At 53.8% G+C, this 121896-nt stretch overlaps 6 protein-coding genes and 1 long non-coding RNA gene across 18 annotated transcripts in view; 4 read left to right on the top strand and 3 right to left on the bottom strand.

The window, feature by feature from the left end:
- The first annotated feature begins 13914 nt into the window (after window positions 1-13914).
- Window positions 13915-47924, top strand: NOS3 (nitric oxide synthase 3). 3 transcript variants are annotated; one of them, XM_083466646.1, is made up of 27 exons: window positions 13915-14136; window positions 14799-15001; window positions 16911-17025; window positions 18088-18233; window positions 22481-22643; window positions 22989-23080; window positions 23239-23380; window positions 24761-24900; window positions 25130-25304; window positions 27396-27497; window positions 28270-28464; window positions 29530-29603; window positions 30454-30598; window positions 31509-31613; window positions 32923-32990; window positions 37183-37299; window positions 38487-38661; window positions 40151-40277; window positions 41335-41413; window positions 41614-41798; window positions 42808-42977; window positions 43913-44123; window positions 44331-44418; window positions 45532-45653; window positions 45740-45888; window positions 46860-47054; window positions 47312-47924. In XM_083466646.1, exons 1-27 carry the CDS (start codon window positions 14059-14061, stop codon window positions 47444-47446), a joined length of 3696 nt encoding a protein of 1231 aa, XP_083322772.1. In that variant the 5' UTR covers window positions 13915-14058; the 3' UTR covers window positions 47447-47924. The 3 variants fall into 3 exon arrangements, with proteins under 3 accessions (XP_083322772.1, XP_083322773.1, XP_083322774.1); XM_083466647.1 differs by lacking the exon at window positions 13915-14136 and adding an exon at window positions 14301-14330; XM_083466648.1 differs by lacking the exons at window positions 13915-14136; window positions 16911-17025 and having other exon boundaries at window positions 14899-15001.
- Window positions 47925-48264: 340 nt separating this feature from the next.
- On the bottom strand, window positions 48265-61580 carry ATG9B (autophagy related 9B). Of its 5 annotated transcripts, XM_083466818.1 has the most exons (16): window positions 61512-61522; window positions 61368-61415; window positions 58174-58325; window positions 58031-58074; window positions 57660-57724; window positions 56885-57058; window positions 56038-56179; window positions 54244-54992; window positions 53336-53489; window positions 52504-52683; window positions 51270-51518; window positions 50963-51174; window positions 50407-50521; window positions 50111-50165; window positions 49408-49570; window positions 48265-48677 (listed from the first exon to the last, which is right to left on the bottom strand). In XM_083466818.1, the coding sequence occupies exons 3-15, from the start codon at window positions 58289-58291 to the stop codon at window positions 49449-49451; spliced, it is 2379 nt and encodes a 792-aa protein (XP_083322944.1). In that variant the 5' UTR covers window positions 58292-58325; window positions 61368-61415; window positions 61512-61522; the 3' UTR covers window positions 48265-48677; window positions 49408-49448. The 5 variants fall into 5 exon arrangements, with proteins under 5 accessions (XP_083322944.1, XP_083322945.1, XP_083322943.1 ...); XM_083466819.1 differs by having other exon boundaries at window positions 50111-50174; window positions 50419-50521; window positions 61368-61580; XM_083466817.1 differs by having other exon boundaries at window positions 61368-61519.
- Window positions 61581-61626: 46 nt separating this feature from the next.
- ABCB8 (ATP binding cassette subfamily B member 8) lies at window positions 61627-72665 on the top strand. The gene is made up of 16 exons (XM_083466875.1): window positions 61627-61855; window positions 62901-63207; window positions 63867-64016; window positions 64915-65009; window positions 65178-65283; window positions 65459-65620; window positions 66124-66209; window positions 66491-66588; window positions 66944-67049; window positions 67164-67197; window positions 67421-67557; window positions 68274-68368; window positions 68968-69101; window positions 70358-70505; window positions 71446-71696; window positions 72325-72665. The coding sequence occupies exons 1-16, from the start codon at window positions 61731-61733 to the stop codon at window positions 72403-72405; spliced, it is 2115 nt and encodes a 704-aa protein (XP_083323001.1). The 5' UTR covers window positions 61627-61730; the 3' UTR covers window positions 72406-72665.
- Window positions 72666-76171: 3506 nt separating this feature from the next.
- LOC310689242 (uncharacterized protein) lies at window positions 76172-99877 on the top strand. 6 transcript variants are annotated; one of them, XM_083466661.1, is made up of 11 exons: window positions 76187-76284; window positions 78185-78287; window positions 82840-82980; window positions 88337-88522; window positions 90497-90645; window positions 91779-91899; window positions 92587-92703; window positions 95267-95365; window positions 96331-96763; window positions 97055-97917; window positions 98400-99877. In XM_083466661.1, exons 1-11 carry the CDS (start codon window positions 76258-76260, stop codon window positions 99602-99604), a joined length of 3444 nt encoding a protein of 1147 aa, XP_083322787.1. In that variant the 5' UTR covers window positions 76187-76257; the 3' UTR covers window positions 99605-99877. The 6 variants fall into 6 exon arrangements, with proteins under 6 accessions (XP_083322789.1, XP_083322787.1, XP_083322791.1 ...); XM_083466665.1 differs by having other exon boundaries at window positions 76236-76284; window positions 82840-82994; XM_083466662.1 differs by lacking the exon at window positions 76187-76284 and adding an exon at window positions 76810-77224.
- Window positions 99878-103424: 3547 nt separating this feature from the next.
- MRPS12 (mitochondrial ribosomal protein S12) lies at window positions 103425-105202 on the bottom strand. Its single transcript, XM_083467309.1, has 2 exons — window positions 104869-105202; window positions 103425-104147 (listed from the first exon to the last, which is right to left on the bottom strand). The coding sequence occupies exons 1-2, from the start codon at window positions 104915-104917 to the stop codon at window positions 103747-103749; spliced, it is 450 nt and encodes a 149-aa protein (XP_083323435.1). The 5' UTR covers window positions 104918-105202; the 3' UTR covers window positions 103425-103746.
- A 6201-nt stretch (window positions 105203-111403) lies between these two features.
- LOC310689513 (lysozyme C, milk isozyme-like) lies at window positions 111404-117342 on the bottom strand. Its single transcript, XM_083467308.1, has 4 exons — window positions 117144-117342; window positions 116662-116823; window positions 113031-113109; window positions 111404-111743 (listed from the first exon to the last, which is right to left on the bottom strand). Exons 1-4 carry the CDS (start codon window positions 117286-117288, stop codon window positions 111677-111679), a joined length of 453 nt encoding a protein of 150 aa, XP_083323434.1. The 5' UTR covers window positions 117289-117342; the 3' UTR covers window positions 111404-111676.
- A 3415-nt stretch (window positions 117343-120757) lies between these two features.
- The window catches only part of LOC310689555, a 1627-nt gene continuing 488 nt past the window's right edge, over window positions 120758-121896 (top strand). The window contains exon 1 of the long non-coding RNA XR_014517485.1: window positions 120758-121352. This is a non-coding gene — a long non-coding RNA (uncharacterized lncRNA). The remainder of the gene's footprint in view (window positions 121353-121896) is intronic.

The raw sequence follows: 121896 nt of genomic DNA, 5'->3' as shown, positions 1-121896 counted from the left end.
TGAACTTCTCTTCTCTCTTCCCAACTGCTTTGGCTGTTCTCAAAGTCATAGTCTTGGCCGAGGGAGCCAGCATACAGCTTCCGGGTCATGTGGCCAGCAGGACTCAGCTGCTTCTGGCGAACCAGAGCAGCGCACGGAAACGCTGTTTACCTTCCCGCCAGAGCGGTACCTATTGATCTACTTGCACTTTGACGTGCTTTCGAACTGCTAGGTTGGCAGGAGCAGGGACTGAGCAACAGGAGCTCACCCCATTGCGGGGATTTGAACAGCCGACCTTCTGATCGGCAAGCCCTAGGCTCTGTGGTTTAACCCACAGCGCCACCTGTGTCCCTTAGTAGCACCTTAGAGAGGACCTAAGTTTGTTCTGGGTATAAGCTTTTGTGTGCTTGCACACTTCTTCAGATAAAAGCTTATACCCAGAGCAAACCTAGTTGGTCTCTAAGGTGCTACTGGACAATTTTTTAATTTATTTTGACTGCGTCAGACCAACGCGGCTACCTACCTGAATCTGGGCAATTGATCGTTGGGCTGGGCTGGGCTAGACTGAGCTGGGTCCATGAACTGAGGATGAGCAGGAGCCCTGGGCTCCCTGGAGGCCTGGCTGCCCCCCCCCTGCCTCCTGAGCCCCTCTGTCTGGGAAAGGGCAGGTGATGGGCTTCTCGAAGGCAGGCAGTTGCTAAGGGAAAGCTTTGTCTGTGCCTGCTCTGCAGCTCCCAGGAGACCTGGCTGTGTGTTGGCAGCAGCAGCAGCAGCAGCTGGGAGAGCAGGGCAGGTGCCCGTCACAGGAGAGCCCGCTGGCACCTGCCCTCTTGCACCATCTGGCTGGCATCCGCCTGTGTCCGGAGACAAGGGGGGAGGGCGGCGTCTGGTGGGGTGGAAAAAGGGGAAGCTGAGAAGAGCCTGCCGGATCTGGTCAAAGGGGCCCGTCTGGGGAAGGAGGCGGGGGACTCTCCTTCCTTAGAGGTTTCCCAGCAGAGGTTGGGTGGGCACCTGTCTTGGATGCTTCAGTGGAGGTTCCTGCACTGCAGGGGGTTGGACTAGATGACCCTTGGGGTCCCTTCCTGGACCTGAGTGCGAAATCCCTCTCCCCTCCTGTATCTTCCAGCAACCAGCATGCAGAAGCACTGCTGCCTGACTGAGGAGGCAGAGTACAACCATCCTGGCGAGTGGCCCCCCAAACCCTCTCCTCCTCCTCCTCCAAGTTCTTTTCTAATTTGGCAAAGGCAGTGGCAGCTGCCAAGCGGAAGAGAGGCAACTGGGGCATCCGACTGCAGCGCCGGCTCCGCTGGGAGCTCTGCTCTCTGATGGCTGGCAGCCGCCTTCTTCTTCTTTGGCCATCATTCGTAGCCGAGTAAGATTGTCTTCCATGAACATGGTTTTAACAGGGGGTCCGTAAGCGACAGTGGAGGCCAGTTATGGATCCACACGTCCTTCCACAGTGGGGACATTGGTTTCCAGGCAGGAGTTGATTCTAGTGAGGGTTTGCCAAACGTGCCTTCCTCTTAGCACGTTTCTCCCTTTCGTCTTGAGTTTGAGCATCTTCAAAACCCAAGACACCTTTGGTAAAGGCTGTTAATAATAATATTTATTTGTTTATTTGTTTGTTTATTTATACATACATACATACATACATACATACATACATACATACCCCGCCCTTCTGGCTGGGCTTCTCCAGCCACTCTGGGCGGCTTCCAACAAAATATTAAAATACAGTAATCCATCAAACATTAAAAGCTTCCCTAAACAGGGCTGCCTTCAGATGTCTTCTAAAAGTCTGGTAGTTGTTGTTCTCTTTGACATCTCCACTTGGAGCGCTCGCAGGCCAGTGTTTCCCAGTTGTTGGTGTTTATACTACATTTATCTTACGGCTGGCAGCCAAACAGGCACTGTCTTGTACTGCACGGGTTAGACTATGGGTAGATCTACACACAGGGGGAGAAACGCTATAAATAAGTCAGAAATTAAATCATTATAACAACAACAACAAATGCAATGGAAGATCACAGAGAATTTTTATTTTACTCTCTGGCACCACCTGGTGTTGCATATTTATAATATATTCCAAAGAGTGTTTCCTTACTAATGCAGTCCTAAGTGATCCTTCCAACCCTACAATTCCATGATCCTACAGGGCCTCTCCTCTGAGAAGTCTCTCTCAGGTGAGGCAGGTCTGCTGCCAGAAGCAATAGCCGCACACCTTTGGGCAAGAATTTAACAGTAAGCATCCTTACACACCTGTGCTATTGGACCCTTTGTATTGTGCAATTAATGGGGTTGACCCAAGACATTTTAGCACCTGCGAAGAAAGGGTGAGTGAAGATCTACACCAGGAAGAAGGGGGAATAAAGATCAACATCAGGTTCTGCTGCCCCCAGGGATGCTGCCGCCTGAGCCAGTCGCCTCCCCTCGCCTCAGGGCTGGGCTGGCCATGGCATTCTGGATGGTTTCAATACCGTTTGCAGCTGCAAAGGTTTTGGGGCAAACGGACTGCTTCGCTTCCAGTCAGTGTATGTCCTGCAACGTCCGATCAACATCCGGCAGCTTTTCATACCACAAATGCTCTGGGTGGTTTTGTTTTTTTCCTCCCACTAAGAATCATAGAATTGAGGGGTTGGAAGGGGACCCCAAGAGTCATCCAGCCCACCCCCTGCACCTTTGGTTGTGCTGCAGCACAAAAATGCCCTAAAGAGGGCAAGAATGGAGTGGTCCTGGGGAAGCATAACAGGACAACCAAGAAAGCTGCGTGGAGCGTGGCCTGTCCATTACAAATCTACCCTGATGCACTGCTATGGTGCCAACTGGGCCTTTTGGGTGGTGGCTCCTCTGCTTCCCTGGCATATTAGGCAGGTGCCGCCTCTGTTGCTTTTCTGGTGTCTGTGGGAGACCCCTCCCCTCTCCTTCAACAAGCCTTTTAAGCGAAGGACATTCCCAGTCTGCAGTTGTTTCTACGGTGTTTTGATTGCTTGGCACTTGCTATTTGGTCTCCTTTGGGAAGAAGGACAGGATATAAATTGAACAAAGACACAAATCCATGACATGTTGCAGAATGCGCTTGCAAACACACAAACGAAAACACCCAGCCTGGAGCAAAGCTGCGCAGGAAAAGCTTCCATGGTGTGGAAGAGTCTTGCCTGGTGCAATGTGAAGAGATCTCGCATGATGCAACCCCAGCCTCCGAGCGATGTGAGGGTCCAGGAGTCGCAGGGTCTGTGTTCCCTTTGGGGACAATGAGGCACAGAGGGGTCTTTATGATATACGGTTCTTTCACTCATATATGCAACCTTGTGTCTAGATGGAGGGAGTCCTGCTCCCCCCATTGGGCAGCCTCTGGTTCCAAGAGATCCTAAACACCGGGACACTTTTTCCTGTTTGCTGACCTCATTGCCTCCTGCAATTCTGCCCCTCCCTCCTGAAACTCTGGCCTTTCGCCTCTGCCATCTCTCAGGTCCAGAGGGGATCTCCCCATTTCTCTGTTAATGGCCTCCTTTATGAGTTAAGGACTGGCCACCATTGACCTTTCTTCATCCAATGACCCCCGTCTGGCTTGCTCTTCCCAGCTGGCATGGCTCCTTAGCCTCAGCTAAATCCAGGGGTTTCCTGTTTGGCAGGGTTTTGCCAAACCTCTATTAATTTTGCTCTTTTACAAATTCCAGGCTTTACGGCTGACTTGCGCCCTCAGACTCCAGCCCCCAAACTTATACCAATATTAACAGGGCTCAGCTGCCACACTCCTTGGCAGCAGTTTCACAGACAGATGGAATGTGTGAAAGTGGCATGACTTTTGTAGAGCTATACTGACATTTTTAAGTGTGCCTTCCTTTTTCCTTCTTTTCGGCTCATTTCCTATGTTTGTATTCCTTCTGTGAAGCATGAGAGACGCTAGTCTTTCATATCATTTAAATCTACTGTCCATCAAAATGTGATTCACCATTTCTCCACTGTTGCGTTTTATTGCTTTCTAAACTAAAATGTATAAAGAGTATTAAAAAACAACAACCCACCCATCCTGGAAGGCCCCCAGTTCGCTACTGCCCCCCCCAATTCCCCCTGCTTCCTTCTTTCCCGGCACTTCTCCTGCGGGACTCCAGGTGGCGCCTGTGGCCTTGGGAGCCTCATCCCGTCAAGCCCCAGTCCTGCTTCCCTCAGTGGGGCAGGCGGTGCACCTCCTCCAGATTGTGCTCTGGGGCTCCTTGAAAACCACTCTGAAACACAAAACTGCAGAGTTGGAAGGGACCGCCAAGGCTCATCTAGTCTAACCCCCGGGCGCACGGGAATCAGAGCTAATATTGGCCCCCTGCCTTTTGCAGAGAGAGAGAGTTTCCCTCAAGAAAACCTTGGCCTTTCCTCGCAAGCCCCTTCCTCTCTCCTCCACATGGCCCCATCTCAGCTTTCAGAAACCAGCGTTCTCTTGCTCTTATTGTCCATGCATGACCCTTTCACCATTACACCTGTTACTTTGCTCCAGAGGAATCACAGGGACAGCGTGGCTTAGTGGTTAGAGCATCGGACCAAGACCTGGGGACCAGGGTTCAAATCCTCTCCCAGCCACGAAGGCCCCTTTGGGCCAACCACTCCGCCTAGCCTTCCTTGCAGGGCTGTTGTGGAGAACAACCCCCCCCCCGATTCCAGACATCCTGCCTCTGCTGCACCCCTGCCTCGCCCAGAGGTCCTTGTCCTTTTGTGTTCAGCTGGGGGGGGCAGGCAGGGCGTTCCCCCCGGCAGGGTGTCCCGGATGTTTCTTGGCAAAGCTGATTCATTTCCCAGAAGCCGCGAGGATCCCTCCTCCCGCGGTGGGCAGGGCAGGAGGCGAAGGGCTGGCACCACCTCTCCCACCACCTCATCCATCCACTGCCACTGGCGCCCCCTCCATCCCTGGACACCGTCCCGCCGTGAGGGGGGAACTCCCTGCCACTGGAGGCAGTCAGGGCCAGCAACCTGGGTGGCTTTGAAAGAGGACTGGGCAAATTCAGGAGGGGGCTCTGGGGGGCTCCTCGCCGGGATGGCTGTGCCCTTCCTTCCTCGCAGCTGAAGGCAGCCATGCTGCTCAATATCAGTTGCTGCAAACCCCAGCAGGGGAGGGGGCTCTCCGGCCTGGACCCCCCTCCCTGGCTTCTGTGAGAACAGGCTGCAGGCTACATCCGCCACGGACCTGATCCTCCAAGGAATCAGCAAGCTGGGTGGCCAGAACTCTCTCCTCCACAGAAAAGTGACAGTTCCCTTGCCCACACTTGGGGGTGGGAGAAGGTAAAGGCCTTGGGTCTGGCTAAGGAGGAGTCCAGAAGCCCCAACCGCAAGCCCCTCTTGGGAAGGGGGCTCCCAGGCCCGCTGTGAGAAAGCCTCCTAACTGTGTATGCCACAACAGCAGCAAGAATTCTCATTGCAAAGTATTGGAAGACACAAGATCTACCCTCTCTGGAAGAATGGCAGATGAAGGTGATGGACTATATGGAACTGGCGGAAATGACTGGCAGAATCCGAGACCAGGGAGAAGAGTCAGTGGAAGAAGATTGGAAGAAATTTAAAGACTATTTACAGAAATATTTCAAAATTAAGGAATGTTAGTATGATGTTAGAATGAAATTAAGTGGTTCTAGCAGCAATGTCATAAAGGTGTATGAAAAAATGGCCGGTTAATAGGTGAGAATCTAAAGCTATAAAATATTAAGTTAAAGGACTAAGACAAAAACAAAGAGGGAAAGGAACTGCTGAATTAACCAATTGAACTGGAATACAAAAAAGGGAGGTGAGAGGAGGTCAGGGAAGCAAGGAAATGAAATGTAAGATACGGAAGGATTAATCTGTTTTTAAGTGTTTTTTCTAACTTTTTTTTCTATATTTTGTATTTTGTATTTTTTCCCTTTTCTTTTTTTCCTATATTTTCCCTTGTCTCTTTTATTTTTAACTTTGTAATTTTTTGTTTCTGAAATTTTAATAAATATCATTCAAAAAAAGAAAGAAAGCCCCCTAACTGGCCACCAGCATCACGACCCCCGGTGGATCCTGACCCCCGACTGGATGAAAGGCCGTGGAGGCTGCAGAGGAGGTCCAGCCACTGCGATGGCACAGAGGCGGAAGGTCAGGCTGCGGCCGGGGGAGGTGGTCATCAGAGAGATTTATTTTTGCAAGTATTCATAGCGCACGTTTTCCATCCCAGTGGGATCCTCGCAATCAGAATATCAAATGCTGGAAACAATGGGACAGTTTAAAATCAAACAGCCCCACCAGCAGTAATAAGAATCAAAGGAAACAGGAGTCAGGCCCCAAAGCCAGAAGTGTTGGGAACAGCTGAGAGTGTCAGAAGCGTCGCAGGTCTCCTTTGTCATTATGACAATTATATTCCACCTTTTTCTCCAAGGATCTCAAGGCGGCAGACGCAGTTCTCCTCCTCCCCGTTTCATCCTCACAGCAACCCTGTGAGGCAGGATAGGCTGAGAGGCAGAGACTGGCCCAAAGTCACCCCGTGAGCCTGCATGGCCATGTGGAGATTCGAACCCTGGTCTCCCAGGTCTGGTCCAGCCCTCTAACCGCTGCACCACACTGCCTCTCCTTGGCCTCTGCCCTTCCAGCATGGAGAGCTCTGCTACCCAGGGGCCACTGAGGACAAGGCTCTGCTCCACACCGTCCAAGTCACAGAGTAATAGATCTGCCGAGTTGGAGAGGGCACTCAAGAGCCATCTAGTCCACCCCCTGCAAGACAGGAATCTCCGCTCAAGCATCCCTGACAGAGGGCCATCCAAACTCTGCTTAAAAACCTCCGCAAGCTCCCAAAGGAGACTGTTCTCCTCTCAAGCAGCTCTGACTGTCAGAAAGTTCTTCCTGATGTTGAGTCACAATCTCCTTTCTTGTCACTTGAACCAAGAATTTGAGTCCTCCTGCCCTCCAGAGCAGAAGAAAAGAGCCTTGCTCCATCTCCCATGGGGCAGCCCTTGAGGAGCTCCTCGGGGAGTTGGGATTCCTGCATTGCATGGCATTGGACTAGATGACCCTGAGGGCGACCTTCCCATTCTACAATTCTACGATTTTATGAGGGTCTTCTTCGAGGGGGGGGGCTTGTTTATAAAGCTGTTGTACTACCAACCTTACTATATGCTTGTGAAACACGGACCACTTACAAACGCCATCTCAAATTCCTCGAAAGATTCCATCAACGGTGTCTCTGACAAAATTTACACATGCACTTGGGAAGAGAGGCAAACTAGTGCCAGCGTACTGGAGGAAGCAAAGATCACCAGTGTTGAAGCTATGGCTCTTCAACATCAACTTTCTTGGACTGGTCATGTTGTGCGGATGCCGGATGATCGTCTTCCAAAGCAACTACTCTATTCCGAACTTAAAAATGGAAAGCATGAGGAGATTTCACCCCTGAGGAGTCTGCTGATTCTCCAGAGAGAAGGAGGCGTGTTCTGCTCTCTACTTATTCTGCTCCAGCACCAAGTCAGTCAGTCAGTCAGTGTCAGAGAGAGAGAGAGAGAGACTGAGTGTTAGAGATCGTGTGTAGAGATAAGGTTGCTGCTAAGAGCAGCTGCAGACACTCAGTGCAGTTCAGCATTTATTTATGCTTAGACCTATTAAGCTCTGTATATAGTTGTTATGTATTATAGTTGTAGATAGAATAAAGAAGTAGAATAAAGAAGTTATTCTACAGAGCTGCTCTCCGAGTTGTTTATATGCTCTGCTAGACTCTGCTGTGCGACGACTGTCTTCTTGTGGGAGTGAATCCGGTGCTCACAACTCTAAGCTGTGAGTCCACAGCACTTTGACCTGTTCCTGTGCAGAAGGTGGTCTCTGGAAGTGCTACCCAGCTCGCCTAGCCCAGTCGGGGCTGAAGTGGATGAGTCCTGTTGGTGGCACTGGCTCAAGCGCGATGCTGACAAAGCATAATGCTTGTGGTCAACAAAAGAGATTTAAAGACTGTCTCAAGGCAAATCTTTTAAAAATGTAGTATAAACACCAGCAATTGGGAAACACTGGCCTGTGAGCGCTCCAGCTGGAGAACAGCCTTTGCCAAAGGTGTCGTGGGCTTTGAAGACACTCGAACTCAGGATGCAAGGGAGAAATGTGCCAAGAGGAAGGCACACTTGGAAAACCCTCACTGTGATCAACTCCCACCCTGAAACCAATGTCCCCACTGTGGAAGGATGTGTGGATCCAGAATTGGCCTCCACAATTGGACTCACTGTTCAAACCCTGTTCATGGAAGACCATCTTCCTCACTCAAGGGATTGCCAGAGAAGAGATCTCCAGACCTACCATTCCCCTTGAGTCACCAGACCTCCCTTTAAAAACAGGCGAGGCCGCCACTTTCTGAGGGAGTCCATTCTAGTGTCAAGCTTGCAAGGGAAGGGAGAGGGTGAGATCCTGCCTGGCCCAAGGCAGCTTGTGGGCTGAGCAGGGACTTGAAATGGTGGCTCCACAATTGCTCCACAAGGAGAGTGTTGGGTTCCCTTCAAAGGAGATGCAAGCAGGAGGGCCAGCTGACCAGAAAAGGTGGCCCGGCCTGCTCTTGTGCCTTTAAAAGCAGCTTGCCTTGCAGAGGGGAAGGACTCCTGTTTCCACAGCAAGCTGAAAAGCTGGCAACTCTGCGTGAGCAGCAGGCCAGCGGTGGCTTCTTCCAGAGCCCTGTCTTTTCCAGAAACTAATTGGTTGCCTTTTTGCAGCTAATGAGGCAGGAAAAGCCATTTTAAAACCCTTTTTTCTTTTGGCAACAGAACATCAAACCTCCTTGTCTTCCTGGCTCCAGGGCCTGTTTCAGCCCATTAGCCCAGGTGAAGCAGGCGCCAGGAGGAGGCAGGCCAGGCCCACACAGCCTGCCCTTCCGCTCAGGTAGGAAGGCAGCTTCTGTCACCGTGAGCAGCTGGAGAAGTGGGGTGGGGAGTCCCAGGATTGCTGGTAACTCAAGGGGAATGGTAAGTCTGGAGAAGTTTCTGCCTTGCAGAGGGTTAGACTGGATGACCCCTAGGGGTCCCTCCCAAGCTAGAGTTCTATGATGCTATAACTCTGAGGCAAGCCCCCTGATCTCTAGGAGGGAAGGGCATTGCAAACTGAAGGGGAGGCAAGAGAGGAAAGGTGGGGAAGAGGAGGAGGAGGAGGACAAGAGCAGCACAGATTTGAACTGTGGAACTCCCTCCCACAGGAGGCAGGAATGGCCGCCACCGTGGATGGCTTCAAAAGAGGATTGGACAAATCCATAGAGGAGGAGAGGGCGCTTGATTGCTCCTAGCCAGGATGGCTCTGCTCTGCTTGCTGTGGCAGTGAGTTCCACGGATTAACAATGTGCTGTGTGAAGAAGGACATGTCCTTTTCTGTGTCCTGAGTCTCTCAACATTCAGCATCCCTGGAAGGCCAGGAGTTTCACTGCTCTGGGGGAAGGAGAAAAACTTGACCCATTTTCTCCCTCCAGACGGACGCCATAGCCAAGGGCCCCCAAAGCCCCTGAAAGGTCAAGGAGAAGAGCAAGGTTGCCATTCCCCCCCCCCTCTCTCTCCTGGCCAATGTCATCGGCCAGGGCAGTTTCCGTGCCACGACTGGGCCTGAAGCCAGACTGAAAAGGATCCAGCAGTTCAGTCTCCTCCAAGCATTAATTCGTAAGCAGGAATATGGTTTGTTAGGCAGACAAACCATCATTACCTATTAATTTCCTTGCTTTAGCCTACTTTGATGGGATGCAAGAGAAATGACTCGTCTTCGTATCCAGAAACATTATTTAAGATTTATTAATTGGCATGCCCGCGTTTGGAGTGGCTCTTCTCCATGCCCCTTCGGCGGGTGATGGTCACTCAGAGCATCTCGGGGCAACAGCTAAACCGTGCAACAGCGGAACATTACTGGGCCGTGAATTAAACTGCATCTGAGATTGCTGGCCTCAATTTTAGCAATGATCCAACTTTCACATGATTCAAAGAAAAGATCCTGTATTTCAATATATAACATGGCTGCTAAAGCCGGTGTCCTCGTTGAATGACTTCTCCTTGTTTTAGGAACCTGTCCTTTAAGTCAGTCGGTCTCAAGTGTTGTTGTGGGTCCTGCCCCATATGCTTAGCCAAGCTTCATGTTGGGGGGTGGGGCAGAACCTCAGTTAAGTATTTATTGATTTACTTGATAGCCCCCCCCCCGGCTACGCCCATGTCCTGCCCCTTGGTTCCCTAATCCCAGGGCCCCCTTCTCTACCTCATAAAAAGCATTATTCAGAACAGCCGTTTGCATGACCCATTAAGGAAGTTAATAACGCAATAAAATTCAAAGCACCAAAAATTAATTGCACATTTATTCAAAATCTAACTGAAACCTTCCGGCAACTCTCAACTTACTCTGGGGTTATGTTCAAGGGATGGTGCATAAAGCCAAACTTGTGAAGTCGAAACACATTGGGTTCAGTAGTGGATGGGATTGCCAAAGCCTTCCCCCCCCCCCCCCGACGCCTGACCCCCTTTTAACGTTTTGAGTATTATTTCTATTAGCCAAGCATGTAAAGCTGAATGCACATGAGTTAAATGTGTGCCGGTTGCGAGTTACCCGTATTTAATTAATTCAACTAAATGGATGAACTGAGGGACAGCTCGGCTGTTGGAGCACGAGACTCTTAATCTCAGGACGGTGGGTTTGAGCCCCACATGGAGCCAAAGATGCCTGCATCGCAGGGGGTTGGACTAGATGACCCTTGCTGCCTCTTCCAACTCTACAGTTCTCCGATTCTGTGAATTTGATCCAGGGCGTCTGGTGCTCACCTACCCCTCCAGTGCCCCCTGCTTGGCTCTTAGGGCTCACCCAGACGCTGCTTGCCCCTCTGAGGCACCACCAGTAGATGGTTCCCCAGGCTGGATGGCTGGGAGGTCACCTGCTCTGGTTGGGGTTACGCTTCCCCTGAAGGAGCAGGTGCACAGCTTGGGGATCCTCCTGGATCCTTTGCTGTCGCTCGAGGCTCAGGTGGCCTCAGTGGCCCAGAGTGCCTGCCATCAGCTTCGGCTGGTGGCCCAGCTGTGCCCCTATCTGGACAGGGAGAGCCTAACTACTGCTGTCTATGCTCTGGTAACCTCAAGGTTAGATTACTGCAATGCGTTCTACGTAGGGCTGCCTCTGAAGACTGTTCGGAAACTTCAGCTGGTGCAGAATTCAGCGGCCAGGTTGCTCAGCGGAGCAAGATGGTCTGAGCATATTGCACCAATCCTGGTCCGACTGCACTGGCTGCCAATTAACTTCCAGGCCCAGTTCAAAGCTCTGGTTTTGACCTATAAAGCCTTTAATGGCTCAGGACCTCAAGGACCTCCTTTCGCCAGATGAACTGTCCTGGACCCCGAGATCATTCTCTGAGGCCCTCCTTCGGGTGCCTGGACTGCAAGAGGCCTGGACAAGAAGGGGCCTTTTCTGCGGTGGCTCCCTCTTTTGTGGGACGCTCTCCCCAGGGAGGCTCACCGGGCCAGTGTTCAAAACTCCTGCTGTTCTAGGTGCATTTACCACAGGGAATTCCATTAGCACCAGCCGTTTCTGAGCTCTGGGTGCAAATACTGCGCCTAAGATTTCAGAGCAAAACTGCAAAGTGGAAGGAAAGGGGGACCTTTTTCTGCCTCCTCACTTCCAGCCACACTCTGAAGACTGGAGAAGAGACCCTCTGAAGAATATTAGAGGGGTGGGCAGGGGAAGGACATAAGATTTTAGTTGCAGTTCATTCATTTTCAGCTTTGTAGTCTTGTTATAAAAAAGGCAGGCCTAAACATTCTGCTGCTGTTCCAGTAACCTCAGTCTAAGGTGCCATTTAGCTCATAGCTTTCCCCTCTCAGTTTCTTTTCTTTTCTTTTCTTTTCTTTTCTTTTCTTTTCTTTTCTTTTCTTTTCTCTTCTCTTCTCTTCTCTTCTCTTCTCTTCTCTTCTCTTTCTTTTTTCTTTTCTTTTCTTTTTTTCTTTTTTTTTTTCTTTTCTTTTCTTTTTTCTTTTCTTTTCTTTTTTCTTTTCTTTTCCTCAGTTTCTCAGTTTCTCACACTGCTCCTGGCTCCTTCCCTATATGTCCTTAGGCACCAGGCAGAAACATTCCTCTTCTCCCAGGCCTTTGGCTAATTGTACAATCTACAACCTTTAAATATTAAAAACATGATAAAGCATCAAACATTAAATGCCTCCTGATACAGGGCTGCTTTCAGATGTCTTCTAAAAGTCAGATAGTTCTTTATTTCCTTGACATCTAATGGGAGGGCGTTCCACAGGGCGGGCGCCACCACTGAGAAGGCCCTCTGCCTGGTTTTTGTTTGGTAAAATGTTATCTTTTTGTTGTTGTTGTTTTGTTTTTTTGTAAACCACCCCGTGATCCACGGATGAAGGGCAGTATGGAAATTTAATAAGTAAATAAATATCTAAAATAAATTGGGGACTCCAGTTGGCGTGAAGCTGGTTTGAGAAGCAATGTGCTAGCAGGGCTATTTTGAAAGGTGTGGCTTTGGATTCAGTCCAGTGGAGACGGACCAGAAACCCGCCTTGGAAGCCCAGCAAGGGGCCTGGGAGGGGCCTTCCTCTCTGCGCCTTATCTGGGTGCGCTCTGGGACCAGCGCCAGTCCAAAGATCTGCCTCCATAGGCCTGCAGGGTCATTCGATTTGCATCGGGCTGCGTGCCAGGCGTGTCGTCAGTCCTTGGTCTCCTTCTGAGGCCCCATCCCTTCGCGAAATAGCAACTGACCGCCCTTTCGGAATTGTAGAAATAATGAAGAGACGCAGGCAAAAATGGCTGCATGCAATTCACTGAATCCCACTTCATAATAATTTAAAAATCGGGTCCCACCTCTGTACCAGTGTCTAGATATTGCAAGTCTTCTGTCTGGTCCAAGGCAGGCTCCGGCTGGTGCTCTAGGGAGCCTCCAGGGGGAGGGGACCCCTAAGCCCAGATTTCTTGGGGGGGGGGGGAGGAGGGCAAAGCAACCAGAAAGTGGGTGTTCTATCTGCCAAGCGGGCTGAGTTGACTTGCATCATTGGCACAAATCCAGCCCCTTGCCAGCCGCAGTCGGTAGGCTCAACAGGAAAACAGGCCCTGCTTCACTGAGGGGGGGTGAGGAATCTCCAGGCAGGTGGTCCATCAGCCTGGATCTGGGGGGGGGGGTTGGGATGTGGGGACTCTCGTAACTGGAGAGAGACTAGGCTGCCCAGGGGCAGTGCCAGGGGAGGGGATATGATGGCACTCCCTTGGCACTTCCAAGCAGCTCTGCCTTCCTCATCCAGTAGGCTCCCCCCCCCCAATTTCAGTGCCTGGGGGGTTCCCCTCCCTCCTTCCTTCCCTGCGTGTTGCCTCCAGCGCTCCATATGTGGTTCCTCCCAAGACTGAGGAAGGAAATGGAAGCAGAAAGCAAAGGTGTGGCTTCCTGTCTCCAACACTCTGGGAGAACAACAGGCGGCTTGATGTGGCCAGGCCAAGGGCAGTGGGGCTGGGGAGGGGGCTTCCAAGATGCAGACACGCCCCCCCCCCGTATCCTGCAAGCCCCACGCTCTGGCCCCGAGCTCTGATGGTTGCTTGAGGCAAACACCATCTCTCCCTTGGGCTTTTTTGGATCCGAGAACAGTGGAGTTGGAAGGAACCAAGCGGTCATCTGGCCCAAGCCCTGCAATGAAGGGATTGCAGCTGGAGAAAATGAAGCGAGTTGTCCAGGGGGGCATGATGGATGGGCAAATAATCATGCCTGGCACAGAGAAAGTGGGCAAGGAGAAGTTTTTTCTCCCCGTCTCCTGATGGCAGAGCTTGTGAACTTGCCATGAAGCTGAAGGTCAGGTGACTCAGGACAGACAAAAGCCCATACAGTAGTTGGAACTGTGGAACTCCCTCCCGCAGGAAGCAGGGGCGGCTCTCTTCCTGGAAGCCCCCTCCCTTCTCAGAGGTGCTGGTCCAGGAATTGGGGGCTGACTCAGAGGCCCCCGGCTGCAGGATGTGCCCTCCCAGCCCTTGCATCACCACAGTCTTCATCTTGATCATTCAGTATTCCCTCTCGCTGAACCTTTTCAGTAAAAATGCAGAGGAAAGTGATGGTGGGGAGGCTGCCCTGGAGGGAAGTGGAGTGAGGCCCAGGACTTGCAGGGGCTGGACTGGATGGCCCTTGGGGTCCCTTCCAACCCGACCATCCTACGGTTCCTCCTTCTTGAGGTCCAGAGGCCTCCCCTGGGCAAGGTCAGTGCATGGACAGAGGCTGCCTGGCGCCCCCTGGATGCTTCTCTGGGCTTCAGGAGGAGGCATGCCAGGATGGGGCTCAGATTTCCCACGAAAGGCAGGGCCCCTCTTCAGGGCCCAGGGGTTCCCTTTGCAGGTCACAACCTGCCTTTACTCGTGAACGGCCCTGGGAGCTGTGTTCAGATCAGAGAGTTGTAGGTAACCCAGAGGTCATCTAGCCCAACCCCATAGCCCCTCTTCAGGACAGCCCTACCACAAAGCAGTCACGTTTGGGGGTGAAATCCAGAAGAGGCCTTTGACCTCCCGTCTTCATCTGCATTTTTACCAAAAATTGCACCTCCAGAATCCCTGACAGGTGGCCATTCTGAGCTCCAGTTTGGGGTGGGGGGGGGGCTGAGAGGGTGAGACCCCCTTTGCTCCCCTTCCCCAGTCTGCCACCTGTTTTCTTCTCTCTCCCTCCAACTGGCCTCGCAGCTTGGCATCCTGGCTATTTGGGGAGCGGGGGTGCTAAATGTGTGTCATTCTCTCCCCACTTTTGGAGGGAGCTCGGCCCCACAGCCAACACCCCAAGGCCCCCCCTTGTCCCGGCTTCATCCGTCTGGGCGGATGGGGAAGGCAAGGCCATAATCCCACTCCCCCCCCCCCGCTGTTCCCTTTCTCAGCAGGCAGGAAGAAAAGGGAGTTCCTGGCACCAGCGACACGTTGCTCCAGAGAGAGCCACTCTCTGCCAGGACTTGGTGCGCAGTGCCATGGGGAACCTGCCGGGGGCCCTTTCCCCCTCCCAGACCCACTTCTGGAGTCTCGACCTCTGCTCCAGGCACCGGGCGTCCGTCGCGGAAGAAAGCGTCCCCACCAAGAAGTGCAGGTGACAGCAGAAGGGGCCTCAGCCGAGAGCCCAGAGGGCTGGGGGGGGGGACTTTGGGAGCCACGTTTGCGGGTGGGAGAGGAGAGGACCTGCAGGGAGTCCAGAAGGACTGTTGGGGGTTGAGGAAGTTGGGGACATCCAGCCTGGACAGGAGAAGGTGGGTGGGTGATTGCAGAGCTGTGTTGAAATATCTGGAGACCAAGCCTTGCAAGGAACGGTTGCGGGAGTTGGGTTTGTTTAGCCGGCAGAAGAGAAGATTGAGGGATGACCTAGAATCATAGGCTCATCAGGGGGCTGAGTTGGAAGGGACCCTGAGAGTCATCTCACCCAACCCCCTGAGATGCAGGAATCTCAGCCAAAGCCATCAATATCCAGAGCTGTTGGACAGCGGAACAGACTCCCTCCGAAGGTGGTGGCCTCTCCTTCCTGGGAGGTTTTTAAGCAGAGCTTGGCTGGCCATCCGTCAGGGATGATTGACTTGAGATGCCTGCATTGCAGGGGGCTGGACTGGATGACCCCTGGGGTCCCTTCTCTGATTCTATGAACCTCTGCTTAAAAGCCCCACCACCTTCTTGCTGTCAGAATGCTCTTCCTGATGTTGAGTGGGAATCTCTTTGCTTGTGACTTGGAGCCCTGGGTTTGGGTCCTTCTCTCCAGAAGAGCAAGCTCGCTCCCTCTTCCAGGTCAAGGCCCTTGAGATATTTGAAGACGGCTCTCGTATCTCCTCTCGGTCTTCAGATATGTGAAGGGCTCTCATGCAGAAGGTGCAGCAAGCTTTCTTTCTCCTGCTCCAGAAGAGAGGAGCCGAACGGATGGATTGAAGCAGCAAGGACGGAAAATCTGAGTCCACGTTTGTGTTGCCGGACAATTAGGAAGGGTTTTCTGAGGGTTTGGGTTGTCTGACAGTGACATGGACTCCCTTGAATGGTGGTTGGCTCTTCCTCACTGGAGGCTTTTAAAGAGAGGTTGGCTGGCCATCGACCGGCCTGGGATTCTTTCGCTGGGAATCCTGCGTTGCAGGGGGCTGGGTCCCCTTCCAAACACACAATTCCACCATTCTGTGGACTTTGCTGGGGTCAAGCCAGATGGGATCCCTTGGAGGAAGAGGAGGTGTCCTCAGTTCCTCTGCTGGCATCGGAAGGACTCTCTAGGTGGGCTTTCCTTCCATGCCAGGGGTTCCCAGGGTTGCCTCCTGGCCCTCTGCAGCTTGGCTTCATCACTTGTTCAACTCTGAGACCAGTAGTCTTGGAAGGGACCCCAAGGGTCATCCAGTCTGCCCCTCCTGCAATGCCAAAATTGCAGCTGGGGAATCCCTGGCAGGTGCCCCCCCAGCCTCTGCTTAAAACCTTCCCCCGGTCCCAGATCCCCCTTTTTTTAAGCACTCTGGCCTTCTCTTTGGGCCTCCCTTTGGATCTGCTCTTCCAGAGAGGACTTGTCCCATCCAATCCTCACCCCGGCCTTGTGGGAATCGGTTGGGCCAAGCGACAGACCCAGAGACCCCGTCCCGTTTTCTGCATGGCAGGCGCTGAGCTGCTCTGGGGGGCACAAGGTTTTCCTCTGGAGGGGGCCTGGCCTCGGTGTCCTTTGTGATCCCCCCTCCTTTCCCTGCCATTGCTCTGGGCCCCCAAGTCAACCATTCTCCCCACCCCCAGATCGGACTGCCTTGCCTTCCCCTGTCCCAGCATTGGGGTCCCTCCCTGACTCTCCCTTTTTTCTGGGGACCTGGGTTTGGGGGCATCATCTCAGGGTTGGCTTGCAGATTGGCGGGGGGGGGGTCATGTCTTCCCCTGCTTTTGAGGTTGACCTGCCTGGAATGCTTTACTTGGGGTTCCCTCCTTGCAGGGGGTTGGGCTAGATGACTCCTGGGGGTCCCTCCCAGCTCTTCAGTTCTGTGATTCTCTGGTTCCAGCTGCCCAGTTGTCCACCCAGCTGAGCGCCCCGCCGAACCCCCCAAGTACACCCGGCTGAAGAACTGGCAGACGGGCTCCATCCTGTATGACACTCTCAATGCCCAGACCTTGCAGGTGAGGCCTCTGAGGTGGGGGGGGGGCTCCCCTCCCTTGGGTATCTCAGTCAGCCAGCCAGAAGGCTGCTTGGCCAGCTGATGCTGCTCACCTCTCTGCCCCTGGGGCAAATCCCCCCCCCCAGCCAGAATCCCGAGGAAGTGAGTCAGCGCCGTTGTCACCTTCTGTGTAGGAGGAAACCGATCAGGCCTCCTCAGCCACAGTGGGTGATGCAGTCTGTCCAGGCCGGATCAGCTGCCCCCCAGGATCCTGCCCCTTCACCTTGCCTTGTGGATGGGCCAGCCCTGCCTAAGAGCAGAAGGAGAGCCTGCCGGATCAGGCCCAAGGGAGCCCCTCTAGCCCAGCTTCCCTTTCACACAGGTGAACCAGATGCCCCCATGCGGGATCCCAGCCCCAGAGCCACTCTCTCCCCTCTGGGGTGCAGGAGCATGTCCGCCTCCGGCAGAGCCCACCCCTGGGGGCTCCTTGCCATTGGTAGCCCCCCCCCCATCCATGCATTTCTCTGATCCTCTTTTAAAGTTGGCGGCCATCCTGCCCCCTGGGGAAGTGAGTTCCATAGTTGAACTTGGCGCTGCCTAAAGAAGGACTTTCTTGGGTCTGTCCTGAACGTTCCCGCCCTGGGCTTCCTTGCATGTCCACAGGTTCCAGTCTTCTGAGAGAGGAGGAAAGCTCTTTTCATCCCACCTTCTCTATGCCAGGCATAATTTTACAAACTTCTTCCTAGGGGAATCACTCCACCCCCCTGACCATCTGGGCTGCTTTCCCCCCACATTGTTTCCAACTCTTCCGTGTCCTTTTGGCACAGAAGGTGACCAGATGTTCTGGAGCTCCCAGGCCCCATATAATCCCAGACCAACTGGGCTGATGAAAGCCCCCCCCCCCATTTGGGGCTCCAGGGGTTCCCCTGCCTGGCTCCAGGGGCCAACCAGTCCTGTGTCAGCGGGGGGGGGGGGGAGAAGCTGGCCAGGAGATGGATGTTGCGGCTGGGAAGGGGAGCCTCCTGGTGGGGCTGGGGAGTGAAGAGCCTTTGCCGCTGCAGCCCCTTCCCCTCTTTCTCTGCAGAATGTGCCGTGCAATGAGAGGCGCTGCCTGGGCTCCGTCATGTTCCCCAAGCAGATGTGTGCTGCTTCGGAGGGCCCCCGCCCCACGGAAGAGCTCCTGCCCCTGGCGCGGGACTTCATTAACCTCTACTACCACTCCATGAAACGGTGAGTCTCTGGGAGCCTTGCTCAGCCCCATCTCTGGCGGGTGGGGGCGGTGGGTGCCATGGCGAAGCTGCACCCAGACCAGGCTCTTGAGGCTCCCTTCAGTCGATGTGGGGCCTGGCCCACATCCTAGCCTCCTCCTGGGGGGCTCCTGCCTCCCCCAAGCCACCTTGCCTAGAATGGCAATCTGCTGGTCACTTACAGAACCCAGACATTCTTCTCCAAGCCTGGCATTTCTGTGTTCTGTTCTCCCTTTTCCTACTTCGGAGCTGACTTGGGGTGAGTTTTGTACGTTCCTGTGAAATACAATTGCAGCATTGCCTGGTTAGGAGCTTGCAGGGTGCGGCTAAGGCTTTTCGGGACTCGTGCCCCATTAGTTAGCAGCTTCCTGTTTTTTCAGCCACAAAGGAGATTTGTTTTTTTAGCTAGTAGATTCCTGTTTGCAGCTTTCATTGCTTCCCGTTTAGCATGGTAAAAGGGGCAGAAGTTGCAAGGTGGAAGCTTTTAACGAACATTGCCGGGGATTTTTGCTGAACAGGACTTAGTTCTGCATGTAGGAGGGTCTTGGCCGTCGGCAGGGTGCCGCTGGATTATATCAAGTGCAATATGGCATTGTGGTTGTGATTCCACTTACAGCCAATTGTGGGGAAGAGTCGTAAACAAAATCTGCCCTATTTCCCTTATGGGGTATCCAAGAGCCCATATAGAGGCCTTACATAGGTTCCCTATTGGTAGGAGAGAATAACAGAGGCCAAGCAGAGAATATTGAGAAGCAAAGCAGCTCGTAAGCCTGATCTTTATTGATCTGTTGCAACAGGGTGCTCCCCTCACCTGCAGGAAAGGAGGAGGAACACAGAACTCAGGTGTGCCTGCCCTTATATAGACATTTTAAATTGCCCAGCCTGGAGCTCAAGACCACCCCCCACAAACATCATACCTACATCACAGAAAAGGTGGTCTACAACAGAAATCTGAGTGACTTGTTTATATCGCCTGACAGATGAACTGTTTAATGGTCACTTGATTGGATTGCCTGCTTACTTGATTGGATACCCTGGGGAGCCTGGCCAGTCTCTTGTAATGAGAAATACTTAGTAGTGATCAATACTTATTTCTTGAGCCAGGTCACAGGCTCACCCTATTCAGGCACAGACTTACCCTTAAGACAGAATTTGTGAAGGGAAAGACAATGGGGAGGCTTTTCCATTTTCCTTTGACCTTGCAGAGAAAACATTTGCTCAGTTTGGGACAGTTTGGGAATCAAAATGGTTCCAAGTCAGTCTTCCTGTGCTGATCTATGTACACGTTTGGCTGGTAGACTTAGGAACATTTAGCATATATCTAAGAGCTCAAAATTCCTATCACAGAAGCAATCTAAGGGACGTGATGTGGGAGCAGCCCAGATTCCCTTGCAGAGTCCACTCCTGATGATGCCCCCCCCCAGCCATAAGCCTCCTCTGCCAGGTGGTTCAACCCCCCCCCCCAGCTCTCACGAAGGCTGATCTGTGGGAACACGGAGTTCCCCAATGCCTGCGCCCCACACTCTTCCCCTCCCACCTGCTTCTAAATGTCACAGTCTAGTCAGAGATTTCCACCCGTCCAAAGATAACAACTGTGCATGATGGCTTATCTATGACGAAAGAGGTGTGAGTCAATAGTCCCTGAGCCTGGGCGAAGTGCTGCGTCCCAAGGTTGGCACCCCTTGGATTTCTTAGGGGGGGGGAATCCCTGCAGCTCCTTGCTCACCAGTTGGAATGTGCAGAAGGCAGGGCTCTCTTGCCATCTCCTAAGAAGGCTTCCTCCCCCCAGCAGCTTTCCTCCCCTTACTCCTGAGTAGCCCCCTTTGTGACGCAGGGAGACAAGCCTGGGAGGGGGCGGGGGCACCCCTTCTGGGCCCCAGGGAGCTGCTCTTTGCCTTCACTCCTTTGTTCTCTGCAGGACTCCTGACTTGGGTGGATGTTATCTGAGGGCTTTTCCTCTCTGAGCTGTTTCTTCCTGTCCCCCCCAGAAGCCTCTGATGTCAGGAGCAGACTTTTCTCTAGCCTGATGCCCCCCCCTTTGCAAAAACATTCAGATGACTCCTAAAACCTTTATCTTGCCTGCAGAGTGGAAAGCTGCGCGCTTGTCTTTTGCAGCAGAGCAAACCCTGTTCCCATTTGTCTGGCAGCAGAATCTGTCCCACCCCCACCCCGCTTTGACCTTGTCCGCCTGGTTCGGCTGCTTGGGAATTTCCACCCTCAAAAAGAAACCCAGCTTTTGGAGGATGGAAGAAAATGAGCGTCAGGAGAGCCCGGTGCCTAATGGGGGGGGGCACCCAGATTGTGCTTCAACTGGTTCCTAGCCAGATGCGCCCCCCCCCGCGAGGTCAAGAGCGCTGATCCTGGAGGCCATAAATAGCCCCCCCCGGGAGGGGAGGGGCCGTGATGGCTCTGCCCTGCCTCTGGGCTCAGAGACAGGGATGCTTCTGGGTACCAGCGGCTGGAAAGTGCAGGAGGGGAAGAATCCTGGCTGCGAGCTTCCTGGGTGGCCTCTATGCAAGGAGGATGCTGGACTAGGTGGGCTCTGTTAAGGGGAAATGGAACTCAGGGTTCCCCAAGGGTTCCCCAACTTTGCCTGGTCCTGCGGGTTCAAATCGGTCCGGTCCAAGCAAGAGACGCCCGCCAAGTTAGCAAAGCCAAACAGCAGCAATTTAGCCTGATTGTGGCAACGAGGTTCCACCTCCCAAGCAGGCAAAGAAGAAGAACCCAAAACAAAAGCTTACATCCACTTTCAAAAGTTTCCAGAGTTTCCCATCATACATGTCACGAAGCATCGTAGAAATGTCAGAGGAGGAGGTTTGGGGACAGGCAGAAACCTGTGTCCCAGCCATGTCCCCTGTCCCTCAAGGCAGCGATTATAACTCTGTCTTTCACCTTCCAGAGAAAGTGTTTCCGTTCCCTTTGCTCTCTGGATTCAGTTGCCCCATCTATTCCTGCTGCCCCTGGTGAGGTCCCTGCGTGTAGAGTGAGGGGGCTATTGCCCAGTCTGCTAGTCAGGAGGGGGTCCCGAGGACGGGCTCTTCTTCCCCAGGTCTTCTTCCCTGTGCAATCTCTTAATCGCCTTTGGAACCAAAGAAAGCCATTTGTTGGGCTATTTTGGTGAATTTCTGTTTCTCAGGTAATGGGGTTTACTTGCCTTATTCTGGTAAGATGGCTGTAGGCATTAGTTCCTGGGGGGTTGAATGGGTGGAGTGTGTGTGTGTGTGTGTGTGTGTGTGCGCGCGCGCGCACCCACACCCACACTTTGTTTCAAGTCTCTGTAATGCTTCTGATGTGCTGGTTGGGGACGCCCCCTGTAAGAGGCCCCCTTTGGCCTGATCCAGGATGTTCTCGGGATGTTTTCAGGCTCTAGCAGCATGGCAGAGCCCCTGCCCTGCGTGCAGAAGGACCCGGGTTCAACTCCTGCTGGCAGAGTCTCCAGGCAGGGCTGAGGGAGACTCCTTGCTTGAAACCCAGGAGAGAGCCATTCTGCCACCCCCTCCGTCATTTGGGTGGCCCTTTTCTGAACCTTTTCCAACTCTCCAATAACCTTTTTGAGATGAGGTGACCAGAACCAGACCCAGGGCTCCAGGTGCGGAGGCACCACAGATTGATTGATTGATTGATTGATTTACTTATTGGTGCATTGATGGCCTTGGCCTGATGCAGGGAGTTCCAAAGGGTATGGGTGACGCTCCACTAGAAGATGGTCCCCCGTCCTGCCACTCACCCCCTGGCCCAGGGCGGGACCCGGGGGGCTCTAGAAAGGGCTCCGTTTTGTTTTGTTTTTGTTTCGTTGTTTAAAGGGCTGTCATTTTAAACTGTGATATTAATGCTGTGATTTATGTGGAAATTGTTTTCCATTTGGTTGTGTATTTTTTTGATGTGGTTTATTTGTTGTTTATGACTTGTGTAATTATGTAAATCTTGTCATGTTGTAGGCCGCCCTGAGCATTGTTTTAACTGTGGAAAGGTGGCACACAAATAAAAAAGGATGAACAATTGTGTTCTTACAGATGCGGAATGGGCATCCCAAGCTGCTGGTGGTGGTGCCAGTTCTGCCCCTTGAAGTGGTGGGGGGTGCATGTGGGGCAGGATGATCTCGGTTCTCGCCTGAGTTGGGGGGCCGTGGGAAGAGCGGGCTGTGGGGCAGGTGGGGAGGCAGAAGGAGCCCCTGGAGCTGCCCTGCCTGCTGCCCCACCTGAGCCCCTCCCCCACACCATTTCTCCGCAGCTCCGAGTCCCAGGCCCACCTGCAGCGCCTCCAGGAGGTGGAGCAGCAGATTGCGGAGACAGGGACCTACCAGCTGCTGCAGGCAGAGCTGATCTTTGGGGCCAAGCACGCCTGGCGCAACGCCTCCCGCTGCCTGGGCCGGATCCAGTGGAACAAGCTGCAGGTGCCTCCGGGGGGGGGCAGCGGAAGCAGCAGGGAGCCCTGAGCTAGGCTGGCCCTTCCCGGGGGCGGAGGGGGGGGCTTCTCTTGCATAGCCTTCACCCTTCTGCCCCCCAGCCCTGGTCATTTTGGGTGCTTGGGGAGTCAGGTCCCATCAGCATCTTCTGTGCTCCTTTCCGGGATCCAGATGTGCTGCTCTCTCGGCCCCATGCAGATGTTTGGGCCTTTGGTATCTTGGCAGGAGGAGGCAAGATTGTGACCCTTGCCCGCCCCCCCCCAGCAGCTGGCCTTTGCTGCCCATCCTCCTGGCACCTGACCCTTTGACCTTCCTTGTTCTCTTCCCCTCCAGGTGTTCGATGCCCGAGATTGTGCCAGCGCCCAGGAGATGTTCACCTCCCTCTGCACCCACATCAACTATGCCACCAACCGCGGAAACCTCCGGTGAGGGACCCCTTTGGCTTCCCTCCACGCTGCCCGGTGCCCAGGGGACTCAGCCTTTGCTGGGAGGGGCTGCTGCCATTTCCCCTCCCTGGCAGGTGGTGGTGGCGGCACGGCTGATGCTGCCAGTTTGAGCTGAGTGCTCTGCTTTTCTCCCGCAGCTCAGCCATCACCATCTTCCCAAACCGGATAGCCGGCCGGGGCGACTTCCGCGTCTGGAACCAGCAGCTGATCCGCTATGCAGGCTACGCGCAGCCGGATGGCACCATCCTGGGAGACCCGGCCAACGTGGATTTCACGGAGGTGAGAAGTGGCCCTGGCGTCTCCTCTTCCACCCCAACCAGGACCATTCATGGCTCCTACCATTTGAGCCTCCATTCACAATAGTCATCTGTTTGTTTTGTAATAATATATATTGCCTGATCCAGAGGCTGCAGCGCGATTGCTGAGGGGAGCGAGGCCTCGGTGCCACATCGCCCCTTTGCCGCTCAGAGATCTGTGCCAGTTGCCCCTTTGCAGGCTGAGTCCAAGGCATTGCTAAAGCATCTATCTTTCCAAACTCTGTCGCGACACATTCGTGCCTTGGCTGCAGTGTGTAGCTGTGCTGCGCAATATGTGTCCTCTTATAGGGGTTAGTTTAACCTCAGGTTTGCTAGTAAAACTGAATTACTGTCGCGAAATGATGCATGTCTCAAAAGTGCTTCACCAACGTGAAAAGTTTGGAAAGCTCTGATCTAGAGCCTGTAGCAACTTGGAACCAGTTTACCTGTGAGATGCCTGACCCTGTAGGTGCCACTTGATTGGCAAAACTGCCACTGTGACCTGTTCCGCAGTTGTAGGAACTCAGTATTTTATTGTGGCAGCAGCTGCACTTTGGAACTCCCTGCCTCTTGATACCAAGCAGACGCCTTCCCAGTACGCTTTTTGCACCTGCCAAAAACATTTTTGTTTTGACAAGTCTGTGTAATGGTGCAGCAATAAAATCGCTAGCACATCTGCAAAGCTAATCCGGGTCCGGTCTGGTTTCAACTTGCATGGGGGACCACATGCTGAGATGCCTGCCTTGCAGGGGGTGGAGCTAGATAGCCCTCAGGGTCCCTTCCAGCTTCATGATTATGTCATTTAGAAAATTGATGTGGATTTTAATCTGCCTTGTGCGTTTTCTTTTAACTTTTTGATTGCCTTAAATGATCATTGCTGATTTTTCTTAGTGACAATTTTAATGTTTTATCTTTTTTGCAAATTGCTTTGAGGTTTTCTCTTTACAATCTTTACAATCAAGCAGTGCATAAATTTTATGCAATAAAGCAACAGAATTGTTAAAGTATGTTGCCCAACCGCCTGTCTGCACCTCTCCAAAAGCCCATCTGCCCTTCCCTCTGACTCTGAGTGGCTGCTGGATATGGGGAGCAGCCCCCCAAGGAGGCTCTGTGACCCCCAACCTTCAGGAAAAGCAAAAGGGGGTCCTGGAGGTGCCTCCCCCTCCTGCTTCTCCAGCTGCCCTGTGTTTGCTGCGGCCCATTGCGGACCCAGCCACACAAAAGCCTTGCTTGGCTTTGCTTCAGCAGTGGCCGAAGGCTGCCCCTCTCCCTGGGATTCCCTGCCCCCCATGGACGGCTCTCTCTGTCGGCTTCCAGGTGGGCTCAGGGGGTCTCTTGCCTACCAGTCTCTCCCCCCCCCCAGGTCTGCGTTCAGTATGGCTGGCGGCCCCCCGGGGGGCGTTTTGACATCCTCCCCCTGCTGCTTCAGGCGCCCGATGAGGACCCCGAAATCTTTCCCCTGCCAGGGGAGCTGGTCCTGGAGGTCCCCATCTGCCACCCCACGTGAGTGCCAGGAAAGGGGGTGGCACTGGGTGTGGGGAGGGGGGACGTGGGGACGTGGGGGGGGAGTGATGGCAGCACTCTTGCCGATTGCAACGGTCGTCCCCAAAGGCTGCCAAGGACTTTCATGGAATCATGTAGAGTTGGGGAAAAACCCCAGGGGTCATCTAGTCCAACCCCGGCAAGGCAGGAATCGCAGCTCCCCCTTCTGACACCTGCCTTCCTCTCCCAGGCTCAAGTGGTTCAAGGATCTGGGCCTCCGCTGGTACGCCCTCCCTGCGGTGGCCAACATGCTCCTGGAGATTGGGGGCCTGGAGTTCCCGGCGGCCCCCTTCAGCGGCTGGTATGTCGGCTGTGAGATCGGCATGAGGAACTTCTGTGACTCCCAGCGCTACAACCTCCTGCAGGTAGGGGTCGTCTGGGGGGAGCCCCCCCTCCCGCTCTGGCCCCCTTCCTCCCTTCTGCTCCCCCGGCCATGACTGATACAGAACAGAGGAAGAGTCAACTGGCCCATCTGTTCCCCCCCCCCATTTTTTTTATTGATTTTCAAATTTATAAACAAACATAAATCCTAACTATAATTATTCCACTATTATTAACATTGTTAGGTGACTTCCTCAAGTCCCCTTGGCTGAGTTTCAATGTAACAGTTTTCCAAAACTAATTTCTCATAAAATTTACTTAGTCAATTAACATCTTTCTTTCTCACCATATTAACTTTAAAAGTATTATTCTATAAAATCACATATTTAAATCCTAAGCCAATCTGGTATTTGCAAGTATTTCTATTTAAGTTATCTTAACATATTTAGCTAAATAGTCTTTGAATTTCATCCATTCCTCCTGGTACTCCTCCTCCTTCTGGTCATGGACTCTTCCGGTCAGGTCGGCCAGCTCCCAAAAGTCCATCATCATCATCTTCATCATTCTCCACTCTTGGCACTTCTTGTGCTTTCCAATTTTTGGCTAACAAAATCCTAGCACCAGCTGTGGCATACAAAAACAATCTAATGTCTTTCTTGGGCAATTCCAAACCTATTATTCCAACAAGAAAGGCCTATGGATTCTTAATAAATGTATATTTCAACATTTTTTCCAATTCATTATAAATCTTCTCCCAGAAGTCTTTCACCTTGGGGCATGTCCACCACATATGATAAAAGGTACCTTCTTTTTCTTTACATTTCCAACATAAATTATCACTATTGTGATAAATCTTTGCTAATTTTACAGGAGTTAAGTACCATCTATACATCATTTTCATAATATTTTCCTTTAACACCGTACATCTGGCCCAGCATGCTGTTCTCACAGGGGCCAAATACCCATAGGAACCTAGGAATCTTGATAAAAAGGTAAAGGGACCCCTGGCCATTAGGTCCAGTCGTGACCGACTCTGGGGTTGCAGCGCTCATCTCGCTTTATTGGCCGAGGGAGCCAGCATACAGCTTCCGGGTCATGTGGCCAGCAGGACTAAGCCGCTTCTGGCGAACCAGAGCAGTGCATGGAAACACCGTTTACCTTCCCACTGGAGTGGTACCTATTTATCTACTTGCATTTGACGTGCTTTCGAACTGCTAGGTTGGCAGGAGCAGGGACCAAACAACAGGAGCTCACCCCGTTGTGGGGATTCGAACCGCTGACCTTCTGATTGGCGAGTCCTAGGCTCTGTGGTTTAACCCTAGGAATCTAGATAGACTGCCCCTGGTGCTGGAGGTTTCACTCATAGCAAGAGACCTGACTGGAGCAGGCCAATGGCTCATCTGGTGCAGCAAGTAGCCAACCTGATGCCTCAGCGGGAAACGCGCAGGCTGGATCCGAGCCCAATTCTCCTCCCCGGCAGTTCCAGAGGCATTGCTGTCTCCGAATGTGGAGGGCAGGGCAGGGCCCCCATTGCCAGCAGCCCCTGGTATTGGAGCAGGCTGGTAGGTCTTATTAGGCAGGTGAGGGAATATGCTGACTGTATTTTATCCCTCTGGAGTCCCGCAGGTGTGGGCTGAGACAAGGAGACAATGTGGCTGCAAAGACAGAGCTTTTGGAGACTCTCCCAGGAGAGAAAGGCCTCTCAGCAGAGTGTAAATCTTAAGCACAGGAAATAAGCGTTAGGCTGATCTCCCCCTTTAGTTTTCCCGTTTATCAAAGAAACAGGCTCCAGACTGAGAAATAAGTTTAAAACATATAGTTTAATCCAGCATTTGTGCGGCAACAGCAGTAAAAAGTAATGCAGGTAAAATACTTGACTTTGCAGCAAAAAGAAAGCGAGTAGAAGAGGAACTACTTCTTCCCTCCCAGGAGAGGAGGGGAAGTGACATCACACAGAGCCTTCTCTACCAATTACGTTTCTATGGTCTGAGCCAGCCTATCAGCAACTCAGCTCTATGGTCTTAACCCCTTCAGCTGCTAACTAGGAAGAATGTGCCTTGTGAGGTTGGATGGTGCGTCTTCCACGCAGGCGGCGTAAAGGTCCTGCCCCCCCCAACTGAAATGTGTCTTTGCAGGAGGTGGCTGAGCAGATGGGGCTGGACACCCAGACGACCTCCTCCCTCTGGAAGGACAGGGCGGCCGTGGAGATGAATGTGGCCATTTTGCACAGTTTCCAGGTGATGGATTTGGGGGGAGACAAGGGAGTGAAGCGCAGGTGGGGAGGGGAGGAGGAGGAAGAGAGCTTGCTGGGAATTCACCCCACCAGCCCCCCTTCCTGGGTAAGAGCATAGGACTAGATGACTCTTGGGGTCTCTTGCAGCTCTATGAATTCTGTGATTTAATGATTCTGCGATCAGCTTCACGGGATCCCCGCAAGTTCTGGTGCCGGGGGAGAAAACCTTCCTCTCTCCACTTTCTTCATGACAGGCATCCTTTTACAAGCCTCTGCTTTGTCGCCTATTTCTTCCTTTTTCTCTATACAAAAATATCCCAAACGCTGCCCCCTTAGAGGATTTTCTCCAGAGACGGAGGATTCCCTGGGCTTTGGGCCTTTTTGGAGGGGGGGGAGGGCGGAGCTTTCTGAGAGTGGCGGCTGCTTCTTGAGCTCAGCGTGGATTGAGCTCCCCCCCCTGTGGTGGGTCCCCAGGTCCCCACAGCCAGGAGGTGGAGAAACACGGAGGAAGGAAGCCGCCTTCAGCTACTCTTCCCTCCAGGGCGCCAGGCAGTGGGGGTGCAGAAGGGGAGAGTTGGAAGGGGACCCCCAAGGGCCATCTAGTCCAACCCCTGCAATGCAGGAATCGCACACACACCCCCCGCAGCCCTACCAGGAGATGCTGGTGCTGCCCCCACCAGGGACTGGACCCGGGACCCTTTCTGGTAAGGCTTCTGGGTGACAGGGGGCTGGGGTGGGGCTTCCCCGCCTTGCCCTGACCCTGCCTCTTCCTGCAGCTGGCCAAGGTGACCATCGTGGACCACCACGCCATCGCCGACTCCTTCATGAAGCACCTGGAGAACGAGCAGCGCCTGCGCGGGGGCTGCCCCTCCGACTGGGTCTGGCTGGTGCCCCCCATCTCCGGCAGCCTCTCCCCCATCTTCCACCAAGAGCTGGTCAACTACCAACTCTCTCCTCTCTTCCGGTACCAGGTGAGACCCCCCTCACCCCCCCAGGGGCTCCAGGAGGTGCTGCCTGCCCTCTGCGTGGCAAAGGGGTGCAGAGAGGAGGTGTTTGTGCCCAGGAGCGCCTCCTACAGGCATCTCCATGATGTCATGGGCACAGAAATGCCAGCTCACATCTCTCCCCCCCCCCCATTTAACCAGGATCCGTGCCCTTTTTAGGGGGGAGATCTGTTGATGGTAACCATTAATGTCTAACTGAACCATCCGTTTTGCAATATATACATTTTTGCATAAAGTTCTTTAGCATTTCATTTTAGTTTTTATGTAAAATAGAATATTTATAACACTAGTTAGAAATTGAAAGATGGAAAACAAAATGATAAAGGAGAATAGCAAGGTCCAAGTAAAGGATGTCAGCGTGATCCAAATATCGAGTCGAGTTCCAGATTCGCCAGGCTGGCGACGAGGTTGCCTTTATATGCCCTAAAAGGAATGCCAAATTCTATAAAATCAAGAAAAAAAATCACAATAGATGCTAGGAGAGGATATATTTATTAGATATATCCTTCCTTCCCCACATTTGAGTTCAGCAAAGTGCATCCCTTTGCAACTTAAAAGGAAGGTTATTGTGGGTTTTCTGTACAGACACACAAATAGATATAGATGCGCTAAGCCCACAATTCATGCACATTTTACTTGTTCACATTCAACTTTATGCACGTGGCAAAATAAAACAAAACGGGGTCCAGGCATCCAGGAAAAAATACTTTGGCAATTCTGCCTGCCGTTGCACCCGATGTGTTTTCACCAAATGCAATTTTGGCTTTAGACACAATCCCCAGAACAGAACCTGCGTAAGTTGCGAGCATACTGTACGTATCGGAAGGCATTATATATACAAAGAATGCAAGGCTGTTGTCACCCTGCAGTTTGCTTGGCTGCCACTGGGGGCGCTGCTAGCTGCAGTGCTACAATGGACTCCTGAGAGCTGCTTTGCGAAATAAGCTTTTTTTCTGGGGTGGGGGGAGGCGTTTCAAGGCTTGTGACCCCCGTCCCCCGTCCTGCTTCCTCATTCCCATGCTGTTCCCACAGAGCGACCCCTGGAAAACCTACATCCCCAAAGGAACCACTGTCACCCGAAAGAAGACCTTCAAGGAGATTGCCAAGTAGGTCCTTGCGGGGGGAGGAATTGGGTCGCATCTTGGAGGGGGGAGTGCAGGGAGTGGGTCATTCCATCAGCACAAAGGGCTCTCAGCCGTGCCAAGGAATAAGAATGGTAGAGTGGCAAGGGAGCCCCAAGGGTCATCTAGCCCAACCCCCTGCAATGTGGGAAGCACTGTTTCTTGAGAGCTCTGAGGCAGGACTAGGGTGGGGGTGGGCGGCAGCTTGGGGGGGAGCACACATTTCCAAGCCCTCCTCTGAAGAAACAGGGGCAGGAACTTGCTTCTAGCACCTCCTCAGAAATCTTCCTGGATGCTTTGAATGCTCAGAGCATGTGCAGAGTGCAGCTTGGCTTCGGAAGAGGCTATCCCTGGCCCCGATGCCTTGGGACATGCTCAGGGGCAAGACGCCTCTCAGCAGCAGCACAGGGAGCTTTTGCGACTGGGACCTCAGACGAAGAGTGCCAATAAGTACAAGCCAGGAGGGGGATGCGCCATTGAGGGCTGGACATCTGCTTGGCCTGCAGAAGGTCCCAGGTTTGATCCCTGCTGGCGTCTCCAGGTCACTGGGAAAGGCTCCCCTGCTCAAATCCTGGAGAGCCTCTGCTGTCAGTCACTGCAGGCAGTCTGGTCTTGCATTTTCATACCGTGAAGCCCCTGAGATCTGTGGGTGAAGCGTGGGCACAAATCTAATAGAATAACCTAATCAATGAATAGTGTGTTCTGCTTGGCTCTGCCTCCCCAACGGCCTGTCCAGGCCTGGGCAGGGTTGGCCCTGGGGAAGGTGCCATCCTGCCTGGGGAAAGTGGGCTGGGCTGAGTCCTCCTGTCCTGCTCTCTCCCCCCCCCCCCTGCAGAGCAGTCAAGATCTCAGCCAAGTTGATGGGCCACGTGATGGCCAAGCGGGTCAAGGCCACGATCCTGTACGCCTCCGAGATGGGGAAGTCGCAGGCCTACGCCCTGAAGCTGAAGCAGCTCTTCAAGGGCTCCTTTGCCCCCCAGGTGGGCCCAGCGCACAGCGGGGGGTGGGGGTCAGCAGCTGGGTGGGTGCTCACTGCCCCTTTCCCTCCTGATGCCCACAGAGCACATGAAGCGAGGCGACGCTCCCCCCCCCCAAGGTGGCAAGGAGTTCCCCAGGCAAAGTGTGCCAGGAGTGGCGCGTTTCTTGCCCCGTGTTTGGCAAGGCTCATGGTGGAACTGGAGGGTGTGTCTTGTGTTTGTGTGGTGTGACGCACTTCCGGCTCTCTGCTCTTTCCATTGAAGGCAATAATTCACTTTGGGTGGGGGGGGGTCAAGGTCAACCTTAAGAACCTAAGAAGAGTCTTGCTGGATCAGGCAGTGCCCCCCCCCGGTCCAGCCTCCTGGTCTCACAGTGACCAAACACCCCGAGAACCGAGGAATGGAGACAGACTGCCTCTGGTGCTGGAGGCTTCACCCTGGAGGGTCCAGAAGAAAAGAGGAGCCCGGCCAGAGGGTCCCCACCGGGTGCATCTCCCAGGGGCCCCAAAGTGAAACCCCCAAGCAGGATCAAGCCCTGGAGCAGCAGGACTTTGGGAATATGACTCAACATTTGGTGCCCCCAGCTAAAGATTTCTTATTTCCGTAGTAATTCCTCCTGGCACAGTTTCTTTTTATGGAACTTCCCAGTGGGTACCTGTACAAATATAGATTGATTTCTTATTTATTCTTATTATTTTATGCCCCTCTGCTCAGTGCTCTGTGTGCAGGATCCCCGCCCCCCCCCAACCCGGCCCTGTTCCCAGCAATTGGCTCCAGATGCAGCAGGCAGAGCAGAGCCCTCCTGGCTCCAGGTCTCCAGCGAGCTCACACGCTGCCCCTTGGGGGGCAACAGAGGGTGGAAGCATTTGAGGGCCCCCCTCACCCTCCTGACCCCCCTGGCGCTTCCCGGCAGGTGGTCTGCATGGACGAATACGACGTCGTTTCCCTGGAGCACGAGACCCTCGTCCTGGTGGTGACCAGCACCTTTGGCAACGGAGACCCCCCCGAGAATGGCGAGGTGACGCTGGCTTCTCCCCCTTTTCCCCGAGACTCCCAAGTGGGGCTGAGAGTCCAAAGCTCTGCCCAGGGGGGGGGCAGCCTCCCCCAACCTGGCACCCTTGGCATGTACTGGAACCCAAATCCAGATCCGTTGGGTGGTGGGTTGGGCTGTCACCCATCAGGGATTCTCTCACTGCAATTCCTACATGGGGGGGGCACTGGGAGTGTAAACGATCATCAGACTTCGAAAAGCTGGTGTCTCCGGATAAAATGCCTTTGTTCTGTTGAATAAATAAAACTAAGTGGTTTTAATTGGATTTTGAATAGATGTGCAATTAATTGTGCCTCTTCTGAATTTTATCATGCTGTTCTGCAAACCGCTGCTCTGATTAAGTCTTTTTTGTAGGGCGGGGGGGGGGCACACTGGGGGTGAGCTGAGGACCTGGGAGAGCTCCATCTGTAGAGCAGCAGACTCTTCATCTCAGGGTCACGCGTTTGAGTCCCTGCCTCACGGGGGTTGGACTGGATGGCCTTCAGGGTCCCTTCCAACTCTAGGGGTGGGTGGTGGCCTCCCAAAAATTGGGGTCCCACTCCGTGCTGGGCTGACTTAGGTCTGGTCTGCTCCCCCTGAAGTGATTTGACATTAAAGGCATGTATACAAAAGCAATTTCAAATGCAGAACATACGGGCTGAGATAAAAATCTCCATTTGGAATCATAGAGTTGGCCGGGATCCCCAAAGGTCCTCTAGTCCAAAGCGCTGTGAGGCAGGAAGCAGAGCTTGGAAAATCCCTGACCGATGGGTGCTCAGCCTCTGCTGACCCCCCCCCCCCCGTGAGGTTTTGAAAAGGCAGTGGAAATGGTGCCTTCATGGCCCACTTCAGGCCTGGGGCTGACGGACGCCCTTTTCAGTGGGGTGTGGGAGGGGAGAATTGGGTTTGTGGTTGTTTTTACTACGTAGTTTGTGGTCATTTATGGTGTGAACTGCCCTGGGAGCTATACAAATGTAGTAGTAGTAGTAGCAGCAACAACAACAACAACGATAATAATAATAGATGAGCTGGTCCTTCTCAGATTGGCTCTCTCATGAGCAGAGACTGGAATTTGTGCACAATTATTGTACTTCTGAACATCTGCTCAACTGTTCTCCTTTTCACCACCGTCGTACCTCCCCTATCTGAGCAGAACTGAGCCCTGGCCCCTCTTCTGAACCGCCTTGAGACCTTCGAGTTTGGGGGGCGGTATATAGATTCAGTCAATGATAAAGACCATCTGCTTGGATTGGGTCCTCACTTGGTTGCCTCCCTGCTTTTCTCTCTCTCCCTGCAGAGATTCGCCCGCGCCCTGATGGAGATGTCCTGCCCTTACCTTGCAGACTCTGAGCCTGAGCTTCAAAAGTAAGTCCTACCCAGAGGAAGCTCCGCTTTCCTCCTTTGCCTCTTCCCCTCCTGCGGATCCAGACCCTCCTCCCCACAATCTCGCTCTGCCTGTTTCCTCTCTTGCAGTTTATTTAGAGGAAGCAACTTGGAGGCGGTTGTGACTTTGCAGGCGAGTCTCGGAGGTTACAGTGGGAGGTTGGCAAAGGGTGTCTTGTGGATCTGCCAGGATTTGGCTGCCCTCTCCGCCCGGCAAGAGAGTCGAAGGGTCTTCCAGACCTTCAGGCTTTGCTCCCGGCCCCTGGGTGTCTCTTTTCTTTAAGCTGAAAGCTGCTTCTTTGACCTCCCTCCTCCCCACCCACGACCTCGACTCGGTCTCTTTCTGCCTGGAGGAAAGGGCACCCCTTCCTTTGATGCCTGCCCTCATTAGTGTCATAATCTACGGAGCTAATTAACTTTGCTGCCCACGGGGGAAGCGGCTCTGATTGGCGCCTGGACCCGGGTACGGGATGAGGCCGGTGCATCAAGCTGCCAGGGAACATCGCAGATGAAAGGCACTTTGGCCTCACCCTGCCTCTCTCCGCTGCCCCCCCCCCAAACACAGAGCTGGTCCCAGGTCCTGACTTGCCACTAGCTGAAAGCGCCTCTTGGCCCCACGGAAGGGCTGGGACCCCCCCAAGCCAGAGTGATCTCTTTCCCTGTATGTGTAAGAAGAGCCTGCAGGATCAGGCCAGGATCAGGCCTCTAGTCCAGCATCCTCTTCTCCCGGTGATGAGGAGGCAAGAATGACGCCTCTCAGTTTTGACGCCTCCCTGGAAAGAAAAGGAGAGAGCAGTGCTTCGGGGGCCCATTGTCTTGCCCAATGCAAGGTGGTTCTTTTAAAATTAGATTCAGAAGCAATACAAACACAAGTGAGAAGATTAAAGATTTTATTCTAAACAGCAAGCATTATCTACATTACCACTTTGATCTGCCACTGGGAAGCCCTCAAGAAGTGGCAAAGTGGACTTCCGGGTTGGTGCCTCTGGCAACGGCGGAGTTCCTCTGATCAGGAGGAACTTGCCCCGTGGGAATTTGGGTCTGTACCGCCGCGGCGAAGGCGGAGACCCGTAAAAATCACAGGTGGGAGAAGCCTGTGAACGTGGGATTCGGCAAGCACCTTTTGCGCCTCCCCTACTCGCGGGGGAACCTGATTTCAGGGACCCGGAGCGACGTGGGGTGAGTGGCGCGGTGCTTCGAATCGTCTGCTTCTTCCACGGAGCGAAGCCACATAGCTGTTGCCGGAGAGCACTGACTTTTTCCTGTGGACAATTTGACTCCAAAGTAATTACCCGCGAGTAGAGCTGATACGGGAGAATCGGATTTTAAACGTTTAATTTGGCATCGAAACGGGGAGGTTCAAAACAGGATGTCCGCCTTCCCTATTTGTAAATAGACTGAGGCAAGGAGTCTGTAAGCTGAAGTCTTGGAAAGTCTTTTGTAAAAGATTAAATTTCCATTGGCAAAGAGTATAAAATCCCTCTTGGAGGCAGGAGAAAGGGGGGGGGAGTTTTGGACTGAGTATGCCTGCAGGAGAGAGTAAAGAGAGTTAAAATACTGCCGCTCTAACCCTGGAAACGGGCTGCTAGTAGGACTGATGTTTTGGAATGTCCATTGACAGCACTTAGAACGTTCCTTGACAGCTAGCAAAATAAGAGAGATATATTGTTCCTACTGTCTCCGGCTGCTTCTAAAAAGGAGTAATAAAGTAACTGAAAACTGAAACTAACTTTGGATTGTACGGGTTGCGCTTAAAGGTGACATTGTTGACTATTATAAATAGAAACTGTTTCCCCCTAGTGGAAGTTTCTGAAATTGGTTACTTTATAAGATCTGGGCTAGGGGAGTTTCCAGCTGCAAGATAAAAACTGTGTGACTCTGGGATTGACCTTGAATTTTTTAAGTGTTATGGCAAATGGAAAGGAAAGAACAGATGAAATGTCAACAGAAGAGGCCTTAGTGGTCGCATTATTGAAAATAAATGACTCGCTGGAACAGCTTCACAAGAAAACAGAAGTGATGAATGTGAAAGCGGACGCTGCAAATAATAAAATTGACTTAATTGTAGAAAGTTTAAATAATCTGGGACAAAAGGTGAACACCAACACAGAAACCACACAGAAATTGACACAGGAATCTACTTTAATACGGCAAACTGCGGATGAAGTCAGGAAGAAAACCTTTGCTGCTGAATGTAAAACAACACAATTGGAGTGTGAGAGAGCCCCGTGCATTCAAAAGCAACTTGACGAATATAAGCTGACATTTGCTATGATGGAGCTTAAAGAAAAACAGATGAATTTGAGGATCAGAACCCCACCAGAACTGGGAAAGGAAAGTTTGACAGTGCTTCAGGAGGAGACAGGATCAACATTGGCTGAGAAAGAGAGATTTTGGGGGGGTCAGTAGGACCGCCAAAAATGTGAATTTACTTAAGGGTAACTGTGAAGGACGTTGGATTGAAGAGAAGGGGGATTGTGAAATATGGACAAATCTGAAGTTGTTATGGTTGGGCCGAGCTGTTGTGGTGGGGATGAGGGTTGCTGTGTTGCCGGGGATGTTGCTTTTGTGTCAAAAAGTGCAAGTTTTGGATGGGAGGGATTGTTTCAGGAGGTGGCAGAGGGATGTTCCTGGATTGGTTTGGCAGGGCAGGAAGCCTCGAGTAAAACTTAAGATATTGACGGATGCCAAAGAAGGAGGTGGACCTGCCCTGCCAGACACCTAAACTTTGTTGTGAATCATCTGCTTTTTGCTGGCTGAGAGAATGGCTGTCTCTTAAAAGCACTGAAGTGTTGGATAATGGCAGATGAAGTTGATGGACTAGACGGAATTGGCGGAAAAGACTGGCAAGATCCGAGACCAGGGAGAAGAGTCGGTGGAAGAAGACTGGGAAAAGTTTAAAGACTATTTATAGAAATATTGTAAAATTAATGAATATTAAAAGAATGTTGGAATGAAATTATATGGCTTCAGTAGAAATGTTATAAGGAATTAAGTATAAATAGATTAATAGAGTATTAAAGGAAAATAAGGTTAAAAGGTGTTAAGATAATTATGGGATAGAAAACAGGGGAAGATGGTAAGGAATTGCTGAAATAATTAATAGAAGTGGAATACGAAAAGGGAGGTGTGAGGAGGCCGCGGAAATATGGGAAAGAAAGATAAGATATTGGAAGTTTTTTTCTTTTTTCTTCTTTCTTTTGATGTGTTTTTAAATTGTTTTTGTTTTGTTTTGTTAATTTTTATGTAGTGTTTTTGTATTATAATGTACTCTTTTTTGTTTTTTCTTTGTTTTTTTCTTTTGTAAGTGTTTAAATTGTTGTAAAAGCAATAAATATTATTATTAAAAAAATACCAAGAAGTGGCAAAGTGACCTTCAGGCAGTCTCCAGTTCTTTGCACGACCCTCTGGCCATGAGTTCACGCACAAGCTTCTCAGAACTATGCTCCCAAACCATCTGATTTCTAGATAGCTAACTGGTTAGCCTCCGTGCCTTGCCTGGATAGCTGGTGCAGATTATTATTTAGCTATCCCCCTCTTCCAATACTGCACATTCCTCCAAACAGTGTCTAACACTCTGCATCATCCCTTCCTTCCAGCAAATTCAAGGCTGTTCTCAGCCATCAAAGAGCAGAACAAGAGATAAAGAGGGGAGGGAAACAGAGGCAGGAAGAGATGACCGTGCTAGATCACTATTTCAAAGTACTATCTCAAAGTACAGTGGACCCTCTGGATACGGATTTAATTCGTTCTGGGGGTCCATGTGCACCCTGAAAAATCCGTAACCAGAGGTGCCACTTATGTGCACGTGAGCTGCGCGCAGAGTGCTTTGCGCATGTACAAGCAGCAAAACCCGGAAAAATACTTCTGGGTTTGCTGCTTTCGCAGCCCAAAAATTATGTACCCAGAGAGATACGTAAACTGAGGGTCCACTGTACAAATATCTTCCGGAAAAGATTGCCCATACACCCGTCTAGTCAGAGAATCATAGACTGGTCCACTCAATGCCCCCAAGGGAAACCTGCGAGCAGGACCCGAGTGCGAGAGCAGCCCCTCTCCTCCCAGGGTTTCCAGCAACTGGGCTTCAGAAGTGTCTGTGGAGGCAGACCAGGTGGGGGCTGGGGGGGCAGCTGGTGGTGGCGCTTGCTGCCCCTTCTCCTCTCTCTCCCTGCAGGAGCTACAAGATGCGCTTCAACAGCATCTCTCAATCCGACGCGTCAGTAGCTGCCTGGAAGACCAAGAGGAGGGCGTCCAGCAACACGGACAGCGCAGGCGCCCTGGGGACCCTCCGGTAAGGCGCCCAGGAAGGAGGGAGGGTCGGATCCTGCTTCCTTGAAGAGCAGAGCCCTGCAGGCAGGGATCCTGCTTCTGGGGCAGGACGCACAGAGGAAGGGAGCTTCCACGAGGCCCTGAGGGGGCAGCAGCCATGCCTTGCCCAGGCCCCCACTGGCCATCTCCCTGCACCTTCATCAGGGCAGCAGCCCAGCAATGGCACAAATGCCCAGCTGGGCAGCAGAACCTCCTTGTTGGTGGGAGCCATTGCAAAGGCCGGGCTCTTCCTTGGCAAAACCTGCATTTTCCTCCTCCTTGGCAGAAGCCAAGCCATCTTCTCCCCCCCCCCCCGCCCACCTTGTCCCTCCCCAGCCCTTGAGGTGCAGATGTACCAAATGACCCTCTAGCCAGGCTGGCCAGAAGCCCCCTCCTCCCCTTGCCCTCTGAGCTGAAGCCCAGCCCCACTTCTCAGGGCAGCGCCTGGGCGTCCGTCTCCTTGGGCGTCATTTTGTGCTGAAATGCCGGGAAGCTGAGCAACAAAAGGACTTCACAGCCGCAGGAGGGCTGGTGCTGAGCTGAGCACAGGGAAATCGATCTTGTCGTGACCGGCTTTTAATGGGCCGAGTTCAGGAGGTCCAAACCAATCTTTAATTCAATACGGGCCATATTAAAATTTAACAGTTGTTTTGTTTTATTGGACTATTCTTTCCCCTAAGCTCTTGGGACAGAGCAAGTTTAATGGCCGTTTATTAGTGGGAGGAGGAGCCAGATTAATGAAAATTGGAAAGAAAAAGGCCGTGTGGGTTTTGTAACTGAGCGAGATTGGGCCCAAAGGTTGCCAGGGGAGCTCAGCCCATTCGGAAGACCTTTCTTGCAGTAAAAGCTGCTGGGTGGTGGGAGGGGCTCCCTGGGAAGGCGGGGGGGGGCTGTCCTTCACTGGAGATTCTTAAGCAGAGATTGATCTTGAACTGTGGTCCCTGCGTTGCAGGGGCTGGACTAGATGAGCCTTGGGGGTCCCTTCCAACTCCACCTTCTAGGATTCTGGGACTTGCTTGGCAGAGTCCGGCTGAGCTGCAGACTCCTTCTGGCTGGCCTTGGAGGTGCCCAGCTGGCAAAGGGCCTCTTGACTCCTGAGGGAGGGGGCAGAGCCTGGCCCCCCACCCTGCCCCCCTCTCACCCTGCCTGTCTCCTCCTCCTCCTTTCCAGGTTTGCCGTCTTTGGGCTGGGCTCCCGGGCCTACCTGCACTTCTGTGCCTTTGCCCATGCTGTGGACACGCGCCTGGAGGAGCTGGGGGGCGAGCGGATCCTGCCCATGGGCGAGGGGGACGAGCTCTGCGGCCAGGAGGAGTCCTTCCGCACCTGGGCCATGGACGTCTTCAAGGTGGCCGCCCTGCAAGGGGGGCGTTGTGTGTATTGGGGGGAGCGCTTTGGGAGTCAAGAGCAACAATTGAACTGCAAGGTAGAGGGGTGTGTGTGTGTGTGTGTGTGTGTGTGTGTGTGTGTGAGAGAGAGAGAGAGAGAGAGAGAGAGAGAGAGAGAGAGAGTGCTTGACATATGAAATAGGAGGTTCCCAAGCAAGGCAGGAAGCAGATTTTCCTCCTCTGGAGTAAGCTTCTTGAGGCTCCAAAGGAGTCATTTATTTATTTATTTCAAAACTTTGAAACAAAATATAATTTATTATTTATACCCCACCCATCTGGCTGGGTTTCCCCAGCCACTCTGTGCAGCTTCCAAGAAAATATTAAAAGCACAATAAAACATCAAACATTAAAAGCTTCCCTAAAGAGGGCTGCCTTCAGGTGTCTTCTAAAAGTCAGATAGTTGTTTGTTTCCTTCGCATCTGGAGGGAGGGCACTCCATAGGCAGGGTGCCACTACCGAGAAGGCCCTCTGCCTGGTTCCCTGTAACCTCACTTCTCACACTGAAATATAAAGCACTAAAAGAGATTAAAATCAGCATCTGGAAAGGTTTGTCTAAACAAGACCATATTTAAATAACTTCCTTGGATGGTCAGTGCAGCCCAAGAGCAGCAAGATTGTTGTGATCATTTAACAGGCCACCTTTATTCTTTGTGGAAATCCTGACTGGGTCTCTGGGTCCCCAGCCGGCTGCCCTTCCACGTTGCCCCAAGACAAATCTGGGAGGCGGGGGCTCCGGGGGCTCCTTGCCAGGATGGCTGAGCTCTGTCTCTCCAGTCGGAGGCAGAAGGGCTTCTGAAGGGCAGTGGCTGGGAAGCGCAGGAGGGGAGAGTTGCTCTTGGGTTCGAATCCTGCTGGCACCTGGTTGGCCACTGAGGGAAGAGGAGGCTGGACCAGGTGGGCCGTGGGCCTGATCCAGCCCCCCCCCCCCGGGGATATTCTCGTGTCCTGTGCCACAATCCCCTTTTGCTGCGGGTGTGGATGGACAGGGAGGGAGGAGGGTGCCTCTTTTGCTGGAAAGCACTGACCTTTTGGATATATGGAGTTGCTAGAGATGCCCCTCCCCTTTTGCAAGCCCCTCCCCCTTTTGCAAGCCCCTCCCCTCTCAGATCCTCCTTGGAGGGGCTGTTGCAGGTTGAATGGATGCTGAGCTTTGCTGGCCTGGAGTGTGGGGTGCTGGTGCCACCTGGTGGGCAGCTGGGGAATGGCACTGCCTGCCTGCTTGCTTGCTCCGGGGTCTCCCTTGGCTGGGGTGGAAGCCCCTGTCCCTCCATGTTGAGCAGAGGGAGAAGGCGCCCCATCCCTGCCAGCCCCACAGCAATGTTCCTCTTCCCCACCTTCCCAAGTGGGCAGCTGTGTCCTGCATCCCTTGGGGTCCCTCCCAGCCCCACGACCCTGCGCCCTCCCCAGAGAGCAAGTCCTCCCTCCCTCCTGACCCTCGTCTCCCCACAGGCCGCCTGCGACACTTTCTGCGTGGACTCCCAGGTGGTCGGCACAGAGGTCTTCAACAGCCCCTGTCACTGGAAGCGCAGTCGCTTCCGCCTGGTGGTTCACCCGGCGGCCCTGGACCTCCTGCCAGGTACGTGTCGGGCGGTGGATCATGGCCTTCTGCTGCGCCCAGCGGATGCCCTCCTGCTGGTGCTCTGCCCAGCGACCAGCCCTGCCCTCGCTTACCCCAAAGATTGTGCATCTTCCCCTCCGCTGACCCTTGTGGAAGCAGAATGCAGGGTCTGGGGTCTGGAAGGATCTGCGCCTGAAACATATATGCGTCTTGTAGGTCACCCATTAGTGTAATAATAAAAAAAAAAGCCAGCAGGAAAGTGGCAGAAAAGGGGGCACGAGTGGGGCATGTGGAAGGTTTTTGACCAGCAACGTAGTTTTCCCAGCAGAGCTAATTTTGGGGGGCATCTTACTAACCAGAGTGGGATGACTTGCACACCCCCATCAAAGCTGTGAAGCCTCGTATGCAAGCAGAACGCCCTGGCGGGGGGCATCAGAAGAGCTTAGCTGGGGAGGGGCTTCTTCTCCAACGCAATTGCCTTGGAGCTAAGGCCTGGCTTTTCTTCCACACCCCCGAGAAGCCCCCTTTCTTTGGGCTCTGCCCCCCTCCCCCCATGCCGGGGGGGGGCATTGATAATATGCCAGCCTAAGCAAGGACAAAACTTGGCACCACTTGCGAAATGTTTCTTATTTTCTCAATAATTGCTTCCGGTACAGTAGCTTTCTTACGGATTCTCTCATTGGGTATCCATATAAATTAAGGTGGTGGTTGTTGCTCTTATTATTATTTTGCACTCCCTTGGCTCAGCACCCTGTGGCACTGCCTGTGCCCCCACCCAAGGGGTCCTGAGGGGCCCTCCAGTCAGCACTGAATGCCTCCAAGGAGAGGTGTGGGGCTGACAGGAGCCACAAGCCCAGAAACCCTGTGAGGAGGTGGGGCAAGTTGTTCCATCCCGTGGGGCAGAGAGGCACATCCTCAGAGGCCCCACTTTCGGGTTTCTTTGCATGGGCCCCACATTTTGCTTCCTTGTCCCCCACGGAGACCTTTCTCCCCGCTCCACTGCCAAATTTGGAAAAGCCAAGCTTGAAACATCTCCCTGCCTCCACCTTGACCCTTTGAGTTTCTCCCCCTTCAGGCCTGACCCTCGTCCACAAGCGCAATGTCGTTCCGTCCCACATCCTCTCCGTCAAGAACCTGCAGAGCCCAGAATCCAGGTGAGAGTCAAACCAGGACAGTTGGCGCTCATCCCAATTTGGCGGGCGCTTCTCCCTCTTGCAGCCCCCAGCCAAGGGGGCCTGATTTCCGCCAGCATTTGGGGTTGGGGGTTCCTGGCTGCCTTGTGCACAGGCCACTGCCTTCCTGCTGCCCCCCCTCGCCCCAGGGCTGACCGCTCTTCTCCTTTCCCCCATTGCAGCCGCTCCACCATCCTGGTGCAGCTGCAGACGGGGGACCAGCCAGAGCTGGCCTACCAGCCGGGGGACCACGTGGGCATCTTCCCCGCCAACAACGCAGAGCTGGTGGATGCCATCCTGCAGCGAGTGGAGGGCCCGCCCCCTGCCAACGAGGCCGTCACCGTGGAAACCTTGGAGGCGGGAGAGAGTGAGTGGCCCCCTGTGCCCAGACGGGCCTGGCCCATGCCGAATGGGGAAGCCCTCCAGGCCAGTGTGGGGCAAAGAAGGGTGCCCTCTCCTAGGGCCCAGACCAGGGTGCTGCCTTTCCAGTCCTGCAACTTTTTATACTGCAGTTGCTCTGCTTTATTTCTGGCTGTGTTTTCACTGGGCACACACACACACACACAAGAAAGATTGAGAATTAAAGCTGTCAATTAAGATTTAAACCTCCTGTTCCACATGTGTGGGAGAAATACGAGAGTAAACAGGCTGTGAAGCCCTTTTAGCAAAGAAAAACACTTAGGTGCTTTGCAGTTTACTGAAAGCTATGAATTAGTCAAATACACCTTTTTGTCCCTGTTTATTTGTGGTTTGCTGACCTTTCCCCTCTTTGCCCCCTTTGCTAAAAGTGAAGCACACATTTTTGTAAGATAGACGAAAAGGTTTACTTACATTTCAACGCAGGCAGCAAATACAGCCCACTCCTCTGGCCACCTTCCAGCTTGTCAGTGCCCTTCTTAAACGGTGGCGCCCAGAGCTGGACATGGGACCCCAGGCTGGCCACTGTGGACTAGTCGGGCCCTTGGCCTGATCCTGCAGGCTCTCCTTATGGTGTCTAGATGAGCCAGTATGGGCTCACCAGTAATGACTGATACTTTGTCAAGGCTGCAGCTCCTCTTTGCAGACAAATGCTTGGGTGGCTGCAGTGAGCAAACTGGATTGATCTCCTTGAGGGGCCCTGCGGGTGGATGCTGGCTCCTCCCCCTCCCCCTCCCGCACACACCTTTCTCCACTGTTGGATGCCCACCTGTCCTGGATGTTTCAGCTGTGATTCCTGCCTTGCAGGGGGTTGGCCTAGATGACCCTTGGGGGTCCCTTCCAACTCCACCATTCTCCCATTCGGTGGTGGTGAAGCCTGACTAAAAGCCTTTTGAGCTGCTTGGCAGCTGGAAGTTCCTGCGGCCGCTGAGTCTCTCCCTCCTGCTTCTCCTCCTCAGGCCCAAAGCGCTTGTGGGTCCCCAGCCCCCGCCTGCCCCCCTGCACGCTGCGCCAGGCGCTCACCTTCTTCCTGGACCTCACGACGCCCCCCAGCGCCCAGCTGCTCCAGATCCTGTCCACGCTGGCAGAAGACCCGGCCGAGAGGGAGAAGCTGCAGCGGCTGGGAGAGGTAGGGGGCTGCGTAAGAGGGGTGGAAATAGGTATTCTTCCCCTCCCACCACACGACCTTGAAGCTGGGGGGTTGTGCGTTATGGACCCCTTTATCTCTAACACACACACAGAGCCCACCCTGCTTAGCTCGCCTCCCGTGTCTCAGATGCACCAGCCTGCGGAACTCCCTCCCACCTGAGATTAGACATCCTCCCCATGACTAAGGCACATGAATAAGACTTTCTTGTTCCAGCAGGTGTCTTAATATACCATATTTTTCGCTCCATAAGACGCACCAGACCATAAGACGCACCTATTTTTGGAGGGGGGAAACAAGAAAAAAAATACCCTGAATCCCAGAAGCCAGAACAGCAAGAGGGATCTGGCTTCTGGGATAGCCTCTCGCTGTCCCGGCTTCTGGCTCAGCGGTGCGAAGCCTCTCCTGGGCAGCGGGAGGAAGGCTCCCCCAAGTGCTGCGCTCCCTTTAAAGAGCACGCAGAGCGTTTGTGCTGCTCTTGGGGGCTCCCCCCCGAGGGGAAAAGCCCCCAAGAGCCTCACACATGCTTCACGCGGCTCTTTAAAGGGAGCGCTGAGCAGAGCCTCCCGCCTGCATTCACTCTATAGGATGCACACACATTTCCCCTTACTTTTTAGGAGGGGAAAAGTGCGTCTTATAGAGCGGAAAATGCGGTATTTCATTTCCCCCCCACCCATTCCTACAAGGAGCTCAAGGGGGCAGACGGGGCTCTTCTCCCCATCCTCACTTCATCCCCGCCACAACCCTGAGAGGGAGGCAGAGACTGGCCTAAGGTCACCCAGGGAGTTTCACGGCTGAGGGGTGGGGGGTGGGATTTGAACCTGGTCTCTCCCAGGCCTGACACTCTAACCGCTAAGCGCCACTGCCTCTCCCTGCCCTCCTTGGGCTTGGGGCTGGGCTGCTCCTTTCCCCCGCAGGACTCCCTCCTGTACGAGGAGTGGAAGTGGTTCCGCTGCCCCACCCTGGAGGAGGTGCTGGAGGAGTTCCCCTCGGTGCCGCTGCCACCCTCGCTGCTCCTCACCCAGCTGCCCCTGCTCAAGCCACGCTACTACTCCCTCAGCTCAGCGCCCAGCGCCCACCCGGGGGAGATGCACCTCACCGTGGCCGTGCTCAACTACCACAGCCAGAGTGAGTTTCTTTGGGGGGGGGTTGGGCTAGATGGCCCTTGGGGTCCCTTCCAACTTTACAATCTTGTGATTCTAAGGGGACAGTCGGTCGCAGGGGTGACCTTGGCCACCTGGGGAGGGGGAAGGCAGTCTCATTTCGGGGTGGGGAGGAGAACCTCCCAGGCCGCCTCTCATTTTGCTCCCCGCTCTCCCCCGCTTTGCTCCACAGACGGCAAGGGGCCCCTTCACTTTGGCGTCTGTTCCACGTGGCTGTCAAAGCTGGCGCCTGGCGAGATGGTGCCGGTTTTCGTCCGAGGGTAAGGGGTCTGGGGTGGGGGCTTGGGCTTGGACCTCGAAGGAGCAGCCCTATCCAAAGGTTCCCTCTGGCCTTAGCAAGGTGTCCCAGAGGAAGGGAGCCAAACTCTCCCCCCCCTGCTTCCCCAGAGAAAGAGGCACACGCGGTTGAGCCGCCAGAAAAGAATGTCTCTCCTGCTCTCGTGGACGTCCCACAAAGCTCATGTTGGAAGAAAGCACTTCTTCACATGTTACACCCACAACACAGAGTCGGACTGTGGAACTCCCTCCCCCAACCTTTCTCCTCCTCCTCCTCCATGAATTTTTCCAATCCTCTACCTGCCCGCGGACTGTCTCTCCAGAGTGGTGCATGCTCTGGTTATCTCTCGCTTGGACTACTGCAATGCACTCTCTGTGGGGCTCCCTTTGAAGGTGACCCGGAAACTACGCAACTAATCCAGAATGTGGCAGCTAGACTGGTGACTGGGAGCGGCCGCTGAGACCACATAACACATAACACTGGTCTTGAAAGGCCTACACTGGCTCCCAGTATGTTTCCGAGCACAAGTCAGTGTTGGTGCTGACCTTGAAAGCCCTAAATGGCCTCCATCCAGTATATCTGAAGGAGCGTCTCCACCCCCATCATTCTGCCCGGACACTGAGGTCCAGTGCCGAGGGCCTTCTGGCGGTTCCCTTGCTGCGAGAAGCCAAGTTACAGGCAGAGGGGCCTTCTCGGTAGTGGCACCCGCCCCATGGAATGCCCTCCCACCAGATGTCAAAGAGAAAAATAACCACCAAACTTTTAGAAGACATCTGAAAGCAGCCCTGTTTAGGGAAGCTTTTAATGTATAATAGGTTATTGTATTTTAGTGTTAGGTTGGAAGCCGCCGAGTGGCTGGGGAAACCCAGCCAGATGGGTGGGGTATAAATAAATTATTATTTATTATTATTATTATTATTATTAAAGCCACCCAGGTTGGTGGTCATTGCTGCCCCCTGTGGCAGGGAGTTCTGCAATCTGTGTTGCATGAAAAAGCCCTTCCTTTTTGCCTGGGCTGAATCTTGCCTTGTCCAGCTTCCGGGCTCCCCTCCTGTCACCCGCCAGGCAAGTGACTCTTGGTGTCTCTGCCCCACAGCGCCCCCAACTTCCAGCTGCCCCAGGACCCCGCAGCCCCCTGCATCCTGGTGGGGCCTGGCACCGGCATCGCCCCCTTCCGGAGCTTCTGGCAGCAGCGGCTGCACGGCCTGGAGGCCGAAGGTGGGTCAGGCGGGCCGGGGAGGCTTTGGGCTGGGGGCGGCCGGCCTTTGCCTCTCCCAGCCCTGACCCCCTCCTGCCCCACACAGGGCTCCCCCCGGGCGAGATGACGCTGGTCTTTGGCTGCCGCAGCTCCCGCCACGACCACATCTACAAGGAGGAGGTGCAGGAGGCGCAGCAGAAAGGGGTCCTCAGCCGCGTCCTCACCTGCTTCTCCCGCGACCCAGATTACCCCAAGGTAAGAATATGGGAATTGGGGGGGGGGGAGCCTCCTGTCTCCAGCCAGGGGCCCATCTGGCCAGCAGCCTCTTCTCACACTGCAAGAGCAGCCCTGTCCTCCTGCGAGAGGCCTCCTCAACCTCAGCCCTCCAGATGTTTCTGGCCTACAACTCCCCTGATCCCTAGCTAGCAGGACCAGCGGTCTCAAAACCTCTGTCCTGGGGCTTCCAGCAACTGGCATTCAGAAACATGGCTGCCTCTCCAGGTTGGAGGCCATCCCTGCTTCCTGTGGAGGGAAGGACTTCCCTTTACCTGCCCTGACTCTTTCAACCTGCAGCTTCACTGGAAGTCTACTCGTTTTAGCACAAGAGATGGAGAAAAAATCCCTTCTGCTTTCTCCAGCCTCTGCCTAATTTTATAACCTCTCTCCTGTGGGAGGGAGTTCCACAGTTTAACTCCTCCTCCGCCCTCCAGTCTGTTCTGGGCCAGGAGGTCCAAGGCGGCCTCCACAAAACAAGGCTGGGGGCCAACGGGGACCCCTTCTGATCCGCTTTAAGTGCAAGAAAGGAGATTCTTGTGAAACACGAGGAAGACCTTTCTGGCAGTCCAAGTTGTTTGACAGCGGAACGGTTTCCCTCGGGAGATGGGGGCCTCTCCTTCCTTGGAGGTTTTTAAGCAGAGGTTGGAGGGCCATCTGTTGCGGATTCTTGAGCTGTGATCCCTGCCTTGCAGCGGGCGGGACCGCTAGATGATCCCTTGGGATCCCTCCAACTCTATCATTCTCAGGCTGTTCTGTGTCAGGAAGGCTAAGGGCAGCCTCTGTAAAACCAGGATGGCCAAGGAGGCCAGTGCAGTTCCAGCGCCCCCCCCCCCAGTGAGCAGTGGAAATAATAAAATGGGGGGGGGGGGGCTCTGGGTAGGCAGATATCAGCCACCCCATCCAGCCTTTCCAGGCAGACTTTCCAGGCCGGGTTTTCCCTCTTCCTGCAGACATATGTTCAGGACCTGCTGCGCTTGGAGCTGCCCAGCTACGTCCACGAGGTCCTTTGCCAGAGGGGGGGCCACATGTACGTCTGCGGGGATGTCACCATGGCAACGGGGGTCCTGCAGACCGTCCAACAGATCCTGGCCAAGGAGGGTGGCATGACGCTGGCGGAGGCCGGGGACAAGATCAGCGAACTCCAGGTGAGGGAGGAAGGGGAGCAGCCCCCCAGCCAGACCCCAGCGCTGGAGGCAGGCTGCCTGGGGCAGGGTCTTACGGGGGGTGGCCCCTTCAGGTCACAGCAAGTGCATCAGCAGCACCAAATTGTGGAGCTGCCCTCCTTCCCTGCAGCGCTGGGGGCTGGACCAGTGACCATTGGGGGTCCCTTCCAACGAGGTGCCCGGGGGGGGGGGGGAGCGTCCGCATGGGTCGGATCTGACACTGCCTCTTTCTCTCCCAGGACCAGAACCGCTACCACGAAGACATCTTTGGCCTGACCTTCCGCACGCAAGAGGTGGCCTCGCTCATCCGCAGCCAGTCCATCTCCCAGCAGAAGCGCCAGTCCTTGCTCAGCCTCACCCCCTCCTCCCTCTGAGACCCCCCCCCCAGCTCCAGATCTTGCCATTAAAAGCCTTTCCCCCCTGCCCTGCTCTGGCGTCCGCGCACTCCTTTCTCCAAAGAGGGGAGGGTCTTAGAAGAGCAGCTCTCGCCTCTGATGGGGGATGCAGAGCCCAGTCAGCCTGGCCAGGCCCCCCCCCCCAGCCTCTCCTCCTCCTCCTCCTCCTCCAGGAATTGGTCCTTTTCTAAGGGCATCCCTGCCTCCAGGGAGTTCCGTCGTTTTCACACTGCGTTGCATGAACAAGTCCTTCCATTTATCGCTCCTCAATCTTCTGCCTTCCGGCCACTTCTTAAAACAGAGCGCCAAGAGCATTTTTGGAACTGCGAGGGAGGAGGATGGCGGCAGAAGCAGACAAGGTAGCCAAACTCCTGGTCCCAGGACAGCCTGAAAGCCAGGCTCTCTTCCTAAAATAATTGTACCCAACTGTGGAAAATAAAGGCACCGTCAGGCAGCGCCCGCAGGTTATAAGAAGAGAGAAGCTTCTTAGCAAGAGAAGCCTTAGGCCAGAGGGGACAGGGCATCGCAGGGTTGGACTAGATGACACTTAAGGGTCCCTTTTCAACTCGGCTCTTCTTTCCCTTGCCCTATAAGCCAGGAACGTGCCCTGACATCACAGCTTGACACAGCCAATCGGAACCAGCTACCTGCCGCCTTCCCTGAAGAGCCGCTTGGAGCTTTCAAGGGGGAGGGAGAAGCCCCCCAATCCCACAGCCCCTCCTTCAAATCCCCCCCCATTGCCACAGAGGAGGAGAAAGGATTCTGTTCTCTATAGGAAGTGAATCTCTCTCGTTAGCCACATCTGTAAACATTTATTTGTCCCCAAAGGGTCCTGAGCTGGCGCCCCCTGCCCCCAGGGGCGGCTTTGCAGGGGGGGGGGGCACAGCGCAGCTCATATAGCAGCAGAGGAAGGCAGGGAGAAGGGGGGGCATTTGGCTCCAGCCATCCTCTCAGCGACCTCAGGAACTCTATAGCTCTACGAGTAGCACCAGACAGGGCCTGATCCGGCCCATAGCTTATTCACCCCTGCGGAGGGCACACACCCAAAGCCAGGAAGGGGGGGGTCCCCTTCTCCCGTCAGAGTCCACGGCCAGCCAAGGGTGGGGATCAGGCGCATTCCCCCTCCTGCGCTGCTCCTCTTCTGGCTGGCCACGCTCCGGGAGGTGGGGGGGGGGGAGGAGTCCAGCAAGTCACTGCCGGCAGCCATCACCTGCAGGGGCAAAAGAGGCAGGGTTAGGAAGTTGGGGGGCTGGACCCCAGGTACCGGACCCTCATGCAAGGCATGTAGCAGGGGCCACGGGACTCGGGCCCCTCTCGTCCAGGCTCCACCCTGGCTCCTGGCCTCCTCCTCTCCTCAGCTGAGAGAGCTCCACTGGCCGAGCACCAAAGAGACTCTGGACCTCAGGGTCACGGGCAAAAGAGTCCTGCCCTGCAGGGGGTTGGGCTAGATGACCCTCGTGACCCCTTCCAACTCTGCCGCTCTGGGATTCTATGCTGATTCCTCCAGGATTTATCCGATTCCCCTTTAACGCCACCCAAGTCAGTGGCCATGACTCCCCAGGGAAGGAAAGGTGTTTGAACAAAGCCAGCCTCCCGGAGCTGCTGACCCTCTTTCCAGACACACATGGGAAAAAAGCAAGGCGACTCTCCCCCACCATTTACTGTCCCCACCCCAGGCCTTGGCATCTCTAGCCCCATCTCTCCATCCAAACTTGCTCAGAGCAGGACCCCAGGAAGGAAGCAGCCTTGGTCCCAGGAATCCCTGCCTGGTGCTGCCAGCCGCCCCTAACCCTGACCCCGAGGGAATGTGGGGGGGATGCAGGGACAGGCAAGGATGCCTTGGAGCGTGGGGCTGAGCTCTGCAGAGTCCCCCCTGAGCTCAGGTGAAGCCCCACGGAGGGAGGCTGTGGGTCAGAGAGCAGGAGGGGAGGGAGACTCACGTCAAGAGGAGGGTGGGCGATGGGAAGGGCGATGGCGGCTGCTAGCTCTTCTCCCTCTGTTGCTGCTGTGCCTGAGACGACTCTTCCTCCTCCTCTTCTTCCTCTTTCCAGCCCCCAAGGGTTAGATCCTGGCTGCGCACATGCAAAGAGGGCTTGGGGGAAGCTGCAGGGTGGAGAAGGAAGTGAGCCGGGGACCCACATGAGATTTGTATTAAATCTGTATCCCGCCCTATCTTCAAAACATAAGACTACAATAGAGGAAAAGCAACGTCTTTCTGCCTCTTCCTCCCTCCCCCCGGGGGCAGGTGAATATTACACGTCAGGAGCCCCAGAGACAGTTTTGCACCTCGGCCCCCCAGGGAGGGCCACTGGCAAGCAAGTGACCCCCCCTAACCCCCGCCTGGGGCAGGGAAAGGCAAGCAGAGGCCAGAAAGCCCTTCAGGTGGGACGGGCCATTGGGACTCTCAACTCGGCCATGGCTGCTGTGCCAAGGACGCGGCTCTCGCCATGGAGCAGACCAAGCCTCCTCCACGCTGGGCAACATGTTCTTTCCAGCCCCTGCTAAGGCCCCCCCCCAGAGGCATCGCCTGGCTCTGCAGCCAGGAGCATCGGAGGGAGGAATCTTGGGGGAAGCGCCTCCAGGGAAGACCCCCCCCCCCGGAAGGGAAGGAAGCCCCGGCAGTGCCCCAGAGGGGAGGCTCACCTGCCTGCGCCAAGGGCTGCGAGGGCGAGCGTGGCGACGTCTGGTGCTGCTGCTGCTGGTGAAGCTGGAGGAGAGAGGGAGGTCAGGAGGGCGCCACAGCCTGTGAGGGGGGGCGTACTGGATCCCTGGGGGATCTCACCCAGGACCAGGCCCCCTCCGCCAGGCATCCCACACAGGTGAGACCCAAGAATGCGCTGGCCCCGCCCCACCACCCAGGAGACAGAGGAAGCACAGAGCTGGAAGGGATCTCCAGGGGCCATCTAGTCCAACCCCTGCTGCTCCCCACCCCCAGCCACCCACTCACTCACCTCATGCATGTAAATGGCGTGCAGACTCATCTCGGCCGAGGCAAACTCTGAGAGCAGCACTGAGCGGCTGAGGGGCCCTGGGCGCGTCTCTGGTGGGGCCACACTGCTGGGGCACAGAAAGGCAGGGAGCCATTGGCCGCAAGAAGCAGGGATGGGGCAGGGGGCAGCCCCCCTCCTCCACCAGCCCCTCTGCAGCCCAGGCCACAAGGCCCTCCCCACCAAGACCAGGGGGCTCCTTTCCGGATGGCAGAAGGAACCACTTGGGAGAGAAAGCAGAGGGAGCGGAAAAGAGGGGAGAGGAAAGGAAAAGAGAAATGGGAAACACAGCGGGCCCCCCAAGGATGAAATCAAGAGACAGGTGGACAGAGAATGGGGTGGGGAACAGCAGGGGCCCAATGGAGCCCCCCCAGGGTCTCTTTCCAGCCCCCCACCAGCTCCCTCCTTCCCTATCTGGGAGTCAAAGCACCGGGGCCAAGCAGTCCTGGGCCTGACCTGCCATCCTTGCGCCCGGGCCCCAGACCAGCCAGGTCTCCCCTCTGCCTACCTGTCTCCGGGGAGGGTGCTGTCGCTCTGGTAGACGGCGTTCTCACCCCGCCGGGGCAGCTGCGAGCAGGAGAGGGAGGCTAGGATGCTGGCGGCTGCACCGGCTGCGCTGCCCAGCTGCCCAAAGCGCTGCCTCTCTGCCTGGGACGCCAGACCCCCACTTCCCGCTGCCAGGACAGGGTGGGCCAGGACGCTGGCCAGGAGGGCCTCCGGCTGCAGGGAGGGAGAGGCGGTTAGAGGGAGCGCCCGGAGGGGAAAGGGGGCTCAGGACCCCAGAGATGGCGCCCTCCCCCGTCCCCAGGACTCACCACGGTGCAGGGTCCCTCGTCCGACAGGAAGGAGGCGCCCAGGGGGGCCTCGGCCAAGAGGCGCTGGGCAGGGGGCGCGTGGGCCGCATCCTGCTGCACCTTCTCCTTGAGGTGCCCGATGAAGAGGGAGCTCTCGGGGGGAGGCTGCCAGCGCGGGTTGGTGATGGCGAAGTGGACCAGGGAGAGCTCCGTCTTGCCGTTCTCTGCCTGCTGGTAGACGGAGGCCTCTGTCCGGCCCTGGGACAGCCACTGGGGGGTTGGGGGGGGGGAGAAAGCAAGTCAGGGAGGCCGTGGGCGCAGGGAAGACTCAGGGGGGGGGACACGCAGGGAAGGGGGCGGCTGGGGATTCAGGAGCAAGAAAAGGAAGGACTTTCTCCCGCAGGAGGCGCGGGGGGGCACCAACCTGTGTGGACCAAAGGCTCCCAGCCACTTTGGCCAGCTCTGCCCTCCATGGCAGGAGGCAGCAAATATTTCTGGATCCCACTTGCTGGAAAGGGCAGGATGGGAGGGGGCTTGTGGGCCTCCAGCTCAGTATGGTCTGACTCTGACTGGCAGCAGGGTGAGTGTGCCCCAGGGGAGGGGGCATCTGCTCTAACCACTGAGCAATGTACCCCCTCATGTCAGCTCACACATATTTGTAAGGGGAATAAGAATGGGCCCAAGAGGGGAAGGGGAGCCCAGCAGAACTGGGGGCTTGGCTGCAGCAGAGAAGCCCAGGAGTCCTCTGCTTGGCCCTGGGCATGTCACACTCCCAGCCTCAGTCTCCCTGCCTGTAAAATGGGGCTGCTGTGTGAGACGAGGATTGCCAGTGGGTATCGTGTTATTTATTGCATTTACCTCCCCCCTTTTTCTCCAAGGAGCCTGAGGGGGCACACATGGCCCCCCCTCCCCCGGCTTAAACAACCCTGCGAAGGAGGTGAGGCTGAGAGGCAGGGACTGGCTCAAGGTCACCCAGTGGGGAATGGAACCCTGGGCTCTCTCAGGTGCTGGCCTGGTGCTCTAACCACTATGCCACACTGTCTCTCATGGGGGGGGCCTCCATCCAACCCCCTGCAGCACTTCAGAATAATTCCACCCGGAAACAAGAAACTGAAATGCCTGTCCCCAAACTGGCCCCACTGACTGGATGCAGGGAAGGCACAGGGTCACACGGCTGCTAGCAAACAGGCCTTAGCGCTTGAAATCTCTCCCCCCCCCCGTGAGGATTGCCACCTCCAGCTCCCCCCCCCCATACCTGTGGGTTGCCATGGTTGCGGATGTCCAGCTGGGCGAAGGAGCAGATGTCCCCGACCCCCACCACCTCCACCGAGAAGTTGCGGAAGAAGTCGATGATGTCCAGGGCTTTGGCACGAAGGGCAAAGATGAGCAGGAAGGGGGTCACAATGGGGCTCAGCAGCTCCTCCAGGATGAAGACCTGGGGGCACAGGGGGGGGGGTGTCAGTTCCAGAGGTCTCCCCTCCCCAAAACCCACCCTGGCATGCGGGATGAGAGGGAGCAGAGGGGCTGGGCTAGGGGGCTCCATCCCAGGAGAGCTAAGAAGCAGAGCTGCCGGATCCTGCCCTGTCCTTCCTAATTGCGCAATGCCTTCTTCACACCGCAGCACTGCCTCCCAGCCTTGGTGGGCACCCAGAGGGGCCTGCTCCCAGGCAACTCTGGAACTCCCTGCCAGGGGACGCCAGACAGGCTCCCTCCTCGCTGTCCATTCTCTGACAGCTGAGACCTCCTGGTTCCAACGGGACTTTGGGAAAGGACTGGTGCTGGCATGTCTCTATTGCTGAGGCCTGTGCTCTTGGCACACCTTTTAAATCTTAGTTTTCATTATATTAATGATTAATTACATTTTAACAATTGCCTTTAGCTTTATGCTTCTAGCTAACGTTTTTGCTTTTAGCTAATGTCTTTCACTATCTGTGTAAGTCGCCTTGACTTACACGATATGAAGAAATATTAGCAGCTACTGATTGACTGCATGTCAGCTGCTCTGAGCACCTTTCTGGGTGAACAGCAGGCTACAAATCCTCCAGAAAGTAAAGACCTCCTGCCTCCCCCCCCCCCGGCCCACTCACCGCCTTGTACTGGAAGAGCTGGGCCAGCTCCTCCCGCGTCTCCGCCTTGTGGGCATTGCCCTGCCAGTGGTCAGGCATGTAGTGAATGTGCGCCAGGACGCACTGCAGCAGCTGCTCTGGGCACCACACCAGGTGCTCGTCCGGGATGAAGGACCTGCGGGAGGGGGAGGGGGGTCAGCACCCAGGAAGACCGGCCCAAGCACCCTCCCCCCATGAACTGGGGACATCAAGTGGGGGGGTGCTCCACACCTGGCGAAAGGAGCCCCCCGCACCCCTCCATGACCTAATCCAGCGCTTTGGTGTCTTGGTGGATGTGTGGCGGAAGGTGGAGGTCTGAAGGCAATCTGCCAGGAGGTTGAGCCGGATGACCCTTGGGGGTCCCATCTGACTTGACCATTCTACAAACTCCTGTTACCCACTGAAAATATAACAGACCCACTGAAGTGAACAGATGCAACTGTGGTCCATCCATTTCAGTGGGTCTATTCTGAACAAAACGTGGCCAACTACAACCCCTGAAATACCACACGTGCGAGGAGTCAATGCGAGGAGAACCTGGGACCTGGCGAGGGATCAGTGCCAGGTGCCCCATTCCGCAGGGCAGAGGAGGCCAAACTGGAGAGAGGCCTGCCTGCTGGAGATCCTCCCTGGAGCCAGCCTTGGTTAGGACTCCCCAGGGGTAGGAGGCCTATTATGGGGCTGGGCTTTAATCTCAGGGCAGAAATCACAGCTGAAGACTCGCTGGGGTTTCCCTTTGAAGCCCAGCCCCCACCCGAGACCTCGAGGGGCTCAAACTCCCAGGCTGGCCAAAGGCCACAGGGGAAGGGGAGATGGTGGAGGGCCGCATCAGGTGGGTCTTCCGGCCCTGGCTCTCTGGAGGGCCACATGCGCCCGCCCTCCTGACCCACCTGGCGACGGTGACGATGACCCCCAGGAGGGTGATGGCGGTGAGGATGTGCTGCACGGTGAGGACGTCCTCGTCGTAGACGGTGAGGGCGATGAGGACGGCCAGGAGGGAGCCGGCGAAGAAGCAGACGTTCCTGGCCAGCAGGGCCAGCAGGGGGCTGGCAAAGGAGTTCATGTACTTGGAGGCGGGCTTGTAGCCGCGGCTGAGGCGTGCCTGCAGCTCGTGGTCCAGCTCGTTGAAGTGGCGCAGGTAGAGGCGGCCAAAGAGGGACCAGCGGCGGGCGCCCAGGCTGCCCGGCTCCCTCTTGAGCACCTCCGTGTAGCTGAAGAAGGCGTACAGCACCTGCCACACCAGGATGAAGGGGCAGAGCAGCAGGTTGGCCAGGCCCAGCAGCACCATGCCTCGCCCCAGGCGCCGCGCCAGCTCCAGCCGGGCCCCCGCCCGCTTGTACTGGGGCTGCAGGCTCCACTTGCCCTGGAAGAGGGAGCCCGGCCCCCAGAAGAAGAGCAGCTCCAGGTTGTACTTGAGGCCCTGCGTCAGGAAGACGCCCTCGCCCAGCAGGGGCAGGCGGAAGCGCACGGGCAGCAGCGCCTTGTTCACCATGGCCACCAGGTAGTTCTTGAAGCGCAGGACGCGGTGGTGGATGTCCAGCTCGCTCAGCTCCCGCTTGTGGACGCACATCGGCTGCTCCCGCTGCAGAGAGATCAGCCTCGCCTGCACCTCCTGCCAGCTGCAGTTGCACAGCTCGTCCTGCGGGGGCGCAAGAGAGGGGGGGAGGAGGACACGCTGGGGGGGGGGAGGAAGAGGACCCCCAGCCCCCAGGCTCTCTGTCCCTGGAGACATATATGCTTTCATATCTTCTTTTCAGGACCCAGCAGGACACAAATATTTTTATAAGCAGACATTAATTGATGGATGACTAGACTTCCCTACTCCAGCTTGCTAAAGTGGGGCTTAGGAAGTCATCGCTCCTGCTCAGCTCAGAATTAAACAGGCAGCCGTCGCAGGATCAGGCCCCCCTGCTTCACATCTGATTCAGAAAGGATCTCTGCTTAAGGCCATAGAAGCCACTTAGTCCAACCTTCCTCCCTCAAGGGAGAGCCAGAAATGACATCCACCCCCCCCAAAAAAAGATCAGCCTACAGTGTGAAATCCAGAAGCTGGGAGCCAAAGTTTTGGAGCTCCTGAGGACCCTCCCCAAAGTCAGGCCGCTGTCCCTGGGGGAGGCGAACCCCAACCTGCTCACTGGGTCTCTGACCATCAGGACCCAAAGAGGGAGAGAGGGGGGGGGGAAACCCTCCTCCACCCCTCAAGTCCTGCCTCTGACTCCTTATTCCACCGACAACATGGCCCCTACGGCAGCAAGGAAACACGCACAGATGCTCAAGCACCAGGTGCTTCGGAGCTGCGCCCTGTTCAGTCAGGAGGGGGCAGACCTTAAGGATTCGGCTGTTATTTGGAAGACAGGGACTGTCCCCTTCTGCTAGAAATGCAGGCATCCCTTGTTGCAATTAAATTCTATTTAAGCCGTGGGGCCCAGACATGCAGGAGTGATCTGGGGGGTGGGATGTCAGCAGCCTCTGGGAGCAGCCCAAGGAGGCATCAGAGGAGAGGTAAAGGAGAGGGGGGCTCAGCAGACCCACCGGCTGCCTCCTGAGGAACAAGGGGGGTCCTTGCTGCACCCATCGCCCCCTCTGTGCTGGGAGGCTTTTAATGTTAGAGGCTGCTTGCTGGCTGAGGGTGGCCTATAAATAACAACGTTCTTATTTTCCTTCCTGCTCACTCACTCACTCACCGCGGGGATCTTGAGGGCCTTGGTGTAGAAGGTGCGGATCTCCCAGTAGCCCAAGAGGCTGCAGAGGACTTTCACCAGGCGGTAGACCCAGAAGGTGGCAGCCATCACCAGCAGGAAGATGATCCAGCCGCTGGAACGGATCCTGAGGGAGGGGAGGGGGGGACACCAGGGCCCTCATCAGCCTGGCCAGGGGAGGGTCAGCCGAGGACAATGGGAGGGAGACCCCAAGCAGGACCCGGGTGCGAGACCAACAGTCTCCCCTGGCAGCAGCATCCTCTGAGGTCCAGGCTGGGGAAAGGCTTCAGGCTGTTGGGGAGGGACTCCTCCCCTCCGAGCGACCTAGGCTGGGTTGCACTAGGTCGCTCCAGATTCATCAACCTGGATTAACTTCGACCCTTTCCTAAGGGGTGTGTGCGTGTGTGTGTGTGTGTGTGTACATAAGTACATACAGGTACATAGAACCATAAAGTTGGAAGGGATCCCCAAGGGCCATCTAGTCCAACCCCCTACAATGCAGGGGCAGCCATGTATCTATCTATATATCATAAAAACAAAAACCCTCAAAGCAGTTGACAAAAAGATAAAATAATAAAACCCAGAAAAGCACACAACTTGCAAGAGTTAAATCATTAAAACTCACACCACCTTGTCTAAAGAAGAACGTTTTCAGCAGGGGCCAAAAGGAAGACTGCGAAGGCCTTTGCCTGGAGTCAAGAGGCAGAGAGTTCCACAGCATCTATCTAACTGGACCTCCCCCCCCCCCCCCGGCTGCGAAGGAGGTTTGGGGCTCCCGAGGGCCGACCCCTTCCCCGCAGGAGGGTCTCTTCTCTCCCCCCGCCCCACTCACCTCTGGGCGCACTGGGGCGTGGGCAGGATGGCATCAGGCAGCGTCACCTTGTTCCTCTCGGGGAGGGCGCCCCCTCCGGGGTGAGTGTGATTGACAGGCCGGTTGGCAAAGAGCACGTCGTACTCCACGCAGCAGAGCAGGAAGGTGGTGAAGGTGACCACAAAGAGGAACTGCCTGGGGGGAGAGGAGCCAAGGGGGGTCAGGAGAGCCCCTCTGCCCAGGCCCCCCCTCAGCCTGCAGGACTCCCAGGGCGCATCTGGCCCAACCTGCCTGCAATGCAATGCGTTCCCTGGTGGGACCCTTTGCAGCCGGCGTGGGGGCTCCCTCTCACCCCCTGCCCTGCCCAACAGGGAAGGAAGATCCGGAGGAGACCCCTGGGCCTCCCCACTGTGGACGGAAAAAGGGCACCTCCATGCTCCCTGGAGACGAGAAGACCGAGAGGGAATGCGGGGGCTCCCTCCAAACAGCTGAAGGCCGCTGTGGGGCAGATGACCAGGCTTCTTTCCTGGTGGGCTCTCCTTCCGGGGAAGTTTTCAAGCAGAGCTTGGATGGGAATCTTAAGCCACAAGTCCTGCCTTGCAGGGGCTGGACCAGATGACCCTGGGGGACCCCTCCCAACTCTATGAAGACAGGTCCCAGAGCAAAGAGAGAGGAGGGGGCAGATGCTCCCCACTCAGGAGCAGCCCTGCCCCAAATGCCCACCAGCTCCCTCCTCCCCCCCCAGGGCCCAGCAATGAAGGGGGTGCAGAAGGAGGGGGGAGTTTTGGGTACTCACACCAGCTCAAAGACGTCCGAGAGCATCATGCAGGCAAAGCCGTTCTTTTGGTGGAAATGGTAGATGTGCAGGCTCTGTTAAGGAAAACCACTCTGCTACGCCTTGCCTTGAAGACCCCCCCTGCAGCCACCTGGAAAAGAGGGGGGGCAGCACATAGCACCCCTTCCCCTGGGATTCCAGATGCCTTCTGGGGCCGCTGAGCCCCACATGCTCCTCCAGACCCACATGCGGAGGGAAATGCGCTTTGTTCATGCTCAGAGGTGCTCCCTAGCTGCTGGGAAGTCCTTGTAGCATATTCATGCCAACTCTGCCCAGCGGCTCTTCGGAGCGGCCTTCCTGAGCGAAAGATGCCCAAGAAGCAGGAAGGATATTTTGGTGAAGAAGTTGTCCAAGTTCTTGATGTGATGCCAGGAATCTGCAAAGGAGGAAAGAGTGAGAAGGGGGTCTTGGCTGAAAGGACCCCCAACAACCCCCGCCGGCTGCCCTCTGCCCTCCCAGGCCTGGGGAGGGGTACCTTTCAGCCCCTCTGTGACGTGCACCAGCAGCTCCTTCTCATCCTCGGGGGGAGAGTCTTCCTCTTCGTAGTCCGGGAGGCGATGATAATCGCCATAGTGGCTTCCACTGACCTCCATGGGTTTTGCTGAGCTGCCCGGCTCCCGTCAGACCCTGATTGGGACACGGGGAGAAGGGGGCAGATGATCACTACTGTTGCACTTCTATCCCACTTTTCCCCCTCCAAGGAGCTCCAGGGCACGTGCAGAGTTCTCTGCCTCCCCATTTCATCCAGTAGGTTAGGCTGAGAGGCAGCGACCGGCCTCCTGAGTCACAAGCGCAGGCTCTCTGATACAAGGCCATCTCCAGGACACTTGGGGAGGGGCAGCCCCCCATTCCAGCCGGGGGTCGCCAGGGACCACTCTCCACTAGCCAGGATTGGGGCTGTGGTCAGGGAGAGTGGGGAGACTTGGCTGAAGGGGGCAGGGGGTCCCAGGAGGGGAAACTGGGTGCTGACCAGTTGGTTGATTTTGGGAAGAGGAACAAGGAAGTTTTTAGGTAACCATCAGTAGAAGGCGGGGGGGAGACTTTGGGCCCGTTTCTCCTCCTCTCCCTCATTTTACTTGTATGCCACTTTTCCATAGTTAAAGCAACATGCCAAGATTTATGTAATCACAAACATTACAAAAGTTATAAACGAGTAAAACACATCAAAAAGTACACAACCAAATTGAAACAATTTCCACATAAATCAAAATAAGATCTAAAAATGCAGATACAAAAATTCAAAGAACCACAGAGCAGTGGAGGTGGAAGGGACCCTAGTTGGACCCGGGTCATCTAGTCCAACCCCCTACAGTGCAGGAATCTCCACCAAAGCAGCCATGCCAAGGAAGGAGAATGCAGCTCCTACTGTGGCTCTGGATGGGAAGGAAAGGGGGGAACCTGAGAACTGGGGGTGAAACAGCCAAGAGGGAGGAAGGAGCAGATCCAGCGGAAACAGGGGCACAGGTCTCCCCAAGAAAGAGGCCCCCGGCTGGCCTGGGCTTCAGAAAGAAGAGTCCCGGGGAAGGAGGGTTTTGCCAGCTGACAGGCTGGCCAGGAAAGAGAGAGAAGGGTTTATTTACTTCCCGTCCTTCAGCCCAAGGTCCCAGGGTTGCAACGTTAAAAGACAATATTGAAAACAGTTAAACAACTTGCCACCAGAGAGATATGGTGGGTCCTAAATCTATACACTTCAAGTGCCCAAGGTCAGGGTGAAAGAGGTGCGTCTCAGTATCCTCCAGAAGCTGTACAGGGCAGAGGAGTCCTGCAGCTGAGGGGCTGCCACAGAGAAGACCCTTTCCTGGGGCCCCTGCCACCCCGAGCCTCTGAGGGCGGAGGAACAACCAACCAGGCCCCCTCTGCTGATCTCAGTGCCCAAGAGGGAAGGAGGCGGGTTGGGGCCTGGGCTGGCTGAATCGCTGTCCTTGTTCGGCCAGGCTGGGAGTTTGGCAAGCACAGGGAGAAAAGAGATGAGAAAGCCGGGCGGAGAGGCGGTCTCTTGGGCAGCCTGCTAAGGTGAGAAGCATCTCTCCTGTTCTCACATGGGGCTTGAACATTAACAAAGAAAACAAGGACAGTAAACCAGGTCTGCTGAGGGTTTGAGAAACAGGTCCGAGCTTTTCAGGTGAGGTGGGGGTGGGGAGAGTAACTTGATCTCTTGGGCTCCGCTGGGCCTGGCATGCCCTTGTTTACTTTTTGCAAATGACAGGAGAAAGGAGGCAAGGAACTTCCCTGGGTCTGCCTGAGCGCTGTGATGGGGGTCCTTCTTCACAACTCCAGGCCAATATCTAGCTTTCCTTCTCACGCAGAGGCTTGCCTGGGCAAAACCTGGCTCTCTCCTTTTATGGCATTTCCAAACAAGCACTGCTGAGTGCGCTCTGCTTGCCAGGGCCTGGATCCAGCCCTCCCTGAGGAAGACCCATTCCCTCTCACACGCTACACACCCGGTCACCTGCAGAGGCCAGGAATGCCCTGGATCCTGTCCATCTGCCTTGCTCCATTTCCTGCCACTCGCTGAGTCACTTCCCAACCATCCCAAAGCCAGCCTCTGACAACCTGGCGCCTTCCAGCTGCTTTGCGCTACAACTCCCACCAGCCCCAGCCGGCACACCTGGGCTGCTCCAGGTGAAGCTCCAGCTGGGCAGGTGCCCCCTCCCCCCCACTGGACAAGGAGGGAGAAGAGAGCTCAGCTTCATGGCGAGGACAGAGCAAGAAGCTCAAGCAGAGATAAACACAAGTGTGTGTCCCCCACGCCGCACCCCCCAGAGACTCTGCTTGCCCCCTCCTCCAGGGGCATCCCTCCCACTCCTCAGGAAGCCCCCTTGGCCCAGGACAGACTCTTGGGCCCCAGGACCAGCCCTGCCACAGACCTGGCTCTGCGCGGCCACAAGATTGTACTGGCTGGGTCAGAGTTGCCACCCAAAGCACCTAGGGGGCACCAGGTTGAAGAATGCCGAGTTCCGGCTCCTGTCCCCCCCCCCCAGCCAAGAGAGCTCCACCTCACCCCCAGTTACTGGCAGGAAAGTGCCGGCCGCCCCACCCTCCGAGGGCTCCCTGCCTTTACCGCTGCCCAAGAGAGATCTGCTTGGGGGATCCGCCAGTGTTGACGTCCGGCAGGGAAACCAGCCCTTTCCTGCTGGCCTTGCAAGAGCCCTGAGTCACCCAGGAGACACTCAGCGCAGAGGGAGGGCCGGATCCCGGGAGGCTGAGAGGCTCAGGACCAGGGAGGAGAAGCAGGCGGGACCAGGATTCGGCCCCCAGCCGGGGGCTCTCCTCTGCACTGGGGATGGGCTGCTCCCTATCCCACCATATGGAGGAGGGCGGGGCGGGGGGGGAGTCACCAGGCGAGCTAAAAATACCCCGGGCAGGCAGCAAGTTCATAAACAACCCCGGACCGGGTAAACATGCTGCGCAGCTGGCAGGAGGCCTAAGGAAGCGGGGGGGGGGGAGTGAGTCACTGGCAGGCCCTCTGCAGCCCCCCCCCAAAGACAGAGAGAGAGAGAGAGGCTCCTCCTCCCTGGCCAGGTGCCCTCTGGGGAAGGCAGGACCTGCCCTGGCTCTGCCCGGAGCCCCCCAGGCCGCGCTCCGCTCCCAGACCCCCCTCCCCCGAAGCCAGCCCGGCCTGCTCGCCCCCCCCCCCGGGCTGGAGCCTCCGAGGGAGCGGGGCCTGACCTGGCTTCCTCCGGCCTCCTCCGCCCTGGGGCTCCTCCCGGGCCGGGCTCCGCGGCTCGCGCTGCCATCCCTGCCTGGGGCCCCAGGAGGCTCTTCCGGGCTCAGCGGGCGGGGAGGCGGGGGCGCGCTAGAGCAAAGCCTGGGCGGGCGGCCATGCCTCGCTCTCTCTCCCCGCCGCCGCCGCCGCCCGCGCTGCTCGGGGCAGGAGGCTCCGCCCCCCCGGCGCCCGCCCCGCCCCCTCTCTCTCGCGCGCGGGGCATTGTGGGCCGGCGTCGTTGGCGGCGGCGGTTCCAAGATGGCGGCCGCGCCGGGGCTCCTGTGAGGAGAGAGAGGGCGGACGGGGACGCGGCGGCGGCTCCCGCCATGTTGGCGCGGCTGCTGCTGCTGCGGCTCTCCGGGGCCCGCGGCGGCGGCGCGTCCTACTGCTGCTGGCGGGCCCCGGGGCGGGCGGCCCCGAGAGGGCTCTGCCGGGCCTTGCTCGTTGCCAGGTAACCGTCGCCCGCGCGGGGCAGGCCGGGAGCCGGAGCCGCCGGGGGGGGGCGGGTGCCTTCCTCCGGCGCCGGCGAGCGAAGTCCGCTGCCCCCCCCCCGGGGACCGAGGGCCGATTCCCCAAGGGGGCGGGGAGACAGCAAGCGGACCCCCCCCCGCCAAGCAGTCCCCAGCCCGGCGCCTCGCCAGAGCCCCCCACCTGCCCCCCAGGTGCAAGAGCTCTTCACAGTTTCCGACGTGTACAAACACTGAAAAGAGAATTGCAGTGAACACGAAGCTAAAGAAATCAAAACACACCAACCCCCCCCCCCCTTCTTCCAGAGAGGCTTCCTGGAAAAGCCTGGCGGAATAGAAAGATGCTTGTCCCCTGGTTGAATATTTCGCCTTTGCTTCCACCTAAGAGCCCAGGGTGGCAAATGGAGGAGAGCTTCCCGTCTGGCGTCTTCCTGGCCAGGGGCCGTCTAGGCCTCACTATGCCGGCCTGGTCCAGTTGCAGGCTCCCAAAGCAGGGAAAAGGACATGCCACAGGGAGGCTTCTGCAGAGAAGCTTGTTTCCTGAGCAAAGACAATCTGGTTCAGCAGGAGGCTTTTCTGTGAGATCGGCTTCCTGCTGAATGGACCTGCAGCTGCTGTCACTTCCCGTTAACAAATGAGAGGCAGAAAGAAGCTTCACTGAGGCTGAATACGGGGGTTGCATCCGGGGCTCCTACATCCAGCCCAAAGGCCTTTGTGAACCAGTCTGACTTTCCCTGCCCTTGTAGTCCCTGGTTTGGTGGACTCAGCTAGGCCCCTAAGTGAGGGATTCCCTAAGTGTCCTGGGGTGAGTTGTGCCAATGACCCCTCAGCTTCAGTTTCTCACCTGGGAATAACAATAACTTGTGGAGTGATTAGGATTACATTTTCCTGATCTCTATGGTATTCAGGGGATCGTACGGTCTTTGGAAGCAAACTGCTCTGTCTGACAAAAGCCCTACCTAGCAGTGTCTTCTTCAGCCACTGTCATGAATCGAGATGATTGGCTTTCTTTTCCTCCTCTCCTCGCAGGTCCTCGGGCAGCCATGCCAGGTTCTCATGCTTCCTGCGGGCTCCCAACCGCTTGGCCAAGCCATGCCCAGCCATGCTGCTGCTCTTGCCCCGCAGCCTCCTCCCACTGGGCCGGGTGGCTGCCTTCTTGGCAGGGCCAGCCTTGTTGGGACTGGGGGCGGGCTTCAGGCGGGCCTTCTGCCAGGAGGTCCAAAGGATTGAGGTGGTGTGTGTCCCCCCACCTGTGGAGAAGGAGCCAGACTTTAACTGGGCCATATTCTGGAAGTTCCTGCGCCCACAGCTGCTGGCACTGATCGCAGCAGTCTTGGTGAGAGCCCCTTCCTCTTCTCCCATTGATTGGGGGGGGGGGCGGCCAGTTGTGTCCTGTGCAAATGATGGGGAAGGGTGTGGTCAAACTTTTCAGGGTGTGCACACATGCCCAGACCAGCAAGCCCACCTGTGCAAAGGCTGACAAAGTCAGAAGGAAAGGAAGCCCAAAGAAAGGTGTGTGATGTGGGAAGGAGCAGAAAACCCCAGCCTGACAGTTTGGACTAGAGGGTGAAATACAGTGGTGCCTCACAAGACGAAAAGAATCCGTTCTGTGATTCTCTTCGCCTAGCGGTTTTTTTCGTCTTGCGAAGCAAGCCCATTGAAGGATTAGCATATTAGCACTTTTAGCGGCTTTTAGAGGCTTTTAGCGGCTTATCTGCTGATCGGATCAGCTGATAAGCGGCTTAGAAAAAGGGGGGGGGGGAGGGAAAAAACCAGCAGGAACTCACAAGACATTGTCGTCTTGCGAAGCAAGCCCATAGGAGATTCGTTTTGCGAAGCACCTCCAAAATGGAAAACTCTTTCGTCTAGCGAGTTTTCCGTCTTGCGAGGCATTCGTCTTGCGAGGCACCACTGTAACCACAGGCACAAATTGTGTGGTGTGACATTTCTGAGTCCAGCTGCCTTTCCTCACCTTGCCTTCCCCCCTGCCTTCAGTTTGCCTTGGGAGCCGCAATGCTCAACATCCAGATCCCACTGCTGTTGGGCAAGATGGTGAATGTGGTAGCGCAGCACATGCGTGTGGCCGATTATCTCCGTGTGGCGCGTCGACCTGCCCTGCGCCTGTTGAGCGTCTATGGCCTCCAGGTGGGTGCTAGAGAGGATCTTTCTGGGAAGCGGCTGTTTGGCCCCAAGCTCAAGTGCAGTTGGGGTCCTCGGGGTGGATTTGTGTGGGGAGGAGATGAGGAGACTGATGTGCATATAAACAACCAGGAGTCTTGTGGCACCTTAGAGACTAGCACATTGTGCATAGGTTTTCATGGACTCAAGCCCTCTTCTTCACATACATGAAGCGAAATCCTAGCAGGTATTTAAGGGGTAAATTATAGGGTAAGAGCTGAGTGACAGTGAGATGCAAAAGGTGCAGGCAGTTATAATTAGAACTTGGATGTATGTTAATTTTGACTTGGCAAGTCAAAGGGCAGAGAACCATTCACAAGAAACCCTCGTAGACACAACACAGATAGTGTGGCACCGGTCAAGCTGTTTAATTTCATTCATTTATTCATTCTCTCACCCTTCACCCTAATGTCCCAGGGCAGGTTGTAACATAAAACACATTAAAACAGTTTAAAACGTTTTACAATCACCCAAGGAGGTGGGTCCTAAGAATATTCACCTCAAAGTCAAAATCCAGGGTAGAGAGGTGTGTCTTCAGCATTTACCAGAAGCTGTATGATGAAGGTACCAGACACACCTCTGTGGGAACGTAGTTTCACAGTTTAGGGGCTGTCACAGAGAAGGCCTTCTCCCCCTTGCCACCCCCCTCAATCCTCTGAGGGTGGGGGATCCCTCTCTGGATCTTTGCACCCCGAAGGGTCAGTAGGGAAGTCTGCTGTCTTTCAGATATTTGGGGCCTGAGTCGTTTAGCTCTTTAAACACTAACAGCTAATTAACAGCTATAGCGTGTTAAAAATCATTTGTCTTGGTTTTGCACTCAAGTGATGTTGTGCATCTCTTCCCACCCCCTTCTTCAATTTTTCAGGGGTTGATGACCTTTGGGTATATCCTGCTTCTCTCCTGGATTGGGGAGAAGGTGGCCAATAGGATGCGCAAGCAGCTTTTTTCTTCCTTCCTCAGGTAACTGGCCTGGGGGTGGGGGAAGGGCTGCTGTGGGGTGCAGGGTGGGGTGGGGTGGGTAGGTGGGTGAAAGAGAGAGAGAGAGAAGGGTGGAACTTGAGATACATCCAGGGGCTTGAGCTTTTCAAAATAAGAGAAGTGGAGTGACTTGCTGCCCTCTTCCCTAAGGCAGGAGGTGGCCTTCTTTGATGCCAACCAGACGGGGCAGCTGGTGAATCGCCTGACCACGGACATCCAGGAGTTCAAGTCCTCCTTCAAGCTTGTCATCTCTCAGGTGTGGGGACTGGGCTGGTTCAAAGCTGGGTCTGGATTTCCCGGGACAGGGGGGGGTGGGGGGACTTGAACGATGCATGGGATGTTTTCCGTGGGGAGGTGAGTCTGGTGTGGGGCCAAGGGCTCTTAATGGCATGTTTCTCTCTTCTTCCCCCCCCCCCCGCCCCGCTCCTTAGGGCTTGCGCAGCCTCACCCAGACTGTGGGCTGCTTTGTGACTCTCTACTTGATCTCACCCAAGCTGACGGGAATGCTGGTGGTGGTGATGCCCATTTTGGTGGGGGCCGGGGCCTACATTGGTGGCTCTCTGCGCAGGCTTTCACGCAAAGCCCAAGAGCAGGTAAGAGAGGCTCTGCCAGTGTGCAGTGTGGGTACTGAAGCCCCACCCAGGCCATTGAAAACCCCCGCAAGTCCCCCCCCAATACTTTCTAGTCTGTGACTGAGCTCCTTTATTCTCCATCACGACTTCTAGAATTCTGCTTTATGTCGTTGCTTCTTTTTTGCTGGATTCAGCCAGTTATTCTAGGTGAATGAGGTGCTTTTGTGTGCTGCCCGCCCCCACCCCCTCTACCAACCTCAGAGTGGCAGGCTGGAGCAATGGCGGTTGTTTGCAAACGAGAGAGTTCTGCCTGCCCCACATTGCCATGGGTTCTTTTCTGGAGCAGCTCCTGCCTTTCCCTCCCTCCCTCCCATTTTAAAAATACATTCCTTTGTAAGGTGTCTTTTCCCTACAGTGCATCTGACTGGAACTGGTTCCCGGAGTCAGCCAAGCCAGGAGCCTCCAGGTTTGCTCCTGGAGCTTGCTGACCTCCACAGTGACTTCTGCTTCTTTCTTGACTGCAGGTGGCCAAGGCCACAGCAGTGGCCAATGAGGCTTTGGGCAACGTCCGGACGGTGCGGGCCTTCGCCATGGAACCCAAAGAGCTCCAGTGAGTCCCTCCTCTCCTGGACTGGAAGTGGCCAGCTTCCTCAAAATCCCTGAGGGGAACCCAATATGTTGGTAGTCCTCCCTACTCCCACCCCAAGGTGGGGAATGCAGATCAGCTAATTGCTCCCTTTCCTTCTGTGTGAGAGCCCTGAGTGGGGCATATAGCCATCCCATAACTTGGAGGTCCTCTCCCCGCTTCGGTCCTCTTCTGCTGGCACTCTGCAGGTCTTCCAGTCTTCTCCCGAAACTGCTGGCCTGAGCTGCTTTCTCTGTCCCTTGCAGGCAGTATGGAGCAGAAGTGGATCAAGCTAGTCACCTCAACATGAAGCTGGGGCTGGGCATTGCCTTCTTCCAGGGGCTCTCCAACGTGGCCCTGAACTGTGAGTGGTGCTTGGGGGCCACTGATGAATCTTTGGGCTGTGACTTCACTGTGATGCAGCGGTTCTCTCCGTTGCTCTGCCCGTTCTGGGACAGCATGCTGGTTGCTGGAGCAAATGCACTTTAAACCTCATATGTTCTGAGAACACGCAGTTGCCCACTTGATAAAAATGCACTCCCTCCCCCCGCCCCTTTTTCATAAGTTTTCCTAACACAGCTTTTGCTAACCTGGTGCCCTCCGGATGGCTGGGACTGATGGGATTTGTATTTCAAAGTATCTGGAGAGCACGAGGTGGGCAAAGGCTGCCTGAACCGTCCCACCACCTCCACCTGCTGCCATCTTGTTTTCTCCCCCAGGTATTGTGCTAGGTACCATCTTTGTAGGCGGCACCCTCCTGGCTGGGGAAGAGATGACACCGGGCGACCTCATGTCCTTCTTGGTGTCCTCGCAGACTGTGCAAAGGTAAGACCCTAGCAGGCCTCCCATGTGCCCCCGTGGCTGATCAGAGACTCCCCACCCCCCCTGCCATGTGTTCCGTCCTTTGCCCTGACAAACTCCCTAATTGTGTTCCTCTAGGTCCCTGGCCAGCATGTCCATCCTGTTTGGGCAGGTACGTGGGGGGAGGCTGCAGGGTGTGGCGGGCATATGCAGGTCTCCTCCTTCCCCACAATAACTGGACACAAGCTAAAATGCACCCAAGCTTTGTGAAAGGTGGTGGAGTAGTTCATGTGGATGTGGCCAAAGTCGCCCTGCTCCTGGCAGCTGAGCATGGAGGGGACTGGGTTCCCCGAGAAGCCTTCTCCTCGCAACCTGTGGCTGTTGATCTCCTCCAGGTGGTGCGGGGGATGAGCGCTGGGGCCCGCGTGTTCGAATACATGACTTTTCCACCAGAGACCGCGGTCTGTGAGAAAGAGCAGCTTGCCTGCAGCATGCTGAGCGGGCGCATTGAGTTCCATGATGTCTCCTTCAGGTGAGACCCGGCTGTAGGAGGTGGGTCAGGAATGGACGTGCTCTTGTGCACAGGGCTGGAAAAAGACAGCACAAAATCTATAGTGCACAGATAAATTTGTTTTTTCACTTGTCATTCCAGGCATTTTGTTTATTTTGTAAAAGCTCAGTGGTTGGAGGCAGGATGCTTCTGAATCCCAGGAGGGGAGAGGTCCTGCTTGAGTGCTCCTCACACGCGTCTGGTTGGCCCCTGTGAGAACAGGATGCTGGAATAGATGGGCCTCCTTTGGCCTGATTCCTCAGACTCCTCCCAGTCACTCAAAAAAATCCCTTCTGAAGCTTACCAGGCATTGTTCAGATGTTATCAGGCTTACCTCTGCAGCCACACAAGCAAGCAACTTGCTAATATTTTTCATTGAGCAAAAGATTCTCAGGGAGCAAACTCCTTTGCCAGATACGAGGCACAGCAGTGGTGAGATGTGATCATCTGCTCCTGCAATATGCTCAGCCCTTCCTGTGCACAGCCCTCCCCCCCCCCCGCTCTCCTTTCTCCCGGCTCCACCACCTCAAGGGTCCCGCTCGCTTGCCCTGGTGAAGCCTCCCTCCTCTGGGATTGGCTCCTGCGCCAACCCTTCCCTCGTCTCTCTGTGTCCTTGAATGCCAGTGGGATCAGCCAGTCTCTGGGCTAACCATAGGGTTGGTCCACCTCAAGGCCTGATCTCTTTCTTCTGTTCTCAGCTATCCCACCCGGCTGGGCGCCAAGGTCCTGCAAAACTTTTCCCTCACCATCCCTGCTAACAAGACAGTGGCTATTGTGGGGCCGTCTGGAGGAGGTAAGTCTCTCTCTCTTTTCCCTCAGCAGGGCCAGGTCAGCAAAGGCTTGACCACGTTTAGACTTCCCCGCCTGCTGGAGTGGTAGAGCGTGTCTGTGTCTCTTGGTCTCCTCCCGAGATCTCGATCAGTGAGCTCTTAACATCGCCTAAGATGGAGCTAGCCATTTGGTCACAGCATCATCACGACTCCTTTCTGAAGTGCCTCTAAGGCTCCTGTTCGGTTGTAAATCCTCTTGTGAGATGTTTCCTCCTCACACATTGCCCACCTTTGATTTGTTCATTGGATTGTTCCTTTGCTAAACCCCACACTTGCTAAACCCCACACATTCCCAGATGGGTCCATCTGCGCCCTGTGTTTCATGAAAACTTGACAGCTCGTTCACCATGTGCTGTTTCAGTTGAGTAATGGCCAAACACCTCGCTAACCTCTTCTGCTGATCCTGACTGAATAGTGCCAGGTCCTGGTCTCATGGCAGCCTTCCTATTCCTGCCCTCAAGTGCCACCTGGCAACCAAAGTGCCAGCAAAGCTGTGTGTGTGGCGCACGCTCTGCATGGCCTGGGGAAGGAGCATTCGGTGACTTCTCTTTCTTCTGCCCAGGGAAGTCTACCGTGGCAGCCCTTTTGGAGCGGTTCTATGAGCCCACGGAGGGCGCAATCTTTCTGGATGGCCGTGATATCTGCACTCTTGATCCCACCTGGCTCCGTGGGGAAATCATTGGCTTCATTAACCAGGTGAGAAATGTGGGTGGAGTGGAGGTGCTGGTGGCAGAAGAGGAGTGGAATAGAGAAGTCGCCTGCAGAAGACGGAAAGCAGTGGAGTATTTTTCTAAGATGAAAAAAGAGAGCAAAGAGAAGGGGATGCCGCGTGCCGTCACAGATCACGGGGAGAGAGGATGTAGCTTTCTTTTCCCCAAACCATTAGAACAGTGAACTTGATTAGCAGAGAAGCATAAGAAAAAGATTCATTCTTTAAGTGGTATGCAATTAACGTATGGAATAGAGTGTCACTGGCTGGTGTGATGGCCACCAACCTAGATCTTTCTTTTTTTTTTAAGGGTTAGTTTCTTTTTCATTGGATAGGTTTTTATTTGACTGTTGAGTGTGATAGCTGAAGATTTATTTATTCATTGCATTTCAGAATTTATAGACAGCTGGGCATTCAGAGAATACCAGGATGCAGAAACTGGATATAAAACATAGTATAGATAATAGGTGTAAAGGGTAAAGGGACCCCTGACCATTAGGTCCAGTCGTGACCGACTCTGGGGTTGCGGTGCTCATCTCGCTTTATTGGCCGAGGGAGCCGGCATACAGCTTCTAGGTCATGTGGCCAGCAGGACTAAGTTGCTTCTGGCGAACCAGAGCAGCGCACGGAAACGCCGTTTACCTTCCCACCAGAGCGGTACCTATTGATCTACTTGCACTTTGATGTGCTTTTGAACTGCTAGGTTGGCAGGAGCAGGGACCAAGCAATGGGAGCTCACCCCGTCGCGGGGATTCGAACCACCAACCTTCTGATCAGCAAGCCCTAGGTTCTGTGGTTTAACTCACAGCACCACCTGCGTCCCATGAGTATAGATAATAAAACCGTATTAAAACAATAACAACAAGGATTGAAAGCTGTGGAGCTACTGTGGGAATGGGACCTTTCTGCTCAGCAGCAGCTACCAGCATGTGGTGGGGATGACTGGCTCTGCTGTGCAGTCTGCTTAGGGGCTCTCCAAACCAACTGGTGGTCATGGGAGTAGCTGGCCACATCCACCACCAGCCTGCTGCATCAAGGCAGTACTGGGGGTCTTAAAGAAGATGTCTTGGGCTGGAGTAAGAACATGAATGATCTCACTGGAAGAACTTCTAGGGAGAGGTAGGAGGTGCTGGTGTTTTGGCTGAGGCGACAAGAGCAGCAGTTGTGGGAGATGTTTTCCTTGGGCTCAAGCTTCTCCCTGCGTCTTGAGGCCTCACTCCTCCTCCTCCTCCTCCTGCCCCAGGAGCCTGTGCTGTTCAGCACAAGCATAATGGAGAACATCCGCTTCGGCAAGCCTTGCGCATCGGATGCCGAGATCTACGCCGCTGCTCGCCTCGCCAATGCGGATGAATTCATCCGCAGCTTCCCAGATGGCTACAACACTGTTGTGGGTGAGTCATGCAAAGGGGTGGGGTGGGTGGCAGGCTGGGTAGCGACTAGAGGTGTGTGGTTAGACAAATCTCTCCCTGCTTTCCCACAGCAGAGGTATTAAGCTAACTGTTTGTGCCCACAGACAATCCCTTTCTGTATCTGAGAGCCCATTCACTCTGACAGACTGACCTTTCTGAGTCTATTCAAATAGCCAGAGACACCTTTCCACCCAGACAGACAGAAAGTCCCTCTCTCTAATCCCAGGTTCCTGTCTAACCCACAGGCAGTTCCTGTCTGGCTCTTAAACTGATGGCACTTTAAAAAAATTCTACTCTCTCCCTGGATCTACTTGCCAGCTTCCACCATAGGGTGGACATCAAGGTTTTGAGAAAATGTTTGTGGAGTGAGGCAAGAGTCCTGATTGGAATCCTCTTAAACCTGGCAACATCTCCTGGCAACATCGTCCTACTCCTCTTCCTTCTTGCATCTTTTTTTTCTGAATTCAGGCTGCAGTTCCCCTCCAGCCTTGGCACAAGGCAGATTTTTGTGTTCTTTATTCCATGGTGTTTTTGAAAAGTTCAGCTAAATGACTGGTTTCTGCTCTAAGTGGGTTCACGAACACCTCTAGAAGACGAGGTAGAGGTATTGGAAGTGGCATCCTCAGGGCACCACATTCTGGGGCTATTTTGTGGCAATTATTTTCATCTCTGTAGATTTCTGGCTGCCAGATTTGGTGTCACTTGGTGCCAGATTCAGGCCTTGGCCACGAGGTTTTCCCATGATGCTGCAACCTCCTGTGGGATGGAAAGGGGCACCTCTGCATGCCCCCCTCCCTGTCCTGTGCCAGGGGAGTGGGCTGTGGAGAGGGAAACGGGGGCCACGTCAAGAGGACACGCTTGGTTGTACTGTCTGTCTGCTTCCCCTTCATCTCTCCCCTCTGCGTTCTCTCTCCCTTCCCAGGCGAGCGCGGGGTGACCTTGTCTGGCGGGCAGAAGCAGCGAGTGGCCATTGCCCGGGCCCTCATCAAGAACCCCAAAGTGCTGATCTTGGATGAGGCCACGAGCGCCCTGGATGCGGAGTCGGAGCACGTGGTGCAAGAAGCCCTGGACCGGGCAGTGGCCGGCCGCACCGTGCTGGTCATTGCCCATCGTCTCAGCACGGTGAAGGATGCAGACCTCATTGTGGTGCTGTCCAAGGGTCACGTGGCTGAGGTGAGGTGGCAGGCAGCCTTGGCTTGGGAAAGAACAAAGGGACAAAGCGGGCAGGCTGCTAATGAGAACTGGATTTGGGGGCACTTTGTGGATTTCAGCATCCTTGGGCCCCAGAGCAATGCAGCGGGGCATTCCTAAACCCAGACCTGCAGATCTTTCTCAAGTTTGCTGTACCAAAGCAGCACCTACTGGGAGTGGAAACTGGTTGAGCCCTAAAGAAATAGAATAAAATTTGCTAATAAATTCTAAAACAGCAATTTCATGCTGTTCATCCCGGTTCATTTATAGAAACATTTACAGACCGCTTTTCTGCCTGAAGGCATTTTACAGCAATTTAAATATTACTACAATTAAATAGGTGAGGATTAAAACAGGTCATAATGAAACAGAGGCAGAACGGGCAAGATTAAAATGCACTAAATGCTTGGTGTAACAAAACTCTCTTGACTTCCATGCTAGAGGACATGATAGAAGGGTCCAATCTAAGCTCCTCTTATTCTTTGTGGGAGAATGGTGCTTGTGTCGTATTGACTGGTAGGCTCTGTGCAGCTCTTGGCACTTCTGTTGCCTTTGGGGGACTGGAAAGTGCTGCTCTTTTTTCCTGATCTCCCCGTTTCTCTCCTTCCAGTCCGGGACACACACGGATCTACTACGGAAGGGTGGCATCTATGCAGAGTTGATCCGACGCCAAACCAAAGATGGAGTCTGAAGCGGGAAAGCTTGTTTTGTTGCCCTCGAGGAAGTATTACTGCCTGATCTGCCCCCATTTCACTCAGGAGCTTATTTGGATTCTGATGCAGTCCCAGAATTGGTTTGCAGGGGTGCAGAGGGCCAAGTCAGGAGCCTGTTGCCCTGGAATCTGCCTAGTGTTATAAAATACCCTCCCCTAACTCTGCCTGAGTTCCAGCACTGAACAGAGCTTTATGTAATTTAAACTTGTTTTTCAAATACAGTATTTTTGCATTTGGATGGTGTGTCTGAAGTGTTTTTAGCTGCCTCGAAACTTTGGCTTCATGAGGCCTCGTCCAGCCTCCAAGCACTGATTCAGGATGAGGAGGCATCCAGCCCCCGGTCAGCCTCTCCTCATGCTTCCTGCAGCTGCTGGGTTGCAGCATTTGGGACTTTTTAGCTTAGAGAACAAGCGAGTGAGAAGAGACGTGGGAGAAGTTGATAAAATTGTGCACGGCATGGAGAATGGATCCATGTTCCCCCTTCTCTCATTGCACTAGAACCTGTGGGCATGCAGTGGAGCTGAATTTTGGGAAATTCAGGAAACAGAAGAATGTCCTTCTTCACACAGCACATACTCGTTCCTCCAGGAGGCAGTGGTGGCCACCAACTTGGGTGGCTTTGGGCAAGTTCATGTCCATTTGAAGGCTCCTGGCCAGGATGGCTCTGCTCTGCCTCCACAGTCAGGCAGCTATGCTTTGCATCCCAGTTGGTGGAAACCCCAGGAGGGGAGAGTGTCTGGGGCTCCTGTTCAGCTTGCTGGTTTCCCACAGGCACCCAGTTGGCCACTGGGAGAAGAGGCTATTGGACAAGAGGGGCCATTGGCCTGATCTGGCAGGCTCTTCTCCCGTTCTTGTGTCAATGAGCACACGAGATCACAAGAGAAGGATGGCAGCTGTGGGAAGACCCCCATTCCTAGTGCGGGTTGAAGAAACTCCTAACAATGGCTCCTCTTGGTGGTGTCCATCCAGGAAGGCGGCAAGCGCTGGGGGGGCAGATGCCCTGCTCCGGAGGGAGGCTTTCCCTGAGACCGGCTCGGAAGCCTTTCTGGCCCCTGTCTTCTTGTGGGAAGCGGCTCCAGAGGCCTCCATGTCCAGCCAGCCGGGCGGTGTTGTAAACAAAAATTGCCCTTTTCCCTTATGGGGTATCCAAGAGCCCATATAGAGTCCTTACATTAGGTTCCCTATCGGTAGGAGAAAATAACAGAGGCCAAGCAGATAATATTGAGAAGCAAAGCAGCTCGTAAGCCTGATCTTTATTAAAGCTGTTGCAACAGGGGGCTCCTCTCACACACAGGAAAGGAGGAGGAACCCAGAACAATGGTGCGCAAGGCCTTATATGGACTTTTGAAATTGCCACCCTGTAGATCAAGACCACCCCCAGAAGCATCATACACACATCACAGAAAAGGCGGGTCTAAAACAGAAATTTGAATGTTTTTCTTCTGTCCTTGTTTATCTCCTGTCTGGCAGGTTACTTGGTTGGATTGCCTGGGAAGCCTGGCCAGTCTTTTGTAATGATAAATACTTAGTTCCTGGGCCAGGTCACAGGCTCACACCCTATTCGTATCTTAAATGTGCTCTTAAGACAGGATTTGTGAGGAAAGAGACAATGGGGAGGTTTCCCACTTTGACCTTGCAGAGAAAACATTTGCTCATCTTGGGAATCAAAATGGTTCCAGGTTGGTCTTCCTCTGCTGATCTATGTACGTGCTTGGTTGGTACACTTATGAACATTATTGTTGTTGTTGTTTAGTCGTGTCTGCCTCTTTGTGACCCCCTGGACCAGAGCACGCCAGGCACTCCTGTCTTCCACTGCCTTTGCAGTTTGGTCAAACTCATGCTGGTAGCTTCGTGAACACTGTACCACCATCTCGTCCTCCGTTGTCCCCTTTTCCTTGTGCCCTCCATCTTTCCCAACATCAGGGTCTTTTCCAGGGAATCTTCTCTTCTCATGAGGTGGCCAAAGTACTGGAGCCTCAGCTTCAGGATCTGTCCTTCAAGTGAGCACTCAGGGCTGATTTCCTTCAGAATGGAGAGGTTTGATCTTGCAGTCCATGGGACTCTCAAGAGTCTCCTCCAGCACCAGAATTCAAAAGCATCAATTCTTCGGCGATCAGCCTTCCTGATGGTCCAGCTCTCACTTCCATACATCACTACTGGGAAAACCATAGCTTTAATTATACGGATCTTTGTTGGCAAGGTGATGTCTCTGCTTTTTAAGATGCTGTCTAGGTTTGTCATTGCTTTTCTCCCAAGAAGCAGGCGTCTTTTAATTTGGTGGCTGCTGTCACCATCTGCAGTGATCATGGAGCCCAAGAAAGTAAAATCTCTCACTGCCTCCGTTTCTTCCCCTTCTATTTGCCAGGAGGTGATGGGACCAGTGGCCATGATCTTCGTTTTTTGATGTTGAGCTTCAGACCATATTTTGCGCTCTCCTCTTTCACCCTCAATAAAAGGTTCTTTAATTCCTCCTCACTTTCTGCCATCAAGGTTGAGTCATCTGCATATCTGAGGTTGTTGATATTTCTTCCGGCAATCTTAATTCCGGCTTGGGATTCATCCAGCCCAGCCTTTCGCATGATGAATTCTGCATATAAGTTAAATAAGCAGGGAGACAATATACAGCCTTGTCGTACTCCTTTCCCAATTTTGAACCAATCAGTTGTTCCATATCCAGTTCTAACTGTAGCTTCTTGTCCCACATAGAGATTTCTCAGGAGACAGATGAGGTGATCAGGCACTCCCATTTCTTTAAGAACTTGCCATAGTTTGCTGTGGTCGACACAGTCAAAGGCTTTTGCAGAGTCAATGAAGCAGAAGTAGATGTCTTTCTGGAACTCTCTAGCTTTCTCCATAATCCAGCGCATGTTTGCAATTTGGTCTCTGGTTCCTCTGCCTCTTCTAAATCCAGCTTGCACTTCTGGGAGTTCTCGGTCCACATACTGCTTGAGCCTACCTTGTAGAATTTTAAGCATAACCTTGCTAGCGTGTGAAATGAGTGCAGTTGTGCGGTAGTTGGAGCATTCTTGGGCACTGCCCTTCTTTGAAATTGGGATGTAGACTGCTCTTCTCCAATCCTCTGGCCACTGCTGAGTTTTCCAAACTTGCTGGCACATTGAGTGTAGCACCTTAACAGCATCATCTTTTAGAGCCAGTGTGGTGTAGTGGTTAAGAGTGGTAGTCACGTAATCTGGGGAACTGGGTTCGCTTCCCCGCTCCTCCACCTGCAGCTGCTGGGTGACCTTGGGCCAGTCACACTTCTCTGAAGTCTCTCAGCCCCACTCACCCCACAGAGTGTTTGTTGTGGGGGAGGAAGGGAAAGGAGAATGTCAGCCGCTTTGAGACTACTTAAAGGGAGTGAAAGGCGGGACATCAAATCCAAACTCCTCTTCTTCTTCTTCTTCTTTTAAAATTTTAAATAGTTCAGCTGGAATACCCTCACTTCCACTGGCCTTGTTATTGGCAGTGCTTTCTAAGGCCCATTGGACTTCCCTCTCCAGGATGCCTGGCTCCGGGTCAGCAACCCCACTCACTCCCTGGGGTGCAAGAGCCATCCAGACGACTCAGCAACAACAAAGACCTCCAGCCCTCCAAATGCCTCTCCCAGGGGCTCCCTGGCCGGCCGTGGCCTCTGCAGGCCGGACTCCTCGGGCCTCGGGCTCCGGAGCAGCAGCAGCACGAGGGTCGGCCTCCTTGCTCGGGGTCTCCCGGGGCAGGACTCCAAGTCCCGTCGTGCACCGCGGCGGGGGCGGGGCCTGCGCGGCCAAGGAGCGTGACTGCGACCTCCCCGGGAAGACGGGACGGGAGACGCCGCCGCCGCCGCCCGGGCCATGAGGGGGTGGCCGGTCCCTCCCCAGGTGGGTCCCCTCCGCCCTCCGCCCCCCCCGGGATGGCGCAAGAGGGGCGCCCCCTCCCCACCCAGCCCGGGGGGGGGGGCGGCAGACGGGGCCGATCGGAGGCCGACCCCTCCCCACCCTGGGGCTTGACCCCCCCGCCCCCCGCCACGACCCCTCCCCTCCCTCCCTCCCTCCCCCCGGGGGTGTCGCGGGCGGGGGCGGCCTCGGAACAAAGGCGGCCCCGATCCCGGCAGGGTCGCCGCCGACGGAGAGCCGGGCGGGGGGGCGCGGGAGGAGGGCAGCCCCCCCCCATGCCATGCCCCCCCACCCCACCCCAAGGGCGCCGGCGCAGCGAGCCCGTGACAGCCGCCGCCGGGGGGAGGAGGAGGGGGCGGGTCCGCGGCTGCCGGGCGACCCCCCCCCCCGTTTCACCCTCCGGGGCGGCTGGGCACCTGCCTGCTGCTGCTGCTGCATCCCGGGCTGAAGAAGCGGAGCTCATCTCTTGCACAGCCTCCTCAGAGTGCGCGGGGGGGGGGGGAGATGTGGCCGAGCCCCCCCCCCCCAATCTGGACGGGCTTCTCTTCCTGCCCTGCAGACACTTCCACATCTCTCTCAGGCCAGTCGTGGATCTCAGCCTGCAAGTGGATTTTGACATTCTTCCAGGCAGGCCGGCCAAGGGCACAAGGGGCGGGCAGAATTCGCACCCAGGTCCCGAGTTGCATGTTCGTGGGGAGCGCGGCCAGGAGGTGGGGTGCAGGACTTAATTGATTTGGAATAAAAAGGCGTGAGAGAGAGTAGCCTTTGGGTGGCAAGCGGGTCCCTTTTGCCCACGTGAAGATAAGACATCTCTCTCCTGACCCAGGCGCCCCTCTGCCTGCCGGGCCACATCTGACTCATTCCATGGGACAAATCTGAGTTTGCAACTGGGAGATGCCTTCAGTCGGGATGCTTGCATTTGCAGGTTCACACCAAAGACTTCAGTTTGCAAAGAGCCCCTTAAAAGTAGAGGAGGGGGTTGTGACCTGGGGTGTCCCCCCCCCCGTGTCAGAGGCCCCTTTGCTGGCCCATCCACCCCTCGCAAGTCAGCCCCCCCCGGCCTTTACCAGCAGCGGTGACCTTGAAAGATGCGAGTTCAAGTGCCATGTTGGGGGCACCCCGAGATCGTGTCTCCTGGGAGCTGGATTGTTTGTGCCTGTTAAATCTGTATTGTTGCATTTATAAGAAGAGGTGGTTGGCTATTGTGAAATCAATCTGGAAGAGAAGGGCAGGCTTTTTGTGTGCATTTTCCCTTTGCCTGCTATCAGGATGCTGCTTGACCTTTTGGAGCAGGAGTAAGTTGGCAGAGGAAGAAAGGGGTGGGGGAGAGGATAAACCTCACATGAAGGAGGGGGTGGCTTAGGGTGGCCGCTGCTCAGTTTCTTTATTCGTTTTATTTATTTCATAAAATTTATACAGCGCTTCATTGTTAAAAGAAAAGAAAAGACAACTCTCAAAGTGGTTTACGAAAAGATAAAGCAAAATTATCCATAAGGAAAAATAACAATGGAAAACTTTCAAAAAGTTAAAATGGCAGTAATTGGAAACAGATTCAAGCTCGCATCACCTTCCTAAGCATCTAGGGAGGCTTGTCTAAACAATGATGTTTTTAGCAGGTGCCTGCCTGGCGTCAAGAGGCAGGGAGTTCCACAGGGTGGGCGCTGCCACACTACAAGATTGAATTCTTACAAATGCAGAGCAGGGATGATGTGGCCCCGGTAACCATTCCAGTTCAGCTGATTAGAGCAGGCTGCCTTTTGCAGCCCAGTTACAGAATGTGGGGTGCTGATGGCTGTGCCTGCTTGGGGTTCCTGCCTCGTAGGGGGTTGGACTGGATGACCCCGGGGCCCCGCCAACGCTGCAGTTCTGTGATTCTATCTTGCAGGTGCCTCAAGGACACTCAGACTGGAGGCGCAAAAGGATGGCAGAAGGGGTCCAAAGGCAGAGGGAGGTGATGCTGGAAAATCGCAAGCCAGTGGCCCCACTGGGTGAGGACACCCCTCTTTTCTCTCTTTGTCAAAGATAGCTTTTTTGGGGGGGAGAGCTGGGGGTGTCTTCTGCGTGAAGAGCTCAGGGTCCGAGGCCTCCGCTCTGCACAGACACACAGACTAGCAAAGTGTCAGTAAAGTTTTGCTGACAGGCAGCCTGGCCACTAAAATGGGTCCAGGAAGAGCAGGGAGTGGATCAGAGAGGGAAGATAAATTGGATGCCCATTTGAATATCTCTCTCCTTAGTGGGGAAGTTAAGGTGTGGCGGTTGGGGGGGGGGGACAGGGACACGAATGGGAAGGAGGAGGAATGGCCCCTTTGACAGTCCCTCTTTAGTCACTCTAAGATCCCCACACACATCCCAAGCCCCACACTATATTTAAAATCAAAAGAATATTGTATTTAATTTATAGTGAAAGGGGGGCGTGTTACGTGTGATTGTAACCAAAAAAGGAGGAACCAAATAAGCCACCTGTGACCTGTTTTCACAGACCCATCCTGGCTCGTCTGATATACACTTCCCTTAGTTTTAAGGGGGATTTTACTATTTCTACAGATTTCCAAGGGTGGGGAGTTGCAATGTCATTCCCCCCCCCCTTCTTGAGTTGGACAAAGTCCTTCAACGTGGGCGATTTATTTATAAAATTTATAAAATAAATACACTGCTTGATTGTTAAAAAAATAAAACAAATTCAAAGCAGTTTACAAGAAAGAAAAAAAATTATCAGTAGGAAAAAATAAGAATAATTGAAGACGTTCTAAAAGCTGGATGGTGGGGTCTGAACTTGGGCTGAGTGCAGACCAGGGCTGGCTATCATTTGGGGCCCATCAGCCCCGTCCACAAAATGCTCAACCCGAGTTTAGTGGCTCCCTTCACACGCTCAAGTTGTGTCAGGGTGTCCACCTTGCTGGCCTGAGTTTGGGTGAAGGTGAGCAGGAGGCACAAGGGCCCCCCCCCCTCACCTTACGCAAAGGTGCGCTTGCAATGTGCCTCTTTTGTACTCTTGGGTCGTCTTTATGAGGCACAGGGCCTGTCTCTCGTTGGCGGGGGCGAGCAGTTGCCGACGTGCGTCACTCAATACTTAGATTTGTGGGTTTCTTTATTTGGTGGCTTTTGTGCGCCCCTTTATTTGAGTGCTGACTGACTGAGCCTTCCAGCTCTGCTACTTAGCTTTTAAATTCTGACTATCTTTAGGTTTGAAACGTGAGCCGTTTTGTGCAGTCCAGGTGTCTTAGGATACCTGGGTGGGGAAATATGCATTCGGAGTCACAAGGGAGCAGCTGCTTGGAGAGACTTTTGGTGCGCTGGAGGTGGAGCAAGAACGGAGGGCTCCCCTTCTCCCCTTCTCCCTCCCTCTGTCCTGCACTGGAGGGTCGTCGTCATCTTCTTTTAGCCCCTCTGAACCCGGTTGCTAAAGAGAAATGGAAGACCTTGGATGCTCCTTTTGGCACTCCCTTTGGGCCTGGAAGGAGTCAAATCCATGTTTTGGTTCCGCAGGGTGAATGTGGATTGAATCTGCTTTGCGGACGTGCCCCGCCAGGTGCCCAAGGGAGGCCGGACTCTGCACGGATTTGGCTTCCAGGCCTGACAAGGGCCTGAAGCCAGCCCAGCGCTGGGTTCCCTCCGTGGTCCAGGCCAGGACCCAGGCCGGTTGCCATGGAGACGGCATGGAGGGGGCCTGGCTTCCTCCCTCACCCTGGAAGGCAGGGGGTTCTTTGCCCCCTCCTGGGAGCTTGGCCCGACTGCTCGTTCGTGGCCCCTTGGGAGATGCCATGGCCCAAGGCAAGGAGGTCTCGAGGGGCAGGAGGCCCGGCTGCGCTCCGGCTTCCACATGGAAGGAGCCTGGGCAGCTTGGGGCTTTTGCGTCCTGTTTTCAGGCCAGGAGGCTGGGCTTGAATGTCTGCTGAGGGCAGCCAGGCCTCCGTGGGCGTCTTAAGGACAGAGGAAAGCATCCATGCCATGTCAGGTGTTTGGTCCACCTTCCCCACGAAGGAAGGTCGCAGCATTTGGGACTTTTCAGTTTAGAGAATAGGAAACAGAGAGGCAACATGATAGCGGTTTATAAAATGATGTGTGTCCTGGGAAAGTGGAGAGAGGAAAGTTTTTTTGTCTCTCGTCACATAAGTAATCGTGGACATCCAAGTGGAACATTGGGAGATCCAGGACAGATGAAGAAAGTCCTTTACGCTGTCCAGTGAATCTGTGGAACTCTCCGCCTCAGGAGGCAGGGATGGCCACCAACCTGGATGGCTTTAGAAGAGCACTGGAGGATTCCACAGAGGACAGGGCTCTCACTGGCCACTAGCCATGATGGCTCTTTTTTGCCTGCATGGTCAGGCACATTGGAAAACCCGCAAATAAACGGCTTGGCACTTTGGGGACGCTTGCCTGGCGTGGCTGGAGGCAGAGATTTCTGGTGACTCACTGCCTGGTGACTGATGCTGGCAGGTTCACACATCCTGGTGGTTGCTCAAGGATGTGGGGTGAATAAGGGCAGGTGTGACCTTGCTCCCCAGGTGGGAAAGCTATAAGGGAGAGGAAGAGGCAGGCGGACAGGCGGATGGAAGCAGGGCTCTGAAGGCTGCTAGGGGTGGAAGGGGCAGCTAGCCCCTCAGAAAGGAAAGGGGTGAGTGGGTCGGCCGGCGGGGGGTGGGCACGGTGGGTGGTGAAGGGAGAGGGGAGGTGCGTGGGAAAGAGGGTGGGAAGGGAAGGGGCCGGGGTGGGGCTTCACCTGCCCTGGGCATCTCTGGACATCATCCAGCCCCCCGTCTCGTCCAATGAGATGCAGAATCCTTGTGTGGCCCCACAGCCAAAGTCTGGTATTTCCCTTTGTGGAGTGCTTCTCTGTCAGCCGGTCAGAGCTGTTTGGCAGTGGGACGGACTCCCTCCTTCCTCGGAGGTTCCCCCAACAGGTTGGGTCGCCATCCGTGAGGGATTCTTGAGCTGAGATTCCTGCAGCGCGGGGGTTGGACTAGATGTCCCTCAGGGTCCCTTCCAACTCTACAATTCTATGAAAAAGCAGCCCAGGGCCCCATGCAAGAGGAGCAGAGCAGAAGAACTGGCAGAAGCAGCTGCCCCCCCCCCCAAACACAGCCTCTTCCGCCCGCAGCAGGAGCAGCTTCTCCCAAGCTGAACTCTGCAAAGGGAATCCCCCCTCCCCCGAGCGATGGCTTCTCCTTGCTCTTTGGGACCCAGGCAGCCCCCTTCATCCTTGGAGGAAAGGCCTCTCTGTCAAGAGCAAACCGGGGCAGGTTGGTTTCCCCCTTTGGGGCGCTTCCTCCAGGCAGTCTCTTTCGGCGCTGCAGCTGAACTTTGTGACATTAAACGCCCAGCATGGAAGTCATCCTGGGGAATTTGCAGGCTGGGGAAGAGGCCCTTCCCTGCTTCAGGCTGATGCGCGGCATGAACATGCTCATCGGGCACCTGCGCATGCACGAAAAGTGATGCATCCCATCAGGATTTGGAAGTGCTGTGAACCCCCCCCCCCCTTTCTAGAGCTTCCTTCCAGATGCCCTGGAATCCCTTGCAGGAGGAGGACTGAAAACGCCCCATGACTTTCTTGTGGGATTTACCTGCATTGAGAAATGCCTTGTGGTGGGTTGCATAAAGAGAGAGGTGCAGAAGCTGCGCCCCGAGAAAGAGGGCCAACTGCGGGTGTGCTCACACCTTCTGAGTGGCTTCCGTTGGCGCTGCCGAAGGAGCGCGTGAGTCACTGGGGATGGAGCCTCTGAGCCCCTCCTCGCTTGAGGCACTTGCCTGAAGGCGCCTGGGTGAATCCTCCAGAGGCTTCACGTGTCCCAGGGAAGGAGTGCCGCTGCTTTGACTCCAGAAGGAGCTTCACCTCCAGCCAAAGCAGAGAAAAGTGCGCAGCCCACAAGGGATTCCTGCACTGCAAGGGGCTGGGCTAGATGGCCCTTGGGGTCCCTTCCAAGTCTACGATTCTGCGAAGCCCAAAAGGTATGGGAGGTGCCAGCGTAGCAAAGGCCTGGCCTGCAGCAGCAACATTTGCCCCATGTACAGTCAGCCTCCGGAGGGGAGTCCCTAAGACAGTTGGGTGGCGCCTGGCATGCCTCCTTCCAGCAACTCCTGCAGCCCAGCTGGTGCCCCACATCTTGCTCTGCTTTCTTTGGGACCCCATCAGCCAGGCCGACTCCGCGGTTTGGCCAGCCCAGGACTCCCATGCACAGTGCCCCAGGGAGATCACTTCAGTGCTGCTTGCTTGACGTCTTGGAGCACTTCATTCTGTCTTGAGACAGACAGGTGCCCACATTATCATTCCTATTCATTAAATTTACAGTTACATACGCTTCAGGCTACAGACTCCGCTAACCCAGAAATAGTACCTCGGGTTAAGAACTTTGCTTCAGGAGGAGAACAGAAATCGTGCTCCGGCAGTGTGGCAGCAGGCTAAGAAAAGTTTCAGGTTAAGAACGGACCTCCGGAACGAATTAAGTTCTTAACCCGAGGTACCACTGTATATGCTACCCTTCCCCTTAAGATTACAGGGCAGTTCACAGCGTAAGTTTAATGTCCAGCCTCCCCTTCTCACAGGCGCCAGCCACATGTCTCAGTGGGAAGAAGCCCACAGAAGGGCAGGAAGGTCACAGCAGCAGCAGCAGCCGTGTGAGGTCCCTACAGACTGGAGGCAGGAAAATGTCCACATCTTCCAAAATGGGGGAAAGGAAGACCCAGGTAACTACCGACCGGTGAGCTTGGCATCAATACCAGGGAAGGTCCTAGAATAGATAATTCAACATTTGGCCTGTGAGCATTTAGAAAAGGAGGCTGTGATTAGTAAGGCCAATAATGGGTTTCTCATAAATAAGTCATGCCAGACCAATCTGACTTCTTTTTTTCTTTTGATGGAATTACAGACTTGGTGGATCAGGGGAATTCTGTGGACAGAGTGTATCTTGATTTCAGTGAGGCTTTGGACAAAGTCCCCCATGATATTCTCACGAGGAAGCTGGTAAAATGTGGGTTGAATGAAGTAAGGTAACTGTTAGGTGGATTTGTAGCAGGTTGACTGATTGAACCCAAAGAGGACTCATGAATGGTTCTTCGTCATACTGGAAAATAGTGACAAGTGGGGTGCCACAGGGTTCTGTCCTGGGCAAGTAGTTGTTTAACATTTTTATAAATGACTTGGATGAAGGAATTGAGGGGATGCTCAACAAATTTGCAGAAGACACCAAACTGGTAGGAGTAGGTAATGCTGCAGAAGACAGAATCAGAATTCAAAATGACCTTAACAGATTGGAGAAATGAATTTCCATAGGGACAAAGCTCAGGTTCTGCACTTAGGCATGAAGAACCAGATGCACATATATAGGATGGGGGACACCTGGCTTACGAGCAGTACAGTTGAGAAGGATCTAGGGGTCTTGGTGGACCACAAGCTTGACATGAGTCCACAGTGTGATCAGCAGCAAAAAAAAGCTGACGCTATTCTAGGCTGCATCCACAGAGGTCTAGTGTTCAGATCAAGAGAAGTCATAGTCCCGCTCTCTTCTGCCTTGGTCAGACCACACTTGGAGTCCTGTGTCCAGTTCTGGGCGTCAAAGTTTAAGAAGGATGTTGACCAGCTGGGAAGTGGGCAGAAGAGGGTGACCAAGATGATCAAGGGTCTGGAAACCAAGCCTGATGAGGAACAGCCTGGAAAAGAGGAGACTGAGAGGAGATATGAGAGCCATCTTTAAATATCTTCAGGGCTGTAACAGGGAAGAGGGAGCCTGCTTGTTTTCTCCTGCTCTGGAGGGCAGGACTCAAACCAATGGCTTCAAGTTACAAGAAAGGAGATGCCAACTAAACCTTCAGAAAAGAATTCTGACAGTAAGAGCTGTTTGGCAGTAGAACTGACTCCCACGAGAGGCGGTGGACTCTCCTTCCTTGAGGTGTTTCAGCAGAGGTTGGCTGGCCATCTTCCCTGGATGCTTGAGCTGAGATTCCTGCATTTCAGGGGGTTGGACTAGATGACCCCGAGGGCCCCTTCCTAGTCTAAGATTCTATGATTCCTCCCCCTGCCCAACTCCCAATGATTCTCACCAACTGGCCTCTGACAGCAGAGGTTGAACTGTAGTCCTCATGCCTAGCCTTGTCGCCATGAATTTGTCCAGTCCTCTTTCAATCCTGTCTAGTTTGGTAGCCATCAGTACTTCTGGTGGCAGTGAGTTCCACTGTGTGAAGAATTGCCCTCTTTGATCTGTCCTGCATCTTCAGTGTTCAGTTTTGCTGGAAGTCCCCATTGGGCCCTAGGATTTTAAGAGTGGGGCGAGAGAGACTTCTGCCTGCCTTCGGTAATCTTTCTCCCTCCCCGGCAGCATAAACCTGCCTCCCTTTGGCTTCCTGTTGGCCGGCCATTCTTGATCAGGCGCCAGCGTGGCCCAGTGATTAGGATGCCAGGCCAGGACCTGGGAGAGACCTGGGTTCGAATCCCCGCTTGGCCGTGAAGCTCCCTGGGGGTTCCTTTAGAAGCCAGTCACTGCCTCTCAGCCCGGCCTTCCTTGCAGGGATCTAGTGGGAGGAAGGAGAACTCTGCACGCGGCCTTGAGCTCCTTGGAGACACAGGTAGGATAGAAGTGCAATGACTCAATGGGGACAGCTGCTCCGGGCCTTCTCTTTCGGAAAGGGAATGCAAGCACCGCCAACGTGGGACCCGCCTGGATGGGAGCCAGGCTCCCAGAGGCCAAGGAACACCTTTGGGAGCCAAGTCGGAAGGGGTTTTACCTGCTGCGCCCTGGCACCGGCCTTCCTCCAGGCGCGTTTGAGGAGCAGAGCTTGCCAGGCCACACACCTTTGGGATAAAGCAGCCCAGAACAAGCGGAAGTTTGTTGGGGGGGGCTGCCTTCTCCTCCTCCTCTTCCTCCTAGGGGCTTTTGCTGCCCAGGTGAGAGCTGCTGAAGTCGGCACTTAGGGGGCAGATTTGCTGGGACAGTCTGTGGGTCTGGATAGTGGTTGTGGGGGAGGCAGAGGGCCAAGTCCAAGCCCTGGCACTGCCAGGAGCCAGGCAGAGACGCCTCCCTCTGCGCCGCAGTCACTTATCCACCCCATTTTTACGCAGCAGCTGCACAATCCTCTTTGGCTTGGCACCCAGCTAAACTGTGGAACTCCCTCCTGCAGGAGCCGGTGAGGACCTCTGGTTAAGCAAATCCCTGGAGGAGAAGAGGGCTCTGGGCGACTCCTCCCCAGCATGGCTCTGCTCTGCCTCCCAGCCAGGGGCAGCAATGGCTTCTGAATCCCAGGAGGGGGGGGAGAGGGGGGCTTGTGCTGCTCTGGTCCTTCTTGTGGGTTTCCCATCTGCTTGGCCCCTGAGGGAAGAGGCGGCTGGAGCAGACGTGCCCCGGGCCTCATCCAGCAGGCTTCCCTTACGTTCTCATGGAACTCCAGGGCCAGAGGCAGGGAGGGATGTTTGGTCGCGCAACTTGATGGTCCCCCTTTGAGGGCTCTTTGGGGGTTCTTGGGCTCCCCCCGCCTCATGAGGATGACTTTGCAGGACGCGCAGAAAGGAGCCTCTCCTCATCTCTGGAGGCATCAGCGGAGGAGGAGGAGTCACACCTCAGGTTCAAACTCAGGCTGTGGAGCAGAGAGGGGAATGAGACTCAGCAGCCCTGAGTCAGGAGTGAGTCAGGAGAGCCCGAAACCCCAGGAGGACAGAAGACACACACACACACACCCCTCCCTTGCAGCACTGCGCTTACTGCAGCCCTCGAAGGGGAGGCTGTTGGCTTCCTTGCGGTGCAATCTGGTGACAGTCACATGGCTTTTATAACGAAGCACGCGGGGGGGGGGGGGTTGCAGGCGGCTCAGATGCCCCTTTGTCCATCTCTGGCATCAGGACAAGCGCTCTGGGCCTGGGCTGCCAGTCTGGGAGAGCCGTGAGGGGGTGGGGGGCTCTTTGAGGGGCACCTGGGCATCTCCAGTTGCCCTGCCTGGACCACTTTGAGCGGGGGGGGGGGGACTCTTGGGTGCCAATGTCAGCTCAGCTGCAGGTGTTCATTTCCTCAGGGGCCCAGAGTCATAGGCTTGTAGAGCTGCAAGGGACCCTGAGGGTCATCCAGTCCAGCCCCCTGCAGTGCAGGAACTGTGGCCCCAGTGCCTCCCGAAGTGCCATGCCAACTCTTGCGCACCCTTCTCCAGACTCCGCTGGCCTTTCCAGATTTGCAGCACCACAGAGACCTTGTGCAGAGACAGAGGTGACAGCGGCAGAATAATGGCCTCTGCTCTGGGTCTCAGAAGGATGGCTGCTCTTTGCGCATGGGCAAGCTTGTGTCTTAGGAAAAATCCCTGTGGCGTCGGCCTGCACACACTCAAGTGTGGAGTTGAGTCCTTGCACCCCAAAGGGGGACTAGGGAGCGGCTAGGGGTGTCAGCTTCAAAATGCCCTCATGTTCCATGGGAAGAACCTCTTGGGGGCAGGTTATGCTGTGCAAAGTGCCTGGTTGGGGGGCAGGCAGGAACCTCCCTTCTCTGCGGAGTAACTGGGAAGAGTCCCCCCCCCCCCCACACCATGTGGGACTTCTCATTTATTTTCTTTCTTTTTATGTATAAATCATTTCTTAATAAACCAAAGACAAAGAGCACAAAGAGATGCGGTGACAGCAGACGGACAGCCGCCTTAGGTTGGACGTCGATCCTTGAGCTTGTTTTCCCAAACTGTTCCTCCCCCCATACCCACTCCCCCCCCCCATGAACCTGTTAGGCTGGTTTGCACACTTTCTTTTGTAATAAGCTAGCTAAATCATAATTACTCAGGACCTTGTTTTCTCAGTGTGTTTGGATATAGCAGGAGATGTCCTCCCCGAATTTATAACTGTTGTAATCTTAGCAGCAGTTAGAAGGTTGGACACTTATTTATTGATCACTTTCTGGAATAAAATCTTTTGGGTGTTATATTTTAGAAGCCCCAAGGCTTCTAAGTGGCTTGTGGATAAGCTTCTGCCCCAGCACCTCTCTCTTTGGAAACATACCGCTGGTTGGAGCCCCCCATTTGTTTGGTGGTTTATTCCATTTGCACCCCACTTTTCCTCAGGGAGGTCAAGGTGGTGTACAGAGGTCTCCTCCCCCCCCATTGTCTCCTCACAAGGTCTGGCTGAGAGGCAGGGACTGGACTCAAGGTCACCCCCAGCCTGGCCAAGGGGGGATTTGAAGCCTGGTCTCTCGCAGCCTGGCCTGCTAACCACTGTGCCACGCTGCTTACAGAGAAGTGTCGCCTGGCGGATCTCTCAGCTGCCACACCTGCAGGAAAAGGAGACGCCATGTGGTGGAGGGAGAGCCAGGTGGGTGGGGGTTGCAGAGACCCAGAAGGCTGCTAGTTGGTTCAGGCTGCAGACGTTGACCCCCAGGGTTAGAAACTCAGATATGGAAGCTAATCGCCAAATGGTACCTTAAACCTCAGTTGTGGGGACCACAATGGAATGTCTAGGCATCATTTTTTCATCTGTGAATCCCACCCCCCAATTTCTGTACCATTTTATATTTTAAAGAAAAAATCTCAAAGTGCTTTACAACACATTGAAACATCAAATAAAACCACCCAGAACAAAATAAAACCAAAATAAAAATAAATAAATTCCTTCCAGTAGCACCTTAAAGACCAACTAAGTTAGTTCTTGGTATGAGCTTTCGTGTGTTTTATTTTTGTAAAATAAAACCAAAAACTCAAGCTTCAAGGAGAATATTTCAGATCCTTTTCTAAGTGACATTTTGCTTTCCCCATATTTATTTGGCGACTTCATTTATAAGCTTCCCCACAGCAGAAGAACTCCAGGAAGGCAGTGTGGGGCAGTGGTGAGAGTATTGGACGAGGACCTGGGAGATCAGGGTTCGAATCCCCACTCCATCCCAAGTCTAGCCAGGTGACCTTGGAGTCAGTCGCAGCCTCTTGGTCTACCTCACAGGCTTGTTGTAGGGGTTAACTCAGGAGGGGCATGAACCACGTGCTCCTTGGGAGATAAATGCAGTAAAGAAGCTCTTCTGCTCACCTGATTAAGAAAGGTGGAGGTGGCTGGGGAATTTTGAGCGCGGCTGACCCGGCTTCTTCCTCCTGGCAGACTCTGCATCCCCCAAAGAGGCAGCCGCCTGTGACCTTGAGGAGGAGGAGGACGAGCAGGAACAAGGGGAGGCCGACTGGGCGATGGAGGGAGACACGTACGTCGGGGAGCCCCCTGGCGAGAGAGAGGCAGCCGTCGCTGGCCCCCCTGCGCAGGACGAACCCTCCTCCGCCATCAGCAGCCCAGGTACCACACTTCAAAATGACCTTGACAGATTAGAAAACTGGGCCAAAACAAACAAGATGAATTTTAACAGGGAGAAATGTAAAGTATTGCACTTGGGCAAAAAAAATGAGAGGCACAAATACAAGATGGGTGACACCTGGCTTGAGAGCAGTACATGTGAAAAGGATCTAGGAGTCTTGGTTGACCACAAACTTGACATGAGCCAACAGTGTGACGCGGCAGCTAAAAAAGCCAATGCAATTCTGGGCTGCATCAATAGGAGTATAGCATCTAGATCAAGGGAAGTAATAGTGCCACTGTATTCTGCTCTGGTCAGACCACACCTGGAGTACTGTGTCCAGTTCTGGGCACCACAATTCAAGAAGGACACTGACAAACTGGAACGTGTCCAGAGGAGGGCAACCAAAATGGTCAAAGGCCTGGAAACGATGCCTTATGAGGAACGGCTAAGGGAGCTGGGCATGTTTAGCCTGGAGAAGAGGAGGTTAAGGGGTGATATGATAGCCATGTTCAAATATATAAAAGGATGTCACATAGAGGAGGGAGAAAGGTTGTTTTCTGCTGCTCCAGAGAAGCGGACACGGAGCAATGGATCCAAACTACAAGAAAGAAGATTCCACCTAAACATTAGGAAGAACTTCCTGACAGTAAGAGCTGTTGGACAGTGGAATTTGCTGCCTGGGAGTGTGGTGGAGTCTCCTACTTTGGAGGTCTTTAAGCAGAGGCTTGACAACCATATGTCAGGAGTGCTCTGATGGTGTTTCCTGCTTGGCAGGGGGTTGGACTCGATGGCCCTTGTGGTCTCTTCCAACTCTATGATTCTATGATTCTATGATTCTACCACTTGGGGGTCTCCTTGGAGCCTGGGCTGCATGTAAGGGGCAAAGGGAAAAAGCCATTCCTCAGATCAGAGCCGCCGACACTGTTTCTATATATCTGTAAGCCACCTTGAGTCCCTGTCAGGGGGAAATTATATTTATATATAATAAATATAAAACAACAAAGTCGTACTTTGGAAATCAAACGGAATCCATTCCGGAAGTCCGTTCAACTTCCAAAACGTTTGGAAACCAAAGCGCGGCTTCGGATTGGCTGCAGAAGCCCCATCGGTCGTCCAGCTTCCAAAAATAGTTCCCAAACCGGAACAGACACTTCCAGGTTTGCGGCGTTTGGGAGCCAAAACGTTCAAGAACTAAGCTGTTAGAAAACCAAGGTACGGCTGTATAAGCACTTTTTATTTGTAACAAAAAACCTTCAAAACGGTTTACAACCTACATTAAAATGTTCCAAAATAAAGTATAAAAAATAAATTCTGAGGGTTTGGATTTTTTTTTACAATAAAGTGGTGTATAATTTTTATGAAATAAATAAATGAATGAAATGGAAGCGTCTTGGAGCAATCCTGGACCACAGTGGACGCCTGCTTCCCTGCCTGAGCCCCTCACTGGGCAGCACTGGCTCCACTGCAGAGCCCCATCCTGCCTGCTCCGCCGTTGTCAGAACTCGATCTTGTACACTTTGGAACTCCCTGCCTGTTGACTTCCAGCAAGCGCTTTCGCTGCACTCCTTTCGGTGCCTGTTGAAAAAGATCCCTGTTTTAGATAAGCTGCCCAGATGTTCAGGAAGCCAATGGGAGTTTGAATCTGCTTTGCGTCTGTTGTTTTAGCTTTTCCAAAGTTATGAGTTCCTCTTACTGGTGAAGTATTGTTTTATCTCTTTTTTGGGTCAAGATTCTTCCTTTCTAACTGTGAAAATCTTACAGAAGAAATGACTCCTCAGAGCTGCCCTCTCTCTCCACTTGGGGTTCCTATACACCCGGAATTTCCTGGACAAATCCAGAATACTGAAGTCACAAACAGTGTCTGGGCAAAAATCAGCGAAATGTCCGGGAAAATCCAAAGTTGGCAGTGTTGGTTTTGCACACAAAAAGCTCCACAACTGTTTTGCTCAACCCTGTCTCCGCTTGCTCTCTAGGCTGCAAAGGCCCCCCCTGGATGTCCCCCCGCCCTCCAGAGCCGCCTGGCGCCTGGCGGGGCCTCTGCACCTGGGAGTGCTGGCACCAACGAGTCCTGGAGCTCCTGGAGCAGGAGCAGGCAGCCCAGAGCCCTCCGCGGGCCGCTCAGGTGAGCAGAGGGAGTGGGCAGTGGGGTCCTGGGCAGGAGGGAGGGGGAATAAGCAAGAGATACCCCTGGCCAAGAGATGTCCCTTGTATGGAAGGGAGAGCTGGACCATCAAGAAGGCTGATCGCCGAAGAATGGATGCTTTTGAATTCTGGTGCTGGAGGAGACTCTTGAGAGTCCCATGGACTGCAAGAAGATCCAACCTCTCCATTCTGAAGGAAATCAGCCCTGAGTGCTCACTGGAAGGACAGATCCTGAAGCTGAGGCTCCAAGATTTTGGCCACCTCAGGAGAAGAGAAGACTCCCTGGAAAAGACCCTGATGTTGGGAAAGATGGAGGGCACAAGGAGAAGGGGAAGACAGAGGACGAGATGGTGGGACAGTGTTCTCGAAGCTACCAGCATGAGGGAGGCAGTGGAAGACAGGAGGGCCTGGCGTGCTCTGGTCATGAAGAGTTGGACACGACTGAATGACTAAACAACAACAGCACTCCCTTGCCAGTTGCTGGAAGCCACCGGAGGGGAGAAGGAGACTCTTGTGGGTTTCCCATAATGGGCCCCCATTCGGCCCCTGTGAGAACAGAATCCTGGACTAGACCTGCCGCTGGCCTGACTCAGCAGGGCTCTTCCTCTCTTCTTATGGAGCCTCCAGGTCCAGAGGCAGTCTATCTGGACTCCTAGGTTCTTTGCTGAGAACTGGAGGCTGGCTAGAGGGGCTCCCTTTGGCCTGATCCTGCAGCCCCGTCTCTTACTCTTCCGTCCAGGGCAGGGCAGAGCGGGAGGCACTGCTGGGGACGCAGGGAGCAGGATTGGGGCTGCTGGCCTCTCCCACGGCCGGCACCTGGGCGGGTGGGACTTCTCTGTGCCTTTCTCTTTTTGTGCACGGCGCCCTCCCCTGTTGGCGTGGGGTCTTTGCAGGAGAGCTGCCTTGGCTGTCCTGCCACTGCGCTTCCTCCCCTGGGGGGGGGGACCCCTCTCTCAGTGCGCTCTACCTCGCTCCGGATGTTTGGGGACGCTCAGCCCAAGCTCTGAGCTGCCACGTCCCGTCCCCCCCGGAAGAGGCTGATTTTCAGGGGGGGTGGGCAAAGGGTGCTGGCTCCCTTGACACCGAGCAGAATGCGGCCTTCTTTCCTTCCAGGTGACGTTTGAGGACGTGGCTGTCTACTTCTCGCCTGAAGAGTGGGCCCAGCTGACGGCCTGGCAGAAGGCCCTCTACTGGGACGTGATGAAGGACACCCACCACCTGGTGGCCTCGCTGGGTGAGGGTCCCCCTCGGACAGCCCCCTGGGGAGGGGGGGAGGGTCGCAGCCGCTGGCCCCAGGACACCCCGGAAGGTGGGGTGGGGGTGATGGCGGACCCTTCAAGTCAAATCAGACAAGTTTCACCGGTGATCCACTGGATCCCTTGAAGTGCTGGCTTGCCCCATCATCACCAGCTGAAGGCTCTGTGTCCTCCCTTCCCCTTCCAGCCTCCCCCTGAGCCTCTCCAGCTAAGCCTGGCCTGACTTGGGCAGCGTCTCTGAGGGCTGCTACGTGACGTAAAGGGGGATGAGGCACATAGCCTCCCCAGCCGTGACCATGAGGTGGAGCCTCCATGTCCTACGGCAGTCTTCCTGGGAGGAGGGCTGTTGCCTTCACTGCTCTCTGAGACCCAGGGGGCTGGATGGGGCCCTGCTCTGATCCAGCCACCAGGCTCCTCGACTAGATGTCCCTTGGCGATCCCTTCCGACTCTGCGTCTACGTCCAACCTCTTTCTCCATGGCCAGGAAGGCCTGAGGCAGATCTCCTCTGGGGAGACCAGTTAGGGGCCCTCCCCCTGCTTTCTTGCTCCTCCAGACATGCCACATCCGCCCCACATCTGCCCCCTTCAGGCCCTTGGCTCCCCCTTGTGGCGCCCAAGTCTTTCCCGCAGGGGGTGACTTTTCCACTTTCTCTCCTCGCATGCAGCCCCTGCCCGTGACCCCGAGCCAGAGGTCTTGGGCCGGATGGAGCGAGGGGAGGCCCCTCCTTCCGAGGCCCCCATGGAGGAAAAGCCGGAAGAGGCTCCCCGAGTGCCCAGCCCAGGTGAGTGAGGCCCCTCAAGGGCTGACGGTCCTGACTGAGTCCTGCCTTTAAGGGGGTTAGGCTGGATGACCCCTGGGGGTCCCTTCAAACTCTGCAACTTTGTGAGCAGCAAATGTGGCCACTGCTGAACCCGATGCTTCTCAGTTGGCATCAGTTGGCGACCTGAAGGGGACAGATCCTGGTGCGCATGTGGGTTGGGCTGGCTATGGAGAGCAGCAAGTGCGAATCCTTTTCTGGAGCTCCTGTCTCCTTTGTGCATCTGCAGGAGAAGCCCACTGACAGGCAGGCAAGTCGGGGGGTGGCATGGAGTCTGGGGGGGTCTTACCCCCAGGGTTACTCCACCCCTGAGGCGTGGCCTCTTATCCAGGACCAGCAGTGAGCAGAGAAAGCTGCTTTACGTTGGCCTTTGGAGCTCAGGATTGCCTACACTGGCTGGCAGCAATCCCTGGCAGCGTTTTGCTGTCGTGCCCATCCTGCTGCGACCATCAGTGATGTCCGGCTGAGCTTCGGAGTTTCTTCTTCCTTGCAGCAACCGAGGAAGAGATCCAGAAACACAGCAGGTTCCGGCTCGATATGCCATTCTCCACACGCAGTGCTGACGGCCGCCTTGGCTTTAGACCCACCAATGCACAAACACACCTCCTTGGCAGAAAGGGAGGGAGGACGGATCGTGCCAGAGCCTGTGGCCTTGAGCTGCTTCAGACAGCTCCCCCCCCCCCCAGCCGGCATCCTGAACACAAACCAGATGTCTGGAGGCGGTTGGAGGATGGATGGCGGCTAACAGATTGAGGTTGAATCCTGACAAGACAGAAGTACTGTTCTTGGGGGACAGGAGACAGGCAGGTGTGAGGACTCTCTGGTCCTGAATGGGGTAACTGTGACCCTGAAGGACCAGGTGCGCAGCCTGGGAGTCATTCTGGACTCACAGCTGTCCATGGAGGTGCAGGTCAATTCTGTGTCCAGGGCAGCTCCACCTGGTACGCAGGATGAGACCCTGCCTGCCCACAGACTGTCTCTCCAGAGTGGTGCATGCTCTGGTTATCTCCCGCTTGGACTTCTGCAATGCGCTCTATGTGGGGCTACCTTTGAAGGTGACCCGGAAACTACAGCTAATCCAGAATGCGGCAGCTAGACTGGTGACTGGGAGCGGCTGCAGAGACTACATAACACCAGTCTTGAAAGACCTATATTGGCTCCCAGTACGTTTCCGAGCACCATTCAAAGTATTGGTGCTGACCTTTAAAGCCCTAAACGGCCTCGGTCCAGTATACCTGAAGGAGTGTCTCCACCCCCATCGTTCTAACCGGACACTGAGGTCCAGCGCCGAGGGCCTTCTGGCGGTTCCCTCACTGCAAGAAGCCAAGTTACAGGGAACCAGCCAGAGGGCCTTCTCGGTAGTGGCACCCGCCCTGTGGAACACCCTCCCACCAGATGTCAAAGAGAACAATAACTACCAAACTTTTAGAAGACATCTGAAGGCAGCCCTCTTTAGGGAAGCTTTTAATGTTTATCAGGTTATTGTATTTTAGTGTTTTGGTGGAAGCCGCCCAGAGTGGCTGGGGAAACCCAGCCAGATGGGCAGGGTGTAAATAAATTATTATTATTATTATTATTATTATTATTATTAGTAGTAGTAGTAGTAGTAGTATTTTGGGGAAGAGCAACTCAAGCCCCAGACCCAACAGCCAGGGCCATTTTGCACATACACCCAAATTGCACCAGCAACGCCTCTCCAGGGTTTCTGGCTCGGCGTGGGGTGTTTCCTCAGTCTTTTCTGGAGAGGCCTCCGGGGGTTTAACGGGACCTTTTACGCACAGAGCAAGTGCTCCGTCAGGGAGTTAGGGCCTGTCCTGTGTGCCTTGGGGGTGACTCTCTCCTGCTTCCCTTACACGCCCCCCCTCAAAGGTGGCTCTAGCTGGCAGCGGTAGGACTTGCCCCCAGCCCCCTGCAGTGGCAAAGGCACTCATTCCCTTCGGAGACCTTGGGGTTCACTCCTCCAGCATTCAATTTAGACACAGCTTGATTGTAAGCAAGCAGGGAAACTTCAAAGCAGTTTACAAAAAAGTTAAGCCCATAAAATGACCGTGAAGAAAAATTAACAATAATTTAAGACGTTTGAAAAGGGAAAATAACACTAGACTAAAAGCAGAATTAAAACTCACGCCAGCATTCTAAGCACCTGGTTGGCTTGTCTAAACAGGAATGTTTTTTAGCAGGTTCTGAAAGGGGGAAAGGCAAGCAGCTGCCCAGCGTCAATAGGCAGGGAGTTCCAAAGGGCAGCTGCTGCCGCACTAGACAATCAAGTTCTGACCGAGGCGGAACAGGTCTTTGGTGGCACCTGGAACTGTGCCAGTTCCTCTGATCCAAGTGGCACCTGTGGGGTCAGGCGATCTCCTAGGGAGACGGGTCCCAAGCTGTTAAGGGACACTAATGGTAGCTCCAGGAATCCTCTTTCCATCCCTAGTCCTTCAAAACAGGCAGGTGCAATTTGACTCTACCGTCTAAGGTTCCCTTGAGCTACTGACGTTCTCCTTCCCTCTCCCACTCTCTCTTCTGGGTGCAGCTTCTGGGGCTAAGCGGCAGCTGGAGGTCAGGAGAGGACCAGGCGCGGAGCATCCCTGCAGCAAGACTCAGCCCGAAAAAGCCAAGGCGGGCGCTCTGGGTGAGTGGCGCCAGAAGGCTTCCAAGGCAGCGTGCAGTGGTGGTGCCAGGAGGCCTGTTGCAGCTCTGGGGCCCCACTGGGACGGTGCTGGGACTTGGTGGCCCCCCGTGGGAAGGCCCTGCCTTGCAGGAAGAAGGTCCCGGGTTCAAGTCCCGCTGGCCTCTCCAGGAAGGGCTGGGAGAGAGGCCCTGCTGAAACCCTGGAGAGCCTTTGCTGCCGGTCAGTGCAGGCCATCCTGGGCGAGATGGGCCAAGCGTGCCGCTGGGTGGTATGGGGCGTGTGCCCCCTCTCCACCCTGGGGGTGTCTCCCTGCCCTCCTGGGAGGGGGTGGCGCTGGGTGAATCAGGCTGGCCAGAAAGGGAACCTGAGGGGTGGGGGAGGGGCACAGGAGCACAAGGGGGGGGGGCTTCTTGGGTTGCAGGTGAGTTTCTCCAGGGACACAGAGGGCCTCTGTCTCCCTCTGGAGCAAGGCTCCTTGTGCCCCTTTGTGACTTGAAACGGGGGGTCCGAAATGGGCAGAGTAGATTTTCACAGAGGTTGCGTCACTGGGCGACCTGCAAAAAGCCATCACTTATAGAGGAAGGTTGCCTTGGGGGCCTTTTATTTCTTCCCCCAGCCCCCCCCCCCCGCAACCTTGAGCTTCCTAGCCTGGGGTCCACCCTCTTTCCTAGCCCTGGCATATAGACGTTGTGCCATGTCACTATTCATTTGTTGGCCTAAAACGAGACTCTGGGTCAAAGCAGACAATGCAAACACAACTACAAACATATAGATGCAAACACAACAGAAATCAAGCTAAATCCTGTTTCAAAAGTATTACGATACATCTGTTTTCCTTCCCCAAAGGCCACAGATCATTCAGCTCCTGTCTTGAAGGGTCCTGGGCAGGTGGGGGCAAGGCGGGGGCATGGCTGGCACTCCTGTCTCTCACCTGTATTGACCTGCCCTTTCTCCTCCTTCCCCAGCTGACGCCAAGCCCCACATCAAGCGTGAGGAGCAGCGGGGGGCCCCCCAGGGGCCGGCCACCCACCGCTGCAAGGAGTGCGGCCGCACTTTCCCCCAGCGGGACGCCCTGATTTCCCACGTCCTGCGCACCCACTTTGGCGAGCGAGCGCTGCCCTGCCCGCAGTGCGGAAAGTTCTTTGGCAGCGACAGCAGCCTGGCCGCCCACCAGAGCAGCCACTCCTTGGAGCGGGTCTTCACCTGCATCGACTGCAAGAGCAACTTTGTCTATGAGGAGCAGGAGGCGGCCCGGATCCACGCCCAGCTGGCCCTGGGGAAGCTTTTCAAGTGCTTTGGCTGCAGCTGCAAGATCGCCGCCCTCCTGGCCAGAGACCAGAAGCCAGGCGCGCAGGAGGGCTGCCCCCCCTTTGGGCAGCTGGATGCCACCTTCTACAGGTGAGGAGTCTGGGACTGGCGGGAAGGGAACCTCCATAGTCACGGAGTCAGGGATCACCTCCGGGCCTCTCTGGGCTGAGAAATCCATCTTTTGGGTTTTGAAAAGGGTCTCCCTTATGAGATGGTGGCCTCTCCTTCCTTGGAGGTCTTTCCACAGAGCTTGGCTGGCCATCTCTCAGGGCTGCTGGAGCTGAGATTCCCGCATTGCCGGGGGTTGGCCTGGATGACCCTGGGGGTCCCTTCCAGCCCCTTCATTCTGCCTCACTGCCCCCTCTCCTTTTCACCCCTCAGCCGCCAGCGCGCGATGGAGCAGGTCCGCCAGCGGGCCGCCCACTGGACCACCTCGGAGACCAAGGCCTTTGTGGAGCTGTGGGGGGACGACCGCGTCCAGACGGCGCTCTTTGACAACTATCGCAACGAGGTGCAGTACAAGCGGCTGTCGGACAAGATGCGGAAGATGGGCTTCCACCGCAACCTGGAGCAGTGCCGCCAGCGGGCCAAGGACCTGCGCAGGGGGTTCAAGGAGATCCAGGACGGGAACCTGCACTCCAACCGGGCGCGACAGACCATGCCCTTCTTTGCCCTCCTGGACCGCTTCCTGCTGATGAGCCGGGGGCTGGTGGTGCCCAAGGTGTGCGTCAACAGGACCAAGCAGAGGGGGCGCAAGGGCAGGGGACGCAGGGAGGAGCCCCAAGGGGGAGAAGCCCCCTTCCTGCTTGCCCTGCCTGCCCAGCACCCCAACTTGCGGGACCTGGCGCTGCAGGAGCAGGATCCATACCTCCATGCCCTGGCGCTCCCCGACGTCCACCTCCAGAGCCGCTTCACAAGCCAGTATCGCCAGGGGGCCGGCCTCCCTGGCTACCAGCTGCCGACCCCCGACCAGGATCCCCCGGCCAACGCTGTGGGGCTGCCCAGCTGCCCGCTGGAGGGGCCAGGCGAGGACTCGCCCACCCTGCGGCTGGCGGACTTCTCCCTGCGGCCGCAGGACCCAGACGCCTCCCTCGCCGTGGAGTCCTGCCTTCGCAGCCAGAGCCAGGACCTGGTGCTGAGCCCCATCAACGGACTTTCAGCCGCCAGCAGCCTCTGGTCAGAGATCGCCAGCATGACTACTACGGAGAACCCCGCTGGCGTGGCAGCCCCAGGAAGCGCCCAGCGTGAGTATTTGCTTAGTGGTTTATTTATTTCTTCACAGTATTTACAGCTTGCCCTTCATTGAGCGTTTTCCATCCCAGAGCAAAGTAGTAAAACTAAACACAGAAGCACAATATACAAAAACTGCAAAGTCATATAAACAGGACCAGTAAACAACTGGAAAACCTCTATCATACGATAAACCAACAAAATTAGAGCAGAGGGGAAAATCATTATAATAAGATCCACAATTGGGGAGGGGGGAGTCAAAGGGGATTATATGTTTATGTTTTTATTTCACTTCTTAACCTGAAGCACCACTTTAGCTAATGGGGCCTCCCACCGCTGCACAATTTCTGTTCTCATCCTGAAGCAAAGTTCTTAACCCAAGGTACTGTTTCTGGGTTAGCGGAGTCTGTAACCTGAAGCGTCTGTAACGCGAGGTACCACTGTATTTTGAAAGCAGCTCATGCCTCCTCTCTTTTTCTTCCTTCCACCCCATCAGCCTGGCACCCTGGCAAGGCCCCCAGCTCCTCTGCTAAGCGGATGCGTGACCTCCGCTTGCGGCGCAGGAGGCAGCGGGCCGCCATGGCACGGGTGCTGCTGGGGGCCAGCTACCGCCCCAACGACCGGACGGTGTGGAGCAAGACGCAGAAGACGGACTGGTGGGACAACCTGGTGGCCGGGCCGGCCGACGACGGCGAATGGGTGCGCTACTTCCGCATGTCGCGGGAGGCGGTGCTGGAGCTGGTGGAGAGGCTGCGGCCGGTGCTGCAGCGCGAGGACACCAACATGCGGGCCGCCATCCCCGTCGACAAGCGCGTGGCCCTCACGCTCTGGAAGCTGGCCACCTCGGACAGCTACCGCTCGGTGGCCAACCAGTTTGGCGTGGGTGTGTCGACCGCCTCGGTCATCGTCATGGAGGTGTGCGAGGCCATCCACGACGTCCTGCTGCAGCACGTGGTCCACCTGGGGGACGCCCAGGCCGTCATGGAGGGCTTTGAGCAGCTGGGCTTCCCCAACTGCATTGGCGCCGTGGACGAGACCCACATCCCCATCCTGTGCTCGCCCCACGGCGCCTCGGCCTACATCAACGGCAAGGGGCTGGTCTCCATGGTGCTGCAGGCCCTGGTCGACAGCGCAGGGCGCTTCATGGACGTCTACGCCGGCTGGTCGGGCGGCCTGCAGGACTCGGGCCTGCCGTGGGGCTCCCCGCTCTTCGAGCGCATGGAGAAGGGCACCTTTGGCCCCCAGACCACCACGGAGATTGAGGGGGTGGCGGTGGGCCCCGTCCTGCTGGGGGGTCCTGCCTGCCCCCTGCGGCCCTGGCTGATGAAGCCCTACCCAGAGGCCCCGGAGGGCCCCCGCCAGCGCTTCAACCTCTTGCTGGGCAAGTGCCGCATGGCCGTCAGCTACGCCTTTGAGCGGCTCAAGGGCCGCTGGCGCTGCCTCCTCAAGCGCCTGGACGTGGCCGAGAAGAACGTCCCGCTGGTCATCGTCGCCTGCTGCATCCTGCACAACATCTGCGAGAGCCGCAACGAAGCCATGCAGGAGGGTTGGGAGGAAGGCATGGACTATGCCGACCTGCCCTCGGCTGAGGGCCACGCGGACGCCTTCTCGGACGCGGAAGAAGGGTCCGGGGAGGCGCACGGCGTCCGCGAGGCCTACTGCGCATTCTTCGAGAAGAGGCGGCAGGGGGAGGAGCTCTGAGGGGCGCTGTGCGTTGTGTGTGTTGTGCGAGGACACCCCCTTCCCCACCCCACCCTGTGGGTGCTGCCAAGAAGGGGGGACAGGAACTCAGGCTAACTCAGGTTACAATTCTCTTCCGTGACTTCCCAGGGGGACAGCGTCCAGGGGTCACCCTCGGTGAAATCCCCCTGCTTACCGGTTGCACTGTTTTGACCTTTTATACACCTTTTATAAAAATTGGCTTAATAGCAAGTTTTCACCCTGGACCTCAATAAATCCTTGTTCTTCTTGAAAGGACTTTGGTGGGCGTGTCTTAAATGTGAAATTTCTCAGGTTTCCCCAGTCATGAATGAGGCTAACAGGATGGGGGGGCAGGGGGCCCCCAGTTCCCTTTGCAAAACAGAGCTTGGTGCAGGATGTGAATGAGCACAAGAAACACAAGGACTGGGGGGGGGGGGGGCAGTGAAGGGACAAGTACAGTAGGGTGTGCTGATTTTTACAACAAAGTTGTAATGACTTGGAAATTCAAAAGATTTCTTGGTTAAATTAATATAACTTAGTTTTGCTTGGTAAGTAAACTGTGTGTAAGATGGCATGGACATCATTGAAAATGACTGCAGTTATATTTTATATTAATATTTTTACTTTTATTTATTAATCCTATTCATTTTTAGCATTACCTGACACTTTCAAAAGGTAAAATTAAAATTATTTGGTTTTCCGAAGGCAGTTGATGTGCTTTTTAATCAAATGTAGATTTGCCAAGCTAAACGTTATCTAGTCACAAACTTAAGAAATTTGAATTCTTCACGCCCAGAAACATATTCTTAAGACCGCTCCCTGAAGAAATGTGCAAAAATTAAGTCCCGCCCCATAAAACGACTTGCCCTCCTAGCTCAGGCTGGGACCTCTTACCCGACCGCTATGTGTCTTCTTCTGCCCCTGGCAAGCTCCTGAGCCCTGTGGGGAGCCCCTCTCCCCCCAGGAAGACCCTTCTTGCCCCCTCCTCCCCAAAGCCCAGGCCTGCCGTTGTCCTCAGCGACGAGGGGTTCTGCTGCTTCAGTTTGCCAGAGTTTGCCAAGCTCTCTTGCCCAGAGGTCTGTCCCCAAAGCCCACTGCAGGGGTGGAGAACCAGTGGGTTGCCAGATGAGAGACTACAATTCCCATCATCCTTGACCATCAGCCACAGTGTTTGAACTGAGGAGAGCCACTGCTTAGGCACCTGGATTCTCACATTGGAGGAAAACGGGGGCACCATAGTTAGGAGGGTTCCTCTCCCTCTTGCCCATCAGTGCAGCCAACTTGTCCCCCTGTTAATTTCTGTGATTCTGCCCATTTTTTATACCCAAGAGTGCCTCTGAGCATGTGAGGGGTGTCTTCCCCTCAGCAATTACAATGATTCCTTACACCTCCAGGAGTCTTTTTCAACCTGTCTCAGAGAAGTCCTGCTATGGGGCACTGGAGGAGGCGCTTGCTGCAGCAGCAGATGCTCCAGGAAGGGAGAGTTGCAAGTCAGGTAGAAGAGACCAGTTTCTGCCTCCTCAGCCGGACTTGGGGGAAAGAGACCTTGCTCTATCATTCTGGCTTTGGCCAAACAAGGGACTGGTCTTTGGGTCTGGTTGGGCAGAGAGCAACTGGGTAATGATCCAACGCTCGTCCAACCAGCAAAGAGGATACAGGCAGCATCCCCCCTCTGCGTGCATCTTGCCCCTGAATGGTCCTTGAAGGCACTGTGGCAAGACCTTTGTGGCAGCAAGAAAATCTCTCACTGGGGATGCTGTGCTTGGGTAGCTCTAACCATTGAGGTGGGTTCAATTTCTCTGCTGCTGAACATTGAGGCAAAACGCCTTCTCAGCAGCTAAGCACAGAGGAGCTTGCATCCATGCTACCATTAACTTTCCACAACCAGCGCTTCGAGCTCTCCCTAGTAGAATGCCACCATAACAGCAGTTGCCAGCCCTCTACGCACACAGTGAGGCAAAATCATAGCTAGCCAGGTCAAGGTTTTGAGGGGAATTACAGTATCTAGGTATAAAATCTAATAAATAAAGGAGAGAACAAGCAAGCAAATATTTGAGATCAGTATTAACGGGCTGCTTCAAGAAGGGCAAGAGTCGCTGCTGTATCTGTGGCCATTCTGTCCAAGGAGACTTGCCTTGCCCTAAGGCAAGCTGTGGGTACATAGCTGTCAACTTTTCCCTTTTCTTGCAAGGAATCCTATTTGGAATAAGGGAATTTATTTCCCTTTAAAAAAGGGAAATGTTGACAGCTATGTGTGGGTACAGTGAAAGGGCCACCGCAGACTCTGCAGGGACATCTAGCAACACCTTTCTGTGAATGATGGATACCTAAGACTAAAGCAAAACTGGCTGGGATTCTGCCACAGAATTTTTGTCTCCTGTTTCTGAAGATGGTGCACAATCCTTAAACCTGACAAAGGATGATCTCTAAGCACCAGAAACAGCTTCTCTTAGGAGCACCCATATCAAATGATAAGTATGGACAGTCTGGAATCCAGCACGACTAATGTTAAGAGAATAAAGGATTTTACTAACATTGTCCAGTTTTCAATCCCTATTCTGTGTTTTGTCTCATAATTGTATGTTGTTGACAGCAAAGAAGGGAGAAAGGAAAGGAAATGAAGGAAGAGACTAATGGTTTGGTGTGTTTTCCCTTATTGACACACACAGTCACAGAATATGAAGGCAGCTTGCATCTGCTGTGGTGGTGGAGAGAGACATGTAGCTGTGACCTGCTTCTAAAAGAAAGGAAACCAAGGTAGACTTCACGCCACCTCAGGAAGCCTCTGGCCTTGCCCAGAGTTGCCACTGCAACGGAGCAAAAGATCAACGGGAAGCTATGCTGAACCGTGCTGATCTAGCTTCCTTCTGGTTATCCCAAAAAATAATTCCAACCAAATTAAGATATCTGGGAATGTCCCCGACAGTCATAAGATAAAGAATATTTGGGGAAACTACAGGAGAGACTGATAGCCGTGTTGGTCTGCCATAGTAAAAATAAAAAAATTCCTTCCAGTAGCACCTTAAAGACCAACTAAGTTCTTGGTATGAGCTTTCGTGTGCATGCACACTTCTTCAGATACACTGAAACAGAAGTTGCCAGATCCTTCTATATAGTGAGAAGGTGGGGAGGGGTATTACTGAGAAGGGTGGTGGGAATGGGTGATTGGCAGATAGCTGAGATGAGCCTGTTGACGACTCTTAACGACTGCAATAGGTCTTACAGGAAAAGGCAAGGGGTGAGAAGGTGAAAAATGGCTTAGTCATGTATAATGAGATAAGAATCCAATGTCTTTGTTCAGACCAGGTCTCTCCATGGTTTTAAGTTTGGTAATGAGTTGCAATTCAGCAGCTTCTCTTTCCAGTCTATTTCTGAAATTCCTTTGTAGTAAAACAGCTACTTTGAGATCTTGTATAGAATGTCCTGGGAGATTGAAGTGTTCTCCTACTGGTTTCTCTGTTTTGTGATTCTTGATGTCAGATTTATGTCCGTTTATTCTTTGGCCAAAGAATACGCCTTACCCAAAGTAATACCCCTCCCCACCTTCTCACTATATAGAAGGATCTGGCAACTTCTGTTTCAGTGTATCTGAAGAAGTGTGCATGCACACGAAAGCTCATACCAAGAACTAACTTAGTTGGTCTTTAAGGTGCTACTGGAAGGATTTTTTTTATTTTGACTACAGGAGAGACTGGGTATGAAACAGGCCAGGTCAAGCGTGAGTGTAGAATTGCAGAGTTGGAAGGAACCCAAAGCAGCATCTAGTCCAACCCCCGCAATGGCTTTGAATCCATCTCTCCAAAAGACTGAGGCAGGGAAGTTATCACGCCACTCTTTATTTAGGAACACAAAACCCTCCCTCCCCCCCCCCCCACCATGCCTTGGAGTTCTCCTCGTTCTCTTGGCATGCTGCACCTGCCATCTAGATATATAAGAAGGAAGAGGCAGCCAATTGCCTTGAAAAATTCCAGCTGGAAGAGTTCCAGGCACCCTCCAAGCCAAGTCTCCAGGAATGGAAGTTTTCTCCCAGAGAGAGATCCTTTGCTCTGCCTCCTTGACTGCAATCCACAGCCCCGGAGGCTTCTGGAAGCTGCCTGTGAAAGCGCAGGCCCAGTTGGCTCCATGCCTGGCCCAGCCTGGGCTCACTTCTTCTTCTGTACATGGGCACAGTCATACTTTCCCCGCACGACCTTGAGCTTGACCCCTGGCAGGTCCTGCGTCCTCCCGCCCTCCACCAGGACGATGCTGTGCTCCTGCAGGTTGTGCCCTTCGCCCGGGATGAAGCAGATGGCCTCCTTGCCGTTGCTGAGCCGCACGCGGGCGCACTTGCGGTTGGCCGAGTTGGGCTTCTTGGGCTTTCGGATCATGGTCTTCAGCACCACCCCTTTGAGCTGGGGGCAGCCACCGGTGGGGCCGGGCTTTGGCGGAGGCAGCTTGGGGCGGCCTTTGCGGTGCATCTGGTTGAGGGTGGCCATAGGGCAGCTCGGGGGCGGCAGCACCGGCCAGGGTGGCGGAAGGAAGCTGCGAGGGAGGGCAGCAGCTCCTGGCAAAAGAAAAAGGCAAGGGTCAGGAAAGGGCCACCCAAATGACCAAGGGGGTGGAGACACACACACACACCCCAGGAAGAAAGGTGGTGGCAACTGGAGCCTCTTGGCTTAGGTGAGTAAGAGGCAACATGGTAGAAGTTGATAAAGCCTGGCATGGAGAGAGTGGGTGGAGAAAAGCGTCTCTCTTTCTCCTTAGGACCTCTGGACATGCAATGAAGCTAAATATTAGAAGATTCAGGACAGATAAAAGGGAGACTTTTTTGACGCAGGGCAGTTAAACTGTGGAACTTGCTCCTCCAGGAAGCAGCGATGGCCACTAACTTAAGACAAATTCACAGAGGAGGAGAGGAGGAGGGCTCTTGGTGATGGCTGTGCTCTGCCTCCGGGCTCAGAAGCAGCAATGCTTCCAAATACCGAAGTGGCGTTGCTCTTGTGCTCCGATCCTGCGCCCTGCTTTTGCCTCATGGGCACCACTTGGTGACCGCGGGGACAGGGTGCTGCCTGGATCCAGCCAGGCTCTCCTCGGGTTCTTCACCTGATCGGAGAGGGCGCCCTGCCTGCCCTACACCTGGCCCACCCGCGCCCAGGCCAGGCGGGCTGACTGAGGTCCCGCTGGCACAGACGCCCTTCGGGAGCCCGCGGCTCTCCCGCCCCCTTTCCAGCCCCCTCCCGCCGGGGAGCAGCGGCCCTCCGCGGCGCACGGAGCAGGGCACCTACCCCAGCGCAGAGGAGCCGCCAGCGCCCGCAGCAGCCCCGCCGGAGCCATCCTGCGCCTCGGTCTCTCTGGCTCACAGGGACCGGAAGGATGGAAGGAAGACCCCGGGACCCCTCCCAACTCTATGATCCCGGGTCACGTGCCACTGGTGGGCGGGGCAGCGAGGCCGGACTTCCGGGGGCGGGGCCTGGCGACAGCCCTGAGAGGTTTCGAGGGCCGCTTTCGTGTCTCCCCGCCCCGGGCAGGTTCTGAGCGGGGAGAGGAGGCAGCCCGGGGAGGGGAAGGAAGCGCACAGGCCGCGTCCTCCGACTGGCCCAGGGCGCCGCCCCTCAAGCGGCTCCTCTTCCGATTGGGCGACGGAGGCAGCGCCCTCCCGGTGACGCCCCGGGGAGGAGTCGAGCTGCTCTACGTTGATTGGCCGCAAGGGCGGGACGAAGCCTGAAAAGGAAGGAAAAGATTGCCGGAGGGAGAACTTCCGGTGTCAACGACGGAGGCCCCGCCCCCCGTATTTAACGGACTGTGACGCCTCCGGCTCTGCAGTGCCGGAAGTGACCATAGAGTCCAAGGCGGGATCTTATTTCTGCGCCGTAGAGCGGTTCCGCCATAGAGCTTGCCTATCCTTGGCAGGGCGCTCTCCCTCCGGCGGAGAACCGGCGACCTCCAAAGGGAGCAAAGCGGTTTCCTTTGCTTGTCAGTGTTGCGAGAGAGAGTCAGGGGCAGAGAGGGGAGTGAAGGACAAGGACCCCCCCACTAATATCCGAGTTATATCATGCTCCCAAAAAAGAGGAATAAAGTGTGCCTGGAAGAATGTTTAGGTGAATGTGGTTTCATGTGCCTTTTCCTCTGTCTGTCTCATGAAAGGAGCCTGACTATATTCTTGCTGAGGTGCCCCGACTGAGATGTATCTCGTTCTCCACAAAAATGTATCTTTTCAAGTGTATTTTCCTTACAAAATGTAATTGTGAATGTGTTACGGTCAAATCTGGGTGTGGGGTTACTCTGCCACCCAGCTCATCGGACTAAGTCCGCGGGTCCCTGCGGAGGAAAATGAGCTCAGCCGGACGCAGGAGCAAGCTGCAGAAGATCCAAGTTTATTGCGCAACAGGTTCAAGGCGAGTTTGAACAGCAAGAAAGGGGTGACATGAACTTTTGAAATTTCCCTCCATATCCCAGAATACAGTGCAAAATACATCCCAGTTACATCATGAATACATTAAGAAGAAGTTGGGTTACACCAGATTACATCACGAATACATTAGGAAGAGGTTGGGTTACACAGATTACATCACAAATACATTAGGAAGAGTTACAGATAGGTAGCTGTGTTGGTCTGCCATAGTCAAAATAAAAAAATTCCTTCCAGTAGCACCTTAAAGACCAACTAAGTTAGTTCTTGGTATGAGGGTCTGACAACTTCTGTTTCAGTGTATCTGAAGAAGTGTGCATGCACACGAAAGCTCCTGCCAAGAACAAACTTAGTTGGTCTTTAAGGTGCTACTGGAAGGAATTTTTTTATTTTGACAGGAAGAGGTTGGGTTACACAGATTACATCATGAATACATTAAGAAGAGGTTGGGCTACACCAGATTAACATATGGAGGAGGGAGGGGGGAATATGCAGAGCTGGAGATATGCGCAGATAAGCACATCCTGAGAAGACAATGGTCCATGTATGCATAGTCTGCCACCTGGCATTGCCCGGAGGAAAGGCTTGGCAGAGCGATTTGACCGGATTAGGGTCTTGACACCTTGCTTGAGGGATTATGGAGGACAGGGGAGGTGTCATGGAGTCCTAGAGAAATTGAGCAAATTGGCACGTTGATTTTCTATGAATTTTATAGATTTTAGTCCCTTTTGACATTGACAATTGGAAATAAATGGATATATTGTAGCGAGGAAGAAGGTGAAGAAGACATGCCCCCCCTTCCGTATCAGAATGTATCTTTACTGAAATGTTGTATTATGCTGTACTTTTCTGAATGTATCCAAAATGTAGTTTTGAAGAATGTAACAACCAAAGTATTTAAAAATGTATGTACTTGACTCAGTTTGTATCCAAAAGGCTGCCAAAAACACACTCTACCACACTGAAAAACGCACAGAGAAACGCAAGAAAACTTGGATGCAATTATCTAAGACGCATGTCGAAAAAGAAACATAAAAGAATTAAATGATACAGACTTCCAACAGATTTATAGTTGTCAAAAAACCGAGCTGAAGAAGGCGTGTACTCCGAATCAGGGCCCTGTCCTGGTCACCACTACTGAGTCATACGTCTGATTCACACTCCGGATACTCCTTTTTGGCCCTATTTGATACTTTATTCTTTATTCTTTATTCTGATTTTATATAATGTGGACTCTTTTTGACTGCTATTGAGACTTGTATAAAACAATTGTTGTGCACTGGTATTTCATGTACCTTTGTACTATATCACTGTATATTTGAAACTACATTATTTCTGTACTTAAACGTTGTATCCAAACTTACCATTACTTTAAAACTATCGTACTTACACGTTGTGTTTAAATTTACTACTAGCTTCAAACTGTTATTCTTAGCAGAATATACACGTTTTTCATTTCAACTCTTGAGTAGGAATTATTCCTTATATTGAAACTTTTGGCCAGAGTTCTTGATATATCCTTTTCAGTGCAGTTTCAACAAGAACTCCAATTTCCTGAGCATCTGCATGCTGATTATCAGCAGTTGCAGAGGTATTTTCCTGTAGATAAAGGAGAAGCCAATAAGTAGATCCAGAATTAAATAGGACGAAAGGCGTCAGCAAGACTGACACCTCCCAAAAGTCTTTAAACATCCTACTTACCTTATGTTAATCCACTCCTCATGCCATTCATGTCTCTTCCCGCCACCCCCACTGTTCTTGATTTGTATGGAAACCAAAAGGTATAAGAGTCAAGGCAGTCCTTTTCTTCGGGGTCTCACTCCGTTTCATTACGTGAGCGGGGACCCTGTTGCAACAGTTTTTGTTTCTTTTCTGTTTTTTTTTCCAATAAAGGATCAGGCTTTGCTTTTTCCAAATCCTTCTGTGGTCTGTGTCATTTCCCGACCTGTATGGAGCCTCCAATCGCGCTCCTTCCGAGGTCCCGGTCCTCCTTCTGAGACAAGGACCCCCGGGGGGGGGGGAGGCAGTTAATTGTTTATTTCATCAGGCTGCAGACACGTGAGCTGGAGGGGAAGCTGCAGAGATTGGTAAATCTTGATTTGCTTTTCAGTTGTTTTTAGTTTTGATTTTTTGAAATGATTTTGTTGTAGGTTTTTTAAAAAAAATATTTTAAATGTAAACTGCTTTGAGAGATTTTGTGCTTTAGCAGTACCGTGGTACCTCTGGTTATGTACTTAATTCTTTCCGGAGGTCCGTTCTTAACCTGAAGCACCACTTTAGCTAATGGGGCCTCTTGCTGCTGCTGTGCTGCTGTTGCACAATTTCTGTTCTCATCCTGAAGCAAAGTACTTAATCCGAGGTAATATTTCTGGGTTAGCAGAGTCTGTAACCTGAAGCGTATGTAACCTGAGGTAAAGGTACCCCTGCCCGTACGGGCCAGTTGTGTCCGAGTCTAGGGTTGTGCGCTCATCTCACTTAATAGGCCGGGGGCCAGCGCTGTCCAGAGACACTTCCGGGTCACGTGGCCAGCGTGACGAAGCTGCTCTGGCGAGCCAGCACCAGCGCAGCACATGGAAACGCCGTTTACCTTCCCGCTATAAAGCGGTACCTATTTATCTACTTGCACTTAAGGGTGCTTTCGAACTGCTAGGTGGGCAGGAGCTGGGACCGAACGACGGGAGCTCACCCCGCCGCGGGGATTTGACCATACGATCGGCAAGTCCTAGGCACTGAGGTTTTACCCACAGCGCCACCCGTGTCCCATAACCTGAGGTACCACTGTACATAAATACTTTTACAAACAAATAAATAAAACAAGTGAAGCTGAGGGTGGCCCACCATGGAGCACAGGGGGCTCCCCGGCCCTTCTTTATTTATTCCTAAAAAAATTTATTGATTTGTTAACACACAAGCAAAAGTGCAAAGGTAACAAAAAGAAGGAAAGTGAAGAATCAAAGATTTATACCACAAAGCACCACGGACTGGAAGGACAAAGTAAAAAGATACAGTGCAGCTCCAAAGGGATAAAAAAAAAGTGTTAACTTTATTAAATCTTCCCTGTGGCAGCTGTTCAGATATTTCACAGAATCATCAAATTGTAGAGCTGAAAGAGTTTGATGAGGCAGCCTTGACAGCGCACTCTGAGGAAGCTCCGCAGAGACTCACTCACTGTTTTGCTCAAGTCTGCAGAGAGTTTGGCCTCACCACCAGAGCAGCGAAGGCCATCATTCTGGGTCAGGATGTGTCCAGCACTCGACGCATCATTCCTGCATCACTGGACTAGGTGACCCTTGGAGTGCCTTCCAACACAACAGTTCTATGCATGAGGTGGAAGATGACGTTGTCTACCTGGGCTCCACCATTAGAAGCAACCACTCCATTGACGCTGAGCCGAACAAGCGTATTGGCAAGGCAGCTACGGCAATGGCTCATCTCTCCAGTGTCCAATACTTGGTCCTGTTACGGAAAAACCTAGATGTGAGGCTGCTCAGTCACCCAGCTGGTCGGGCAGAGCCCACGGGTCCCTGCGGAATAAAGGAAAAAGTCCAGCCACCAACCAGAGCAAATAGCTGTAGACCGTCCTGTATTATGGCCGTCCTGTATCAAACCATCCCCCTTTGATAGTCCTTCCTTCATGGAGCAAAATAAATGTGGACTGGTGTAAATCCAATGTACGGTTGATTTACTATGAATTTATAACAGAAACGTCGCATATGTCGTGTGTGAGTGGGTGTACAAACTGAATGATGGGGGGGGGGGTGTTCCTGCAACAGTTCCCCCCTTCGGAGATAAGATTGCAAAGGTGGCTACTGGATACAAGATGGTCATAATCCCTTAAGCGTACCAACACGTACTCAGGAGCCCTACCCAGTCAGCATGACAACCTTGATGGTCCCAGACAGAAGACCATCAAAGTCACAAAGGACTTGCATATGGGAGTGGATTCAACATGGACTGGAACAAAGGACAACAATCAGATCTTCCCTCTGGGGGCAGGAAACTGCCAACTCCCCTTTGTCCTCTGGAAATGACTGGGGGGGGGGGGGACCAGCCAGGGGACAAGATACTCAGATACAAGATACTTACCGCCACAACTCCTCCCTCAACCCCTCCTTTTTGTGATGTGTCAATGATGTAGTCATGATGTAGTTGTGATGTAGTTTTAGGGGTGTAGCTTGGGGGATTAGTAACTAATAAAAGTTGGGGTCTTCTTTTGTTCTGGGCTTCCATTTTGTTTCACCTGGTGGCAGGTGGGAGTCCTGTGGCGACAGTCTTCAATAAAGACCAAGCCTCCTGGCTGCTGTTTTGCTCTGGTATTCCTGGCTGGTGTCCTTGTTTTTTTGTCCAAGGGAGCCCTCGGATTTCGCCGGTAACAAAACAAAGAGATGTGCACCACCCCAAACGAATAAATCCATACCATCAGAACAAGGTTTGATTAAGTTGAACAGTTGGGAAATAAGGAATATTTCCAAAAACTGTTTGCAAAGCTGGAACTTCCCCATTTCTAAAGCTCAAGGGGTCAGAAGGGCCCTGGGCGCCTGCTTACATCCTGTTTTAGGTTTCACGTCTGATGTGTCATTCTCTGTCCAAGCACAGCAATTCTCTTCGTAGCCAGACTACTATTTTGCTGCAGTACGTGGGCAGACATTTATGACTGCAGTGGGAAATTTATGGCCTCATCCATCATGCCCCTGATCCCCATTGCCCAACCCTGCTTAAACCCAGCATTTCCCCTGCACTTAAGAGGAGAGACGTGTGTTGGTTGATATAGCTGTCTTGCGGTGCCACACCTGACGTTTGAGTTTCCCCCTCAGCTGACATCTTCAGGAAGGCAGTTGCCCCTGATGTGGGGAGAAAGGGTTAGGCCTCTTCCTCAGCACTGCAGACCCAGCCCAAATCAAGGCAGGCCTGGTCCTTTGGAGGGTTAATAGAATGCCTGGAAAACTTCATAATAGGATGTACCAGAAGTAATAAGCAGGAGAACGTCAGCCAGGAAATAATGGGAATGTTATAGGATGTGTTCCAATTTTAAACTGACTGCAAACTTGAGGCCCATTTTCCAATCCATCTGACATTTGTAAGTCACCTCAGAAATCTGTCACTAGTTATCTGTATAAGGTCATGAGTTTAGACAAGAGCTGGGAGCTGAGTGGTGGGAGAGATGGCAAGGAAGCATGAAGGTAGACTGCGGAAGATTATGATGTGTATGTGTGTGGCAGTGCGTTGCTGCTGTTGCAGCAAGATCACATGTGCGAGAAGTGATTTTTCTGGTGTGGGTGTGTGCCCATACAGCTCCTTGCCGGGGTGCAAGGGGCCTTGATACGCCTCTGCACCTCCCTGCCAATTATGATGAGACGATGATGCTTAACCTAATTCTGTTATTTCTATTTACCAATCAAGCAAGAAAAGAGTTTTGTTTATGTTCAGTTTATTGAAGATTTTCAAGCAGAGAAGCTCTCAATCCAAAGCAAGATGACTCACCACCCCAGACACACTTAAAAATAATAATCACTTTCCCTCATCTAGAAAGAGGGCCATTTCCCTCCACCGTGGGGGGGTGGGGCACAACATGCCAATGCTAGCCCAGAAAGAAGCAGCTGGATCTTGATTATATGGCAGTAGGTAGATGTTTCATCAAAGGGGATCTCAAGAGAAATGCTGGAATTCATTCAGGACCATGGAACTCAGAGATTGCAATCTTTTGTCCACCCAGAGAGATCTTTTCCTTTGCAATTATTCCTCCAAGCAACCCTAAAAGTCAGAATAAGAGCAAAAAATGAAGCAAGGGAAGCCACATGACTGTTGCTTGGATAACTAACTACAAGTGAGGTGGATCTTCTTTAAAAGCTCCACAACATTTCCAAGTGAGGCATTTGTGTCAGCTGCAGGGTCATTCTCTGCTGATGATCAGTTTAAGTGGTCAGCGGGAAGTCTACCTATTAACAGCCCATGGTGCCCTTCTAGCAAAATTTTGCTTCCCATCCCATCCCATCCCATGGAACTTTACTGCTCAGTCATGGATACAGCTGTCGAGCTGCTCAACTGCCTCATTCCTTGAGTCTGAATCTGTATCCACCTCCCATGTGCCGGTTCATGACTAGGGGCTTCCAGATTTCACGGTCCTGCCACTGAGGACTTCTTGGATCATTCTTTGTCTAGCTCCTCCCCTTTGACCCTACCGCCTTGGGGGACCCTGCTGGGAGTATGAGACTCCCGACTGCCTCGCTCCCAAGGGTCATAGGAACGTGCAAGCCCACTCACCACGACAAGGTGATGGTCCAGTGAGTGAAAAGCACATTCAGAGGCACATTGTGCCTAAGAATGGAGGTGGAACAGAGTCATTGTGGCTGCTAAGCATTGATAGCCTTCTGTGAAAGACCTCCAAGCAAACTTGGGAAGTGAACCATCTGCCCCAGGACTTTGCTCCAGCCCATGACAGAACTCAGGCTGTCTCCTCCTTTCCTGCATTCCTATTTATTTATTACTACATTTATACCCCACCTTTTCTCCAAGGAGCTGAAGGTGGCATACGTGGTTCTTCCCCTTAGAAAAACACTGGTGTAGGCTGGGTTGTGAGACAGTGACTGACTCAGTGTCAACCTGTGAACTTCCTGGTTGAGTCAGGATTTGATCTCTGGGCTCCCAGGTCCTCTCTTACCACTACTCCACATTGGCTCAGTTGCCAAATCATGTCCTTAAATCCCCACCAAGACAGCTCCCAAGTGTTTGCTGCACACAGTGGTGGCTGGCTTTGTGATGCGGGTGGGGCTGCGGTCTTTTCCTGGCTTCCCAGCACTGTCTGATGCTGCCAGTTACTCAGAGGAAGTGGAGAAGGGCAGCAGGGTCCCAGGGCAGTGGGGGCACTACTGGCTGTACATTTAAGGAAGCATCTTTAGCCCCTGTCAGTGCCTATTGGGGAAGGATCTTTAGCTGCCAGCTGTACAACAGTCAAGTGAAACCACCTTCCTCTTCACAGTTATGTGAACTGAAAACTTGGCTGGTATTGAATGTTCCAGTCACTGAGATATTAGCACTTACCAGGCACCCATCCCCTGGTGGTCAAGGACAATCCTCTTGGCACACTTGATATCATCTGTGATGTCATCATTTAAGAATGCTGGCAAAGATTTGTCAGAAAGCAAAGGAGGTTACTGGGGATTCCTAAAATGCAACCCCCATAATACAAACACCCCCAAGGCTGCAGGGGCTGCCTCTGAACTGTGGGATGCCTTTTCCTAGAGGTCTATCCAACTCCAAGCCTGAATTAGAGGGTTAGAGGTCAAATATCAGAGGTCAAGGACACAGCAGTTCCATTTTTTGGACGTGATTGGTCAGTTAGTTCAGTCTTTCTTTCTGCCTCCCTGCCCCCCATGGCTGCCTCCTCTTCTGCCCTGCATCAACACCCTCCTTGTCCCTCGAACCCTGGGTAAGGAGCTGTATTGCCCAGTGGTCTGGGGAACACGCAGATGGCCTGGTGGGATGCCAGCCACTCTGAACCCGAGTGGAGAGGCACAATTTTGCACCCCACCCCCAGACCTGCATCCTCGGAGGGGGCCAGCCTGACCAATATTATATGGTTTACTTACACATATCTACAACCTGGGCCTGCCATGAAGGGGTACACAGCGTCAACACCCCAAAGGGGCTCTGCCTTCTCCCAGAGCCGTAGCCTTAGATTCAAGCAGGCATCAAACATCAAGGTCATGGCCTAGGGCCATGTTTCCCAGCCTGTGGGTCCTGACCTGCAAGTGGGCAGCCAAACCAGCTGAAGTGGGTCAAGTTCTTCAGTGCCCCCCCCCCCCGTTGGAATACTTTGGTAAGGAGTGCTAGGACCTTTCTTCACACAGCTGCCTGCCTCCAGATTACTTGAAATAAAATAAAATGAAAGAAAGGAAGGAGATGTGCAGTGATCCCTGCCTGCTCCGGCTGCTGCTGCCTGCCAGCAAGCAGTGAGTGCCTTGTTAGTCCCATGATAAGTAAGACTAAATATCAGGGGTGCGATGGGGAGGAGCAGCAGGGCTGCCCCGGCACATTCAGGATTCTGCTATCCATCAGCCACAAGCAGGTGCCTCCTTTGCCTTGTGCTGGGATGTTTTGTTTTTAAAAGGGTTGGAGAAGTAAAGGGGAGGCAGAGGTCTCCTCGGATGGTAAGGGGTGTTGCTGCCCACTAGGTGACACTGCTGGCAGGTGGTTCTTTAGCCCTATGAAGATGCTTTTTAGAATTGGGATATTACCGCTCAAGTAATGTGTGTGTGACTGCGAGAGAGATGTGCAAATTGTGTGAGGGAGGTGGGAGAGATGTATTTGTGATGTGTGTGTGATGGAAGAAGGGAGGGACAGATTTACATGTTGTTTTGTGCAAGTGAGAAAAAGGGGTTACATGTATGTGTGGTCAGAAGGGAAGAGGGCAGTGTGTGTCTGTGTGTGAGAGGGGCTGAGGTGTAGCGTGGAGGAGCCAGAGGGGTCATCGCTCCAGCACACATTTTTGAGGGTGTGCAATCAGGTACCGAGACCTGGCAGCTGAGGCACAGCAGGAGGCAACCATCGGGCAACACTGGCCTGTGAGCGCTGCAGCTGGAGACCAGCCTTGACCAAAGGTGTCCTGGGCTTTGAAGACACTCGAACTCAGGACACAAGGGAGAAACGTGCTAAGAGGAAGGCACGCTTGGCCAATCCTCACCGTGATCAACTCCCGCCCAGAAACCAATGTCCTCACTGTGGAAGGACGTGTGGATCCAGAATTGGCCTCTACAATTCACTGTTAAAACCATGTTTATGGTAGACAATCTTACTCGGCTACGAGTGATTGCCACAGAAGAAGAAGAAGAAGAAGAAGAAGATCCCCATGACAGGCACCGAGCCCTGGCAGCTGAGGCACAGCGGCAGGCAGGTTGGTCTGGTGGGCAGGTGGATGGAGGCAGCAGTCAAAGAGCCTGCTGGGGGCGGGCTCCATCCACCCTCTGGGGGCTCTGCGTGCCACCCCCTGGCCCCCGCCCCAACCAGGGAGGGGGCGGCAACCCACACTACGCTGCTGGTGAGGGCAGAGGGATGCACGCTTGCATGTGTGGTGCATGAGAGAGAGGAAGAGAAGCGCCTGAGCAGAGAGAGAGAGAGAGGCGCATCTGAGTGATTGTACATCTGTGTAGTATAACGTGGAGCAAGAGACACAAAACTTGTCTGTATGTCTGTGGTCTGTATGTGTCAGTACGTTTCCAAGCGCAATTCAAAGTGTTGGTGCTGACCTTTAAAGCCCTAAACGGCCTCAAAGGCCCAGCATACCTGAAGGAGCATCATAGAATCATAGGATCATAGAGTTGGAAGAGACCACAAGGGCCATCGAGTCCAACCCCCTGCCAAGCAGGAAACACCATCAGAGCACTCCTGACATATGGTTGTCAAGCCTCTGCTCCACCCCATTGTTCTGCCCGGACACTGAGGTCCAGCTCTGAGGGCCTTCTGGCGGTTCCCTCACTGTGAGAAGCAAAGCTACAGGGAACAGGGCAGAGGGCCTTCTCGGTGGTGGCACTTGCCCTGTGGAACGCCTTCCCACCAGATGTCAAAAAGAACAACAACTACCAGGCTTTTAGAAGACATCTGAAGGCAGCCCTGTTTAGGGAAGCTTTTAATGTTTTAATGTATTTTAACTCTTTTGTTGGAAGCTGCCCAGAGTGGCTGAGGAAACCCAGCCAGATGGGCGGGGTATAAATAAATGATGATGATGATGATGATGATTAGGTGTGTGCTCTGTGTGTATACAATAGTATTGTCTGGCTACCTTGTATAGATTTTCCTGGTACAAGGAGTACCCCCTGGTGTTATTCAACAACAGCAGTACCAGTGTGTATGTTTGCATGTAAAAACAATATTTAGTGGCACAGTCAGGACAAACAGGGCACAGCTGGCTTCCCATGGTAAACATGAAGGGAGGGGGGGAGGAAAGCAGCAATGACTGTACTCTCTAAAAATTTTCCTGTGCTCACTCCAATGGCTTTAACTCAAATGAATAAATGGAACCTATACTATGTGAAACATTTTGAATTTCATTATGTAGTTTTAATTTTTATTATTAAGTCTGTCATTAAAAGTTCATCACAAATTCAACAAAGATGGGGGCACAGGAAGAGAGAAGTGTGGGAGACACATTTTAAAATTTATTAAAATAATGGTACCAGCATTTATGGAAGTCCTAAGGTCCAAAATCCATTTGACAATAAATCTGTAGTCACCATGTCTTGCAAATTTGGATTTGTCGGTCACCGTACCAAAAACATTGGGGACCACTGACTAAGGACAGTCCTGAGAGCTGGACAGAGACACTAGGGGTGGAGGGAGGGAGGTTGGGGATTTCTTTCTTTAAAAAGTCTTCATGTAAATTCAGCAGTTTTTTAGTGTGAAATTCTCCTGAATGACAGCTTTGTATGCAATTTTTTGTAATCTAATGTACTTTTGTATGTAATTTTTGTAAATTTATCTATTTGTAGGCATACTGTGCCCAATGCAGTTGGCTTGAGAAGGGCATTGCAAGATTAGAAGTGTGAGTTTTGAAGAATGTGCAGTGTGTTTGTCCGTGTATTATTTCAGAAAGTGCAAATTAGGTAGATTCACCTTCAAATGTGAACTGATTTAAAGAAGTGTGAGCTAGCAATCCCTGCAGTATCAAGTTGCTTACCATTGCAGGAGGTTTCACACACGTTGGCTGTTGGGCGATGTCCATTGTCGCACCACCAGCGGCTGCTTATCTGAAAGATTCCATAGTCACGATTGCCATCGGAGTCTGGTGGCCCAACGGCACTGGTGTCAAATCTGCTTTCATGAAAAGCAGTACAGACCCCTGGAACAAAGTGGACAAGAAAAGGGCTACAATTTGGGTATACGCTCGGGGTGCACTTTTTTTTGTCAATGTTGCAGCATTTTGAAACAGAATAATTCAAAAACTTTCTTTCAATGTTCACTACGGAAGCTGCCTGTAACATCTCTCCCCCCCCCCCCATGGCCTTAAATAGAAATTTGCACAAACAACAAATGAAAGTTGGGACATTTTGATGGGCAGCAGGGTGTGTGAGCCTTTTCCCGAAAAGAAGTCCCCATTTCAGCTTTGCCCTTAAAACACCAGAAATTGCAAAGTTGAAGCAAAAGGAAGAGCAAACTCACAGTCGGCCAGGCTGACGCCATGATAGCCATCCATCCCCTCCTGTTTCATACGCTTAGCCAGTTCACATTTATCAAACCTTTTGGCTTCATTTCCTGCGAGGAGGAGGCAGAAGAGGGTGAGGGACAGAACCTTCATCTCTGCCATTCCCTGGAGAGTGATGCTTTGGTTCTCTGGGATCCTCAGTGGCTTTTGTAGACCAACGTTTTGGGCGGAGTCCAGATGGTGAGCAGAACACCCATCTCTTGCGAGAATTGCCAGTGCCTTCCGACAAGAGTTTGGGTGTAATCTTCAATGCCTCCCTTTCTGTGTAGGTGCAGGTTACAACTATAATAATAATAATAATTTATTATTTTTACCCCACCCGGCTGGGTTTCCCCAGCCACTCTGGGCGGCTTCCAGCTGAATATTAAAAACAATACAGCATCAGACATTAAAAACTTCCCTAAACAGGGCCACCTTCAGTTGTCTTTTAAAAGTAAAATAGTTGTTTATTGCCTTGACATCTGGTGGGAGGGCGTTCCACAGGGCGGGTGCCACTACCGAGAAGGCCCTCTGCCTGGTTCCCTGGAACCTCACTTCTCGCAGGGAGGGAACCGCCAGAAGGCCCTCGGTGCTGGATCTCAGTGTCTGGGCAGAATGATGGGGGTGGAGATGCTCCTTCGGGTATACAGGACCGAGGCCGTTTAGGGCTTTAAAGGTCACCACCAACACTTTGAATTGTGCTCAGAAATGTACTGGGAGCCAATGTAGGTCTTTCAGGACCGGTGTTATATGGTCTGGGCGGCCGCTCCCAGTCACCAGTCTAGCTGCCGCATTCTGGATTACTGTATTTTTTGCTCTATAAGACGCACCAGACGACAAGATGCACCTAGTTTTAGGAAAGGAGGAAAACAAGAAAAAAAATATTCTGAATCTCAGAAGCCAGAACAGCAAGAGGGATCGCTGCGCAGTGAAAGCAGCAATCCCTCTTGCTGTTCTGGCTTCTGGGATAGCTGCGCAGCAGGCATTCGCTCCATAAGATGCACACACATTTCCCCTTACTTTTTAGGAGGGAAAAAGTGAGTCTTATAGAGCAGAAAATACGGTGATTGCAATTTCTGAGCCACCTTCAAAGGTAGCCCCCACGTAGAGTGCATTGCAGTAGTCCAAATGGGAGATAACCAGAGCATGCACCACTCTGGTGAGACAGTCTGCGGGCAGGTAGGATCTCAGCCTGCATACCAGATGGAGCTGGTATAACAGTGCCCCCAGCTCCCAGCCCCTCAAGATGGTCCAGAAGGATGCTATGGTAGATGGTATCAAAAGCCACTGAGAGATCCAGCAGAACTAGGAAACAGAACTAGAACTGTTGTCCCTAGCCCGCCGGAGATCATCAACCAGTGCGACCAAGGCAGTTTCAGTCCCGTGATGAGGCCTGAATCCCAACTGGAAGGGATCCAAATGGTCCGCATCCTCCAGGCGTGCTTGGAGTTGTTCAGCAACCACCTGCTCAGTCACCTTGCCCAAGAATGGAAGATTTGAGACTGGGTGATAGTTGGCAATATTAGCCAGGTCTAAAGATTTTTTTAAAAAAAGTGGTTTAATGACAGCCTCTTTCAGCAGGTCTCGGAAGGCTACCTCACAGAGAGAAGCATTCCCCACCCCACAGAGCCCATCGCCCAGCCCTTCCCAGCTTGCTTTTATTAGCCAGGATGGACAAGGATCAAGAAGACAACAAAGGCAGCATTTTTTCATTTCCGCCAAACTAAGCAGTTGGTCCCTTACGTCTCTCGCCCCGACCTCACCACTGTGATCCAGGCGACGCTCACCTCCAGACTGGATTATTGTAACTCGCTCTACGCGGGGCTGCCCTTGAGACTGACCCAGAAACTCCAGCGGGTGGGGTGCAGAATGTCACAGTGAGACTCCTTACGGGGTCCTCGCTGCGAGATCACGTTCACCCAGTGCACTGGCTCCCGGTGCAGTACAGGGTCAGGTTCAAGGTGCTGGTTTTAACCTTTAAAGCCCTTCACGGCCTAGGACCCTCGTACCTACACAACTGCCTCTTCTGTTCTGCCCCACGGAGGACTTTAAGGTCTGCAAATAATAACACCCTGAAGATTCTGGGCCCCAGGGAGATCAGACTGGCCTTTTTGGTGGAAGGCTCTTCCCCAAGAGACCAGGGCCCTGTGAGATTTGACATCTTTCCGCAGGACCTGCAAGACACAGCTGTTCCGCCAGGCCTTTGGTCAAGGTTCAGCCTGACTCATTTTCTCTTTGTATAAGAACAAGCGCGAAGGAGGTTCCCAGCCCACTCATAGGTCCTTATAATATCAGTGGAAACAGTTGGTCTTGGCAAATATTAACCGCTTCCAATTTTAACCTGAAGATTGCCACTTGTCCAGTTTTAGTTTTAGTTTTAATTGTTTGAATTAATTGTGGGATGTATCTTAATTTTGATTGATTAATTGTATTGTGCATATGGTCTTATTTATATGATGTTAGCAGCTCTGAGCTTGGCTTTGGCTGGGGAGGGTGGGATACGAATAAAATTTATTATTATAACGCTAGGGGAGGGGAATAAGTATTGACAGGAACCCCACCCCCTGCAAAAAAACAGACACATGGTGCAATTTTGGTTTGATATATTATAACAGTGTGCAACTTAGGAAATATCTCAACATTCACTTATCATTTTCAATTGAAGAGATCAAAACAGGCAGCATGTGTACACTTAAAGATATAGAATCTATGTAATTGTTGTTGTTGTTTAGTCGTTTAGTCGTGTCTGCCTCTTCGTGACCCCCTGGACCAGAGCACGCCAGGCCCTCCTGTCTTCCACTGCCTCCCACAGTTTGGTCAAACTCATGCTTGTAGCTTCTAGAACACTGTCCCACCATCTCGTCCTCTGTCGTCCCCTTCTCCTTGTGCCCTCCATCTTTCCCAACATCAGGGTCTTTTCCAGGGAGTCTTCTCTTCTCATGAGGTGGCCAAAGTCTTGGAGCCTCAGCTTCAGGATCTGTCCTTCCAGTGAGCACTCAGGGCTGATTTCCTTAAGAATGGATGCGTTTGATCTTCTTGTGGTCCATGGGACTCTCAAGAGTCTCTTCCAGCACCATAATTCAAAAGCATCAATTCTCCGGCAATCAGCCTTCTTTATGGTCCAACTCTCACTTCCATACATCACTACTGGGAAAACCATGGCTTTAACTATACGGACCTTTGTTGGCAAGGTGATGTCTCTGCTTTTTAAGATGCTGTCTAGGTTTGTCATTGCTTTTCTCCCAAGGAGCAGACGTCTTTTAATTTCGCTTCTGCTGTCAGCATCTGCAGTGATCATGGAACCCAAGAAAGTAAAATCTCTCACTGCCTCCATTTCTTCCCCTTCTATTTGCCAGGAGGTGATGGGACCAGTGGCCATGATCTTCCTTTTTTTGATGTTGAGCTTCAGACCATATTTTGCGCTCTCCTCTTTCACCCTCATTAAGAGGTTCTTTAATTCCTCCTCACTTTTGTGTCATCTGCATATCTGAGGTTGTTGATATTTCTTCCGGCAATCTTAATTCCGGCTTGGGATTCATCCAGCCCAGCCTTTCGCATGATGAATTCTGCATATAAGTTAAATAAGCAGGGAGACAATGTGGCACCTTAAAGACTAATAAATGAATAGTTTATTATTGTTATTGTTATTATATTCTATTAATATACCACCCTTTATCAAAAGATAACTCTGGTGCTGGGAGATCAGCAGTCAATCCTGCCAAATGGCAAGGAAAGCATTTGTTGAGAAACAAAATATGTAGCAGTGGAGAAAAAGAAAGTGTAGCAAGACTGGAATGAGAAAAGAAGGAAGGAAGGAAACAGGAATTCACATTTTCTTGGACTTTTGGGGAGGTAATGGCGCACTAGGCATAATTATGCAGTGATTGAAGATAACCGGGATATATATCTTGGTTACCAAAACTCCCCTTTGAAATAAGGAAGTTCCAGGGTTAGACCAGAGCTTTCCAAACTTTCCAAGTTGGTGACACCCTTTTTAGACGTGAATCATTTCGCAACACAGTAATTCAGTTTTACTAGCAAACCGGAAGTTAAACTAACCCCTTTCCAGCCCTGGGAGGAGCATGGGGGCATTTGTGTGACACACCTTCACACTGCAAGCGACACACTAATGAGCAGCGACACACGGTTTGGAGAGCTCTGGGTTAGACTCTCCTGCTCGGAAGAAGGTATTTGTCACACAAAGAACTAACAGGGTTTTTTGAGGGAAAGTTCCAATTAAGAGGCTAATACTGTGGCTATTGGGGAGTTGGGGTTATATGGGTGGCTGTGACCCCAAAGTGGTGGACACTAAAGGGATTTACCACTTTGTGGGGAGTCTGTTTCAGTGGGAGAGGAAGGACAAGGGCTGCCCTGTTAATATCTGGAGACTAATGGTATAGATTTCTCCCCTCATTCCCCTTCAACTTCAGGTAGAGAGGCCTGGAGGGTTGCCTGTGCAAACTGGTACCCTCTTTTTGGCAATGCATAGCCAGTCACATTACTTACATGGTTTGATTATGTAAATATGAAACTATTGTTATGAGTTGGTGGGTGCAAGAGACCCTAAATTCTGGATCCAGCTAGTGTTAGAATTTAATTAAGGTTTGTGTTTTAAAACTGAATTCTAGACCCATGTGTGTATTTGAGCTGTGTACTAGATGCTTCTAACCCACTGGAATCAACATGTGTCAAAAGCTAATTAAGCCCAGCTGGTGCTTCCTGTGATGTGTC

This window comes from Podarcis liolepis, assembly GCF_965112155.1.
Source record: "Podarcis liolepis genome assembly, chromosome: 12".
Classification (NCBI taxonomy): Eukaryota; Metazoa; Chordata; class Lepidosauria; order Squamata; family Lacertidae; genus Podarcis; species Podarcis liolepis.
The sequence above is the reverse complement of the archived record's forward strand: the minus strand, read 5'-3'. Positions and strand labels throughout refer to the sequence as shown.

Bases quoted from the DNA above. Each gene is read 5' to 3' on its own strand.
- LOC310689513 (XM_083467308.1), bottom strand. From the start codon at position 117,288: ATGGCAGAGATGAAGGTTCTGTCCCTCACCCTCTTCTGCCTCCTCCTC. The intron at 116,824-117,143 runs GTGAGTTTGCTC...ACTTTGTTCCAG, and splicing joins TGGCGTCAGCCTGGCCGACT to GGGTCTGTACTGCTTTTCAT. The intron at 113,110-116,661 runs GTAAGCAACTTG...AATCTTTGCCAG, and splicing joins GTGTGAAACCTCCTGCAATG to CATTCTTAAATGATGACATC.
- MRPS12 (XM_083467309.1), bottom strand. From the start codon at position 104,917: ATGGCTCCGGCGGGGCTGCTGCGGGCGCTGGCGGCTCCTCTGCGCTGG. The intron at 104,148-104,868 runs GTAGGTGCCCTG...TTCTTTTGCCAG, and splicing joins GGCGGCTCCTCTGCGCTGGG to GAGCTGCTGCCCTCCCTCGC.
- ATG9B (XM_083466818.1), bottom strand. From the start codon at position 58,291: ATGGAGGTCAGTGGAAGCCACTATGGCGATTATCATCGCCTCCCGGAC. The intron at 57,059-57,659 runs GTGAGTACCCAA...CTCTCCCCCCAG, and splicing joins TCGGACGTCTTTGAGCTGGT to GCAGTTCCTCTTTGTGGTCA. The intron at 50,166-50,406 runs GTGGCTGGGGGT...CAGCTTCACCAG, and splicing joins TGCATGAGGTGAGTGAGTGG to CAGCAGCAGCACCAGACGTC.
- NOS3 (XM_083466646.1), top strand. From the start codon at position 14,059: ATGGCCCTTGGGGTCCCTTCCAACCCGACCATCCTACGGTTCCTCCTT. The intron at 23,381-24,760 runs GTGAGAAGTGGC...CCCCCCCCCCAG, and splicing joins CCAACGTGGATTTCACGGAG to GTCTGCGTTCAGTATGGCTG. The intron at 45,654-45,739 runs GTGGGTCAGGCG...TGCCCCACACAG, and splicing joins GCACGGCCTGGAGGCCGAAG to GGCTCCCCCCGGGCGAGATG.
- ABCB8 (XM_083466875.1), top strand. From the start codon at position 61,731: ATGTTGGCGCGGCTGCTGCTGCTGCGGCTCTCCGGGGCCCGCGGCGGC. The intron at 67,198-67,420 runs GTACGTGGGGGG...GATCTCCTCCAG, and splicing joins TGTCCATCCTGTTTGGGCAG to GTGGTGCGGGGGATGAGCGC. The intron at 70,506-71,445 runs GTGAGTCATGCA...CTCCCTTCCCAG, and splicing joins TGGCTACAACACTGTTGTGG to GCGAGCGCGGGGTGACCTTG.
- LOC310689242 (XM_083466661.1), top strand. From the start codon at position 76,258: ATGAGGGGGTGGCCGGTCCCTCCCCAG. The intron at 82,981-88,336 runs GTAACTACCGAC...TCCTCCTGGCAG, and splicing joins TGGGGGAAAGGAAGACCCAG to ACTCTGCATCCCCCAAAGAG. The intron at 88,523-90,496 runs GTACCACACTTC...CTTGCTCTCTAG, and splicing joins CTCCGCCATCAGCAGCCCAG to GCTGCAAAGGCCCCCCCTGG.